The sequence below is a fragment of the Dreissena polymorpha genome, chromosome 3 (assembly GCF_020536995.1).
Source record: "Dreissena polymorpha isolate Duluth1 chromosome 3, UMN_Dpol_1.0, whole genome shotgun sequence".
Classification (NCBI taxonomy): Eukaryota; Metazoa; Mollusca; class Bivalvia; order Myida; family Dreissenidae; genus Dreissena; species Dreissena polymorpha.
In genome coordinates, this window is record NC_068357.1 from 97,073,042 (window position 1) to 97,217,220 (window position 144,179).

The 144,179-nt window shown below is 37.4% G+C and overlaps 2 protein-coding genes across 2 annotated transcripts; both read right to left on the minus strand.

Annotated features, from left to right (window-relative positions):
• Nucleotides 1–15,194: 15,194 nt before the first annotated feature.
• LOC127872428 (spectrin beta chain-like) lies at nt 15,195–26,677 on the minus strand. The gene is made up of 6 exons (XM_052415759.1): nt 26,672–26,677; nt 25,897–26,063; nt 25,251–25,341; nt 24,670–24,816; nt 22,913–23,176; nt 15,195–16,149 (listed from the first exon to the last, which is right to left on the minus strand). The coding sequence occupies exons 1-6, from the start codon at nt 26,675–26,677 to the stop codon at nt 15,862–15,864; spliced, it is 963 nt and encodes a 320-aa protein (XP_052271719.1). The 3' UTR covers nt 15,195–15,861.
• Nucleotides 26,678–42,120: 15,443 nt separating this feature from the next.
• On the minus strand, nt 42,121–89,728 carry LOC127872429 (uncharacterized). Its single transcript, XM_052415760.1, has 15 exons — nt 89,717–89,728; nt 88,757–88,902; nt 88,479–88,563; nt 85,573–85,588; nt 84,932–85,021; nt 83,935–83,976; nt 70,337–70,441; nt 68,740–68,770; nt 67,788–67,837; nt 57,223–57,292; nt 53,733–53,800; nt 50,246–50,366; nt 47,772–47,853; nt 43,676–43,864; nt 42,121–42,308 (listed from the first exon to the last, which is right to left on the minus strand). The coding sequence occupies exons 1-15, from the start codon at nt 89,726–89,728 to the stop codon at nt 42,189–42,191; spliced, it is 1,227 nt and encodes a 408-aa protein (XP_052271720.1). The 3' UTR covers nt 42,121–42,188.
• Nucleotides 89,729–144,179: the final 54,451 nt, after the last annotated feature.

Below are 144,179 nucleotides of genomic sequence, written 5' to 3' on the forward strand. Positions count from 1 at the left end.
TGATACGAACATTTGGGTACGATAAAAAATTTGGGTACGAAAATTTTGGGTACGAAAAAAAAATTGGTACGAAAAAAATTTGCGTACGGAACATTTTTGGTACGAAAAAAAGTTGGGGTTCGGGGAAGTAGTACCCGTGGGTAACTTGACCCATTGAGCGAAACTGGGAGGCGGGTCACATTCTTGTTCATCAAGTATGGCAATACCTTCATGATGATTCTCGAAAGTAGGTATGAGCACATAGCCGGACCATGTGAGCTCAATCGTATGAGCACTTGACTATCCGAGTTCGCCCACGAACATATGGATAAGTTAACTAATAGCGAAATGACCTTATACATGTATATGCTGAAATCTAACGATCGAACGAAATATCAAACATGGTATGTACTCTTAGGTGGTTGTGTAATTTCTGTTAGAATATCGTATTCAATATGTAAATTTTAAATGATTGTGCCCGCACTTGAGTTTGTTGCCTTGTTTGAGTCTATACGCGCCTAGGCTGCACCCAGTGTGTGTATTTGTGTTTTTCCAAGGTAATGAGTTATCTCCGCGCTGAGGCTGCATAATGTTGGGACCCGGAGTGTGTCCAGCAGTCCTACCTAATAAGATTAGATTGACGACAGTTGGGACGAATTTTGAATGATAGTTGCAATTTCCAGCTATTTGTTTTGTACTGAAATACTTTTTAATTTTTTATATGGTCAAATGCTGCGGGGGGATGAGATTATCCGGAAAAAAACAACTGTCCGGAATGGTGACCACAAAACAGACAAATATAACATTGCGCCGGGAGCGGGAATCGAACCGGTGTCGTAAAAGTGAAAAAGCGAACGGCCTTACCACTGCGCTAGCGGGACGGACAATTACGCAAAGAAATGTTGTTTTATCTATATATATCATAGCAGTGCAGCGTTTACAATTTGCAGGTTCGAAATTGTTCGCATTCTTTAGTTTTGTGATCACGTAAAAAGTTAATTTTACATGTTTTTATTCGCAATTTATTTACTAAATCGAGAACAAATATCAAACAAAATAGAGAAAATATATAGTTGTTTCATTGGTCCATAAAAATAACATGGATGTCAAATTACTAATTTGAAATTAACGTTCTGATAAACTTATTGAATCTGTTTCCCCAGGATATGCTGTTCTATAGACCGTTCCATAATTTAGTCATTACATAATTATCTCCCCTGAATTCTCTCCGCGTCCGCCATTACACTGCTGCTTAACAATCGGTAACATATATAAGAGAGTACCGATTATTCAACGGATGAATTTCTTTCTAAATTCTAAGGCCGTCATTACATGGTCTTGGTTGTCTTGGAAAACTAACATATTGACACATTAAAAAAAGCATTTAATTTAATTAAATGCAATATTTTTCATTTGATTATTTGCACCAATCTTTAAATCGTTTATGCCTTTGCATTCCAGTGTTTAATTGCCCCTTTGTTCTGCATAATCCGATTATCTCGTTTTGATCAGAACAGAACAGAATTTTTATTTTGACTTAAGCATAACAAGCTTATCGTCATATACAAATACATGATAATGTTACAGACATGCGTGATGAATATAAATAATAACATTGTATAAATTACATTCATCAATTCGTAAATCACTCATCACTGGAGAGTGAGAGTGCTCTAATTGCAAGTTATAATGTGACATGGAATACATATAAAAACATAACCACATTTGATACATCCATGGTTAACAAACAACATGTACCTAGCAAAGTACACTCAATTGTTAGTATAAGCTATAGTTCTTCTTAACAATCATGTGATAATAAACAAAGTGTTATCTCTTTTTTTGAAACATGATATACAATAGATGGCTAACTTTCTAAGTGTCGTTTTCTTACTACTATTAAGGAGTTTAATAAATTTGAACATACTAGGTCGCTTGTAATAGAATTCTGGGATATATTTGATTCTTTCTTCTAGGTATAACGGACATATTAGTATGAAATGGTACTCATCTTCGATATCGTTACAGCTACACAAGGGGCATATTCTTTCGTTCCTGTCAATATTATGATGTCTGCCTGTTTCAATTAACAATTTATGAGATGAGAGACGCATTTTGGCAATAATCCTTCTATGTTTTTTGTTTTCAATTAAATCTAAATACGATGACCTTTCGAATGTAGGTTTCAATTCTTTATACATATATAACGATGTTGACGAATCAATGTTAGTCCTCCATTCAGCTACATATTGATCTCGCAATCTTATTTTTAATAAAGGGATGCATTTGTCGATATTAATAGATTCTGGGAATAACCATACATCTCCAAATCCTGAATGGTTAAGTATATCGCGAACTTTTGATGACCAATTCACTGTATTATTTCTTTGAACAATTTCCGATCTTATCGATCCGATCAGATATTGTCCAGACTTAACTAACCACATGGTGTCATAAACCACACTAGGTGGCAGATGACAGTCTGGTCATTAAACACAATTGATGATGCCACCATGTCTCATCTTCCTGGTAGTATTAAGCAGTCATTTGGTAAGATAATTTACCTCCGACATACTTAACAGTTGCGTAAATTAGATATGTTACATATTTTACAAATTAAAAGTTATGTCCAATATAGAATATCAGAAAATGTACACCGTAAAGATACTAGCCCGTTTAATTTATGAAAAAATAAAGTATTTAAAAAAAAAATAATTTTTTTTAACGTATTTAGCGGGTATCGGTTAATTAAAACTACGTCATTCCGTATGAAGATTTGATGTTACAGCAATGCACGAACGATATCATAAAACAATAAATTACATTTGACACCAAACAGAAGTAAAAAATATTTAAAAAATATATATAAGTATATAAATATATGTGTGTTAAAATGTTAGATATGTGTCACTCATACTCACTAGTAACGAGTTTTCAATATACATGAGTACACAGTTCAATTTGCATCATATGAAGTTGTGTTTTTTCAGTTGTATGTTAATATTCCTCAATAGCGTCATTCTTTGTACAAAACCCATCAAATTAAAATTACATGTAAATACTGTCATGTCCTTTGCTTTTAATATGGCTTTGTAGTATTTTCAAAGCACTCCTTACACTTTCTAACACTCATTTATTTATCACACTAGCGTCCTCATGCCATTGATAATTATATTTTTATAATTAGATGTATTACTATTGTAATTTATTGAAGCTTTTCTGCAAAAAAAAATATTACGGCTTATGCATAGAGCTCTTTATTGTGTCAAATTGTCGGCCTTTCAGTCTTCAGATAATCTTTAATTTGATGCTTATGCCGCGTTTTTAAAGTTGCAAATAAATGTATTAATAAATTCGTTTGGCGCTTAATTATATATTTTTGAAATATTATTTAGGTGTTTTTTATCGGAGTTTTTTGTGTGGATTAATTGACTAAACATTTGGTGTCGTTATCCATATGTTTTGCGTTACTTCAAAGACCTATAAAATACAATTTTTAGTATTTTTAGCTTTATAGCTGTTAAATGATTCAAAGATGAAAATATAGATCGCATTCTCTTCATCTTCCGAATAATCACATAAAAGGTCGTCAAGATCAATATCACTCTCTCATGATAAAAAGCTCGTTTTTTAACGTGACAAAATTCCATCTAAAAAAATAAATATAAATCCAAACCACAATTTTTTATCTCTGATATCAGTTAGAACAAGAAAAATAATGGAAGGCGTATCAAAAATATCATACTTAATATAATATGTAATGATTTTGGAATGTAGATTTTTACCAAATGAGATCAATTACAAACAATTACTACGTTAGCGTTACCGATCGCCGAAATCGCCATTGGCGATTACAATTCCTAACTGGCGATTAAAAATAAGATTTTCATGAAATTGGCGATTGAGAAAAAATAGACCCTATGCTTTACAAATGCACACTCTAAATGCCTGTTTTCAGGCCGTATCAATCGCCAGAAACATCGCTAAGATTACACAGATAACATCCTTACCGGAAAGGCCCCAGGGGATAATGACGACCGCCTAGGTCGATAATCCACATGGCTAATGTCTTAATTGGTCAAGCTTTACACTGCGACCAGACTTTTTTAACATTTGGGTTACTTGGCTATTTACGCGATGACTGAATCATTGAAGCGTGCCGTGTATGACCTATGCTATAGATGTTATGAATTTATGATTCAACGTTATCGAATCGACCAGTACGGAATTGTCGTTTAATCAGATGGGCGGAGTTATGGCATTGACATAGCCACTATAAACTAATTTCCCAAGACACAACGATTTTGATTGGCTAAAAAAGTAGATAAGAGTTACTTCCCTTTACGGTCGCTATGCGACTTGAAAGACCGATTTAGAAAGTGAGTTGCAGATTCTGGGAAAAATCAAAGATCTATTAATATATTAATAGATCTTTGGAAAAATGGATGCTGCGAGCGAAAATGGAAAGTCGAAGCAACATAAAATTAACACAATTCTTTAGAAAAGAAAGCGGACAGAATAATGTAAACTCAGGAAATGACCAAATGTTAGGTTCGCGATCGGAGGACGTCTAAAATAGTGCAGACGTGAATGCAGAATCAGAAACGTCTATACCTGTCAAGGTTCACGGTTTCGTCGTGAGTCTCACGGTTTTTGACGTGCAATGGCGGTCTCATGCTGACTTAGTAATTTCTAACGCATTTCTTCAAAAACAAAAAAAAAATGTTTGGATTTTATAAAATGTCGTATAATTACTTCCGAGACGGGCGGGCTGCTTTAGTGGTTTAAAACCTAAATACCACATGTACCGAAAACTGTTTAACGGTGTTAGTGTATCATTATCACTACGCCACTGGTGTCTATGTAAACAAATAAATTGGCTGCAAAATGTCAGCAAGTGGCTCACCAGCAAAGAAAACTTTTCAAGCAAAAAGAGCTAATTTCAGAAACAAATAGTCTTAATTTTGCTCAGAAAATAGCCCCAAAACGCACCACAGACAATCTAGGATCAAAAAAAAATCCGGGGGGGGGGGGGGCATGCCGCCGGACCCCCCTAGATTTGGCGACTAAGTTTTTTTCCTTAGCGCCAACCTAGAATTTGCGGTCATTAATTGCGCGAGAATCTTTTATAAGTATTAATTAAAATAAGTATTAATTAAAATATAATCTGCTTGGTGTTGCGGCTATTAAAATCAACACAACAATAAATGCGTGAATTGTTTGTGAAAAGTTAAAAGTAACAAGTCTAATCAAAGACATAGTATGAGCGACTGAACCGGCAAATTTTCGCCGATGATTACCACTTGATTACAGATAAAAAAACAAATACACGAAAGCATTTTAAACATTTTATTTTTAACAATCAATCTCAACTTCAAACAATCATTTAAACAACAAAAATGTGATAATCGCCTCACATTAATTCATTAAGTAATTTATTTATCCGACAACGGTGAAGCGGGTATTCTCGACGTCTTTGGCTTTTGGAATCGCAGACTCGCACAAGTTAGCAGCAGTGTAATGGCGGACAGTCACGTGACTGATAATATGGCGGCGGTCAATTTATCGATTATGGAACGGTCTATTAATATTTACCTTTATCAACACGAACGACAACTCTGCTAGGAGAATGTTATCAATGAAAATCAACGAGCAATCTCCTACGCAGTGGCGAATGCCAAGGGAAGTAACTGAAAAATCGAGTTATCTCAATCGGACTGGCTCGGTCTTTTACATAGGTCGCCATTGTAAAGATTTTTTTTACTGGTTACCAAACCTTAGACGCTGCTGTCCCAGCATCGTCAAAAATGAATTACAACCCATAGCATTAAGCCATAACAAACTGCCGATATTCTAAACAAAGACATACATTACTTCATGACATATATCATCAAGAAAGAATGTTATTTTTGCATGATATGTATTGAAGGTCAAAGTCACATTAATAAGAAGATAATATAGAGAATTCATTAAGGTAATATCTGGCACACATATACAGCAGTATTTTATTTACAACAATAGTGTTTTAAAAGCCCTTAAGCGCTCAGCTTACTTCACAGACATAAATTGTTGACAACTTGACCAGGTGATCTAGTTCTTAATCTTTACTTGAAAAAGATTTATCATGGCCTTCATACTGCCAAGATAAACACTCAGAACAAGTTTCATAAAGACTTAGTAAGGTGACCAATTTTTGTAAGCATGTAACCTAGATTCAAATTCCGTATACATGTTTTGAAGATAAACATCATGACCAAGTTCCTTAAGATTGGCATATTGAAGTGGCATCTAACGTGGTAACAAGGTTAATCGAAGCTTTGACTTGGTGACTTAGGAAGCATGTGACCCATGATAAAGGGCTTAGATATTGTCAGGGTAAACATCTGACCAAGTTTCATCGAAATTTAGTCCAAAAAAAAAATACAAATAAATTTGGCCTCTAGAAAGCCAACAAGTTTTATGTAAGACTTACTATGGTTACCTGAGGCTTCTCGAGGGGTTACATGTTTTTGCAATAAATTTGACTTTCTAACCTAGTTTTTTTTATAAAATCTAATCCAGATTCAAACTTGCCACAAATATTGTAATGATAAACACGCTGATTAAGATTGGTAAAAACAAGAGCTGTCAGAGGACAGTGCGCTCGACTATTCGAGTGCTTGACAGTATAACGTAAGCCATCATGGGGAAATTGTTCATATTCAATAATTTATTAGACGATCTTTCAAAAAAAAAAAAAAAAAAAAAAAAAAAATTGGGGGTAGGGGGGGGGGGGTAGGTTAGAGGGGGGTATAATGTGGGATGTGGTAATTTATTAGATGATGCTTAATTTTTTTTTTATTTTTTTTTTTTGGGGGGGGGGGGGGGTGAGGGGGGTGGGGGGGGGCTGAGGGGGGTGGGGGTGAGAGGGGGGTATAATGTGGGGTGTGGTAACTTATAAGATAATGTTGTTTAAAAAAAATTGGGGGGGAGGAAGGGGGTGGGAGTCGAGAGGGGGGGTTTAATGTGGGGTGTGGTAATTTATAAGACGATGTTTAAAAAAAAATATGTTTATTTGGGGGGGGGGGTAGGGGGTGAGAGGGGGGGGTATAATGTGGGGTGTGGTAATTTATTAGACGATGTTTAAAAAAAAAAATGGGGGGGGGGGGGGTGAGGTTGGGGGGGGGTGGGATACTGGTAGGGGCGTGGGGTATTAATTGGGTGGAATCCATTGTGGCATTCAGGTAAGTGTTGTTTTGTCGAAGTAATAATACAATGTGATCATAAATAAAGAAGTTATGGCAATTTAAGCAAAATGTTCAATTATCTAAGTGTTAAAGGGGCCATAATAATGTCAAAATGCTTGATACAGTGGTATGCTCTTGTTTATAGGTTGGGGTCATGTTGGTAAACAAGTATGCAACATATAAAAGCAATATGTCAAAGGATATAGGAAATATTTGTGGTGGTACGCAAACTTTAACATAGATTTATCAATCATATGCATATTCTAAGTATAAAAAAGGCAATAATTATGGCAAAATGCTTGATAGAGTTGTGTGCTCTTGTTTATAGGTAGGGGTGATGTTGGTAAACAAGTATGCAAAATATAAAAGCAATTTGTCGAGGGACAATGAAAATAAATGGGGTAGTACTAAAACTTTAACATTTGCTGCATATTCTAAGTGGAAAAGGGGCAATAATTATGACAAAATGCTTGATAGAGTTGTCTGCTCTTGTTTATAGGTTGGGGTCATGTTGGAAAACAAGTATGCAAAATATGAAAGCAATATGTCAAGGGACAAAGAAAATATTTGGGGTAGTACAAAAACTTTAACATTTGCAAGCAGACACAGACACAGACGAAGACGTGAGTAGGATAGCTCCACTATATATATATTTCATATATAATAGTCGAGCTAAAATGTGTCCTCTACAAAATGGAAGTTGATGACAGACTAAAGACACTGCATAACAACGGATGCATGAGAGAGCCTTTACAAAACCTCACCATAAGTTCTTATGCTCAGATGCGCTAAAAAATAATGTAAAACAAAAAAATGTGCTATTCTTGTAATGTTAAGTAAGATCTGGTATTTGGTTTGGCTTCACGGTAAAGCTATGTGAAAATGTAAAAATGTTGTTCAATTTTGGCTAACAAATGTATACATGAAAACATGTTCAACATAAAAAAGACAGATACCTCCAAAAAAATGTTTGGTTGCAAAATGATGATAATCATCCTTAGTATAACAATGATTTTAATGTAATATTATTCAACAGATTTCAAATAATTTACCAACTGATAGTCGCTTATAATTCATTTCAATAATGAATAACATTAAAAAAAACATGGGGCTAATTAATTTCTATAAATTTGTTCAAAATTAATTCTTCTACAAATGACTGGCATGACCCATATTATTCCGGAAATTTTTTGATAAAGATACAAATAAAATGTATTATTCTGTAACATACAAGATGTGAATAACAATAAACATTAGCTCATGAGCTATTTCCCGACAAAACAATTGTATATATATAACAAGTGTATATTAAGCTGAAAGAAAGAAAGATTAAGCATATTATATAAGCATTTATAGTACAAGGACATATTTAAAGCATGTAAAACACAAAAATGAGGTAAAAATGTTCATTAAAAGCATAATATTTTGTAAGTTACACACAAATACGACAAAGGGAAATATACCTAAAAACTATATTGGAGCTGTTTTTGCATCGTTCATAATTAAAACATATGTTATACACTTTTAAGTTGTACAAACAAAGCATTGCAGACCTACATTAAAATTTAAGATATTAAAACAAGTATAGCACACAATTCATGTTTAAAAGCATAAACAAGCACATGCACAATAACTACATAGTACAATATAACAAATGTAAAACATGTACAGAAATGTACTACAAAGAATTTGCATGTGTCATGTGTTATAAGACATGGCAAGGTACATCAGATCATAAAACATGTCAAGAGGTACTGGCTGAATATGATTATTGCTATAATAATATGATAAACTTTTCACAAATTGCACATTAGTGACATAGAACATGGCAAGCAATATCACATTATGACCCCGAAGACTTGAGTGGATTTTTATTGAACATCTGTTAATATAAATCTCATTCATCTACCACATCTTTCATAATCACATCTGTTACAACTTTTTTTTAAACACATTTATGCAGCACCCTTTTCATACATTATGTGCATTCAGAGGTGCTTCACATTTATTCCCAGATCTCTGAGTCATAAGTCGTCCGTTAACATCTTGTGCGCAGCCACAGCACATTGGCTTATTTCCCTCACAGGATATATTATACATTTATACACCTGGAAGGAGAGGAGCAAATGTGGGATAAATTTCTTGCTCAGGAAAATTCCAGTGGTCAATGCGGGATTTGAACCAGAGACCTCTTGATCTCTAAGCCAGCGTCCTAACATTAGACCACTGTTCCCACAAAAGTGGTTGGCAGCAAACTGCAATATGACATACATCATAATAATTATATCAACCTCAACAATTTATGAAACAGACTAAATGTGTTTTTGCACCATTTAGATTCTGATTTGTCTACATTAGCAATTTTAACACAATTTGTAATGGGACATTTAGAATCTTGATGACTAATAAAACCGTGTGCTTTGTCTTTCAACTAAAAAGAATTTTGAATAAAATGGCTACAAACAAGTCACTGCCGATCTCTAGCCATCATTACTGACGAAACATAGACTGCACAATACAACCTGAGCCTTTATTTTGACAACATGAACACAATTTGATTGCTTTGTAGTTTGATGTTCATGCTATACAATTGTGTTAAGCATTTTGCTATGTATAAGAGGCATAGAAAAAATTAGAAGGCCTTAAAGGCCCAAAGTTGCTCACCTGAGATAAAAAGGAACTGACCTGTTCTGTACAGCCCAAGATATCATAAGAATTAATGTTCTGAACGAGTTTGACGAAGAGTGATCTATAAATGTAACTATTAGAGTGCTAACAAGGTTTTACTATAATCATATAATGAAAAATTCCCCGCTCCTGGAGGCCATGTTGTTCAACAGATCGGAACTATTTTCAAACTCATCCAAGATATCAAGAAAACAAATTTTCTGACAAAGTCTCATTATAATTGGACAACAAATATGATTTAAAGTGTGTTAACAAGTTTTTACTACAGCCATTAAAGGAAAAATGCCCCACCCCCTGGTGGCCATGTTTTTTAACCAACCTGAACAATTTTCTAACGCCCCCTAAAATCTAAGATGTGTATTCTAAAACGACTATCTGAAACATAAACAGATCAAGTCTTTTGCAAATGATATGAAATATGCATATAGTTTGACTGAAGAAAATGAAAATCAGTTACAAGTAACCAAGCAACTACGCAATCAATATATAAATTGGTAAACAGTTATTGCAGTGCTTGACTTTGCTCTACATAGGGGACATGCAACATTTCCCAAATTTCCGAAATGCCGAGGAATCAATAACAATATTCGTTCTCAAATGATCGCGCACTCGAACAAATTCACCCCCCCCCCCCCAAAAAAAAACAACCTCATTGGATTTACACTGATCTTAAAATCGACCCTGGACGTCTCAAATCAGAATTGTCAGAATAATCTGGACAATTGACACCCCTGAAGATATTATCGGGTCAAATCTTTCGACCAAGTTTCATGAAGATCAGACAATAAGTGTGGACTCTATCGTTTTAACAAGGTTTTACTATGGCCATATAAGGAAAAATGACCCGCGCCTTGGCGGCCATGTTTTTCAAGCAACTGTAACCATTTTCTAACTCGTTCAAAATATCATTGGGACAAAAATTATAGGGTGTTACAAGTTATTACTAAAGCCATATCAGGAAAAATACCCCCTCCACCTGACAGCCATGTTTTTCAACAAACTGGAACGATTTTCGAACTCATCCAAGATATCATCAGAACAAATGTGCTGACCAAGTTTCATTACGATTCAACCATAAATGTGACTTTCAGAGTGTAAACAAAGTTTAACTATAGCCATATCAGGAAAATTCCCCCGCACCCTGGCTGCAATGTTTTTCGACCAACCAAAACCATTTTCGAACTCGTAGAAGATATCGTGTTAGCACAAATCTTTTGACCAAATTTCATGAAGATCGGACAATAAATGTGGCCTCAGATAGAAGGCACTGCTAGGTTTTGAGCAGCTTTATTGATGTTGTGTAATTAATGTTGCTTATTTCCTTGCATTAGCCACAATGATTTTTTACCTCAGCTAAGATGTCAATAGAACACAATTTAATGTTCTGATCAATTTTCAAGCTGATTGGGCAAAAAGCGTGAGTTTGCAAGGCTTCATTGAAAATATGTAAGGGAAATGCCGTTCCCCTTGGTGGCCATTTGTTTCAATGGACCAAAACTATTTTACAACTTGACCAAGATATCATTTAAACAAACAATCGGACTAAGTTTCATGAAGATTTTACACAAAATTGACAGCTGGTATTGACAAGATATTGCAGGCCTTTCCCCAGGATTTTTTTAAAGGTAAATGGGCAAAGACTCACAGCTGGCCATGGTTTCCATTTTTTTCATAATTGTATGCATCCTATGATTTACTTTCAATATAACTTCTAAGCTTTAACAAATGCACACAGATAATTGGAAATTTAGTTATAGGATTGCAACTGTGCTATAAGGCCATAGGGAAAAGCATGTTTGGCTATAGCCAGATTGCCATGCTCCCAAGCCCACTCCAGGCCCCCTGACAGCCATGTTTTTAAACAAACTTGCATACATATACCATACAAGCAAAAACTGGCTTGTCAAAATTCCATACATTGTATCTCTTGTAAATAGAGTAGAAAATAGTATCAAACAACCAAAACTGAAACCCCTTATAAACATATACAATCCCGCCGCATGCAAATACTGCTTCGGGTTGTTAAGGCTTACTTTCTAATCAAAATTTTCTTGAAAGCTTGCAGAGAATAGCCAAAATGCAGAGCCCTTATATGTGAATACCATACATGCAAATACTGGCCATTTGTTAAAAAACATAACTTATTTAATTTCCAATAATGTTGAAGTTAAAAAATCTCATGTTAAAGCCACACAACTTATTTGGCATAGTAAATTTAAGTATAAATAAGAAACATATTTTATCTATGCCAATTAGAATATATCTGGTGGTTAAAAGGTAGAAATCCGTCTTTTTTGTGCTTAAAAACTTAACAAGAGGGCCAAGATGGCCCCATTTCCACCCTTTGAGGAGTCAAACTTTACCTAGAGAATGTCCAGACAAACATCGCGGTCAAGTTTCATCATCATTGAACCAAAACACTGCAGGCGTATGGAGTGCTTTTGTTTTTTGTAAGATTTTACCTGGTTACCTATATTTTGAGTTGACCCCCCTTACCAAACATCAAAATTTGCTTACAAAAGTAAATATTATGACCCAAAATTCATAAAATCTGAAACAAACTTGTGACCTCTAGAGTGTTTACAAGATTTTTTTATGATATAATGAAAATTTGAACAATCTAAGGGCAATAATTATGGCATTAATTATGTGATTTTGCTCATTATCAAACTTGATGGAGATCTTTCAGCAACTTTGATAAAGAATGCTTGAGAAATGTGAATGCTAGAGTGTTTACGGACGGCGGACAAAGACCAATCCTAAAACCTCACCTGAGCAATCAGGTGAGCTAAAAAGTGTGTTTTACCGATCTTAGCCATTTTCAAACTTGTCCGAGAAATCTATAAAACCAATGTATTGACTAAGTTTCACGATGATTAGGCAAAAAATGTGACTTCTAAAGTGTTCGATCACAAGGTTTCTCTCTAGCAACATAAGGAAAACTGCCCCACCCCCCTGGCGGCCATGTTTTTTTACTGATCGAGACCATTTGCGAACTCATCTGAGATATAAATAAAAACAATCTTTTCACCAAGTTTCATGATGATTGGGCAAATAATGTGAGTTCTAGAATGTTCACAAGCTTTTTCTACTATATAAATATAAGAAAACTGCCCCCCCCCCCCAGGCAGCCATGTTATTCAACTGACGTAACCATTTTCGAACTCATTCAGGATATCATTGAAACCAATCTTCTGACCAAATTTCATGAAGATCTGGAAATAAATGTGGCCTCTAGAGTGTTAACAAGGTTTTACTATAGCCATATAAGGAAAAATGCCCCCCCCCTGGCGACCATGTTTTTCAACCAACCGGCATCATTTTCGAACTCGTCCAATATATTATTGGGATGAATCTTCTGACCAAGTTACATGAAGATCAGACAATAAATGTGGCCTCTAGAGTGTTAACAAGATTTTACTATAGCCATATAAGGAAAAATGCCCCTCCCCTTGACAGCCATGTTTTTTCAAGCAAATGTAACCATTTTCGAATTCATCCAAGATATCATTGAAACCAATCTTCTGACCAAATTTCATGAAGATTTGACAATAAATGTGGCCTCTAGAGAGTGAACAAGGCAAATGTTGACGTCACACAACGGACAACACACGATGGACAAAAGGCGATCACAAAAGCTCACGATGAGCACGTTGTGCTCAGGTGAGCTAAAAAGTATTGTTCAATTAAACATCAACAACATGCCTCTTTTAATAATAGAAAATGCACATTGACTGAACAATATTTTTGTATCTATTGCACTTAACTGTTAATGTCTCAAATATTATGTCATGATAATTACCGACCATTGTTGTAATTAAAGTCGGGTGCCTCAAATTAAGTAACCAATCAGGCACATGATTGCTTTCATAACAAAACATTTATCACATGAGAAATAATAAAAAAAGCTCCCATTCATACCACTGCAAACAAAATCACAAAAGTCAGACACTCTGATAAAAACCGTTTTACATAATAATTTGGATATGTATGAATAATGATTAACATTTCTGCAGAAGAAATCTTTACAACCCAACAATGACATCAAATAAGACAAATAAAATGAATGTACATGTACATATGATAATATATAGCAAACGAGGCACATAACCTTTTCATTCAATGCATTGTTCTCTTTACCCAGTTGTATGTATAATTATATACTTATATACTTTAAAAACAACTCTTCATGAAACTGGGCGTACAATTATGTTTTCAACATGAATATGCATGCACATGTTTTTCAAAATTACCAAACCTCAGTTTCTGCGACTGATTTACAAAGATACAAGTATATAGTATCACATTTATGTGCATCAAAATTTACGAAACTGTTCCAGAAATGTAAATTCCAAGATCACAGAATACTTTGTACTTATCATTATGGTAAAGTATCTCATGTACAACCCAAGTTATCATTTCATTTTAGCACAAATTCATACCGGAAATTATAAATGAAAACTGATTGAAAAAAAAACACAAACAAATATAACAAAATTATTTAAAAAAAAACATGCATTTATTAAAGCTACAGCAACATCTATAACATAAAAAAAGTGTTCATGGCACAAAATAGAGTACATGTATACATTATTAACTTATCTTCAAAGATATAAACAAAACTCATCTTAACAAATAAAGCATTTACAATTGTAAAAACATTAAACATGTTATTTGCATCATATATGTACACATTAAAAATACTAGTATGTTAAAAGCACATAAACCTGAATCTTTCCAAACAGTCAAAAGACAGAATAAGTTACTTATGAAAATGTTGATTGTTTCAACAAAAACATTGTACATCATTGTTTTCAAAATTCTAAATGAAATTTTGTTCAAGAAGAAAACATGTATAACAAAAACTCGACAGCAAGTATTGCTCAGAAGCAAAGTGAAAATGGCTATATGCAACCAGCATTAAACCAGAACAGCCTGCAAGTAACTCCCAGTCTGCTCATGTTTTATGCTGTTTGCTGCTCATCAGTATCTAAGGGTTGGAAATGAAGACCTAAACACTTGAATCTAGTAAGAAAGGTCTAAAATAAAATTTAACTTTCTAAGGGACTACAAATTCCTGAAAATACGTATCAAAGTGGTAAAGGGGAAAAGAAACTGAAAACAGCCATGTGAAGCTATAAATATTCTAACTTACAAACATAACATTGACTTGTGAGGACTCTTGACAAAAAGCCACATAGACTATGAAATTATTATCTGATGTATTGATGACTTTGACAAAGAATTCAATCAAATATGTCAAGTACATTTCTAAGGAACCATCTATATTGAGATCGCAAATTTGACAGAAAAATAATGCACAGAGAGCAAAGATAAAAAACAAGGTCCACTATCTCAACTAACAAAATTCTTATGACCTTGAAGCGGTGACTTTGAGTCAGCGTGATTATCTTATGACTTCTCAACATCTCCTTAACGACAATTAGTTGTCACGAAAAACAGGTCCAAACAATTAAGGTAAAATGCTAGACATTGTCATTGAGCAGGGTTACATGACTCCTGCCGTCTACACTTTGTTATCAAAACATTGAAATCCCTTTCAAAAGATAAAGGTAAATTCAGAGGACATGACAATTGAGTCTACAATTGTTTGACCTTGACGAATGATCTTGACCCGGCATGACTGACTCATACCTCCTGCACATGTCTAAATTTCCTCACTACTTATAGAAAGTTTTTATTTAAACTTTTCAAAGAGTATAGAAGATAGGATAAACACAAAAAGGGAGACTAAAACATTTACTTTGAAGTACAACCTTTGCTTGAGCCGGATTAACTGACTCATGCAAAACTCTCATAGCCCTAAACATTCGAAGACATTTTCATGAAAAGCCATCTGATTGCATAGAAGATACCAAGCAGAAAGAAAGTGTTACAGACAGAAGATAGACAAATTAATTCCTATAATCCCCCGCCCACTTTGCAAATACCCTTACCCAAACCATATCTATTCCACATCATAAGCCAGACACGGTCCCAGCCACTTCTCCACTGTCCTCACATCCATGGCCTTCCTTGAGGCATAGTCCTCCACCTGGTCCTTGCACACCTTACCCGTAGAGAAATACGAGCTGCGTGCGCTGGCAAAGTACAGTCCCAACACCAACGCTGCTGGCTGCATGGCGAGGGACTCTGTGAGGGTGATGCCCACCTTGTCTGCGCCCAGCAGGCGCCACATCGTCTCCTTTTCAGTGTGGTCAGGCTGGCTGGGGTAGCCTGGGGCTGGCCGTATACCCTGTAGTCGCAATGAAATGTATTATTACTAGCAATCGTGTAATGCAGTTAACCCTTAACCACTCAGATATGCGCCTCAACAAATATGTAGGCCCGTAGAAAATATTTTTAATTCATTTCCCAACCCAAGGTACTGATGAGCAGCAAACAGCATAAAACATGAAGAGACTGCAAATTTCCACTTAGCTTCTGAGCAGGTAAGGGTTAACACTAGCTTGATGATTAATTTGACAATGTATAGATTAAATATCTTGTATTTATTTAATTATAAATACCAGATATATTAAAACTGTACATTGTGGGATAATTACTTTAGTGCAAGTGGCAGTGAATGGTATCAGAATAACGGTGCTTTGGTGATAAGATCTAGATCTTATGATTGCTCTGGTTGTATATATTTGGGATCTGATGGGAGCAAGTCACTGATGCCACAACTTCCCCACCACAAATCACTTAATATCTATTAATTGTGTAATGCAATTTAAAATAGCTGGAACACCATGTCTCTCTACCCTTCTAATGAAACTTGTGCTTTTGGTTTTGGATGTCAAATGTCAACAAGGGCAGTTTGTAAAACATGCATGCCCCCCATATGGGCTCTCAGTTGTAGTGACAGCCATTGTGTGAATATGTTTTTTGTCACTGTGAACTTGACCTTTGACCTAGTGACCTCAAAATCGATAGGGGTCATCTGCCAGTCATGACCAATGTACCTATGAAGTTTCATGTAGAAGTGGGTTTAAGCGAGTTTAAGTTGGTCTTTTTATAAATAATTTGAAAGCCGCAACAAGGCTAAAAGACTCACTTTAACACACTTTTCAATAAGTTGGTCTTTTGTTTATTAACATAACTCAAGAGTAAAACAATAATTCTTCAACTAGGTCTTTGTTTCATGTTTATAGCCATATATTATCAAGGTGAATTGTAAAGGGGCTTTTTCTACAGCTTGTTTGCCATTGCACCTTTTGTACATTTGTGGGATCCCAATAATTTTAAGGAAATATGGGATAAAAATTGCTCTTTCAGAACATCACAGGTTCACAGATACTATAAAAATGTTAAAATGTTCAAACTTAGTTTTATACCTGAATATGAAATTGTTTGTCTTTTACTTTGAATCAATACATAAATATTAAATATATTATAAGAACAATCACACATCTATAAAAATGTGAATACTTCCATTTAATTCATGTTCTTTGGAGAATTCAATAGACTTACAGTGTGTTTTTTTATTCATTTTTTTGAAGGGGAGGGTGACACTGTTTCTATAATAAATAAAACTAGTTTCAGTGTGAAAGTGTTGATAAACATATGGAAACTTATGTGGGCTTGCCAGCATCAATTATATCTCCTCAACATAAAAACAATAACTATTTTAACTTTCTTATACTGATATTTAACCCCAATACAATTAATGTCTACCACATTGACCTTAAACATACAATTTAAAAGGCAATAAAAATAAATAATATTTATAATATTATTATTTGCTAACACCATTCAGCATGTTATATTGAAATATTCACAATTAAATATAATATGCTAAGGGTGCTGTGTATTATTCAATAAATACATATATGTTGGTGTTGAAATCAATAGATATTTCTCAGATTTAGTAATTGGCTGACACACATAAGAGATTAGCCCTCCCCTCCATTAAATCATAAACATTAATCCTTATCACAGTATCAATCTATAGGCCTAACAAAGGGGTGTTGATAGACTTTTGATTGGCTGAGCCACCATCTATTTGAAAACAAGCGACTTTGATTGGCTGGAGACAGGAAGTTATGTTTGAAAACAAAGGGGGTTTTCATCAACTGACTTTGAGCTCTAAGGTATAAATGAGTAACATTAAGACTTATAATTCTAGTTTAAAATGTCTTGAATAACTTTCAGCATGAAGTATTGTGTGGTGAAAACAATGTGTATTTACTACAATGTGTAAATCAACAATAAGTCAACTGCCTGTTATCTTGGAATACTGAAGAACAGTTGTTTTAGGTTTGTATTTTCATTTTTACATCACTTTTTTATTTAGTTTTATATTGAATTAATTATGATCATTATCATATTTATGTATTGTCACTGGGAAATGTAAATGGATAAGTATAAATGTAATGCAATTATACGGATAAACAACACCATTTGAATAATTATGGCTGTATTTTATGATTATTGTCATCTTAAATGTTATTTATACCTATTTCTGGTCATTAATGAACAGATTTCTTTCCCACATATTCAATGAAAACTTTTATATTTTAAATTTGAAGGTTAAACTCCCAAGGTGAAATTTACATTGACTGGAAGTTTTGGATAGAATATTCCTGCCAAAAGACAGCATAAGGGGGACTAACTGATGTATGGATTTTGACACCAGATTTTACCCTGCACGAGCAGGCCAACTTGAGGAGATCAGGAGTGGGAAAACCGAGCCCTGTGCTTGACCAAGAAAAGTTGGATTTGTTAAAGGTAAAACTATACAGGTTTTAGCATTTGAAAGGCGTCACACTTCCGACCAGTCCACACAGCCAAATGAGACCACATATCTTGGTACATTTTCAAACAGTATTTTCTACCACATGTAATTTCTTTTAATTATTTATGACAAGCGTTAAGTCACATGTGATCACAGGATTTAAATTGCAAAAATAAACAAACAAAAACAACAAGCAAACAAACTTGTTTTGATTTAAATTAATAATATTTATAGTAACAAGATATACCATAACAGCAATATTTATCACTTACATTATAAAATATCTTTCAGGACCTGATCTCAAATGAGATCATGCACAAGACGCACCTCGCAAAGGCCATGACAGTATAGTTTTCAGACCTGATCAGCTGGTGACTGCTCTATGAAGTGTTGTTCAACCTCCCCTAAGGGGGAGATTCGAGAGGGTCTCCTGATTGCTGAACACTACGCCATGGTTGGTATGATTCTTTTTTTTTAGGGAAAAGGGGGATTTAAATATATAGGTGTTCTACTGCCTCCATATTCATTTTGAAACAAACCTAATGCAATTAATTCAAATTTGACAACAGCACATAATCTGTCTTGCGTTAATTTAATACTACTGCTAAAATTTAAGAGTTACTAAAAATTGTGTTTGTGTATAAAAAAGTTTTGAGAATTTAACACATAGGCAGACAAAAATAACCTCAGTATAAAGTTAACGATCAAGCTCTCATTTTGAACGATATAAAAAATTCAAGCAACAGTAATTTGCCTCCTTGTTTCAAAAACCTCTTTTGAAATCTTTCTAATGTAGATGATGTTAAAATGGGATATCTGAATTGATGATATTGATGTAAAAGTTTATTCCACTAAAATCAAGTCATTCAGATCAGACTTGATTTGGGTGGAATAAACTTCTACATGTTTTTTTAATACTGTAATGTACAGTAAAATCCTGCATTGATTGTTCATATACATTTCAGATGTCATCTCCAAAAAGTTTGCCCTGCCCATATCAACAGTGGAAGAGAACATGAGATGGGCCTTGAGGAGGCTTCGTGTCATGTACTGCGGGGAGAATATATAAACTGTGTAGTGCTGAGCAATAAGTTCCTTTGTTCATAGGTGTAAATATGTGTAAAGGGCTATTCAAGGAAAAGATAGGATGAAGGATTCCTTAATGTTGTCATTTTATAAATCCGGTACCACCAATACAGTTAAAAACAATTATTATTAATTTTATCCTCTGTATCACCCCTCACTAACTGAAACTGTATATATCATGGTTCATACCCTTCCTCCCATTTTTACCTGTGGTAGCCCTAAGAGGAGAATGTTATTTATTTTAATTTATTATGTTCAGGGTTCGCACAGGGCTTGAAAAGTGCTTGAAAACGAGTCCTAGGCTTGAAAAGCCCTTGAACTAAGGATGGCCTTGAAAAAGTGCTTGAAAAGTGCTTATTTCATGTAAAAAAGCCTTGAAAATGTTTATTTCTGTTCAAAATTACTTTTATCATTGCCATGAATTTTAATCGTTCTTAAGAAAAATATTACGAAAATTTATCATAAATTCCTTTGCGCAAAAAGTTGAGTACGAAATATAAGTTTCGTACACTATTGGGTACGAAACGTTAAGTGTACACGTCACAGATTATGTGTACTAGGTCAGAGGTTCTCCGTTGTGATTTATTTTCGCGAGTAAAAATGCAGCGATGGGGTAGTGTCGTTTCAAAGCAGAGTGGTTAACTGAATATTCCTGGCGCTACTTTCTGGTCATAAACACTGATGAAATGCAGAAAAATGCTTAAATAATTACCACTTATACAAAACGTCAACATTCTTTAAATATGAATATTCATGGCGCTATTTTCTGGTCATAAACAAGTTGTCAAAATGACGTTAATCGTTATGTTTTGCGCGAAACTTATGAATATTCCTGGGTACAGAAAACAAATGACATTCGAAAAGCACAATGTTTGGTCTATATGAAGACCATTGGTGTCGGGGGAATTGGGGAAAGCGCTTTGAAAAGCCACTATAAAGAGGAAACCCACAAAGAAAACATGAAATTGAGAAGCAAACAGGGTTCCTGCAATGTGTTTTTTGGTGAAACAGGAAGGTACTATTGTTAAAACTGTTGAATCTAAAACAGTCATAAACAACAACAGCCCTGTGAAATACAAAATGTTATAGTAACTGACTTTTTTTTAAATAAAATGAACTAGTCTGTTTGATGTGAGCATAGAAAGAGACAATGTGTTTGTTTATAATAACTTTAAAAAGTAAATACATATGTGAGACTCATTGAGTTAAGGATGGATAACGTGTATTTGTATGTAATGACTATAAATAACATGTATGAGTTATTGTGAAATAAGTTTAATGTGTTCAAGCAAATAAATTATATATACTGTGTTAATCGGCCTTGAAAATGAAAATTTGGTCTTAAAAAGTCCTTGAAAAGTGCTTGAATTTAGGTTTGAGATTTCTGTTTGAACCATGGTGTTAAATGTGCTCGCATATTGTGATAATGTATCTTGGGTAGATGTTTTCCTGGTTTTGTTAAAAATGCACTGTAAAAATGTTCACATTATTTGTTTTTTTAATAAAAACATATTTTTTTGCAAATTGTGTGTGTCTTTTCTTTTTAATCACATGGGGCTTGTAATGATCTGTTGTGATTTTATCTCAAATATCCTTTTTACCATAAAGGTGTTAATATATTTTTTTACAAAGGTAACAGGTCAGACAAGCAAAATTTTATGATCCCTTAAGCGAACAAAAGACTCACAAAAACCAACTTAAACGCACTTTTGTAGACAGAAGTGTGTTTAAGTTGGTTTTTTGTGAGTTTTGGTATGTTGTTTTTTTGTGAGTTTTGGTATGTTGGTTTTTTATGAGTTTTGGTATGTTGGTTTTTTGTGGGTTTTGGTATGTTGGTTTTTTGTGAGTTTTGGTATGTTGGTTTTTGTGAGTCTTTGTGAGTTTTTTCTGTGTTTAACTCAGTTTTAACCAAGTTGGTAAAAATACCCACTTTAAACACAGAAAAAAACAACTTACCAAAACTCACAAAAAACCAACATACCGAAACTCACAAAAAACCAACATACCAAAACTCACAAAAATACAACTTACCAAAACCCACATATGTGTAACAATTGAGTTTTTTCTGTGTTTAACTCAGTTTTAACCAAGTTGGTAAAAATACCCACTTTCATGTAGAAAAAGCCCCTTTACAATTCACCTTGATAATATATGGCTATAAACATGAAACAAAGACCTAGTTGAAGAATTATTGTTTTACTCTTGAGTTATGTTAATAAACAAAAGACCAACTTATTGAAAAGTGTGTTAAAGTGAGTCTTTTAGCCTTGTTGCGGCTTTCAAATTATTTATAAAAAGACCAACTTAAACTCGCTTAAACCCACTTCTGTTTATAAAAAGACCCACTTCTGTTGTAAAAGACTCGCTTATGAAACAAAAAGACACACTTAAACACACATAAACCAACTCATAAATAAAAAGACTCACTTTTGACACATAAAAAACCAACTTCTGACAGCAAAAAAACTCGCTTTAACACACATTTACTTTAAAAACCAACTTTAAACTCAGTTAAGCACAGTTAAGCTCACATAAAACTCGCTTTTATTAGCAAAAACCAACTTCCGCTCAGAAAAACTTAGAAAAAACACAGTTTTATGTTGGTTTAAGTGTGTTTTGGTATAAAAGTGGGTTAACTTTTTGCAGCTGCCAGTCATGATCTATCTACCTATCAAGTTTCATCATCCTAGGCCTAAGCGTTCTTGAGTTATCATCCGGAAACCATTTTAATATTTCGGGTCACTGTGACCTTGACCTTTGACCTAGTGACCTGAAAATCAATAGGTGTCATCTGACAGTCATGATCAATGTACCTATGAAGTTTCATGATCCTAGGACTAAGCCTTCTTGAGTTATCATCCGGAAACCATCTGGTGGACGGACCGACCGACGGACCGACAGACCGACATGTGCAAAACAATAAACCCCCTCTTCTTTGAAGGGCGGGCATAAATCGAACCTCAATGAAAATGTTTATAGGCGATTAGAAACAAAAAAGGCTTATCAAAAGGGTAAAGTAATTTGATACGATAGGTGTACATTTATTAAGCTGAAAACTAATTTTGCAAATTACTTAAGCTAAAGACCAATGTGGCTTATCACCTGTTTAGTATAACGTTATGAACCACATATATAACGTGTCTCATTGACACTTTCCTCATTTATGGAATTTTTCATTAAAAGCTCGACGTACGTTCTGATTCTGCATGAGCAGGTTGACAGTGGTCAGGTCCTTCGCTGACTCTGCCTGTATAATCTGGGACTCCTGCTGGGTGACCCAGCAATCAATATCGTCACAGCTCTGTTCATACAGCACGGCCCGCTTGTTCTCAAACAGTTTGTCTGCCTTCTCTGTGGTGGTGGTCTCGAGCTGGTCACACTGGGTGGACAGGTTGGCCAGGATGGGCTCCAGCTGCTCTCGAGTCTCGGGCTTCTCCGCCATCATCTCTTTACCAGCCTGTTGTGGTAATCAGCATATGAGTCGTGTTCTTAGAAAACTGGGCATAATGCATGTGCGTAAAGTGTCATCCCAGATGAGCCTGTGCAGTCCACACAGGCTAATCACGGAAAACACTTTCCGCTTTAACTGGATTTTTGAGTAGAAGAGACTTCATTTAAACGAAAAATGTCATAAAAGCAGAGTGTCATCCGTAATTAGCCAGTGCAAATTGCACAGGCTAATCTTGGACGACACTTTACACACAAGCCCAGTTTTCTCAGAACGTGGCTCATATAATCATCACATAAGACTCATTCTTGGAAAACTGGGCTTACTGCTTGTGCGTGATAAGAGTGTTGTCCCAGATTAGCCTGTGCAGTTCTCACAAGCTCATCTGGGACAAAACTTTTGGCTTCTATTGAAATTTTCTTTTAATGGAAGTCTCTTTCAAAGTTAACCCTAGTTTAGGCAGAAAGTGTTGTCCCTAATAAGCTTTTGTGGACTACAAATCTTGGCTGACATGTTAAGCACATTAATTAACTCCAGTTTCCCCATGTTAAGCACATTAATTAACTCCAGTTTCCCCATGTTAAGCACAATAATTAACTCCAGTTTCCCCATGTTAAGCACATTAATTAACTCCAGTTTCCCCAAGTTAAGCACATTAATTAACTCCAGTTTCCCAATGTTATGCACATTAATTAACTCCAGTTTCCCCATGTTAAGCACATTAATTAACTCCAGTTTCCCCATGTTAAGCACATTATTTAACTCCAGTTTCCCCATGTTAAGCACATTAATTAACTCCAGTTTCCCCATGTTAAGCACATTAATTAACTCCAGTTTTCCCATGTTAAGCACATTAATTAACTCCAGTTTCCCCATGTTAAGCACATTAATTAACTCCAGTTTCCCCATGTTAAGCACATTAATTAACTCCAGTTTCCCCATGTTAAGCACATTAATTAACTCCAGTTTCCCCATGTTAAGCACATTAATTAACTCCAGTTTCCCCATGTTAAGCACATTAATAAACTCCAGTTTCCCCATGTTAAGCACATTAATTAACTCCAGTTTCCCCATGTTAAGCACATTAATTAACTCCAATTTCCCTATGCTAAGCACATCAATTAACTCCAGTTTCCCCATGTTAAGCACATTAATTAACTCCAGTTTCCCCATGTTAAGCACATTAATTAGCTCCAGTTTCCCCAGAACCAGGCTTATATGACATGTTAAGCACATTAATTAACTTCAGTTTCCCTAGAACCAGGCTTATATGACATGTTAAGCACATTAATTAACTCCAGTTTCCCCAGAACCAGGCTTATTATCTCATGATAATTTCTGGGTAACAAGATTATTGCGTTTTAACCTAAAGAATATTTTTATTAAATAAAAAATCTTAAACAAATAAAGAGAATTTTTACTTTTTACATTCTTTAGACAATGAACTTTAAAACTGTTTTACAAGCCCACTTCTGATTTCCATTATTACAGGGGACACACACCTTCTGTAGCCTCATCATCCTGTCCTTGTTGGCTGCAATCTCACGCTCAAAGGCCTGATGACACAGGTACTTGCTGTGCAGATTCTTAGCATCTCGGTACGTCTCATCCTCTGCGTCCGCCATCTTGTCATGCAGCCAGTCTCGCAACTATCAACAGAAAATGTAACAAATATTTTAAATATTCGCACAATTTTATTACAAGGATCACAACTCACAACATGCCTTCACATGATCTTTTTTCTTTTAAAATCTAATTTTTGCAGAGAGTGGTTACACAAAGAGTGGCAAAGGCAATCCAAATTCAAGGTTGTCTCAGAAGAAATTCCTTTTACTCTCCAAATTAATGGTTATTAAAAGAAGGTACCACTTCTGTGCCTCAAAGTCAAGGTTGTCTCAATTTAGTCCGTCTTAGAATACCTAAATTCAAAATTTGTCTATAAATGGTTTCCCCTAATACCCCAAAATTTAAGGTTTGTCTCAGGAGTACTTTCCTCAACGACTCATCAATTCAACATTTATCTCTGGAGTGGTCCTATTTGACCCCCAAGTTCAAGGTTTTCCCCAAGAGTGTTCTCCCCTACCTCATCACACTCCTGTAGGAACTGCTGCAGTAACAGTTGGTCCCTCAGTCGATCCAGCTGCTTGTCTGCACGCTGACGGTTCATGTTGCGTCTGAAATTCAGAAGACACACAGATATCACCTGCAGACTTGGATGTGTTGGACAGCAGCTCCAAACAACATGACTTCAAATAGCAACTTTAACTTAATATTTAACCTTTTAACATGAGATTTGAGCACACGAGCAAACAGAAGTTGACAATCAAAATTTTGGAATAGACCCCAATTATGAAGAGTTTAAATTATTAAAAAGTATGTTTATAATAACCAGGTTGACTGGTAAGAAAACTAAAACATTAAAAGTTGCCATTCACTTGTTCACATAAAAGGGTACATGCTTCAAGTTTCTTTAAAGTTAAAACACCACCATAAAATAACAGACTCAATCTAGTATGTATAACAGAAGCAGAAAGCTTTTTGTAAAAGTGAGGTCGAGCAAAAACATACCTTGTTTCAATTCAAACTTGTCACAAAACATTTCATAAAGCTGGCCCTATTGCAAAGCATTTATTCTTTTGCTAAACTTGCAAATTTAATAAATAAGATTGCGTTGCTTGGCCAAAGAAATAATTAAAAACTTAAAATATGACAGTAACTACAATGGGTACCTCTCATTGATGTTTTCAGCCTTCTTGTGTATCTTGTCTGCAGCGTAGTGTCCGTCCTCCATGAGTCGGTTGGCGAAGGTGAGCATTACGTTGATCTTCTCATCGTCCATGGTCGTAATGAACGCCTCGTGTCGCTTGATCAGGTCTTCTGCGGCCTCCAGTGTGTTCTGTGGAGAAACAGGGCAAAATAAATGAGGCAGGTGTGAAAGTATAGAGTTATTTTCGCATAAAATAATTTGATACTTGACATTTATTTTTTTTATTTATTTGTACACATAAATTGCCAGCGTGTTCTATGATGAAAATGATACATATGTGAAAATGAGCTTCCTGTTCTGGGAAAACTGGGCTAAATGTGCGTATAGTGTTGTCCCAGATTAGCCTGGGCAGACTGAACAGGCTAATCAGGGATGGCACTTTCCATCTTAACTGGACTTTTGCTATGAAGATACTTCCTTAAAAGCAAAAGTACCATAAAAGTGGAAAGTGTTATCCCTGATTACTCTGCGCGAACTGCACAGACTAATCTGTGGCAACACTTAACGCACATGCATAAAGCCCTGTTGTCTCAAAATGAGGCTCAAATATGGAACTGTATCCTCCTTAAATAAAAAAAATCATTTGACCATTGACATTTACTTGGATTTCGATAGTCTTGTTTGTATACATAAATTGCCAGCATGTTCTGCTGATGAACAGTGGAAAACAAAGGTGAACTAGAGAATAACAAGATTATAACAGAACATGTAATATAAGAAATACACCAGCTGGTTACTTTCATTTGTATAAACGCAATTATTTTACTTAGTAATAAGCGTAAGACACGCCTCACTGAGAGGAATCAGTACTTGAAGTCTTCAAGATACTGTTGAGTACCAGGATCTGATTATCAAAGCATGGACCTTCTCATTACAAGATGGCCACCATACTTAATACATCACTATGGCAATCAGCCTATTTTCTGATATTTTAGCTGGTCTTATGGAAAACTGGGCTTAATGCATGTGCATTGAGTATTGAGCATGATTAGCCTGAGCAGTCTTGATTGTTGTTAAGGTTTCCTTTACAACGAACATTTCCATAAAAGCAGAGTGTGGCCAAGCCTGCATGGACTGTGAAGGCTTATCTGGGACAATACTTCAGGAAGTGCATTAAGCCTGGTTTTCCCTCGGCGCCACTCAATTCTATTTGGATGCATAAACACTCAGCCAGTACTACTGGCTGAACTGAACTGAAGTATGTTGAAATCAAAATACAGGTACAAAAATAATCAACAAAACTGCTAGTTTTGATGCACAAAACAGCTAAGTTCAGCTCATTAACTTTGAAAATTAGGGAAAATAGGAAGCATACTATGCTATATATTATCCCCAGACCAAACAAGATAAAATAATAAAGCTTAATAATTAATGAAAATAACTTATTGCAAGTTAACTATTTTAGTAGGTCATATTTATTTCAATATTGAGGTTCAATTAGACCAAGTATACAGAACAACTTGGTATTTTGTTGAATTAATCAACACCCTGATAATGAAATGCAGATAAACTAGAAATGCTCCCCTCCCCCCCCCCCCTCGATGTGTGATTGGACAAAAACACAAATATTTTCTACAATACATAACATTTTCTACAGAATATAGGCACATGGCCAAAACGCAGCCAAAACTGGTCGCAGTCCAAATGCCTTTCTCCTTGATCATCTACACATTAAGGCCATTCCGCAGGTAAGTTTCCAGTAAATTCATCCAACCAGTCAGAGTTTAAAATGCATTTTTAAACCATATATTCCACAGTTGAAAAACAGACGAAGTCCATAATTCTGACAAAACTTCTTGCAGTATATTTTACTCTTTATGATCCTCTACACATGGATATTCAACTGTGAAAATTCGAGCAAGATCCCCCTGTCATAAAAGATAAGTTAACAAGAAATGTGTTTGTCAGAAACACAATGCCCCCTATTGCGCCACTTTGAAGCCATATTTTTGACCTTTGAACTTGAAGGATGACCTTGACCTTTCACCACTCAAAATGTGCAGCTTCATGAGATACACATGAAAACCAAATATCAAGTTGCTATCTTCAATAATGCAAAAGTTATTGCAAAACTTTAACCAAGGTTAAAGTTTTGGGACACACACAATGAATGAATGAATGACAGACAGACAGGCTAAAAACAATATGCCCCCGATCTTTCCATCTGGGGGCTTAAAAACTCAAGGTTGGGAACGTACCAAATGACAAGTGCAATGCTTAATGCCAACTAATCAATACAGGAATAATGACTACATTATATATAAAAATATAAACAAGCAACATCAAAATCACCCAGTAGAAAATAAAATAATTTAGTTTAAAAAAAAGGATTTTTGTCTAAATAAACACATTTTTAGTATTTTTGTAAAATCAAAATACTTCAACAGTGTCATAAGCAATTGGTCAAAATTTATCTAAACATGTGCCTAAAAATATGTCTGGGATATCTTTCTGTTAAATTAAATATTTAAAAATCAAGACAAACAAGAGGGCCAAGATGGCCCTAGTTCGCTCACCTGAGAGGAGTCGGTTCATTCAATCTTTACCAAACGTCAAACTTGACCTAGATATTGTCCAGACAAACATCCTGGTCAAGTTTCATCATTATTGAACCAAAACTCTGGCATATGGAGTGTTTTTGTTTTTGTAAGATTTGACCTGGTGACCTATATTTTGACCAAGATTCATAAAATCTGAAACAAAGTTGTGACCTCTAGAGTGTTTACAAGGATTTTGTATAATATAATGAAAATTTGGACAATCTAAGGGCAATAATTATGGCATTAATTATGTGATATATATAAAACCAATCTTTGTACCAAGTTTCATGATGATTGGACAAAAATTGTGACTTCTAAAGTGTTCACAAGCTTTTTTAACTATATAAATATAAGAAAACTGCCCCTCCCCCCGGCTGCCATGTTATTCAACTGACTGGAACCATTTTTGAACTAAACTCTCATATCAAGGAAACAAATGTTCTGACCAAATTTCATGAAAATTGGGCCAAAAATGTGACTTCTAGAGTGTTCAAATCTTTTCACTATATACATATAGAGAAAAATGCCCCGCCCACTGGTGACCATGTTTTTTCACCGATCTGGACCATTTTCGAACTCGTCCGAGATATCAAAAAAACCAATGTTTTGACCAACTTTCATGATGATTGGGCAAAAATTGTGACTTCTAGAATGTTAACAAGGTTTCCATACAGCCAAATATGGAAAACTGCCCCCCCCCCCCCCCCCAGCAGCCATGTTATTCAACTGACCGGAACCATTTTCGAACTCAACTCTCATATCAAGGAAACAAATGTTCCGACCAAATTTCATGAAAACTGGGCAAAAAATGTGACTTCTAGAGTGTTCACATGTTTTCACTATATATATATAGAGAAAAATGCCCAGCCCACTGGCGGCCATGTTTTTTCACCGATCTGGACCATTTTCCAACTCGTCCGAGATATCAATAAAACCAATGTTTTGACCAACTTCTATGATGATTGGGCAAAAATTGTGACTTCTAGAGTGTTTACAAGGTTTCTCTATAGCCAAATAAGGAAAACTGCCACCCCCCTGGCAGCCATGTTATTCAACTGACCAGAACCATTTTCAAACTCAACTCTCATACCAAAGAAACAAATGTTCTGACCAAATTTCATGAAAATTGGGCCAAAAATGTGGCTTAAAGTGTTCACATGTTTTCACTATATACATATAGAGAAAAATGCCCCGCCGACTGGCGGCCATGTTTTTTCACCGATCTGGACCATTTTCGAACTCGTCCGAGATATCAATAAAACCAATGTTTTGACCAACTTTCATGATGACTGGGCAAAAATTGTGACTTCTAGAGTGTTTAGAAGGTTTCTCTAAAGCCAAATAAGGAAAACTGCCCCACCCCCCTGGCAGCCATGTTATTCAAATGAGCGGAACCATTTTCGAACTCAACTCTCATATCAAGGAAACAAATCTTCTGACCAAGTTTCATGAAGATCGGACATGAAATGTGGCCTCTAGAGTTTTTACAAACCAAATGTGAACGACGGACGGACAGAAGACGGACAAAGACCGGTCACAGAAGCTCACCTGAGCAATCAGGTGAGCTAAAAATTTGGACAATCTAAGAGCAATAATTATGGCATTAATAATGTGATATATACAATTTTTTTTAAATAAAATTCAATTTAATTATTAAATACTTACCTGCTATCTCATGCTTCTCCTTTCCAAGGTGAATTAACTCATTGGAATTTTAACTGGGAATCGCTACCTCAATACCGTAATACAGGCCAGGTTAAATATAGTGCAATGCGACCTAGCCAAAAATTGGTAACCAACCCTCAATATTCTTTCAATATATATACAAAAATATTAATCGACTAGCGGGGTGGGAGGTGGGACTTACAGATAGCAGGTAAGTATTTAATAATTACAAGAGCACCGCCTTGCGGGTGCAGATCGCTCATCTATTTTCTTTTTAAAGGTGAAGGGACTCTCATTTTCAATCACAAAGGAGGGAGGGGTGGAGTGAAGAGGGGTGGGGTGGAGGGGAAGGGCGATGGGGGGGGGGGGATTTTTTGGGTGCGATGGTTGGACGGTATTTCAAACATAACCGTTCAAAAAAAAAAATAAATTGGGGGGGGGGGGGGGGGGTATAGTGTGAGGGTGTGGTGAGGGTGTGGTGGTAATTTGTGAGATAATCTTAAAAAAAAAAAAAAAAAAATAAAAAAAAATTGGGGGGTGGGGTGGGTGGGGGTATAGTGTGAGGGTGTGGTGGTCATTTGTGAGATGATCTTAAAAAAAAAAAAAAAAATAGGGGGGGGGGGAGGGGGGAGGTGGGGGGGAGGGGGGGAGGGGGGGGAGGGCACGGGGGACTGTTTGGGTGGAGTCTATTGTGGTATGTCAGGTAAGAGTAGTTTCGTCAATGTATCAATCAAATCTATTCATAAATAAAGAAGTTATGGCAAATTTAGCAAAATTTAATAATTTGACCTTGAGAGTCAAGGTCATTCAAAGGTCAAGGTAAAATTCAACTTGCCAGGTACAGTAACCTCATGATAGCATGAAAGTATTTGAAGTTTGAAAGCAATAGCCTTGATACTTAAGAAGTAAAGTGGATTGAAACACAAAATTTAACCATATATTAAAAGTTACTAAGTCAAAAAAGGGCCATAATTCCGTAACAATGACAACCAGAGTTATGCAACTTGTCCTTTTACTGTACCCTTATGATAGTTTTTGAGTGTTCCAAGTATGAAAGCAATATCTATGATACTTTAGGGGTAAAGTGGACCAAAACATAAATCTTAACCAAATTTTCAATTTTCTAAGTATAAAGGGCCCATAATTCTGTCCAAATGCCAGTCAGAGTTACATAAATTTGCCTGCACGGTCCCCTTATGATAGTTAATAAGTGTTGCAAGTATGAAAGCAATAGCTTTGATACTGTAGGAATAAAGTGGACCTAAACACAAAACTTAATCAAATTTTCAATTTTCTAAGTATAAAAAGGGCACATAATTCTGTCAAAATGCCAGTCAGAGTTACATTACTTTGCCTGCACAGTCCCCTTATGAAAGTTAGTAAGTGTTGCAAGTATGAAAGCAATAGCTTTGATGCTTAAGGAATAAAATGGACCTAAACACAAAACTTAACCAAAATTTTCAATTTTCTAAGTATAAAAAGGGCACATAATTCTGTCAAAATGCATGCCAGAGTTATCTAACTTTGCCTGCCCAGTCCCCTCATGATAGTAAGTAAGTGTAACAAGTTTGCATGCAATAGCATTGATACTCACTGAGAAAAGTGGACCTAAACGCAAAACTTAACCAAAATTTTCAATTTTCTAAGTATAACAAGGGACAAAATTGTCACAAAACCAGGTTTTCATTGTGAAAAAAAAATCTGATAAAGGGAGAAAACTCAAACTGAACTTTTGAAATGAACAAACAAAATAAACCCCCTTTGTAAGTTTGTTTTTAAAAAAAATCTATTTTTAGTCGTGGCGACCTTGACATTGGAGATATTGACGTGATTCTTTCGTGCGACACACCGTCCCATGATGGTGAACAAATGTGCCAAATGATTTTAAAATCTCACAATGAATGACATAGTTATGGCCAGGACAAGCTCATTTATGGCCATTTTTGACCTTTGAACTCAAAGTGTGACCTTGACCTTGGAGATATCGACGTAATTATTTCGCGCGACACACCTTCCAATGATGGTGAACAAATGTGCCAAATGATTTTAAAATCTGACAATGAACGACATAGTTATGGCCCGGACAAGCGCCCGCCCGCCAGCCAGCCCGCCAGCCAGCCAGCCCGCCCGCATTCGCCAATCTAATAATCAGTTTTTTCCTTCGGAAAACCTGGTTAAAAAGGGCACATAATTCTGTCAAAATGCACGCCAGAGTTATCTAACTTTGCCTGCCCAGTCCCCTCATGATAGTAAGTAAGTGTACCAAGTTTGAATGCAATAGCATTGATACTTTCTGAGAAAAGTGGACCTAAACGCAAAACTTAACCGGACGCCAACGCCGACGCCAAGGTGATGACAATAGCTCATAATTTTTTTTCAAAAAATAGATGAGCTAAAAATGAATTTTATTAAAAAAAAATTTTTTTTAATGTCATAAATACTGACCTGCTATCTCATGCTGATTTTGCAGCTGCGGTGGGAAGGTTCGTATATATTTTCCCAACACAGTAGAACCCATTAACAGGGTTATCAGCTAATGATAGCAAAACCCTAAACAAGGGTTATCAAGTAATCTTCGTTAAAACGGTATTCATTATGACTTCTTGGACAAAGTAATATGTCTATGTCGTAAAGAAGACACTACCGTTGGTGAAAACACAACAAGCCCAAACATATACAAATTGTATTGTTGGCACTTCAGAAAACGAAGATAAAAAAAGAAGACAAAGGTGGTCAGATTCCTCCAGAAAACAGCTTAGAGCACGTCAAAAAGTGGGGTGTGATTAATATATGCCCACAAAACAGACAGAGCTCTTAATTCATGCGGTCAGATCCTAAAAAGGAATGAATCCTTAGATAGAGATAAGAGTAAATTTCCTTAGTCGAGGTCTAACCCCCAGTAATAGAAGCCGCAGACACATCTCCCCCTTTTTTAGGGAAATGAAGAGTGTCTTTTGAGAACCTTGAATGGACTTCCGACTAACACTGCTGAGATAGAACTTCAAAGCCCCGATTGCCCATATAAGTTTATCCTCATCTTCATGACAACCAGTTTAAGAAAAACTTGGAAACTTGAAGTTTTTTTTTAAGCCATATAGAGGACTTGATATTAAGTAAGGAATCCTGGCTGACACAACAAAGTGAAGACAACTTTAGATCCAACTGGAATTGGTCGTATTCAACAGAAAAAACTTGAATTTCACTTCTCCCTATGGTAAAAGCCATAATAAGAAGGAAAACCGTCTTAAAATTATATTTGAACTGATGAAAAAGGTTCATAAAAGCTCATTAAGCATCCCAATACATGTAACACAAGCCAAAACCGCTTAAAAAGGTAAAGGAACGAAAAACATAGTGTTGACGTTCCATAGCTTGAATCAGTTCCAAAATAGGTAAGACAGCACAGAGTTGTGATGACTTACACTAAACAAGGCACAATCATTTATTTGAACCCAACAGAAAAATAATTCGACACAAAGAATTATTTTTTTATATTTTTTGCAAGACAAAACGTCCAACAGGGCGTTGAGACGACCTGGTATAAGACGATAGAGAAAATTTGTTGTTCTTGCAAAGAACGAATAAGTTTCTAATTTCCAGATACAAGGAGTGATAATATGATCATCTCAGTGTCTGTAAGCAAACCACGACCGATGTGTGATAGTTGAAACCATCACAAAGGAATCGTGAAAATGTGTTGTAAATGAAAAACAGCTAAAAGGAATTTTCGCTTTTAAGATGTAGATGTGCAGGTGATATTCATTATAATACCACATAATTGAGAAAATCAAGATAAGTTGTTCTATGTGATAGTCGCTAACCTTTTCTGCTCACATCTGTATAAGATGTAAGGAAGGTTGTGGTAGAATAAACTATATTCTTGCCAAGATAATCTAAACACCACTGAATAGTGGTATATAATGACAAAAAGATGGAAATCTGTGTCATTGAATTATCCCGAGATTAATACAATTAACTTAAAAATAAAGCTGAAACGGACGTAAGAAAAGATGTCTCAGCAGAAAGACCGTTGACCAGATCAGTAAATACCGACCGGTGGCCGGAACCATTAGTCAAGGATGGGTGGGGAAAGAAATCACGGCAAGCCGAACTTTCCCACTCCCAACACACTTAAAAATTGGTAGAATAGGAAAGTGTTTAACACTTATAAGTTTATGACCTATCTACAGTATATAGCCTCTTGTTGAACCAATAAAAGGCGCCTTTAAAATCCTGGTGAATACAGGTAGTGAAGTCATTGATTTGCAAAGTAGGAAATATGAGTGACAGTGGTACCTTCGAAATCAGAGGGGTGATGGCAGAAAAAGGTAAAAACCCTAGGAGTAACCTTAAGGGGGTCCACCCTTGCCAATATAATGTTTGGAAGTCTTCAATTCTGACTTGAATAATCCATTTACTTCAAGACTCCTAACCGGGACCTATTCCGAAAGGAATACGACCAGTTATAGGAAGACGGCCTGTTATGGCCAGAAGTGTAATAGAAGAAGAACTTTAAGATGAGGTCCCTCCAGATCCTAGCATCTAAGATCTGAGTTCAATAGCTCCCAAGCCATCTACAAGACTGTAGCCGCCATGCGGTCAATCTGATAGGCAATCCTATGTATCAGAACTCTTGTTGATTCCAGTAGCTTTAAAATATGCACTGTCGTAGGAGCAATAGAAAAGCAGAAGTCGATACGAAATGTCATCTTGCTAATCCTGCTAGCATCACTTATGTGTCCCAATTGTTCCATGACACTGACTGCAAAGTCTGTAGCCGACAGGTAAAGGCGGTTAAAACAATTCATCCTTTGGGTCTCGAACATAAATTAATAGAGGTCAAATAGTAATGTTCGACCTCAATGCTAGACTCCGAGCCCGCTTCAGCCGATCTATCTGCAAGACCAGTAGTCTGCATGTAGCCGGTTGAGATAGAAGTAGAAATAACAGATATAGGTATTTCATAATCTTCTAGTATAAGTAGGTCATAACCAGCACCAGAATGGATAGCTGGTCAGGAAAATCAACCATAGACCAAGTCAGCGGAGATGTTTTGGTAATCAATGGTCGCCAGTAGAACATCAGCATTGAAAAACACAAAATGTCATGTACATTGTTGAATCCATAAAATATAGTATTCAATACAATCATAGCCAGGGGTATACAACTAGGTAATGTAGACGATACCCGTGATACTATAAAATTGACCGATGAAAACACAGTGGAATACCGGTGATTGGTAACTGGTGACCGAACCGGACCAGTCATTATATGACCGGTGACGTTACCAGTTTAAGACCGAAAAATGGTGGAATCCATTATATGGTCTGATATCAATGTCAAGCACTGCTTGAAAAAGAGGATCGTGCCGAAAATCCAATCTGATGGCGATGAGACATCGCTAAAGCAGACGACGAAGATTCATTCGATGACGAAGAAGAGGAGGAAGAATAGTCTTCTGATGATGAACGACTACTTATTCTGACCGGTGACCCGTGATCGGTGATATGACCGATGAATGGTGACCGATGTCCGGTGATAGGACCGGACCGGTATAATATAACTGCGTCAGAATGCAAATATCTGGTGCAGAAGAATGACCACCCACGAAGTCATCTGATAATGTTAACCGGAAAACAACGGTAGATTATCAGTATTAATAGGCATAAAGTGTCCTTGTAGTTGTAGTGGAGAAATGAACACCTTATCCTGAAGCCTGAAAGTTAAATAAACTAGTGTTCGTATAGAAATACGGCTCGGTGACTGCAACATGTGTGGAATCCATAGGAAAAACCATCAAACGTGGAATGGAGACATGATATTCCTAAAGGAATAAAATGGAGAACGTCGATATGACCAGTAGGTTCATTAACGCCTACGTAAGAAGTGGCAACATCCCATATAACTGCGATGCCGAAATATTGTTCGGCTACGCTGGAAATATTGTCTCCTACAATATTGTCTCTGTGAGCGTTGACGTGATTGCTTACGAGCGTATCAACGCCGACAACTGCTCAATGAAGGAGAGGTATGTTCGATAACTAGCCTGTTGTGCTCAATAAAGTCCGATGATGTCTACCTAATGGTGACGACGTCCTCGTTTCCTGCGATGTCGAGATCTGGATCGGCTGTGCTGTCGAGATGTGGATCTGCTGCGATGAGACCGAGATCTTCTAGAATACCGTCTCCGTGAGCGACGACGTGATCGCTTACGAGAGCCGCAATGATGAGAACTGCTCGACGAAGAAGAGCGTGTTAGATGTCAACTCCTTGATGAAGTCCATGCATTCCACGACGAATAAGAGGAAGAAGAATAATCCAATGATAAAGACCGAGTTCTTCTTCTTGACCAGTGACTGGTGTTATTGGTGACAGGCCTAACTGATGACTGTTGACCGGACCGGTCATTGACCGGACTGGACTGGTGACATGACTGGTGATCAATGACCGGACCGGTGACATGACCGGACCGGTGACCGGACTGGCTGTTGACTGATGACCGGACCGGTCATCAATGACCGGACCGGACACATGAACGGTGATCAATGACCGGACCTGACCAGTGACCGGACCGGTGACATGATCGGACCAGTGACATGACCGGCCGGTCATATCATGACCGGACCGGTCATATCATGACCAGACCGGACACCGGACCGGCCGGTCAGATGTCGATCAATGCAGAGCCAAAGGTCCGTGATCAACGTCCCCAGTGACATACCGGTCATATCATGACCAGTGTTGTCACCGGATAATGACCGTATGGCGGATGCCAAATGGTCCGGCATTGGTCGATGTCCTTGACCAATGCCATCGGGTAAAGACCGGCTGATGGATATCGCCATATGGTCTGATGTTGACCGACTGTCTAAGAGACTTAGCATAGTACGGTCGCCATCGTGCCTGATACCTGGTGACTGATGCTGCAACTTGTCATCCATGGTCTGCGAAGTCACCGGGTATTTATCCACTCTTGTTTCTGCGACATTCATGTAGTCGAATATATGAAAAACAAGAGCAAAACATATTCAACCATAAATTGGTCACAGACCAGATTATCATACGGCACATAAATCATTATTTGACCATAATGAAAATTATAATAATACTGCCGTAGATCATAAATTAAACAAAATGTTAATTAAAAACAGATGAAAAATAAAATGACGCTCAATTAGATTGTCATACGGAACTTTAAAATCATTATTGCACACAATGGCGAATGATAAACAATCTGTCAATAGAAGAACACGCTTTGCACGATCTCGTAACACATTAGAAGAACATGCTTTGCACGCTCTAGCAATGTATTAGAAGAGCACTTTTTGCACGTGGTCATTCGCGCCTGAAAACACCCAGCATGGTAGAAATAAACCATTGCTCAATAAAAACAAGCATGGCTTGCCTTTTACAAATGAAACAAAATCCATTAAATCCACACAAATTAATCCGAATGAGAAATAAAAAGATAAATAACACAATTTATCTATTCAAAACCCCAATCAACCAAGTGAAATAAATCAAAAACAATTTTCAATTCAGAGCCGTAAAAGACACGTATACACCTGGTCGATCCGGAAAGAATATTGAGGGTTGGTTACCGATTTTTGGTTAGGTTGCATTGCACTATGTTTAACCTGGCCTGTATTACGGTATTGAGGTGGCGGATTCACAGTTAAAATTCCGGATGAGTTAATTCCCCTTGGAAAGGAGACGCATGAGATAGCAGGTCAGTATTTATGACATTAAAATAAAACCAATCTGTTCACCAAGTTTCATGATAATTGGGCAAAAAATGTGACTTCTAGTGTTCACAAGCTTTTTTTACTATATAAATATAAGAAACTGCCCCCCCCCCCCCCCGCCATGTTATTCAACTGACTGGAACCATTTTCGAACTCAACTCTCATATCAAGGAAACAAATGTTTTGACCAACTTTCATGATGATTGGGCCAAAAATGTGACTACTACTAGAGTGTTTACAAGGTTTCTCTTATGATAGCCAAATAAGAAAAACTGCCCCCCCCCCCCGGCAGCCATGTTATTCAAGAAAACAAATGTTCTGACCAAATTTCATGAAAATTGGGCCAAAAATGTGACTTCTAGAGTGTTCACATGTTTTCACTATATAGATATAGAGAAAAATGCCCCGCCCAATGGCGGCCATGTTTTTTTCACCAATCTGGCCCATTTTCGAACTCATCAGAGATATCAATAAAACCAATGTTTTGACCAAATTTCATGATGATTGGGCAAAAATTGTGACGTCTAGAGTGTTTACAAGGTTTCTCTATAGCCAAATAAGGAAAACAGCCCCCCCCCCCCCCTGGCAGCCATGTTTTTCAACTGACCGGAACCATTTTCGAACTAAACTCTCATATCAAGGAAACAAATGTTCTGACCAAATTTCATGAAAATTGGGGCAAAAATGTGACTTCTAGAGTGTTCACATGTTTTCACTATATACATATAGAGAAAAATGCCCAGCCCACTGGCGGCCATGTTTTTTCACCTATCTGGGCCATTTTCCAACATGTCGGAGATATCAATAAAACCAATGTTTTGACCAACTTTCATGATGATTGAGCAAAAATTGTGGCTTCTAGAGTGTATACAAGGTTTCTCTATAGCCAAATAAGAAAAACTGCCCCGCCCACTGGCGGCCATGTTTTTCAACGGACCGGAACCACTTTTGAACTCAATCAACTTATCATTAAGGCAAACATTTTGACACAGTTACATGAATATTGGGCATGAAATGTGACTTCTACAGTGTTTACATGGTTTTTCTTTTTTTTGACCTAGTGACCTAGTTTTTGACCCAGCATGACCCAGTTTCGAACTAGACCGAGATATCAGTGGGACAAATCTTCTGACCAAGTTTAATGAAGATCGGATAATAAACGTGGCCTCTAGAGTGTTTACGAACAAATGTGGACGGACGGACGGACGACGGACAAAGACCGGTCACAAAAGCTCAACTGAGCAATCAGGTCAGCTAAAAAGGACAAAGTGGCTTAAAACATATACCACAAATTTGGTTTACAAGAACCATAAGCAGGGTTGTCATAATTAACCGATTGCTGATCGAATTCATCGGTTAAAATCGCCAGAAAATCGGTTGTTTTTCCCGAATTTTAAAAATTGCGATCGGAAGTTTTGATCACGCAAACCCACAATAATTGACAAGGAATAACCGTAGTATAGTAGAGCGACACCCACTCATTCAGTCAGTCTGTTAACTCCGCCTAAGAGCTACTGTTTTCAATGATTTTCTCAGCGAGTCGCCAATATTGATTTTTCTAGCTGTCCATCAAATTCTTCTTGGTAAGCACGTCAACCAATCAGCGCACAGGCAGCCAAATACATGCCGACCCCGCGTGAAACTGTATCAAATAGCTGTACATTTCACAGATTATTACTGACCGTATCTCAACGAATCTAGCACTGTAGAGCGTATTTACTAGTTTTTTTAGCAAGAGAAAAGGTTTCCACATATTATAAAATGCTCTTCGATTTTCTACCAAAATAAAATATATTAGCGACCTCTGCGCTACGAAGTTGTTATTCAGCATCTAAATATTGAAGTCCACGCTTTCCCCGAGGAAGAATTACGTGATTTTATACATGAAGTCTAATTTTGGCATGATTATATTTGTACATGAAAAACACGAAATATATGTGTCTCTGTTGCTAGAATTTTCTCTTTTTTTTTCCATGAATAATGCAATCTGAAAATGATTTCGGATAACACATTTAATTATATGCATTTGAAAATACTTCAATTAAATAATGCATTTTGTTATACAAATGGTCATAACACATAATGTAAGAAGTACAAATGTAGGTAAATAACGTGTTTTGAGATTTCCAAACTATGCATACATATAGGTCTACATGCATGAATGACCTGACAAGTTATATCGCGATCCGGTATAAAAAGTACTCCGTAAAATTTAAAGAAAGACACGTTTTTATTCTCAGATATTCACTTTTACTTTCGCAAACTTTTCTGAAAGGAGGTACATGTAACAGTTTCGATTGAGTCCTTGATTTGTCGTAATTACTAAATATAAACGGTTCTCAATGCTCTCAAATCGCGTCAAGTGATTTACGCATGTCCAATGGGAATTCCACAATCCCACAATTCAATTTGTATATGCACTTGCTTTAAATGGCGGACGACATTCATCATCAATATTTGCCGTAATTTGGTTTTGAAAAAAAATCGTAATAATACTGGATTATCGGGTAATGGATAGAATTGGAAAATGCAAAGATCTATCAATAAAACATGTTTTTACATTGTACAGTATACTAAAAATGTGAAAATCTTAAAATGTTCTATTCTTTTTAGACCTCATTTGATCTTTTTATGCTATGAGAATTGCAGTATCTTGTCCCTAAAATGTCTAGAATTCGTTTTCGGTCGGGGGCTTGCCCCTCTGACCCCCCTACCAGGGCCTTGCCCTGGACCTACAACGGGGCCTAGGCGGCCCCCTTGTCCCCCAGCCGAATCGGTTACTATTCCAAAATAATCCTTTGTTGACAATCATAATGACAACCCTGCATAAGATGTCACAGACAATCACATGAGCCTTGTTATGGAACAACTTTGCTTATTAATGCCTGTGCATCCCTGATTAGCCTGTGCATCCCAGATTAGCCTGTGCATCCCAGATTAGCCTGTGCAGTCTGTACAGGCTAATCAGGGACAACACTTTCCGCAGAAACTGGATTTTTGTTTTGAAGAGACTTCTTTTAAACAAAAATTTCTATAAAAGCGGAAAGTGTTGTCCCTTATCTGGGACGACACTTTATGCACAAGCATTAAGCCCAGTTTTCCTAGAAAAAGGCTCAAACATGCAACACTGGGGTGGAAAAACAACTGGGTTACCTTGGTATCTATCAATCCAAGTGAAGTCTAAATAAAGCAGAAGAAAACACACACTAATCACCACTGAACATTATTACACAGTGGAGAAACATGACATAGACACAAGTATACGTAAAATACAGACATTTCACAAACATTTTATGATTTGTTTTCTAAAGTATGTGAAAGAAATGTGCAGTTTCTTCTTTATAAATGTTGTAAAGAAAATGATGGCTGGCAAAGACAGTTTATGCTAGTGTTTCTCAAATAAGAAAGATTTTTACATCTTTTTTAAACAATATATTAATGTTTTCCATGAAATACAAAACACGGACACTCAACCATCTTTGGTGGCCTATTCCAATATCATTAAATTTTGTGAACAGTAATGACATTGTCCAGCTGAGTTAGAAATAGGCAGACAAAAACTACTTCACAGGTATAGAAATTGGTGGACTGTAAATTGAAAATATATAAGAAGTAAAAGAATGTTCACAAGTATCTAGATATATCTACTAAGAAAAAATGGATGACCACAATTTCGCAAAACATGTACATATAATGTAAAACGCTACAGTGTGGGAAGTCATGATGAAAGATACATGTAATACATGGCAGAACTTTAAGTAACAATGGACTTGACAGAAAATTATTGAAAACATGACATCGCCTTAACAACATTTTGCGCATTAAGTTTTCTTTGAATCAGTCACAACTTTAGCGACAAAGGGACAGTTACCAACATGTGACCAAAAGGGGAGTTGACACGACACAGTGCAAAATGGGGTCTCAACCAGGAATAACCACAGAGGTCAAGCCTACGTGGATACAGACAGTGGAGTCTCGTTCTGTGAAAACTGGGCTTAATGCATGTGCGTAAAGTGTCGTCCCAGGTTAGCCTGTGCATTCCACACAGGCTTATCAGGGACGACACTTTCTGCCCAAATTTGATTTTCGGTAAGGAGGGACTTCCTTGAAATTAAATATACCATAAAAGCGGAAAGTGTTGTCCCTGATTAGCCTGTGCAGACTGCACAGGTTAATCTGGGATGACACTTTACGCACATGCATTTTGCCCAATAATCACAGAACAAGACACCACTACATTGCAAAATGGGTTCTCAACCAGGAATGAACACAGAGGTAAAGCCTACGTGGCTACAGACACTGTTTCATAGGCTGGAGACCTCACACAGGCATGGGTGATTACTCACCGGTACGTCTTCCTTGGACAAGAAGTTCTCCTGTTGGTTCAACAGGACCTCGGCCTGCTTGGCATCACGCAGGAACATCTGGGAGAGAAGTGTTAATCATGTCACAGTGTCTTGTGAACATTACTCTTGAAATCAACATTTATTAACCCTTTCCCACTTACGATATGTATTTTCATGCATTTGTAGTCCCTTAGAAAGTTATATTTAATTTACGAACTTTCTTACTAGATCCAAATCTTAGATACTGATAAGCAGCAAACAGCATAAAACCTGAACAGACTGCAAGTTACTCGCAGGCTGTTCTAGTTAAATGCTGTTTGCACATAGCCATTTTCGCTTTGCTCTAGAGTGGGAAAGTGTTAACTTGAGGAAATTGGGAAAAATGTTTCCATAAGTATTTACAAACATTTCTGTACATGAACTTTGTATTAAATCTATAGGATATAATTAAAATGAATGTATGATGCTTCTATTAATAAACTATTAATCAAACCATTAAACTATCCCTCTAAAAGAGACCTCACTTAATGATTACTTTTCAAACAATCCAAGGAGTCTTTGAATTCATTTGCTAATCTTGCAATGTTTACATCGTCTCATGACACACCTCCTAATACCTGACCTATACCCTTTACCACTTAGATAGGTATTTTGACACATTTGTAGTCCCTTAGAAAGTAACAATTAATTAAAGACCTTCCTTACTACATTCAAGTTTGATAGGGTTTAATTCCAACCCTTAGCAACTGATGAGCAGCAAACAGCATAAAACCTGAACAGACTGCGAGTTGCGATGTCGGGTCCAAACTTAGCAACAAAGTCTTTGATGTAATGCAATTATTATTCTTAAAGTGCTTTAATTTTTAATGGTGAGTGTCAGTCTAACTTGAAATTTAACTTATCCAATCCAATTGTAACCTGTTTTTGAGGGCAACCATATGCAATAGTATATTTTAAGTACATGATATTAATTGAATGACATTAAGTATTGCAGGAAGTTGGTGATGTAACGTATAACAAAAATCCATTTTTCTTCTTCATTACGTGCAATAATTATGTTACGGCCATCAGTAGGGTGTATATATGAAATGCCTTTAGTATCTTTTGTAGGCTCTACTTTAGATCTCTTCTTACTCTTAGTTATGTCTACGCATGAAGAGGTTATGAATACAGCCACAGCTATAAAACCATCTGACCAAGTAAAGTCTTTCTTTTTTTCACCATTTTGAAAATGGGAAAAAAAGCACATTGTTTTGAATTATATTGGAAAATTTGTGAATTGTTTTTTTTTTACAAACAGATACGTTTTAATTGGGAATAAAATCTTTTCAATATTATAAGAACTATGGTTCAACTTATAGAGATGGATAGGGAAAAGAACTAAATTTGGAAGTAAGTAAATAAAATATCTATATATACTTTTTGAGATTGGGACTGGGGCTTACCTGCAGGTTGAGATTCTGTGACAGCCCCTGCTGCCTGCTGTCCCACATCTGGAGCGGCTCCTTCCATCCATCATCCAAGGCACTCAACCACTGGGCCAGGAACATGTACTGGGGGTCGGTCTGACCCTTGGTCACATTGTCTCCAAACTCCTTCATCTTGGCGTATTTCATGTACGCGTCAATCTCATCCTGGAGTAAGGAGGACAGACAATTTGTAAAATTTCAATCAAGTATTGATTGGTTTTATATCATTAGAAAGGTCTTTTGAAAATAAATAATGGGGTTTATTTCATTTTGATAGCATGTGGCTTCAAAGAGTTATAGCTCTTTGAAATAGTTTTTTTTGGTAATTATTCTGGTTAACAGTGCTTTGCATGTTTACTCATAACTTATAAACTTAAATTGCTTAAATTTGCAAAACTCTTTGGAAAACCATTGAACATTCATTAAAATTGATATGAATATATCAATAAATTGCATATATTTTAATCATCCATTAAAATTGATATATATAATACAATACATTCCATATGTTAACAAGATGTGTTTGTGAAACACAATGTCCCCCTATATGATGTTTGACCTTATAGGATGACCTTGACCTTGTGAAGGATGACCTTGACCTTTCACCACTCAAAATGAGCAGCTCCATGAGATACACATGCATGCCAAATATCAAGTTGCTATCTTTAATATTGCAAAAGTATTCATAAAATAAGCGATTTGGGCCACATATATTTGACCTTTGACCTTGAAGGATGACCTTGACCTTTCACCACTCAAAATGTGCAGCCCCATGAGATGCACATGCATGCCAAATATCAAGTTGATATCTTCAATATTGCAAAAGTATTTATAAAATAAGCGATTTGGGCCACATTATTTGACCTCTGACCTTGAAGAATGACCTTGACCTTTCACCACTCAAAATGTGCAGCTCCATGAGATACACATGCATGCCAAATATCAAGTTGCTATTTTCAATATTGCAAAAGTATTCATAAAATGAGCGATTTTGGCCACATATATTTGACCTTTGACCTTGAAGGATGACCTTGACCTTTCACCACTCAAAATGTGCAGCTTCATGAGATACACATGCATGCCAAATATGAAGTTGCTATCTTCAATATAGCAAAAGTTATTGCAAAATGTTAAAGTTGGCGCAAACAGACAGACCAACAGACAGACCAACAGACAGGGCAAAAACAATATGTCCCCCACTACTATAGTGGGGGACATAAAAATATGGGCTGTCGGTTGTAGTGGCAGCCATTTTGTGAATAAGTTTTTTGTCACTGTGACCTTGACCTTTGACCTAGTGACCTGAAAATCAATAGGGGTCATCTGCGAGTCATGATCAATGTACCTATGAAGTTTCATGATCCTAGGCGTAAGCGTTTTTGAGTTATCATCCGGAAACCATTTTACTGGTTCGAGTCACCATGACCATGACCTTGACCTTTGACCAAGTGACCTGAAAATCAATCGGGGTCATCTGCTAGTCATGATCAATGTACATATGAAGTTTCATGATCCTAGGCGTAAGCATTCTTGAGCTATCATCCGGAAACCATTTTTCTGTCTCGAGTCACCGTGACCTTGACCTTTGACCTAGTGACCTGAAAATCAATAGGGGTCATCTGCCAGTCATGATCAATGTACCTATGAAGTTTCATGATCCTAGGCGTAAGCACATTTGAGTTATCATCCGGAAACCACTACTACTTCTACTACTACTACTTCTAGTCACTGTGACCTTGACCTTTGACCTTGTGACCTTACAAGAGCTGTTAGAGGACGGCCCGCTCAACTATTCGAGTGCTTGACAGTATAACGTAAGCCATCATGGGGATATTGTTCATATTCAATAATTTATTAGACGATCTTTCAAAAATTAACAAAGGAGGGTAGGGGGGGGGGGGGGGGGGGGGTAGGGGGGGGGGGTGAGAGGGGGGAATAATGTGGGGTGTGGTAATTTATAAGATGTTTAAAAAAAAAATTGGGGGGGTTGGGGGTAGGGGGGAGTGTGAGGGGGGTATAATGTGGGGTGTGGTAATTTATTAGATGTTTAAAAAAAAATTTGGGGGGGAAGGGGGGTGGGAGGGGGGTATAATGTGGGGTGTGGTAATTTATTAGATGTTTAAAAAATACTTTTTTTTGGGGGGGTAGGGGGGAATGAGAGGGGGGTATAATGGGGGGGGGGTGGTAATTTATTAGATGCTTAAAAAAAAATAATTGGGGGGGGGGGGGGGGTGGGGTGAGAGGGGGTAAAATGTGGGGTGTGGTAATTTATTAGATGTTTAAAAAAAAATTGGGGGGGGGGTAGGGGGGAGTGAGAGGGGGGTATAATGTGGGGTGTGGTAATTTATTAGATGTTTAAAAAAAATAAAAAAAAAATAAAAAATTGGGGGGTGGGGTAGGGGGGAGTGAGAGGGGGGTATAATGTGGAGTGTGGTAATTTATTAGATGTATAAAAAAAAACCTATTTTTTTTTTGGGGGGGGGGGTGGGGGTGAGAGGGGGGTCTAATGTGGGGTGGGGCAATTTATTAGATGATGTTTTAAAAAAAAAAATTGGGGGGGGGGGTGAGGGGAAGAGATTCTGGTAGGGGCGTGGGGTATTGTTTGAGTGAAATCCATTGTGGTATTCAGGTAAGTGTTGTTTTGTCAAAGTAATAATAAAATGTGATCATAAATAAAGAAGTTATGGCAATTTAAGCAAAATGTTCAATTATCTAAGTGTAAAAGGGGCCATAATTATTTCAAAATGCTTGATACAGTGGTCTGCTCTTGTTTGGGTCATGTTGGTAAACAAGTATGCAACATATAAAAGCAATGTGTCAAAGGATATAGGAAATATTTGGGGTAGTACGCAAACTTTAACTAGATTTATCAAATATATGCATATTCTAAGTATAAAAGGGGCAATAATTATGACAAAATGCTTGATAGAGTTGTCTGCTCTTGTTTATAGGTTGGGGTGATGTTGGTAAACATGTATGCAAAATATAAAAGCAATATGTCAAGGGACAATGAAAAATATAACAAATGATCTCACACTGACATGAACAAATATCCTCTATTTATTAAACAAGAAATTTAAACTTATTGCATTTGTTTCCCCTGTATATAAGAAAGATATAATAGTGTATTATCTTCCCTTTCCTGCTTATATTTATATTAATCAACAAAATTAAACATTAACACAATATTTAATATACAAAATATACAAAAAAATCTCATTTTCTGATAATATTTTTACTGATCCACTTTATTTTACTCAGATGATGATGTTTCATTGGACTGATAATTATAGATTTAGGATTACAGACCAGTTGCTTCAGTTATATTGTTCAGAGTTCACCCTGTTGGCCGCGTATGCGTTCTTGAGTTATCATCCAAAAACCATTTTACCATTTCGAGTCACTGTGACCTTGACCTTTGACCTAGTGACCTCAAAATCAATAGGGGTCATCTGTGAATCATGATCAATGTTCCTATTAAGTTTCATGATCCTAGGCCCAAGCGTTCTTGAGTTATCATCCAGAAACCACCTTGCGGACGGACCGACAGACCGACGGACCAACTGACCGACAAGTGCAAAGCAATATACCCCCTCTTTTTCGAAGGGGGGCATAAAAATCCTGTCTAGACAAAAAGTCTCGTCCCTAATTAGCCTCTAAGGACTGCACAGACTAATCTGGCTTTATCAGCTCACCCGAAAAAACTCATGTTGAGAATGTAAGTCGTAATTGTGTGTTGTATGTTAATCCCCTTTGTCTCTTTAAACGGTGTGGTAGTGTCGACAGGAACAGATTATATGAAGAACCGTAACCTCGATAATACGTAATACATTTTAAAACATACAAAGTGCCAACAGAAAACAAATCTTGAATTATTTGCTCTACCTTACGTTTTCTTCTAGTTTAGAAAGCTCCATATATGACAAAGTTATAAGGATTATTCTCAAGCGGTTGTAGCAAATAGTCAACTTAAACCATAGCTTTAAGCTATCTGGGGTGACGCTCTTCTCACATGAATTTAGCTCTGTTCTAAGAGTGCTGCTCAATGATAACAGCATTGACAGCCACATACCACAACGACACTCTTTGAGGCGTCCAGTACATGAATCACAGGGTTCTCGAAGCGCGGGAAAATCTTCACAGCAGTAAGGGTCCTGAAACACACCAGGGATTTGAAGAATGTAACTCAACATCACATTTCATCTTTAACTTCATTAATGCTCCCATCATTACACTAATTTGCCATTAATTTTTAAACAGCTCTTTCTACTTGCACTTACTTAAGAGAAAAACAGGAAAAATCGTACAATACACAACTCACAGCACATTTGGATTCTGTTAGAAAAACTACCGGGGTAAAAACCATGGATCTCTGGGTAAAAAGATCTTGTCAACTATAAATCTATCGAATGGTCTCTTCAAAAAACAAAATAATGGCAAAAATTGCAATTCACTCAAACAATAAATGCTTGTGAATGTATTTTATTCCCTGTGCCTAATAAACCTACATATATAATTGTTTTAAAAATCATTTTAAATGATAATTTGACCAAATTCAGAGATAAAGGTCAAAACAGTGATACATTTTTAACTTAGATAGATTTTCTTACAAATGAAATAAGTATTTGAGTGGCAAGGTTGACCCAAACAATGTTTGTTTCCTTCCCAGCCCTACCTGGATGTGGTGGCTCCCCTAATCAGCAGCGGGACCTTCATGTCAGCCTTACCTGGATGTGGTGGCTCCCCCAATCAGCAGCGGGACCTTCATGTCAGCCTTACCTGGATGTGGTGGCTCCCCCAATCAGCAGCAGGACCTTCATGTCAGCCTTACATGGATGTGGTGGCTTCCCCAATTAGCAGTGGGACCTTCATGCCAGCCTTACCTGGATGTGGTGGCTCCCCCAATCAGCAGCAGGACCTTCATGTCAGCCTTACCTGGATGTGGTGGCTCCCCCAATCAGCAGCAGGACCTTCATGTCAGCCTTACCTGGATGTGGTGGCTCCCCCAATCAGCAGTGGGACCTTCATGTCAGCCTTACCTGGATGTGGTGGCTCCCCAAATCAGCAGTGGGACCTTCATGCCAGCCTTACCTGGATGTGGTGGCTCCCCCAATCAGCAGCGGGACCTTCATGCCAGCCTTACCTGGATGTGGTGGCTCCCCAAATCAGCAGTGGGACCTTCATGCCAGCCTTACCTGGATGTGGTGGCTCCCCCATTCAGCAGCAGGACCTTCATGCCAGCCTTACCTGGATGTGGTGGCTCCCCCAATCAGCAGCAGGACCTTCATGTCAGCCTTACCTGGATGTGGTGGCTCCCCCAATCAGAAGCAGGACCTTCATGTCAGCTTTACCTGGATGTGGTGGCTCCCCCAATCAGCAGTGGGACCTTCATGTCAGCCTTACCTGGATGTGGTGGCTCCCCCAATCAGCAGCGGGACCTTCATGCCAGCCTTACCTGGATGTGGTAGCTCCCCCAATCAGCAGCAGGACCTTCATGCCAGCCTTACCTGGAAGTGGTGTCTCCCCCAATCAGCAGTGGGACCTTCATGTCAGCCTTATCTGGATGTGTTGGCTCCCCCAATCAGCAGTGGGACCTTCATGCCAGCCTTACCTGGATGTGTTCGCTCCCCCAAGCAGCAGTGGGACCTTCATGCCAGCCTTACCTGGATGTGGTGGCTCCCCAATCAGCAGTGGGACCTTCATGCCAGCCATACCTGGATGTGGTGGTTTCCCCAATCAGCAGCAGGACCTTCATGCCAGCCTTACCTGGATGTGGTGGCTCCCAATATCAGCAGCGGGACCTTCATGCCAGCCTTACCTGGATGTGGTGGCTCCCCCAATCAGCAGTGGGACCTTCATGCCAGCCTTACCTGGGTGTGGTGGCTCCCCAAATCAGCAGTGGGACCTTCATGTCAGCCTTACCTGAATGTGGTGACTCCCCCAATCAGCAGCAGCACCTTCATGTCAGCCTTACCTGGATGTGGTGGCTCCCCCAATCAGCAGCAGGACCTTCATGCCAGCCGTACCTGGATGTGGTGGCTCCCCCAATCAGCAGCAGGACCTTCATGCCAGCCTAACCTGGATGTGTTGGCTCCCCCAATCAGCAGTGGGACCTTCATGCCAGCCTTACCTGGATGTGGTGGCTCCCCCAATCAGCAGCGGGACCTTCATGCCAGCCTTACCTGGATGTGGTGGCTCCCCCAATCAGCAGTGGGACCTTCATGTCAGCCTTACCTGGATGTGGTGGCTGCCCCAATCATCAGCAGGACCTTCATTCCAGCCTTACCTGGATGTGGTGGCTCCCCCAATCAGCAGCAGGACCTTCATGCCAGCCTTACCTGGATGTGGTGCCTCCCCAAATCAGCAGCGGGACCTTCATGTCAGCCTTACCTGGATGTGGTGGCTCCCCCAATCAGCAGTGGGACCTTCATGTCAGCCTTACCTGGATGTGGTGGCTCCCCCAATGAGCAGCGGGACCTTCATGTCAGCCTTACTTGGATGTGGTGGCTCCCCCAATCAGCAGCGGGACCTTCATGTCAGCCTTACCTGGATGTGGTGGCTCCCCCAATCAGCAGTGGGACCTTCATGCCGATCCTCTGCATCTCCCTGGCCACGCGAATCATCTTGTCCAGCCAGGGCGTGATCAGACCGGACAGGCCCACTATGTCTGTAACATGAGGGCAGTGAACACTTAAACTTAACATAAGCAGAAAGGTGTTATCATGGTGTCATTGTAATTTCAAGCTGAACTAGACATGTGTCATTGACCATGAAACCCCCCGACAGGCCTAGCATGTGTGCAACATGAGGGCAGTGAACACTGGAGCTTGTCACAGTAAAGACAAATACCCCCCCCCCCCCCCCCACATAAACACACACAAACCCCCCATGATGACACATGTAGCAAGGTGTTCAAATATTTCAAAGACACTGATTCCCCCACAACACAGAAAATTCCAAAACATATTCTTAAGTACACGAAAAGAAAAAAGGCTACACTGGTGGTAGTCACTATTCCTTTCCTAACAATTCTTTACACATTAAGGTCATTCAATTGTGAAGTTAAAGCGCAAGTCAACCAACAGTAGAGGAGTTAAAAACACCACTTTCTGGACTTTATTCTATAGTGGAACAAGAGATGTATTCTTCAGAAACACAATGCCCCCTATTGCGCTGCTTTGATTTTTTTGATTTTTTTTACCTTTGACCTTGAAGGATTACCTTGAACTTCCACCACTCAAAATGTGCAGCTTCATGAGAATGCCGCTTTGAAAATTTTATTTTTTTTATTTTTTTTTACCTTGAAGGATGACCTTGACCTTGAACTTCCACCATTCAAAATGTGCAGCTTCATGAGATACACATGCATGCCAAATATCAAGTTGCTATCTTCAATATTGAAAAAGTTATGGCCAATGTTTAAGTTTTCGGACGGACAGACGCCATATATTTGACATTTGACCTTGAAGGATGACCTTGACCTTCACCTTTCACCACTCAAAATGTTCAGCTTCATGAGATACACATGCATGCCTAATATCAAGTTGCTATCTTCAATAGTGAAAAAGTTATGGCCAATGTTAAAGTTTTTGGACGGATGGACAGACGCCATATATTAGACATTTGACCTTGAAGGAGGACCTTGATCTTCACCTTTCACCACTCAAAATGTGCTGCTCCGTGAGATGCACATGCATGCCAAATACTAGTATCAAGTTGCTATCTTCAATATTGAAAAAGTTATGGTTAATGTTAAAGTTATCGGACGGACAGACACCATATATTTGACATTTGACCTTAAAGGATGACCTTGACCTTCACCTTTCACCACTCAAAATGTTCAGCTCCATGAGATACACATGCATGCCAAATATCAAGTGGCTATCTTCAATAGTGAAAAAGTTATGGCCAATGTTAAAGTTTTTTTAGGACGGACCGACAGACTGACTGACATACTGACTGACGGAAAGTTCAACTGCTATACGCCACCCTACCGGGGGCATAAAAACAGTAAAAGACCATAATTCTGCCAAATCTTGCCTGGGCTAAAATTCCTTTTTTTCAAAATCATCTAAACACTAAGGTCCTTTAACTGTGAAAGTTTTTGCGAGATCCTCCCAGGATTTCAAGAGAAATTCAAAACACAAAATTTTGTAACTGTAGATTCTAACGTTGAGAAACAGACTAAGTGTTATTATTCTTCCAAATATCATTGCTTAAAAAATTCCTTTTTAAACCTTCATCAACACATAACAGTTAAATACACAAGCTTCAGTCGACAATATTACATAGTGCAGAAACACATAAAGGGCCATAATTCTGCCAAAAATTGTTGAAGCCCAAACTCCTTTCTTAACCATCATCTGCACATTAAGATCATCAAACTGTAAAAGTTAAAATGCGGTCAGCCCAGTAAATAAAAAAGATTTAACACACAATGTTCGGGAGGTATTTACAAAAGTAAGAAGAAGACGGACAAGTGCAATGGGAAATGCCACCCTCCCCACTCTTGGAGAGAATGTTTAATATAGTAGTATTATACAATTACACATCTTCGTATCGTAAGGAACATAGCAAGAAAAATGGAGGAGTACTTTATCAGACAAGTTTTTGCGTAGACATACTGATTTTTTTTGCAAATTCTGTTTACCCGCTCATTGCTTGGCTAGGGGGAGACAAACAGTATCAAACTGATGTGTTTGTAGGAGAGCCAACTTTGACAGCTAGAGATCAAGCTTTTGTAAATGGAGTTACCTGAGAGTAAACAAGAATATCAGTGAAACTGATGGATGCTCCCCGATGATGCGCTTTGTCAATGTATGTGTTAATAAACACCTAAAAATCTATTATTAGCCTCAGAGACCTTGACCCAGTGACCTAAAACCTCATCAAAAGGTAGAGGTCCATGCAAGGTACCAACATGCCAAATATGAAAGAGATCAGTTAAGTATTGAAGGTGCTATGAGAAACTGTAACAAAAGAGTGATGGAAAAATCTATTATTAGCCTCAGTGACCTTGACCCCAGTGACCTCAAACCTCATCAAAAGGTAAAGGTCCATGCAAGGTACCTACATGCCAAATATGAAAGAGATCGGTTAAGTATTGAAGGTGCTATGAGAAACTGCAACAAAAGAGTGACAGAAAAATCTATTATTAGCCTCAGTGACCTTGACCCCAGTGACCTCAAACCTCATCAAAAGGTAGAGGTCCATGCAAGGTACCTACATGCCAAATATGAAAGAGATCGGTTAAGTAATGAAGGTGCTATGAGAAACTAACAAAAGTGTGACAGAAGAATCTATTATTTGCCTCAATGACCTTGACCCCAGTGACCTCAAACCTCATCAAAAGGTAGAGGTCCATGCAAGGTACCTACATGCCAAAAATGTAAGAGATCGGTTAAGTATTGAAGGTGCTATGAGAAACTGTAACAAAAGAGTGACGGAAAAATCTATTATTAGCCTCAATGACCTTGACCCCAGTGACCTTAAACCTCATCAAAAGGTAGAGGTCCATGCAAGGTACCTACATGCCAAATATGAAAGAGATTGGTTAAGTAATGAAGGTGCTATGAGAAACTGTAACAAAAGTGTGACATAAGAATCTATTATTAGCCTCAGTGACCTTGACCTTGACCTCAGTGACCTCAAACCTAATCAAAAGGTAGAGGTCCATGCAAGGTACCTACATGCCAAATATGAAAAAGATCAGTTGAGTATTGAAGGTGCTATGAGAAACTGTAACAAAAGTGTGACGGAAGTAAGGAAGTTAGGAAGGAAGGAAGGATATATGCTCCGCCGAAATTTTATTTTTGGGAGCATAAAAAACGGTTGTCTACCATATAAAATATGACTTGGATATTGACTTAATTTCCATACATTTCATAAAGTATCTATTTAGATTTCCATGCTGACATTTTGACATTAGAAAAACAGACCTTTCAAATTACAAGTATAGCATTTTAAAGAACTGCATAAAATATATTAAATATCATTTGATTTATGAGCAAAAACTTTTAAGTAATAAACCTACCAGCTTTTTGTTCAATTTCAGTCTGAAGGATTTTCTCACATGGCGTCATAACACCAAGGTCAATAACTCTGCATAAATCACAAATGATTACATAAAAAACATAAAATATATCTCACAACATCAAGATAAATACATCAGCAAAACAAATAATCTTGTAAGAGATATTTTGATGATATTTTAATAATTTAAACCTTTTCCCCATAAGAAGAAAAGTGAAAATGTCTTTTGCAACCAGCATAAAACCAAAACAGTAACTTGCAGTCTGTTCAGGTTTTATGCTGTTTGCTGCTCATCAGTTTCTAAGGGTTGGAAATGAAGCCTTTAAAACTTGAATTTAGTACAAACAAGAGCTGTCAGAAGACAGCACGCTCGACTTTTCGAGTGCTTGACAGTATAACGCAAGCTATCATGGGGAAATTGTTCATATTCAATAAAGTCATGGTAATATAGTCATATTCTTACTGGAAGAGGACCATAATTGAAACATATTGATCGCTTATGTTTCAAAGAAGTAGTACATTATAGTCAATTCTGAGTTCAGGTATATTTTCCACAATCTATTGAACATTTGGTAAGACATAAAACAAACAAATAAGGTTATATTTCAAGTTTGATAGCAATAGCTTGGGTGTGATGGTTGGACAGTCTTTCAAAAATATCATAATAAAAATAAATTATTTTTTTTACCATGTTTAAAAAAAATCTTTTTGTGTGGAGGGCTAGTGGAGAGAGGGAATAATGTGGGGGTGTGGTCATTTATTAGATGATATTTAAAACAAGAGGGCCAAGATGGCCCTAGTTCGCTCACCTGAGAGGAGTCGGTTCATTCAATCTTTACCAAACGTCAAACTTGACCTAGATATTGTCAAGACAAACATCCTGGGTAAGTTTCATCATTATTGAACCAAAACTCTGGCATATGACGTGTATTTGTTTTTGTAAGATTTGACCTGGTGACCTATATTTTGAGTTGACCCCCCCTTACCAAACATCAAACTTTGCCTACAAAAATAAATATTAAGACCAAGATTCATAAAATCTGAAACAAAATTGTGACCTCTAGTGATTTTGTATAATATAATGTAAATTTGGACAATCTAAGGGCAATAATTATGGCATTTATTATGTGATATATATAAAACCAATCTTTGTACCAAGTTTCATGATGATTGGGCAAAAAATGTGATTTCTAGAGTGTTCACAAGCTTTTTTTAACTATATAAATATAAGAAAACTGCCCACCCCCCGGCAGCCATGTTATTCAACTGACCGGAACCATTTTCAAACTCAACTCTCATATCAAGGAAACAAATGTTCTGACCAAATTTTCCAAAATTTCATGAAAATTGGGCCAAAAATGTGACTTCTAGTGTTCACATGTTTTCACTATATACATATTGAGAAAAATACCCCGCCCACTGGCGGCCATGTTTTTTCACCAATCTGGCCCATTTTCGAACTCGTCAGAGATATCAATAAAACCAATGTTTACACCAAATTTCATGATGATTGGGCAAAAATTGTGACTTCTAGAGTGATTACAAGGTTTCTCTAAAGCCAAATAAGGAAAACTGCCCCCCCCCCCCGGCAGCCATGTTTTTTTAACTGACCAGAACCATTTTCGAACTCAACTCTCATATCAAGGAAACAAATGTTCTGACCAAATTTCATGAAAATTGGGCCAAAAATGTGACTTCTAGAGTGTTCACATGTTTTCACTATATACAAATAGAGAAAAATGCCCTGCCCACTTGCGGCCATGTTTTTTCACCGATCTGGACCATTTTCGAACTCGTCCGAGATATCAATAAAACCAATGTTTTGACCAACTTTCATGATGATTGGGCAAAAATTGTGACTTCTAGAGTGTTTACAAGGTTTCTCCATGGCCAAATAAGGAAAACTGCCCCGCCTACTGGCGGCCATGTTTTTCATCGGACCGAAACCACTTTTGAACTCAATCAACATATCATTAAGGCAAACATTTTGACACAGTTACATGAAGATTGGGCATGAAATGTGACTTCTACAGTGTTTAAAAGGGTTTTCTTTTTTTTTTTTACTTTGTTACTCAGTTTTTGACCCAGCATGAGCCAGTTTCGTACTTGATCGAGATATCATTGGGACAAATCTTCTGAACAAGTTTCATTAAGATCGGACAATAAATGTGGCCTCTAGAGTGTTTACGAACAAATGTGGACGGATGGACGACTGACGGAAGGACGACGGACAAAGACCTGTCACAAAAGCTCACCACAGCAATCAGGTGAGCTAAAAATAATCTAGTTTGTCGAAATGGACGTATACATATAGAAATCCTACTTTCAGTTTTAAAATAAAATAAAAAAAAATTAATTACTTCAAAACTAGGCTATAGATTTCATGACAATTTTGCACGCTTTCAAATTCCATCTATATGTTTTGATTAACATGTATTTCATTTCAAGGTGTGTGGCTTTAAAACCAGTCCATATGTTATTCTGATGTGTGTTATTGGTCTAAGTTTTTTGACACTTTAAATTTGTGTACCCCTTTTTTGATCCAAAATAATTATTTATGTGAATCTTATTTTTTTAGACACCAAGATTTTCGAAAAATTTAAATAACTAAAAATGTGTTTTGTAAGTATTAATCTTATTGATATTTGTGTTAATCAGGTGACATGTTCACACGTGTATTTTTACAACCGTATGACGGAAGTAAAACCTTGTTGATGTATACATGAAGTCAGAGAACCATTTAGTTTGCTCTTTTTGGGAAATGTACTCGATACAGGTAAGAAGTAATGCAGTTGAAATGATCTTGGTAAGGTAAACAATAATGTCTGCCTAATGTATTCACAGTTTTTGTTTTCTATCATTTCGAGAAAAAAATAGTAACTCTTTGCGTTCATTTTGTGCCAATCCCGATAATCTGAATACTTTTGAACATTAGAATTGTGTTGGTTAATGCCTATTAAGTAATTTCAATTAAGTTATATAAGGAAACATAACATGCTCCCACTCAAAATCTAAAGTGACAATTAGGCTCCAATTGTATTGTATTACATATGAAGGTGTTAAAGACAATGGTGAAAAAACAATTCACAAAATAATAGTAAGCTTACAAACAGTATATAGAAGTATAATTTCAATAAATAAAGGTTTATACTACAGTATATTAATACTAATCTATTTGGTCAAAGGTAAAAAATAAAGTATTTCTCTGTTAAACTACATAATCATACATATTTACGTAAATGAAATAAGAATATTTTCGTTGAGTCTACACATTTCCTAAATGTGGCCTCTACACTGTTAACAAGGTAAATGTGGACGATACATTACCAACAACTGAAAATGCAATCATAAAAACCTCTCCAAGATCATGTTGTGCAAATATAAAAATGTCTTTTAAGAGGTGGACAATCACATTAAGAAAGTGGTCTAGTTCTTTAACAAGGCACACCAAGATTTCTTTATAACATATATATTTTTTAAATAAGCATTACCTGTCAGAAGCTTCTTCACCTCCTCCAACCTCTCCGTCTCTGTTTGCCTCAATACCCATAAGTGGTGTATCTTTAAAAGAAATTCTTTTAACTAAACATGTCATAGCCAAGGGACAAAATTGTCACAAAACCAGGTTTTCATTGTGAAAAAAAATCTGATAAAGGGAGACAACTCAAACTGAACTTTTGAAATGAACAAACAAAATTAACCCCCTTTGTAAGTTTGTTTTAAAATAAATCTATTTTTAGTCATGGCGACCTTGACATTGGAGATATTGACGTGATTCTTTCGTGCGACACACCGTCCCATGATGGTGAACAAATGTGCCAAATGATTTTAAAATCTCATAATGAATGACATAGTTATAGCCCAGACAAGCTCATTTATGGCTATTTTTTACCTTTGAACTCAAAGTGTGACCTTGACCTTGGAGATATTGACGTAATTTTTTCGCGCGAAACACCGTCTAATGATGGTTAACAAATGTGCCAAATGATTTTAAAATCTCACAATGAACGACAAAGTTATGGCCCGGACAAGCTTGTTCCGCCCGCCCGCCAGCCAGCCAGCCAGCCAGCCCGCCCGCATTCGCCAATCTAATAACCAGTTTTTTCCTTCGGAAAACCTGGTTAAAAATTATGCCACCCACAACAAATCTACCAGCCAGGTTAAGAAGATTTGCATCCACACACAAATCTATCTTTATAGAACCTTAATATATGGCACAAAAACTAAATAATAATTATTGTTATAGCTGCTTCCTTTATGATTATCTTAAGATTGTTGTTAGGCCGCAACAGTTTTTGGGTTAAAAGTGAACGAAGTTCCAAATGTTAATTGTACTCAAAAATGTATTGTTTTCAATAAAAAAAGTTAAAATGCTGGTTAATGTAAAATTATTTCATCAATAACATTGCAATACTTTAAAGAGATATGTGCCTCAAATAAATCAGTCAGAAGGACGGACAAGGGTAAATATACATATATTTATATATATATATATATATATATGCTCCTCCCCCCTCCTTGAAATTGGTGGCCTTCGATACTGTTGACCATATTATACTTTATGATAAACTGAAAATGATAGGGTTTTCCTCTGATTTTATTAGATGATTCGAATCATACTTATCTAGTCGTAAAAAATGTACTGATGTTTCTGGTAAACAATAATCATTGGAAAATGTCACTTGTGGTGTGCCCCAAGGCTCAATACTTGGGCCTCTGCTTTTTTTTACATATGTGAATGACATGGCAGGAGTTGTAAACAATAAGCTTTTATTATATGCCGATGATTCTGCTATACTGGAGTCTTGCAAGTCTAAACATGATATTGAGTGTTTATTAGCACAGGATCTGGAAAGAGTTAGAAACTGGTTAGTTGACAATAAATTGTCTGTACACATGGGTAAAACAGAATCAATTTTATTTGGCTCGAAACCTAAGTTAAAGAAGGAATCTAACCTTAATATTTCATGCAATGGTTCAGTCATACAGCACACTGACTCAGTCAAATATTTGGGAGCTACTTTGGATCAATGTTTAAGTTTTGAAAGTATGGTTACATCGGTCATTAAGAAGGCAAATGCAAGACTTTAGTTCCTATACAGAAAGCAAACGTTGTTATCATTTGATACTAAACAAGCAAATTCGTTGAATTGATATCCCCCACCAATATGCTTCTGGACACAATAGTGTTATATTTGACAATCAAAAAAGCATTTTTTTAAGGACAACGCCAAAACAATATCCCTCCGCCTATGGCGGGGGATAAAAAATGTTAATTATGTCCTTGATTCAATGTCATTTTGATTATGTCTGTTCTAAATGGTATTATGGCATTTCTCAGAATCTGAAGAACAGACTCCAGGTTACACAGAACAAGAGCATGAGGTTTATTTTCAGACTAGATCAAAGAAGTCACATCAATAAAGAATACTGTCTTCAGTTGGGCAGGTTACCTGTTGAAAAAAGAGTAGAACAAATTATTCTTAACCATGTTTTTAAAATACACTCAGGTTTTGCCCCTACATACTTAAATGCGAATTTTATGCTAGCCAGTACTGTTCATAACCATAATACCAGATTTAGCAAAGGGTCATGTTTCAGTATCCCTTAAGTATAAGGGTTTGGCAAAAAGTCCTCATATAAGGGATGTTCTTTATGGAACAGCTTACCAATTGACATAAAAGATTCACCCAATTTACAGACATTTAAGGTTGCAGTAAAAAAGCATATTTTAAATTGCTTATAGTTTTTATGATAAAGCCTGTAATCTCCCTGTGATGTTTTCGGAGGGATATAGTAATAGTCTCCGTCAGTCTGTGCGTCAGTCTTTGCGTCCGTCCGAAACTTTGTCCAGAGCATAACTCGAAATCTATTCAATGGATTTACTTTAAACTTAGAATATAAGCGGATGGCAACTAGGAGAAGTGCAGTGACCAAGAAACCATAACTCTACCTACATTAGTTTCTGAATTATCTCCCCTTTTATATAATTTCAAAGTAAATTTTTGTCCGGAGCATAACTCTAAATCTACTGAAGGGATTTACTTGAAACTAGAAATACAAACAGATGGCAACTAGAGCTTTGTCACAGACGTGAGGTATACCCCCACATGCCGCACTGACACAGACTATTTTGCATGCTGTCTTCACAAAATAAGAGAATCTAATTTATGGCAATTTTTAAGAATTATTATGACATTATCATTTACAGCCATTTTGACCTGTGAACTCTTGAATTCTTCCACATGACACCCCGTCCAATGACTGAGAACAAAATTAATGTACAGAGTCATTTTAAAATCTCACAAAGAATTACATAGTTATGGTTCAGACAAGATCATTTATTGCCATTTTTGACCTTTGAATTAAAAGTGTGACCTTGACCTTGGAGATATCGACGTAATTCTTTCACGCGACACACCGTCCAATGGTGGTGAACAAATTTTCCAAATGATTTTAAAATCTCACTATAAATGACATAGGTATGGCCCGGACAAGCATTTGACCTTAAAACTCCAAGTGTGACCTTGACATTGGAGATATCAACGTTCTTTTTTCACACGACACACTGTCCCATGATGGTGAACAAATGTACCAAGTCATTTTAAAATCTAACGATAAATGACAGTTATGGTCCGGGCAAACTTTCGGTTTAAAACACACTAAGTGACCCCGTGACCTAGTTTTTGACCTGGCATGACCCCTATTCAAACTTGTTCTAGACATTATCTAGATACAACTTGTGACCAAGTTTGATGAAGATCGGATGAAATTTCTGGACAGACCGACAGACCAAAAAATTGACTCCTATATAGCCCACATTACCAATAATGGGGGTATAACTAGGAGAAGTGCAGTGACCAAGAACCATAACTCTATTTACCTTAGTTTTTGAATTATCTCCCCTTTAAATAATTTCAAAGTAAATGTTTGTCCGGAGCATAACTCTAAATCTACTGAAGGAATTTACTTGAAACTTAAAATATTATCAGATTGCAAGTAAGAGAAAAGCAGTGACTAAGAACCATAACTCTATCTACCTTAGTTTTTTAATTATCTCCCCTTTTATATAATTTCAAAGTTCATTTGTGTCCGGAGCATAACTCTACATCTACTGAAGGGATTTACTAGAAACTTAAAATACAAGAGGGCCATGATGGCCCTGAATCACTCACCTGAATCATTAAGATCAGATGAAAACTATGACCTCTATTGTCTACACAATGTTTTTCTATGATTTGACCTAGTGACCTAGTTCCTGACTCTAGATGACCCAAATACAATCCCAATCCAGATTTCATCAAGATAAACATTCTGACCACAGTTCATAAATATTGGATGAAAACTGTGACCTCTATTGTCAACACAAGGTTTTTCTATTTATTTGACCTAGATTTTTACCCCAGATGACCCAAATACAATCCCACCCAGATTTCATCAAGAATTCTGACCAAATTTCATAAAGGTTGGATGAAAACTGTGATCTCTAATGTCTACACAAGGTTTTTCTATTATTTGACCTAGTGACCTAGTTTTTGACCCCAGATGACCCAAATAAAATCCCAACCCAGATTTCATCAAGATAAACATTCTGACCAAATTTCATAAAGATTAGATGAAAACTGTGACCTCTATTGTCTACAGAAGGTTGTTCTATTATTTGACCTAGTGACCTTGTTTTTGACCCCAGATGACCCAAATACAATCCCAAACCGGATTTCATCAAGATAAACATTTTGACCAAATTTCATCAAGATTGGATGCAAACTGTGACCTCTACTGTCTACACAAACAAATTGTTGACGGACGGACGCACGGACAAACGCAGGCACGCACAACGCACGCCGGACATCACACGATCACATAAGCTCACCGTGTCACTTCATGACAGGTGACCTAAAAATATGTGTCGAAGATAAACATGAACAGTTGTGGTTAAAATCCCATAGAAACAAGGGCTGTTTGTAAAACATGCATGCCCCCCTATATGGGCTATAAGTTGTAGTAGCAGCCATTGTGTGAATACGTTTTTTTGTCACTGTGAATGGTGGTGGTGGTGGGTGGTGGTGTAGTAGGTAGTAATTAGTAGTAGTGAGTAGGTAGTAGTGTGTAAGTAGTAGTAGTAGTTAGTAGTAGTAGTAATAGTAGTTGTAGTAGAGTAGTAGTATATAGTAGAAGTAGGTAGTAGTAGTGAAGTAGTAGTAGTGTAGTATAAGAAGATCGTCTTCGTCTTGCGTCGTCCGTCGTCGTACGTCGTGGTCGTCGATCGTCAGTCGTCGTCGTCGTGGTCCCCGTCGTCGTCGTCGTGGCCGTCGTCATTCGCCGTCGTCTTCGTCGCCCTGGTGGTGGTGGTGGTGGTCGTCGCCGTCCCTCGTCCGTACGTCGTCCCTCGTCAGTCGTGTCTCCCGTCGTCTTCGCGTAGTCGGTCGTCGTCGTAGTAGTAGTAGTAGTAGTAGTAGTAGTAGTAGTAGTAGTAGTAGTAGTAGTAGTAGTAGAAGTAGTAGTAGTAGTAGTAGAAGTAGTAGTAGTAGTAGTAGTAGTAGAAGTAGTAGTAGTAGTAGTAGTAGTAGTAGTAGTAGTAGTAGTAGTAGTAGCAGTAGCAGTAGCAGAAGCAGTAGCAGCATTACAAGACCAATACTTAAGAATGATCAAATGGGAAAAGGTAACCTAGCACTGGCAGTAAATATGGGGCTCATTTACAGGTCAGATTTGGAATCTCTGCTGTAAAATGAGATTTTGAATGAATTAAAGGGAGGCAAATCTGTAATAAAAAGAACATGCATAAACCGTAGTTGTTTCCCTTGTTTGAACCATGCTAAATCCTTACAAGTTTGGAAAGAATTGGATGAAAAATTTGGACTTCATTGCATAAACACCATTTTCTCAATTCAAGAGGAGGTAATTCTGTACTTCATGGACCAATAATGCTCATTTTTTGTAGGGTTCATGTCCTCATTGATATAAAGACACTGTGCAAATTTGGAAAGGATCGGACAAAAAATGTGGAAGATTTTTGAAAGTTTTCACAAAATAGGCAAAAACGAATAAACATGCAAAGTTCAACGAGCTCCTGCGGCCATGTTTTTGACGAATCAAATTTCTTTGAACAACTTTTTCAGGGGAGCCTTCAAAGGTCATCCCTGTGAAATTTTTGAAAATCTGATGAGCGGTTTCTGACAAGAAGATTTTTTAAGGTTTTTACCATATATGGTCATGGGGGTCATGGCGGTCATCTTGGTTATGTGATCAAATTTTTTTTAACAATTCTTTTGTCCCATGACCTAGGGATGCTCCACATGAAATTTAGTTGAAATTGGCTCAATGGTTTCGTAGAAGAAGATGTTTACAAATTGTTTACAGACAGACAGACGGACGGACGGACGCCGGACGCTGAGTGATCACAATAGCTCACCTCGAGCTATCGCTCAGGTGAGCTAATAAACAGATGGTTAATAGGAGAAGTGCAGTGACTAAGAACCATAACTCTTTCGGCCGTAGTTTTTTAATTATCTCCCTTTCTTTATTTTTTAAATATTTTATTTATTTATAATTTTTAATGATCTTTAATTCAATTTCATAGTAAATATTTTAGCTTTTCAATTTTAATATCTCCCTTTATCTTATTTTACAATATTTTAATTTGAACACTGAAGTATTCAGTGTAAAATAAATAGATGAGTTAAAGGAAAAATACAGTGATCAAGAACAGTAAATGTTTATAATCTTCTTTTTTAATTACCTCCCTTTCTTTAATTTCCATATATTTAATTCTCTACAGCATAACTCCAACACTATATAATTAATTGATCCTTGAAATATAAATAGATGACACAGGTGCCATGTTTTACAAATATTATTCTACTCTCTATAACAATTGTTGTCATTAAAGCAAACACATTTCGGCGGGGATTTGGCACTACTGTGACAAGCTCTTGTTATTATTAAAATGATGTGTATTATTATTCAAATGTTAATTTGCTTAGTTTACCATCTTTAAGAACAAAGTTGTTGTGCCTTGCTAGGACACGTCATCATTCACCAGAACCACAATGGAAATAAGGGAATTCCCATTCCCTGTCTGTGCTTTCCTGGGTATGTGAGTACATGCCCTGGTACACTATGATTGTAATTAATATTTAATTCATCAATTATACATTTTTAACAAATAATATTTAAAAAAAGCAATAATTATATATTTTTTACCAAATGATTGCTATCAAATTGCGTTTAAGCTCTAGTCTTTTAGCTGATCTGTGATATCTGCATTTGGATTTCATGATTTGTACCATGTGTACCATGCCATATGTATTTTATATACTGAAATAAAATCTCAGTTTGCGGTTAAGGAGGAAATTTTTAAATCCTTTTGGATTAGTGATTAGAATGAAATGCTGTTTCAAGCAAATTCTTCTGGACACATGACACCAGACGCCAGAGGGCCACCTACAACAATAGTTCACATTTGACCACTTTGTTTTCAATTGAGCTATAAAAAATTGTCATCTGCTTAATAACATGACTCATAGTTTGACACAAAGATTTAAATACAGTCAAACCTGAATTCAGCGGTCAGTCAAGGGATATGGCAAAAGTGACCGTTGTCCACAGATGACCATTGAATTCGGATCACAATTTTAAGATGGTTTGTCAGTTGGTAGTAGTGCTACCTCGTTACCCCACCCAGTCGTTTGCATACAGTGTTAAACAGATGCTCATTGCCGTTAACTAAGCATGATAACAGAATTTACTTACATTGAATAATACATAATTACATCTTATAGATTGATTTAATTTCATATTGTTATTAAACTAAAGCAATGAATTTATCAACGCTTGTATAATTGTTTACTCATGCATCTCGATCATTCAGTAAATAAAACTTGTGACGTGCTGTTGACGTCCGTACAAGTCTAAAAAGCGGATTCGCTTTCATAAACCGATAGTACGGTGATATTGTACCGTTCTAATTCAAAGAAAAAGACGCAAAAAGTTTGTTAAAATTTATTCGTACGCAAATACCACACAAAAAGCATTTTAATTCAACAACCTCATACAAAATACAACGCTTCAAACTCACATTTGCATTTGATTCAAACTTCTCCATAATTTCTCGCTTACGCCAGGGTTTTCCCTTCCTTTTATTTGAACAGGCCAAATAAAAATTTGAACCGGCCAAGCAAGGCACTCCTGCTAGGGGTGTCCGGGGGCATGCCCCCCCGAACAATTTTGAAAATCTAGACGCAAAATGGTGCATTTTGGGGGGGTTTGGACAGAAATTTTAGAGATGAAAATTACTTGTTTTTTTGTGTATCACTTATGGAATTTTTCTAATTTTTTAAAAAATTTGTGAGGGGAGTGCCAAATAATTATACTGTGCATAGTGTGCGATGAATTTTGAAACAAGTCAATAACACGTGTATTTGGCTAACACAGCATTGCAAACTTTATTCAACTAAAAGTATTGTTTGAATAATTTCTTTCATGCATTTTCATCGAGATTTTCATCAATACAAACCTTTCTGACGTTTTGAAGGCGCTGTCACACTGAAAAAATCTCTCAGGGTTCGTTTCATTTTGAGAAAACCATGTGGTTACGATTTTTGTAGTTATTTGCGTACTCAAAATAATCAGCCAATGAGAAGCGCCGTTTTGTAGTTATTTGCGTACTCAAAATAATCAGCCAATGAGAAGCGCCGTTATAAATTATACTTGTTCGGTAAAACGTACACACGGAAGTATAAAGAACATAAACAAAACGATGTTAAATCGATGTTTTCGCTTGTTTAATTTCGTCTTTTCTTAACTTTAACAATTACATCGATCAAAGTTGCAAAACCTCTCATTATTTTTTTTTGTTACCAGCATTTGAACCGGCCAGAAAATCGATTGAACCGGTCAATTTGGCCGGCGGCCGGTTCTTAGGGAAAACTCTGACGCTTAAGCACACTCTATACTTGCGTACGTCTAACACAGAGCTCACTTGCTATTACACGCGAACTTTTTCCAGATGCAAATAGTTTCAAACACTTGACTCGCTCCTCTAATTTGAGGAACTTAAGTTTACAACTTATTGTTATTCCGTGATTTATTATTCCGATTGCTTTTAAAGTGTTAATGTGGGGTTTGGTAATTTATAAGATGTTTAAAAAAAAAATGGGGGGGACGTGTGGGGATGGGGGGGGGGGTGAAAGGGGGTATAATGTGGGGTGTGGTAATTTATTAGATGTTTAAAAAAATAAAAAAAATTGGGGGGTGGGGTGGGGGGGGGGGGGGGTGAGAGAGGGGGTATAATGTGGGGTTGGGTAATTTATAAGATGTTTAAAAAAAAAAGTGTGGGGGGGGGGGTTGGGGGGTAGGGGGGTGGGGGTGAGAGGGGGGTATACTTAGGGGTGTGGTAATTTGTTTTAAAAAAAAATTGGGGGGTGGGGGGTAGGGGGTGAGAGGGGGGTATAATGTGGGGTGTGGTAATTAATTAGATGTTTAAAAAAAAAAATTGGGGGGGGGGGGGGGGGGGGTTGGGGGGTAGGGGGGTGGGGGGTGAGAGGGGGGTATTATTCGGGGTGTGGTTATTTATAAGATGAAAAATTGGGGGGATTGTAGGGGGGTGAGAGGGGTATATAATGTGGGGTGTGTAATAATTTATTACGTTTTAAAAAAAAAAAATTGGGGGGGGGTGGGGGGGGTAGGGGTGAGAGGGGTGTATAATGTGGGGTATAGTAATTCATAACATGTTTAAAAAAAATGGGGGGGGGGGGAAGGGGGGTAGGGGGGGGGGGTGGGGGGGTGAGAGGGGGGTATAATGTGGGGTGTGGTAATTTAAAGATGTTTACAAAAAAAAAAATTGGGGGGGATTGGGGGGTGAGGGGTAGGGGGGGTGGGGGTGAGGGGTAGGGGGGTGGGGGTGAGGGGTAGGGGGGGGTGGGGGGGGGTCTAATGTTGGGTGTGGTAATTTATTAGATGTTTAAAAAAAATCATTTTTTTTGGAGGGGGGTTGGGGGGTGGGGGTGAGAGGGGGGTATAATGTGGGGTGTGGTAATTTATAAGATGTTTAAAAAAAATTGGGGGGGGTGGGGGGGTAGGGGGGTGGGAGGGGGGTATAATGTGGGATGTGGTAATTTAAAGGTTGTTAAAAAAATAATTTGGGGGGGGGGTGGAGGTAGGGGGGGGTGGGGGGGTAGGGGGAGTGAGAGGGGGGTATAATGTGGGGTGTGGTAATTTATTAGATGTTTAAAAAAAAATTGGGGGGGGTGGGGGGATAGGGGGGAGTATCATGTGGGATGTTTAAAAAAAAATTGGGGGGGGGGGGGGGTGAGGTTGGGGGGGAGGTGGGGGGGGGGGAAGGATTCTGGTAGGGGCGTGGGGTATTGTTTTGGTGGAATCCATTGTGGTATTCAGGTAAGTGTTGTTTTGTCAAAGTAATAATAAATGTGATCATAAAAAATAACAAATGATCTCACACTGACATGAACAAATTTCCTCTATTTATAAAACATGAAATTTAAACTTATTGCATGTGTTTCCCCTGTATATAAGAAAGATATAATAGTGTATTACCTCCCCTGTCCTGCTTATATTTATATAAATCAACAAAATTAAACATTAACACAATATTTAATATACAAAATATACAAAAAATCTCATATTCTGATAATATTTTTACTGATCCACTTTATTTTGCTCAAAGGATGATGTTTCATTGGACTGATAATTATAGATTTAGGATAACAGACCAGTTGCTTCAGTAATATTGTTCAGAGTTTGCCCTGTTGGCCGCGTATGCATTCTTGAGTTATCGTTCAAAAACCATTTTACTATTTCGAGTCACCGTGACCTTGACCTTTGACCTAGTGACCTCAAAATCAATAGGGGTCATCTGCGAGTCATGATCAATGTACCTATGAAGTTTCATGATCCTAGGCCCAAGCGTTCTTGAGTTATCATCTGACAACCACCTGGTGGACGGACCGACAGACCGACATGAGCAAAGCAATATACCCCCTCTTCTTCGAAGGGGGGCATAAATATGGATGAGACTGCTTTTATGTTGTTTTTATACCTGCATCACAGCTCTCCCTTGGCCCGGGGCCATGCCCATTTACTCCATTACTGAAAATGATATAAAAAGTACATCATCATTAAATAGACATAACTGAGTTAGTGTACGAAAAAACTATACATTTCATCTTTTTTAAGTGCTTTTTGTTTGTACATTTTTTGGCAATCAATTTTTTGGCAAACAGCTATTCAGTAGATATATTCAAATATTGTTTACTTTCTTGCCCAGGATATACATTTTTTTACTTGTTAGCCTATATTGAAGCTGATATAACAGTACAACAAGGGACAAAATTGTCACAAAACCAGGTTTTCATTGTGAAAAAAAAATATGATAAAGGGAGAAAACTCAAACTGAACTTTTGAAATGAACAAAAAAAATTAACCCCCTTTGTAAGTTTGTTTAAAAAAAAAATCTATTTTTAGTCGTGGCGACCTTGACATTGGAGATATTGACGTGATTCTTTCGTGCGACACACCGTCCCATGATGGTGAACAAATGTGCCAAATGATTTTAAAATCTCACAATGAATGACATAGTTATGGCCAGGACAAGCTCATTTATGGCCATTTTTGACCTTTGAACTCAAAGTGTGACCTTGACCTTGGAGATATCGACGTAATTATTTCGCGCGACACACCGTCCAATGATGGTGAACAAATGTGCCAAATGATTTTAAAATCTGACAATGAACGACATAGTTATGGCCCGGACAAGCTTGTTCCGCCCGCCAGCCAGCCAGCCAGCCCGCCAGCCCGCCCGCATTCGCCAATCTAATAACCAGTTTTTTCCTTCGGAAAACCTGGTTAAAAATCGGCATGCAAGGTCTGTTTTACATATACATACAACAAATATACATTATTAGATCAACTGTCTTTTCTATTAGTAACATAATGAGTCAACATTGGTTGGCAAATAAATCATGAGATTCAAAATAAAGAATTATAAATACCTTTCTGGTCCATTCATGCTTCCTTCACAACCTACAAAAGCAAAGCCCAATAAATATTTAAACAAGAGCTGTCACCATAGGATGACATATGCACCCTATAAACGCTTTGATAGAAGTGCACTAAGTGACCCAGTGACCTAGTTTTTGACCCAGCATGACCCATATTTGAACTTGACCTAGATATTGTCTAGATACAACTTCTGACCAAGTTTGGTAAAGATCGGATGAAAACTATTTGAAATAGAGAGCGGACACGAAAAGTGTGACAGACTGATGGACAGTGCGAAAACTATTTACCCCCTTTTCTTCGAAAGGGGGCATAAAACAAACTGATGACATGTTTAGTTTAGTTCATTTAATTTATTAATCTATTTGCTTGATAAATTTGAAGAACATACTTGTGCTATCATATATCACAAAACTGCAGCTTTCTGTCATGCCTCCTTCAAATGCATTATCTGCTTTGAAGTGCACATTTTGCAAAATCAGTAAATAAAATAAGTAACATTTAAATGTTCTTTTTTTATATTAAATCCAAATAATGTCTATAAATTCAAGAGTTGAGGTTTACAAATATTAATTAAAACATGTCTGTAGATGACATATAGGTTCTTTTTGTTTGTATTTCCTGCACTTTTCAGCAGTATATCAGTCATATAAAATGTGTCACTCAACATGCACTTTTCTTGGGTAGGTTGGTTTACCAGTACTCAAAGTGCTATAGGTAGCATGAACTGATAACCACAAAACTTGAATCAGAGACAGGAAGAGATTAATAAGATTTTGCATGTCCCAGTGTAATTTATGAAATAGATGAATTCATGATGCATGATTGCCATCCAAACATATATTATTGGCCCTTGCTGAGAATCCCACTCTTGATGTGTTGCCAATTCAATACCAATTCAATACCAACTCAACCTACTGGACCCACTACAAGTAAAAATCTTTGGCCTAAAGCATACATGGCTTTAAAATGAGCATATAAAAGATTTTTGATGATTTTAATGTAAGATCACATTATCATATAAATATATTTTTACCCACAGTGCCACCAGTGAAAAAAATTGTTTCAAATGTCCATAAACATGACCATATGACCTTAGGCTGAAATTAACAATTTCTTTAAATGTCACTGAATTATTTTTATGCAAGCACTTACTTTGCTTTCAACACTAAAATTACAGCTTGTCATTATATTCTGAACAGACACAAACAATAATTCACTCACAATTCATCTACAAATCATACATATTTGTTTTTATAACTTTAATACTTGAATTAATTTATGCTTGGAATATTAACAACAATAATAAAGGGCAATAACTTTGTAAATTATACTGAAAACACTTATGGTCCATGTACTTTTCTCAACCATCCATTATTATGTGAAGAACAATTCTATACAAACCATCCTTGGAGGGTTATGTTCCACAACACTGAACAGAAATTAACCATTCATAAACAATGCAAAGGGCAAAGTAATGGTGGTGTTTCTTGACATTTACCCTCAAATCTATACATCATCATAATGACTCCCTTCAAAGGCTTTACAAGTAATGCATGCTTTAACAGCTAATTTATCAAATCAACTTACCTTGAGTGACCATTGAGATCAGCCAAATTATTAACCGAACAAACAGCACCACATAATGAAATGATGGCAGGACCTTTACCGCCTTCTCTGCGTGTAGGTCATCTCCTTGAAATAAAAATTAGAGCTATTGAAATGTAGTGTACACTTTTTATTTTATATTACATGAATGAAAGTTACTAAAATCATTTTAAACAAGAGATTGCCAAGCAATATGGTCCCCTACTGGTGAAATTTTTTATATACATTTGTTGCCATAGAATTCTTCATGTAGGAACAAATGAAATGACGTGCATAATCTCCATATTGCCATCTATCCATGTTTCAAGTTTCATGAAAAAATATTTAGAACTTTTAAAGTTATCGCAGGATCCAGAAAAGTGTGACTGACTGACTGAGACTGACTGAGACTGACTGACTGACAGACAGACAGACAGACAGACAGACAGACAGACAGACAGACAGACAGACAGACAGACAGAGCGCAAACCATAAGTTCCCTCCAGTTTCACTGGTAGGGGACAAAAAGAATCTCATTAGACCAACATACAGACTCCATATTGGAGCTGGATAACAAATTTCACAAGTGAACAATCAACCAATGATCGCCTTCTTTGATAACTGACATTTGGACGTCTAGAATTACACACTTTGATTTTGGAGTCTTAACGACTCAGTACCTCTTATTCACGCAAGAAGTGAATCATATCGATGCTCATTTGTCCCAACAGCTATATGTGAGTGGAATGCCCTTACGCCTGACTTGCAACAATCTCCCACGTTAGCCTCTTTTAAAGCTTCTCTTAGCAGGAACCAAACAAAGTCGTCTGAATTATTCAACAATGGTTCAAGAGTTGGTCAAATCCTACACGCCTTGAATGCAGTTCCCTAAATAATGACCTATTCCAAAGATCACTAGTAGACAGTCCTCTTTGCTTATGTGGAGAAATTGAAAATGCAAACCATTTCCTTCTACATTGTCATCACCACCAACATCTCCGAAACAATCTGTTTGGAGATATCCCATGCCCTCTTACAACAAACAACCTACTCTTGGGATGCGAATACCTCAACCCTGAGCAAAACAAAACAATAATTCTCAGGGTTCAACGATATTTAGTGTTGTCGATTTTGGGGTCTTATTGGTGAAACATTTAGCTGTTTTGGACAACCTTAGTGGCTTTTCATCAAATAAACGGTGTTTAATTATAGATGGGCGCTTCTTGCTGGCAACCACAACTACACATTGGTTGAACTTTCATGCTGTTATTCAATACACCTGTTAATCACCGTTGGATACCTTATCTTTTATTAAATATATTTAGGACCAAACAAAAACATTTTCAAGCACCTGTGACCAATTTCTTAAACAAGATCAATGTCAAAGTAAAAGTTGGATGATATTGTTGGAGTAGCATTTGTCATAAGCACCAACAGTGTAAGTATTAATGAGTGAAGGTGATATTGTTTAAAGAAAAGTGAAAAATCAACTTAAAATGTCAAATAAAGATGGCCTTTTTTATTCCAAGTGTAAATTTGGTCAAGCTTTGAGGTGAAGAGATGTGTAATGATACTGTGTGGTGGAATGTGTTAATATCCAAGTCTTAGAATTGCTTCAATTGGCTTCAATTGGTTTCCAATAGAAAAGTATGAAAAATAGCCCTTTTCGAACCACACTATTAAAGTGCATTATTTTATGAGATGACATTCTGAAAAAAGGCCAGACAGGCAAATAACTAGACTAAAACTCTTTGGAGTGGGTGAGCTAGACACAGAAATTTGCTACCAGAAATGTTACTTGTGTTTAAAGGTCACTATTTCTGTGTTTCAGTTTCAGTGACCTTGATTAGTCAGTATCGATTTTTTTGGACACAAGGCTTTATTGTGGAAATCCAGAAAAAGGATGGGATCGACTACCCTGCAAATATGCTTCCAGAAATTGTTGCTGGTTTGCAGTGTCACTTAAGAAGCATCTGCAATAGTTAAATCTGAAACTGCAAGTAGGAAATCTAATGTCTTTGATCATGAGAATTAGCAAATAGAATACATATCAAACTTTGGCAATGAATAACAAGAAGGCCAAGATGGCCCTAGTTCGCTCACCTGAGAGTAGTCGGTTCATTTAATCTTTACCAAACGTCAAACTTGACCTAGATTTTGTCCAGACAAACATCATGGTCAAGTTTCATCATTATTGAACCAAAACTCTGGCGTATGGAGTGTTTTTGTTTTTGTAAGATTTTACCTGGTGACCTATATTTTGAGTTGACCCCCTTACCAAACATCATACTTTGCTTACAAAAATAAATATCTTGACCAAGATTCATAAAATCTGAAACAAAATTGTGACCTCTAGAGTGTTTACAAGGATTTTGTATAATATAATGAAAATTTGGACAATCTAAGGGCAATAATTATGGCATTAATTATGTGATTTTGCTCATTATCAAACTTGACTGAGATCTTTCAGTAACTTTCATAAAGAATGCTGGAGAAGTGTGATTGCTAGAGTGTTTACAAACCAAATGTGGACGAACAGACGGCGGACAAAGACCAATTCAAAAACCTCACCTGAGCAATCAGGTGAGCTAAAAAGTGTGTTTCACAGATCTGAGCCATTTTCCAACTTGTCCAAGAAATCAATAAAACCAATGTATTGACAAAATTTCACGATGATTAGGCAAAAAAATGAGACTTCTATAGTGTTCGATCACAAGGCTGCTCTCTAGTCACATAAGGAAAACTGCCCCCCCCCTGGCGGCCATGTTTTTTTGACCAATCGGGACCATTTGCGAACTCATCTGAGATATATGTAAAACCAATCATTTCACCAAGTTTCATGATGATTGGACAAAAAGTTCGACTTCTAGAGTGTTCACAAGCTTTTTTTTACTATATAAATATAAAAAAACTGCCCCCTACCCCCCGGCAGTCATGTTATTCAACTAACCGGAACCATTTTTTAACTCATCTATCGTATCAAGGAAACAAATGTTCTGACAAAATTTCATGAAAATTGGGCCAAAAATGTGACTTCTAGTGTTCCCATGTTTTCACTATATACATATAAAGAAAAATGCCCCGCCCACTGGTGGCCGTTTTTCGACAATCTAGACCATTTTCGAACTCGTCCGAGATATAAAAAACCCCAATGTTTTGTCCAACTTTCATGATGATTGGGCAAAAATTGTTGTGACTTCTAGTGTGTTTACAAGGTTTCTCTATAGCCAAATAAGGAAAACTGCCCCGCCCACTGGCGGCCATGATTTTCAACGGAACAGAACCACTTTTGAACTCAACCAACATATCATTAAGACAAACATTTTGACAAAGTAACATGAAGACTGGGCATGAAATGTGACTTCTACAGTGCTTACAAGGTTTTTCTTTTTTTTTGACCTGGTGACCTAGTTTTTGACCCAGCATGGCCCAGTTTCCAACTCCATCGAGATATCATTGGGACAAATCCTCTGACCAAGTTTCATGAAGATCGGACAAAAAATGTGGCCTCTAGAGTGTTTACAAGGTATCTCTATAGACAAATAAGGAAAACTGCTCCGCCCACTGGCGGCCATGTTTTTCAACAGACCAGAACCACTTTTGAACTCAACCAAAATATCATTAAGACAAACATTTTGACAAAGTTACATGAAGATTGGGCATGAAATGTGTTTACAAGGTTTTTCTTTTTTTGACCTAGTTTTTGATCCGGCATGACCCAGTTTCGAACTCAACCGAGATATCATTGGGACAAAGCTTCTGACCAAGTTTCATGAAGATCGGAAAAGAAATGTGCCCTCTAGAAAACACACTGTATTACTATGAAAAGATTAATAGTCAAAGGGGAGTAACTACTGTAAACTTAAATGCAATATTTAGAAGAGTTGTCTCGCATGTTACAGGACCTTAATTCATTATTGTTTACAAGCCTTTTTATTATATAAATATAAGGAAAACTGCCCGTCCCCCTGGCAACCATGTTTTTCAACGAACCAGAACCTTTTTCGAACTCAACTCTCATATCAAGGAAACAATGTTCTGACCAAATTTCATGAAAATTGGGCTAAAAATGTGACTTCTAGTGTTCACATGTTTTCACTAGTATCTAAATATAGAGAAAAATGCCCCGCCCACTGGCGGCCATGTTTTTTCACCGATCTGGACCATTTTCAAACTCGTCCGAGAAATCAATAAAACCAATGTTTTGACCAATTTTCATGATGATTGGGCAAAAATTGTGACTTCTAGAGTGTTTACAAGGTTTCTCTATAGCCAAATAAGGAAAACTGCCCCGCCCACTGGCGGCCATGTTTTTCAACAGACCAGAACAGCTTTTGAACTCAACCAACATATCATTAAGACAAACATTTTGACAAAGTTACATGAAGATTGGGCATGAAATGTGACTTCTACAGTGTTTTTTCCTTTTTTTGCTTCTGACCAAGTTTCATGAAGATAGGACAATAAATGTGGCTTTTAGAGTGTTTACGAACAAATGTGGACGGACGGATTGACGGACAGACGACGGACAAAGACCGGTCACAAAAGCTCACCTGAGCAATCATGTGAGCTAAAAAATCTACCAAACCAAGAGGGCCATGATGACCCTTAAATGCTTACCTGGGAACCAAGTTTTGAAGCCTTGTGATAAAATTAACCTGATTAAAACATGGACTTTATATTGTCAAGATAAACATTCTTATCATGTTTTATTAAGGTTGAGTCATAAATGTGGCTTCCAGAGTGGAAACAATTTTTTTTTTAAAGATTTGACCTGGTAACCTTATTCAAAATAACAGTTTCAAAATTGTGGCCTTAGAATAATGCATCTGGACATTCAAAGCCTAAAACCAAAGCTTGATTATATAGAAATTGAAGCTCAAGCATACAATGTTCTTGTATTTACAGAGACATGGCTCAACGCTTCAATCTTAAATCACGACTTAAACATACGAAACTTTTCACCACCAGTCCGTTGCGACAGAGAAAATCGATTAGGGGGCGTGGTTGTAATTTACGTCAAAGATGGTATTCAATACCATGAACGATATGACCTGAAAATAAAATATCTAGAGGCAGTATGGCTAGAACTATCTATAAACAAACGTAAACTTTTGATAGGTGGAATATACAGCCCTCCAAATTCCAATAACAGTCACTGGGATCTTCTCGAACAAAATATTGATCAAGCTTTTACTGCATCATATGATAACGTGCTAGTAACTGGTGACTTCAACATCAATATAAAAGGCAATGAATCTAATAAAATGAGTTGACTTATCCAATCATATAACGCAAAACAGCTAATCTCATCCGATACTGACTACACTGAAAATTCCAGCTCACTTATCGATCTGATATTTGTGAAAAATACATCGCACATAATCGCCAGCTTTGTAGCAGACCCAATTATTCCTGGACTTATACGGTTCCATTGTCCTGATGTTGCTATCCTTAAATTTGATAAACCATATCCTACCTTGTTCAAACGTCGCATTTGGATTTACGATAAGGGTAACTACACTGCATTTAGAGAACAAGAAACTGTCGGAGACGGGTGATGCTCCCCAAAGGTTTTTTATTTGTCACAATGTTGCACTATATATTCAGATAAAAGGAAACGTCTTGAGGGGCATAACTTAATACAAAATAATACGATGGATGATTTAGCAACTTAAAAATTTCAAAGGGCCATAACTCTCTAAATAAATCATAACCAGAACCCACTAATAACATGCGCATCTCCTCAAGGTAGTTAAGCTTCTCATAAAGCTTAATTGTATTCCAGTCAGTAGTTGGGGAGAAATAGCCCGGACAAGAATTGAACTATATGTACAGTTAATAGAAAATTTCAAAGGGCCATAACTCTGTGAAAAATCATCCGACCATAACTGGCTGATAATATGCACATCTCCTGTTGGTAGTGAAGCTTCCCATAAAGTTTCATTGAATTCCCGCTATAAGTTGCTGAGAAATAGCTCGGACAAGAATTGCACTGTATGTACAATGGAAAATTTCCATGGGCCATAACTCTGTGAAAAATCATCCGACGAGAACCGGCTGATAATATGCACATCTCCTCTTGGTAATGAAGCTTCCCATAAAGTTTCATTGAATTCCCGTAATAAATTGCTGAGATATAGCTCGGACAAGAATTGCACTATATGTACAATGGCAAATTCCAAAGGGCCATAACTCCTTGAAAAATCATCCGACGAGAATCGGCTGTTAATATGCACATCTCCTCTTGGTAGTGAAGCTTCCCAAAAAGTTTCATTGAATTCCGGTCATTAGTTGCTGAGAAATAGCCCGGACATGAATTGCACTATATGTACACTTAATAAAAAAAATTAAAAGGGCCATAACTCTGTGAAAAATCATCTGACCAGAACCCCCTGATAATATGCACATCTCCTCTTGGTAGTGAAGCTTCCCATAAAGTTTCATTGAATTCCGGTCATTAGTTGCTGAGAAATAGCCCCGACAAGAATTGCACTTAATGTACAGTTAATGGAAAATTTCAAAGTGCCATAACTCTGTGAAAAATCATCCGACCAGAACCCGCTGATAATATGCACATCTCCTCTTGATAGTGAAGCTTCCCATAAAGTTTCATTGAATTCTGGTCATTAGTTGCTGAGAAACGGACAAAAATTGTGCACAGACGGACGGACACACTAACGGAGGGACGAACGGACAGACGAAGCGGCGACTATATGCTCCCCCCAAAATTTTTTGGGGAGCATAAAAATTAAAGCTAGTAGATTGGCCAGATGTAATCGCTAGTAATAACTGTAAGAATGTTGCTGACATAATATCTGAAACTATTATTAAAGCTGCCGCTGAAACAATACCAAACAAAATTGCAACTATCCGACTAACAGAAATACCATGGCTTAATAATAATATCTGTAAACTCATTAGAAAACGAAACAGACTCCATAATAAAGCCAAGACATTAAACACGGCCACAGCTTGGGCTATCTTCAGACAATTCAGAAATCAGGTAACAAAGGCAATACAAAAGTCTAAATTTGATCACACACAAAAACTGATAACACAAATAAAAACAAACAACTTAACTTCAAAATCATGGTTCAAATTAGCGAAACAATTAATACAGCAAAATAACAAATCAACAAGGGCTGTTTGTAAAACATGCATGCCCCCAATATGGGCTGTCAGTTGTAGTGGCAGCCATTGTGTGAATACGTTTTTTGTCACTGTGACCTTGACCTTTGACATAATGTAAGTTATCATCCGGAAACCATTGTACTATTTCGAATCACTGTGACCTTGACCTTTGACCTAGTGACCTGAAAATCAATAGGAGTCATGTGCAAGTCATGATCAATGTACCTATGAAGTTTCATGATCCTAGGCGTAAGCATTCTTGAGTTATCATCCGGAAACCATTTTACTATTTCGAGTCACTGTGACCTTGACCTTGTGACCTAACAAGAGCTGTCAGAGGACAGCGCGCTCGACTATTCGAGTGCTTGACAGTATAACGAAAGCCATCATGGGGAAATTGTTCATATTCAATAATTAATTAAACGATCTTTCAAAAATAAAAAAAGGAAAAAATAAAAATAAAAAAAATAAACTGGGGGGGGGGGGGGGGTGGGGGGATAGGGGGGAGTGAGAGGGGGTATAATGTGGGGTGTGGTAATTTATTAGATGTTTAAAAAATAAAAAATAAAAATTTGGGGGGTGGGGGGGTAGGGGGGAGTGAGAGGGGGGTATAATGTATAATGTGGGGTGTGGTAATTTATTAGATGTTTTAAAAAAAAAAATTGGGGGGGGGGGTGGGGTGTGGGGTGCGAGGGGGGTGGGGGGTGGTATAATGTGGGGTGTGGTAATTTATTAGATGATGTTTAAAAAAAAAATTGGGGGGGGGGATGAGGTTGGGGGGGGGGAAGGGGCAAAATATAAAAGCAATATGTCAAGGGACAATGAAAAAAATAACAAATGATCTCACACTGACATGAACAAATATCCTCTATTTATTAAACATGAAATTTAAACTTATTGCATTTGTTTCCCCTGTATATAAGAAACATATAATAGTGTATTACCTCCCCTGTCCTGCTTATATTTATATTAATCAACAAAATTAAACATTAACACAATATTTAATATACAAAATATACAAAAAAATCTCATATTCTGATAATATTTTTACTGATCCACTTTGTTTTACTCAAATAATGATGTTTCATTGGACTGATAATTATATATTTAGGATTACAGACCAGTTGCTTCAGTTATATTGTTCAGAGTTCGCCACGTATGCGTTCTTGAGTTATCATCCAAAAACCATTTTACCATTTCGAGTCACCGTGACCTTGACCTTTGACCTAGTGACCTCAAAATTAATAGGGGTCATCTGCGAATCATGATCAATGTTCCTATTAAGTTTCATGATCCTAGGCCCAAGCGTTCTTGAGTTATCATCCGGAAACAACCTGGTGGATGTGCAAAGCAATATACCCCCTCTTCTTCCAATGGGGGCATAAATATAATACCTACACTCATTCATAATAATATTGAAGCCTCTTCTGACGTAGCTAAGTGTGAACTTCTAAATGATTTCTTCTACTTATCATCATTTGCTGATGACACAAATCATCCCCTACCATCTACACAAAATAGCTAACCATAGCCTTTCAAATATTTTTATATTGCCTCAGGACATCATTGATGCAATTCATCCCATGGATCCATCCAAAGCTAGTGGACCTGATCTACTAAGCCCAAGACTCCTACGATAAGGCTGTAACGAACTTGCCCAACCGCTTTCAAACTATTTCAATAATCTTTTAAACGCATCCATATTTCCACAAACTATCGACCAATATCTCTTCTCAGCTGCGTTGGCAAACTTATGGAACGTTGTGTACACAAACATTTTAACAATTTCTTACCTCCAATAAACTTCCGACTTCTTATCAATCCGGTTTTATCAAAGGTGACTTCACTACAAACCAACTTACTTATATCTACAATGACATCTGCAAAGCTATGGACACTGGCAAGGAAGTATGAGCAGTCTTTTGCGACATTTCCAAAGCATATTACAGAGTTTGGCACCGTGGACTACTTTTAAAGCTTTCATCGTTGGGCATCAAACACGAACTTCTAAACTGGTTCAAATCCTATCTCTTACACCGCAAACAACGCGTCCTCTATGCGAACTCTGCTTCCTCATGGTCAAACATTTCAGCTGGTGTTCCCCAAGGTTCGATTCTCGGGCCCCTGCTTTTTCTTGTGTATATGAATGATATTATTGATGATATTAACTCAGAAATACGGTTATTTGCTGATGATACAAGTCTGTAAATAATTGTCGAGCGCCCACATTAGCCGCACAAAATCTTAACAATGATCTAGAGTCCATTCATGCTTGGTCCATGTCCTGGCTTGTCTCATTTAATCCCGCTTAAACCGAATCAATTATATTTTCCAGAAAACGAAACAAACCCACACATCCAACACTCTATTTTGACAATGTACCAATAACGACAGTTGAACAACATAAACACCTTGGCTTTTCTTTGTCAAACGACGCCCGATGGGCAGCACATATATCTGCAGCTATAAACAAAGCCTGGCAACGTATCGGCATTATGAGGTCTCTGACATAAATACTGTCCAGGTCCATCCTCGAAACAAGAGCACGGGCTTGCGGGTGCAGACTCCTCATCTATTTTCTTTTTAAAGGTGAAGGGACTCTCATTTTCAATCACAAAGGAGGGAGGGGTGGAGTGAAGAGGGGTGTATAGTGTGGGGGCATGGACATTTATTTAAAAATGCAAAAAAAAATAAAATCGGGGGGGGGGGGGGGGGGGGTGGGGGGGGTGGGGAGGGGATTCTTGGGTGCGATGGTTTGAACGGTATTTCAAACATATTTTATTTATTTAAAAAAAAAAAAAAATTTGGGGGGGGTGGGGGGGGGGGGGGGTGGGGTGGGGGGGGGGCTATAGTGTGAGGGTGATCTTAAAAAAAAAAAATTAGGGGGGAAGAATCTTGGGGGGGGGGGGGGGGATTGGGGGGTATTCTTGGGTGCGATGGTTGGACGGTATTTCAAACATAAAATAATAAAAATAAATATTTGTGTTTTTTAACCGTTTAAAAAAAAAATGGGGGTGGGGGGGGGGGGGGGGGGGGTGGGCATAGTATAGTGTGAGGGTGTGGTGGTCATTTGTGAGATGATCTAAAAAAAAAAAAAAAAAAAAATAGGGGGGGGGGGGGGGGGGAAATTCGGGGGAGGGGGGTAGGTGGGGGTCGGGGCGGATTCTTGGGTGCGATGGTTGGACGGTATTTCAAACATAAAATAATAAAAATAAATATTTGTGTTTTTTAACCGTTTCAAAAAAATAAAATTGGGGGGGTGGGTGGGGGGGTATAGTATAGTGTGAGGGTGTGGTGGTCATTTGTTAGATGATCTTACAAAAAAAAAAAAAAAGAAAAAAAAAAATTAGGGGGGGGGGGGGGGGGGGAATTCGGGGGGGGGGGGGGGGGGTAAAGTATAGTGTGAGGGTGTGGTGGTCATTTGTGAGATGATCTTAAAAAAAAAATATTTAGGGGGGGGATTCGGGGGTGGGGGGGGTGGGTGGGTGGGGTGGGGGGGGGGGGGTATAGTATAGTGTGAGGGTGTGGTGGTCATTTGTGAGATGATCTTAAAAAAAAAATTGGGGGGGGGGGGGGAATATGGGAGTGGGGGGGAGGGGGGGTATTCTTGGGTGCAAGGGTTGGACGGTATTTCAAACATAAAATAATAAAATAAATATTTGTGTTTTTTAACCGTTTAAAAAAAAAACAATTTGGGGGGGGTGGGGTGGGGATATAGTATAGTGTGAGGGTGTGGTGGTCATTTGTGCGATGATCTTTAAAAAAAAAAAAAATTAGGGGGGGGGGGATTTGGGTGTAGGGGGGGGGGGGGGGTGATTCAAGGGGGGGAGGTGGGAGGGCACGGGGGATGGTTTGGGTGGAGTCTATTGTGGTATGTCAGGTAAGAGTAGTTTTGTCAAAGTATCAATCAAATCTAATCTTAAATAAAGAAGTTATGGCATTTTTAGCAAAATTTAATAATTTGACCTTGATAGTCAAGGTCATTCAAAGGTCAAGGTAAAATTCAACTTGCCAGGTTAAGTAACCTCATGATAGCGATAGCATGAAAGTATTTGAAGTTTGAAAGCAATAGCCTTGATACTTTAGAAGTAAAGTGGATCGAAACACAAAATTTAACCATATATTCAAAGTTACTAAGTCAAAAAAGGGCCATAATTCCATAAAAATGACAACCAGAGTTATGCAACTTGTCCTTTTACTGTACCCTTATGATAGTTTGCGAGTGTTCCAAGTATGAAAGCAATATCTATGATAGTTTAGGAGTAAAGTGGACCAAAACACAAAACTTAACAAAATTTTTAATTCTTAAAGTCTCTATAACGCTCAAAATCAACAAAAATTGCGTTAAGTATTTCGTAGAATAAAGTTAACACCTTAACAATCAGTGTTCCTTATAGCAATAGCCAAAAGTTCAACGCTAGATGTGGTATGATTACACAGATTTTTGTAGATACAAAATGCTCGTTTTTATTTATTTGCGGCCACAATTATTTCCCGCGAATATATCTATTCATACGACACACGAACACCATTTTAGTGTTCATGTGTCGTATGAATAGATATGCAAAACAATAATAAAAACGAGCATTTTGTATCTACAAACATCTATTGTACCAGACCACATCAGGCATTGACATTTCGGCAATTGCAATAAGGAACACTGATTTTTAATTGGTTAAGTTTATTTCACGAACAATTGTACGAAATTTTCGTTGATTTTGAGTAGCAATGTTACTTTAATTTAAATTAATTAATAATTCCGTCCAAATGCCAGTCAGAGTTACATAACTTTGCCTGCACAGTCACCTTATGATAGTTAATAACTGTTGCAAGTATGAAAGCAATAGCTTTGATACTGTAGGAATAAAGTGGACCTAAACACAAAACTTAACCAAATTTTCAATTTTCTAAGTATAAAAAGGGCACATAATTCTGTCAAAATGCCAGTCAGAGTTACATTACTTTGCCTGCACAGTCCCCTTATGATAGTTAGTAAGTGTTGCAAGTATGAAAGCAATAGCTTTGATACTTAAGGAATAAAATGGACCTAAACACAAAACTTAACCAAAATTTTCAATTTTCTAAGTATAAAAAGGGCACATAATTCTGTCAAAATGCACGCCAGAGTTATCTTACTTTGCCTGCCCAGTCCCCTCATGATAGTAAGTAAGTGTACCAAGTTTGAATGCAATAGCATTGATACTTTCTGAGAAAAGTGGACCTAAACGCAAAACTTAACCGCACGCCGACGCCAAGGTGATGACAATAGCTCATAATCTTAAAAAAAAAATAGATGAGCTAAAAATGTATGTTCATGTTATCATACCGCTGCTCGAAAATGGAGACGCAGTCTGGGGTAACTGTTCCAACGAATTAATTGCAGAATAAGAAGCTGTTCAAAATGAGGCAGCAAGAATATACACCGGCGCCACTAAATTTTGTAATATTAACTCCCTGTTAACCAATCTTAAATGGGAAACCCTTTCAAAAAGGAGGCAGAAACACAGACTCATTCTCTAATACAAAATGAAACACAGACTATGTCCAGAATACCTCTCAAATCTCATTCCACTCAACCCTCAAAACCGCCGTGACCTCAGAAATAACGACTCAGTACCTCTTATTCACGCAAGAAGTGAATCATATCGATGCTCATTTGTCCCAACAGCTATATGTGAGTGGAATGCCCTTACGCCTGACTTGCAACAATCTCCCACGTTAGCCTCTTTTAAAGCTTCTCTTAGCAGGAACCAAACAAAGTCGTCTGAATTATTCAACAATGGTTCAAGAGTTGGTCAAATCCTACACGCCTTGAATGCAGTTCCCTAAATAATGACCTATTCCAAAGATCACTAGTAGACAGTCCTCTTTGCTTATGTGGAGAAATTGAAAATGCAAACCATTTCCTTCTACATTGTCATCACCACCAACATGTCAGAAACAATCTGTTTAGAGATATCCCATGCCCTCTTACAACAAACATTCTACTCTTTGGATGCGAATACCTCAACCCTGAGCAAAACAAAACAATAATTCTCAGGGTTCAATGATATTTAGTGTTGTCCAAACGCTTTTCATAAAATAACTGGAAACAGCCCACCATATTTGATGTCGAGTGTCCTTCCTTATTGTTCCTCGTCCTCCCACTTTTTTAATTCTCTTCATGCTCTATCTTTCATACATTTAAAACACTTCACCTCGTTCACACTCAATGTTAAAACGTTTTATCAATTGCCTAAACTGGCTACATGTGCTAACATCTTAAGGACATCTATGGAAAAGAATTCGTATTAGTTTTCAGTAACTTGTTTTCTAATCCATTATTGTATGAATGTATTTCACATGTCATGCTCAAATTGTCATTATATTAATACATACTGTTTAAACCAAAATTGTCCTAGATATTGCCAAGATAAAGATTCTGACCAACTTTAATTATAAACTCGTCTAAACTTATAATAACTTACCACGTATCCATTTCCAAATTTCCTGCACATCATCCTTTGCATCTGCAAAATAGCATGTTTATACAAATTATTAAATTAAACCTAGGTTAATCCAAAGCTGACTACATCTTTATTTTTCATTTTTACTACATCACAAATGTTTTCCAGAATGACACATAAGAGTATTATTACCTGATGTCTTATATAAATATAAATGATAATTAATTATTTTTTGCTATTTCCTCGTAGAAAAAGAAATTTGCAATGTTTTAAACTGTTACCGGTGAATATCCAACTGTTGACAGGTCAACAGTTTGAACTGTTGCCCGCTGGAATAATGATGTCATTTCGTCGAAAAAATGACGTCATTTTACAGTTAAACAGTCAAAATTATTTTATCGATTACTGTTGTGTGTAAATAAAAATTTAGTTTGCTGTTATTTCTATGTTGGAAATTTGATCAGGTAATAAAACACTTATTTCATGGATGCTTGGTGAACAGTAAAAACTGTTTTCCCTCGGTATCAGGGCTGACATTTGGAACTGTTGCCCTTGGCCTATCAGCCTCGGGCAACAGTACCAAAGTCATCCCTGATACCTTGGGAAACAGTTTTGACTGTTCACCGCGCATCCATGAAATAAGTGTATACTCATAGCATGAACTTCTGCTGAAATCCCCTTTGACAGACATATGCAGTCTAATGTGACAATTTAATGTTTGTTTTCTGTTTGCTAAATTGCAAATTAGTCTTATCAATTTGGCATCTGTTAGGAAACCTTGTTTGTTTTTTTTAAAGAAACCTTGTATGAAAGTTGAGAATATTTGACATGAAGAGAGATGGAATTTTGCTTCACTTCACAACACTTTCTGATTATCTGTTGTCTACTATAATTTCATGAATTTGCAAAAAACCACGGAAAGAGATTGACTGAGCAGAGGAGCTCACCTTAACCCATGTTTAAATGATCTATTTATCAAAACACGTCTGCTTCCATTATGACATAAACCTTTGTTTACCTTTGCGACACAGCATGCAGCAGAGCAATGTGATGAAATTCACTGGAAGGTAGTTCAGAACTAGGAGAAACTTCAACACTCCATTCTTCACTGAAAAAATAAATATTTCTGCAATATTTTTTCTAACCATATGATCCAATATACTTTTTCTGAAAGATGGGAGCATTTATAAATCTGATCCTTACCGTTTTCATAAGGAAAGCTCTCTTTAAGTTATTTTATAACAATTAATTTTTTTGAAAGACAAATAGCTTTTAAGTTATGTGTAAGAAATAAATAAACAATCAATTGAAATATTCTTTTTTGTTTCCTCGGTTATGCAGATTCTGTATTTAACAGGGACTAGTATTCATAGAACATGTATTTAAGAAACTGGTTTCACTCACAAACTAAATTACAAAGTGTGAATATAACTTGTGTTAAGTTTCTTACCAGCAATTGTCTTTTTAGATAAAAAGTGTATTATCGCCCCACCTGTGATGTCCTTCACAATTAAGACACCTGAGATAAAAACAAGAATATCTTTGAAACTGATGCTCCTTGATAATGTGTTTTGTCAATGAACAGGTTTATTAAAGGCAAAGGAGTAAGAAAGTGAGCACTTGCCAGGTGCGTTAAATTATTTTTTTAAAGCCACTCACTTTGCAGGGCTACTTGCTGAAAAAAATGGCTTGCCTTTGCTTACTTTGTTGTTGCCTCTAACAACTCTTTGGTTTTTCAAAAGTGAAGAGTGACTATAAATCTGTTTTGACATTTAGTGGGAACATGAACACTGTCATAAATAATGTTAATATTAACCAGGTATGAACAAACAAATTCATGATATTGTTTTGAATAGTATGACTGCAAAATCCTGGTTTCTTAAAACAACGGCTAGGATGTACATACATAAATTAGAAGATTTCTGATTTTTGCCAAAAAATAATGAGATTTGCATTTGTTAGTCGCTAATTGCTTACAAGATGTGTCTGTAATATATCGAGTAGAGACTAGAGTAGAATGTGGGCCTTGTTTGTCACATGCAAATTACACTGTAACTCCAATATAAAGCGCTCCGTTATAGCGCTGAATCCAATAAGGCGGAGGGTGCTTGGATCCCATTTTTTCTCCAACCTTCCATTTTATTTCTGATTCAAATCCGTATAATGCAACTTCATGTATTTTCAGACAATTCAAAGATGGCGGCAATCACAGTTATGTTGATTGCTTTATTCAACCGTCCGTTAAACCGATTATAATCGCCTCGAGGTTAAATAACACCGACAGCTAATTGTTGTTAATCTGTTGTGTAATGTCAATAAAGGTGTGAAAAACTCGCGTGTCAGTGTTTATTACATGTATTCCACATTAGAGCGGTTCAGTGCGATAATTTCCATAAGTTAAGTGCAAGCGGGAAAGTTTTACAATTAAAGTAATTCAAAACGATTGAAACATTCTTACTTTGATATGGTTGCAGTTTGACTATATTAAATGAGCGGCTGTGAAATATACTGCCCACTGTATAAAACAACTTTTTCTGTCATTTCATTATCATTCTAGTATCATGTCATTTAATCTTTCAGTTCGTGTATAAGAAATTAAATAATGCAGACGATTTATTTACATGCGAACGCAGTGTACCGTTAATTGTTAACAGGGTTTCACTTTCATTTTCGCGCGGTTTCAGAAAGTCCCCGGGAAACACGTTTTTTGCATGCGTATGACGCAAAAAAACAATTTTTTGTACATGAATCGTATTGCATTCAATCTAAATTTAAAGTCGCTCGTCCAATGAAAGCTCTGCCCCATAATGCACTGTACTTTTAACACTTCTGAAAACGGCATATATGCGTACGGTTGTGTTTACGAATTTCTTAAACATATATCGTCATTTATGTTCAAGATTATTATTTTTTAAGTGATGTTGCAATTTTATTGGATTATCGGATAAATGTGCATATAAGAAAAGCGGTATGTATACTGTTATCGATACGATTCGGCTTATATGCATGTATTTGCGTCAACACAGCATGGCAATAAACATGACCTATATTATAGGCTATTCTATACCTGTTTTTTTATAGCGCCCTGCAGTAAATGAGCTCAAAACTTATAACGCGGATCCGTTATAACGCTGTTTCGCAGCTTGGACCCCATTGACCGCGCTATATTGGAGTTACAGTGTACCAGTCTTTTTTTATGACTTAAGGTAGCGCACTTCTAATGGGCACATATCCAAATATAATCTAATTAATTATTTTCTTAATCAGCATCATTTCACTGAACTACATGCAAATTTGTAGGTAGGCTTTCCATGCTTTTTTAAAAAATATACCGATTTTTTCAAAACCACCCCCACGCTCGGCTTTTGTCCAGTTTATTTTCACCCCTGGGGTATATAAAAGTTCCATAATTCATTCAAATTTCCAAATATTGGCATGCATTTGGTGTGTACAGATGCTGTAAAGGTGTTTAAAGTTTAAACAAGATGAAAAAAGTATTCTTTTACAGATATTTATTTTTTACAAATTTTTATCTATGGAAGATCGCCATGAAATGTAAGTGATTTCAGCCAAGTAAAAATTGGGTCGGTTAAAAACAAAGTGTCATAAAATTCAAAATAGTATCATTTAAGTCATATTTTAAACTTAGTTTTTATAGAAACACTATATACAGCAAAAAAACCAAGAAATAGACAGATTTACCGTTTACTTTTTGAAATAAAAATAAAAATGCAACATGCATGGTTCGTATTTTCAACAGTAAATCCCCCAATTTCGCCATAACGTTGTTTTAATTTTAATAATTGAAGAATGTGCATAAAAATTGCAACATATTTAACAATACATATAGCTTATATGCCATATTAAATCAAATTACGTTAGAAAATAAATAAAACGCGTCGCAAAAAAGTATACGTCGTCGGCAGGATTCGAACCTGCACAGGAATATCCCAAAAGATTTCTAGTCTATCGCCTTAACCACTTGGCTACGGCACCTAATAGTAGGCTCTCCAACCTTCGAAGAAATCGCGGGAAATCATTAGAGGTGCGCTACCTTAACATCCTTATATGAATTATGTGTTATTTTGTATAATTCTCTTAAAAACTCTCTAAATCAGGTGTTAATCACATGTTGTAATTTATTGTCTTTGATTCGTATCAAGTTGGCAGATAAAAATAAAATACATAGTGAGCATGAATAGGGGTTAACAATTAACACTTATGCTTCCTAATATTTGTAAATGAAGTTTAAGCAACAATACAGCTTTATTGCATTAACTTTCTACAAAAAATGTCATTTTTAGCTCAATTATTGTAATGCAATCTCAGTAGTGATTTGATTGTAAAACAGAGTTTGTTTATAACTAATGATGATAATATCAATATGGTAACCATTGTTTCGCCTGTTTCCGGCTCCAATTTTGTAAGCATTAGGACCAGGACCACGTTCATAGGCCGTCACAAGGATCAACACCCAAACTTCCAAAAGAGTTGGACAATAGCTCCACAGCATCCAGCAGCTGCTCAACCACCTGGGTTTATTTGTAGACAGTCGTGCCACTGACCACATCTGGAGTGGGTGCCTTAAACCCACCTCGATTCTTCTTGCTCATCCTCTTGGGGATCCATTGGAGCCGCTGCGCAAGTGGACTGAACATGGCTATATATTTTCATCCTATGGTGCATTGCATCCACCATCGATGTGGGTAACTGCAGGCTTACATGCTTGTCGACATCCTTGTCAAGCAAACCCTAAAAAAACTTCGCCGTTGCCTGCTCAGCGGCATATGTGTAGGGCATATCACGAAACGCAGTGGTTGACAGCGTTAGCGACCGATCTGACCGATCGTCTAGGGACTCGCCTACTTCCTGATGGGCAACATGGAACCCCTCCACAGTGACGGGTAGCTCCCTGGCGCCAAAGTGCTCCTGCAGCCGCTGAATAAGCTCATCGTAAGGTACCGTCCCTATCCATTCAGTGAGCAATGCCTAAAAGTCAACCGCCTTTGCAACCTGTAAGGCACCAGCCCAGACAGTCAGCCTATCACTTCAAACCAGCCATTAATCTTGGCGTACCGCTCAAGTTTTGCTTTAAATTAGGGATGGCAAAACTATTTGAATAATCGAATAGAATATTCGATTGAATCGTCAGTATTCCAATGGCAGAGTTGGCATTCGAGTATTGGCAAGTTTCCTATTTCAATCGATTTTATGCTTTTTAATTAATTACCCACAAGTTGCTTACTAATTACAACAACAATTACAACTAATTGCCAACCGAAATTCAAAGGGATAAACATGTTTGATAAGACGCTTGTCGTGTCAAACTGATAAGGTGCTCTTATTAGCATCAATTGTGCAGTCGCAATATACACACCCAAAGAAAGGGCGTCAACTTGTTTGTCAATTTGCTGCCAATTAGGGCCTTAAAATGACTTGCAAACAATAGTAAAAATGATGTGATCACAGTTTGAACAGTCATTAAATGTTTTAAGTAGTCCAAGTTGACAAATGATATAAATGTGGGTTTGAACAAAAAATATGCAGTCGTCACTAAAATTATTTGCAATGAATTTTGCATTACCCTTTGAAATGATACTTTTTATACACACAGACATGTTATCACTATTATTAAATTTATGGAAAATTCAAATGTAAATGATAACTATTCTATGACTTGTTTTTATCCTTTTATTTGTGTCCCATTTGAGTGTCGGTCATATATTCAGTTCACAACGATAAGATTACTCTATAGCAAAGATAACAAAAGCAACAACCTTCTAAGTAATCGGCAAATGGTTACCCGGGTGTACATTGTCCAGGGTAATCATGGAACTTAGGTTGGAAATCCATGGTATAACATGGAATTCCATGGAAATCCCTGGAATTTGAAACAGTTTCCAGGGTTTTCCAGGGTTTTGTTCTAGAAATGTCCATGAAACGTGGACTTTTTTTCCAAGCATTTTCCAGCCTTGGATGGAAAAGCATGGAAAAGGAATGGAAAACGCTGGATTTAGGCTGGATAACCATGGAAAATATTTCCAGATAGCATGGAAAGTGGAACATAGAATTTTTTAAGCATGGAAAAGACTCTAACATTTTCAGCTGACCCTGGAAAAAACTTAGACTTTATAAGAGGAGAAAATAACTTATAAAAATGCAACACATTTTATTCAAATTAAATCAGAGTTCAACAATTTACACAACATATGAATAAAACATAAAACAATGTGCATAGTTTGGGCAGAAATAGTAGTAGTTATAGTAGAAGTAGTAGTAGTAGAAGTAGTAATGCTGGTGCTGGCAGTAGAATATGTTGTAGGAGTAGAAGTAAAAGTGGTTGTTGTATAAGTTGTACAAGCAGTTAAACTACTGATAATTATACTATTGGTGCAAATTTAAGTGACAGTAGCAGTAGTAGCAGTTATTATTGTGTTGTTGTTTTAGCATTTACAGGAATAGTAGCAATAATGGTAGCAATAGTAGTATAAATAATAATAACAATACTAGTAGCAGCAGTAGTAGTAGTAGTTAAGGAAGTAGCATTAGCAGCAGCAGCAGTAGTAGAAGTAGTAGTAAAAGTAGTAGTAGTAGAAGTAGCAGCAGCAGCAGTAGTAGCAGTAGCAGCATCAGCAGCATCAGTAGCAGTAGTAGTAGCAGTAGTAGTAGCAGTAGTAGTTGAAGTACTAGTAGTAGTAGTAGTAGTAGTAGTAGTAGTAGTAGTAGTAGTGGTAGAAGTAGTAGTAGTTACAGCAGCAGCAGCAGTAGTAGTAGTAGTCGCTGCAGCAGGAGTTGTAGTAGTAGCAGCAGCAGCAGTAGCAGTAGTAGCAGCAGCAGAAGCAGCAGGAGTAGTAGCAGCAGCAGCAGTAGCAGCAGCAGTAGCAGTAGTAGTAGTAGTAGTAGTTGAAGCAGTAGTAGTAGTTGAAGCAGTAGTAGTAGTAGTAGTAGCAGTAGTAGCAGCAGTAGTAGTAGTAGTAGTAGTAGTAGTAGTAGTAGTAGTAGTAGTAGTAGAAGTAGTAGTAGTAGTAGTAGTAGTAGTAGAAGTAGCAGAAGTAGTAGTAGTAGTAGTAGTAGTTGTAGTAGTAGTTGTTGTTGTTGTTGTTGTGGCTGTTGTAATAGTAGTAGTAGTTTTGCAGAAGTAGTAGTAGTAGTAGTAGTACTAGTAGTAGAAGTAATAGTAGTAACTTTCAAAGCAATGTCTACAAGTTTAAATTCCTTAACCCTGTTCAAGGTGTATACACACTCAATATTTAACTACAGTCCAGGTTTGCAATTAACAAACTATCTGACAAGCCTGTGTGTGAGTCAGATATGTCTGCGGCTAATCTATTGGTTATAAAATATCACAGCCTTTTCTGATTGGCTGAGTTCAAATACAGAAAGTTTACATGTTAGATTGAAATTCTGGAGTAGGCGTATTGTAGAAAATATGCAGGTTAAACTTGTTGTTAAAATGAAGTTAATGTAATTTCACAAACAGTAGAGTTAATGAGTTTTTCCATTAACAAGAATTTCTTAAAATAATAATGTATGGATATCATTTTGAAAGTGACATGAAATGTTGTTAAAAAGTGATGCATACAAGTGTTTCAGAAGTCTGTCTAGGAATAGAACAACAACTGAAGGTTTGTGCTTTTCATTATTTCTAAATATTCCTTTAAATTTATTCTTCTTATGTCATCATTGTAGACCTTTTTTATGTGACATTTTAGGTAAAAGTATGGCAAATATAGAAGTTTAAAAGCAGCTGTCACACACATTTTCACTAAGTGCAGTTTGCAGCTTGATAAAAGAAGTCCTATATTAGTAGATATAGGAGATATTAATAAGCTTGAATGTAGTATCGGAAGTTTATACTGCATGGCTAGGGAACTGAGGCTAAGGGAGTTATGTGCTGTGCATGATGAGAACTCAATGCTCATTAATGCTGTTAATGTTTATAAATAAATTAATTAAACCAATAGCATTGTTTTTTAGGTTTCACTGTGCATTTTCATACCAATAGAATTACACATCATTCTAATTATAGCAACAAGGGCCACATTGGCCCTGAATCGCTCACCTGAACAAATTGAATAGCCTTAGGCCCAATGGTAATTGACAAGAAACAAATTTTCTTGAACAAATTTTTAGGGGAGCCTTTAAGGATCATCCTTGTAAAAAAAAATGAAAATCCGACGAGCCCTTTCTGACAAGAAGATTTTTTAAGGTATTGACCATATATGGGCATGGCGGCCAGCTTGGTTATGTGACCAAATTTTTTTTTAACAATATTTTTTTTTCGTGACGTAGGAATGCTCCACATGAAATTTGGTTGAAATTGGCTCAATGGTTTAGGAGAATATGATCTGCTCAGGTACGCTAAAAACTTAAACATTGAGATAAAAGGAATTTTTGCTTGTTTTGAAGAGATTCCTCCTTTTTCTCAAAATTGACAAGATATCATCGACTAAACAGGCAACCCATGTTTGCATAAGGATAAATCCTTTTTACCAATCAACATATTTTGGACTGAACAATTTCTCAATTTCCCACGATGATTCAACCCTACCAGAGCAATTTCCTAAGCAATAATCACCTCCCATTTTATGGTTTGATTCCAAAGATTTTGTTTCTAAACATCAATTGGGATTTAAATCTTCAAGTTTGGGGGAAAATATACTTTTTGCAATCAATCATAGCAATTCTTTTTCACCCAATTTTAATTTTAGAATTTCTAATTGATGTTTTCAAACAATTATTCGATGTACAAACAGGTTTTCTTGCTTATTATCAGCTCTAGATTAAGAGTACACTATAATTATTTCTAAATCTGCCATCTCAAGGAGATAATTCTGGACTTAATGGTCCGATGTTGCTCATTTTCGACAGGGCTCGAGTTTTGATTGATATGAAGACACTGTGCAAGTTTGGAAAGAATTGGATGAAAAATTTGGACTTTATTGCATAAACACCATTTTCTCAATTCAAGGGGAGGTAATTCTGTACTTCATGGACCAATAATGCTCATTTTTTGTAGGGTTCGTGTCCTCATTGATATAAAGACACTGTGCAAATTTGGAAAGGATCGGAAAAAAAATGTGGAAGATTTTTGAAAGTTTTCACAAAATAGGCAAAAACGAATAAACATGCAAAGTTCAACGAGCTCCTGCGGCCATGTTTTTTGACGAATCAAATTTCTTTGAACAACTTTTTCAGGGGAGCCTTCAAAGGTCATCCCTGTGAAATTTTTTGAAAATCTGATGAGCGGTTTCTGACAAGAAGATTTTTTAAGGTTTTTACCATATATGGTCATGGCGGCCATCTTGGTTTTGTGATCAAATTTTTTTTAACAATTCTTTTGTCCCATGACCTAGGGATGCTCCACATGAAATTAAGTTGAAATTGGCTCAATGGTTTAGTAGAAGAAGATGTTTACAAATTGTTTACAGACAGACAGACAGACAGACGGACGGCCGGACGCCGGACGGTGAGTGATCAAAATAGCTCACCCCGAGCTATCGCTCAGGTGAGCTAATAATAAATTTGTACTAATCATACCAACAAATTTTGTTATGCTATGCTTTGTGATGTATTAACTTCATTGTAAGTTATTATTTAAAGACCATTTTACTAAATATATAAAACAATACTTGAATTATTTTCTATATACATTTTCATTATGTGCTTTAACTGTAGCTGACCAGTTGATGGAAGATACTGCAGAGTTTGGCAGGGAAATAACCCAAGACAGCAAAGCGGCTCTTTTGGCACATTTACCAAGAGGACTAACATGGCCACAAATTCATGGTAAATATTGTTATGCCCCGGGCTCATATAAGTAATTTAGTGTTAACCACCTGAAAGTATTTTGTCTTTTTGGTATCCAATATTTTGGTCTAGTTTCAATTACAGATTATTTTTATATGAATTAGCAAATTAGCATAACTTTCATATAGCAATATCTGAATATAAAATTCCTATATATGTTTGAGTTTCCAGATACATGCTAGTGTACCCCGTTTTGGGGCATTTAAGAAAACAACAATATAAATTTCAAAATAAAAGAGAGTCATATAAAAATATAAGTTAAATCACCAATTTATTCACTTGAAAGTCTCAGTTTTCCTGTGTGGTTGCCTGTTTGCAAGTAGATTAAAGCCCGCTTGCAAACTTTAAGAGAATAAATTTCAGTAAATGGAAAAGAAATAATCGCTAACTACTTAGGATCGTAAATGTTCGCTCAAATACAAAAAAGCCAGATGTACCGAATTGAGCAGTGATATGAAATATCTAAAATAGATTAAAATATGAATGAGCATTGAAGTATAGATATTCAATCATATGATTGCTGCACATTTACTTTTACAGATGAATGTAAAAAACTTATGACTTTCTTGTAATATTGTTTGCTTTGTTTTTCTTTCAGAGATCATGCAGGAGCCGTACAGTATAACAGCAGTACAAATTCTATAAAAGATCCACGACCTACTGAAGCCCAGCTAATTAACAAAAAAGTTTTTAAAAACTGTAATTTTATCCCACCTGGGTACTTATAATTTACTAAGCTGCCTACACAAGTTTTAGACTTGCAATTATATTTTAAATTGTCACTTGGAAAGTAATACATGTACATGCATTATGTTCTGAATTTCTTTGAACAATAAAATTATATAAAAGTATTTTAATGAAATCAAGCACCTAAATTGCATTAAAGTGAAAGTAGCTGAGAAAAAGATGTGTTTGTAAAACACAATGTCCCCCTATATGACGTTTAACCTTGAAGGATGACCTTGACCTTGACCCTTCACCACTCAAAATGTGCAGCTCCATGAGATACACATGCATGTCAAATATAAAATTGCCAGCTTCAATATTGCAGAAGTTACATTACATGAGCAATTTTGACCCATATATTTGACCTAGAAGGATGACCTTGACCTTTCACCACTCAAAATGTGCAGCTCCATAAGTTACACATGCATTCCAAATATCAAGTTGCTATCTTCAATATTGCAAAAGTTTTCATAAAATAAGCGATTTGGGCCACATATATTTGACCTCTGACCTTAAAGGATGACCTTGACCGTGACCTTTCACCACTCAAAATGTGCAGCTCCATAAGTTACACATGCATGCCAAATATCAAGTTGCTATCTTCAATATTGCAAAAGTATTCATAAAATAAGCGATTTGGGCCACATATATTTGACCTCTGACCTTGAAGGATGACCTTGACCTTGACCTTTCACCACTCAAAATGTGCAGCTACATGAGATACACATGCATGCCAAATATCAAGTTGCTATCTTCAATATTGCAAAAGTATTCATAAAATGAGCGATTTTGGCCACATATATTTGACATCTGACCTTGAAGGATGACCTTGACCTTGACCTTTCATCACTCAAAATGTGCAGCTCCATGAGATACACATGCATGCCAAATATCAAATTGCTATATTCAATATAGCAAAAGTTATTGCAAAATGTTAAAGTTGGCGCAAACCAACCAACCAACAAACAGACAGGGCAAAAACAATATGTCCCCCACTACTATAGTGGGGGACATAAAAATAGTATCCTTGTGCTCATGGGCAGCTACATATATTGTGACATATATGAAGCAGCTAAAATAACTTAAATTTTTCATTTTGTTTCTTGTATATCGTTTGTACAGGGTTCGTGAATTGTTACTGTATATTACTTGACTTGCTTGTATTTTGTTACTTTGAATACATGTTGTGAAGGTTGCATTATACTTTTTAACTTTTAAAGTAGCGCCTGTTCTGTTATGTAAGGGCCTGATTTATGATAATGGACCTAGAGGCTTTGTAAGCATGTATTAAACAACACTTGTTTGATCTGAATAATTTGTTAAATAAATGTAACACAATTTGTAATCTGATGTTATATTTTGATGAATTGTGAACAAAATAATACATCGAAGAAACTAAGGCATTATGTTGATTTTTTGTTTAGTTTTAATCTAACCTTAAATTATGATTTACTTAAGCTGTGAATATTGTATTCATTTAATACATGAATATTGTTTTTAGACCAGAAATTTCTTTTTCTATTCAGTGACCATGGTAAACGCTGGACAATTTTCCATGTTATACCAGGCATCCATGGAATATTAAACATGGTAAAACCCTGGAACATTTTCCAGGGTTTTCCAGCCAGCATGGAAAAAATACCGTCCGAATACTCCATGTAATCTGGAAAACCCTGGAAATAAATCCATGGTTTTCCAGATTACATGGAGTATTCGGACGGTATTTATTCCATGCTGGCTGGAAAACCCTGGAAATTGTTCCATGGTAATTATTCCAGGGAGCCTGGAAAACCATGGAAACTATTCCAGGCTATTTCCACATACCATGGACAATTTTCCACCCTTTTTTTTAAATATTGACGCTGGAAAAGGCTGGAAACTTAGTCCGAATACTCCAGCCTCATATTTTCCATGGATTTCCATGGAAAACCCTGGACAAAGTACACCCGGGTACAACCAGGGACTAATACAAACAATTTTAATACATCCCTGTTATACATTGCAGAAAATAGAAGGTAATACATTCCAACTGTTTAATGCGAATTTTCGAATATTCTATTGAATGGATGTGCGAGTATTCGAATACCGATATAGGTATTCGATGCCATCGCTACTTTAAATACAAACCAATTGCTCCTCACATCATATAACCCACTATTTGGCAGCCTTGTCAGGACATCCCGATCCTACTGGGTCGGGGTTTTACTCAGGACAGGAAGATTGTTAAGGACAGGGTGGGGGTGCGTCGCCTCTATGGGAGTTTCACTGGATATCGCCTGCACTTTGTGACCGTCAACGGCGCTCTGGTGCGTACCTGACAAATTGGCCGTGGAAGGGGCCTCTAATGAAACAGAAACAGGACTACATGGACTAGATGGTAGCTCTCTACCGGGCCTTTCCAAGGGCAAACCTAGCGAATTGAGCGGGACGCGGACGCTTGATGCCACATCAGCAACATCAAACAGTATCGGCATGCCTGTTACCACCACATGGTCCGGCTGCAACAACAGACGCTTGGGGAACAAAGGCTTTACAAACTGCTATCATTGCTGGTCAACTCCTGCTGGCTGTTACCAGTGGGATTCCTATAACAAGACACCTCACAGCTGTTTACTGCGGTGCTATCAAAGCTGGACAACTCCTGCTGGCTGTTACCAGTGGGATTCCGATAACTAGACACCTCACGGCTGTTTACTGTGGTGCTATCAAAGCTGGACAACTCCTGCTGGCTGTAACTAGTGGGATTCTGATAAATAGACATCTCACGGTTAGTTACCGCGGTGCTATCATATCTGGACAACTCATGATGGCTGTTACCAGTGGGATTCCGATAAATAGACACCTCACGGTTGGTTACCATGGTGCTACCATAGCTGGACAACTCCTGTGGCTGTTACCAGGGGGATTTTAATAACTAGATACCTCACGGTTGGTTACCGCAGTGCTACCATAGCTGGACAACTCCTGCTGGATGTTACCAGTGGGATTCTGCTATCTAGACACCTCTATGTTGGTTACCGCGGTGCTTCCATAGCTGGACAAATACTGCTGGCTGTTACCAGAGGATTCAGATAACCAGACACCTCTCGGTTGGTTGCTGTGGTGCTTCCATAGCTGGACAACTCCTGCTGGCTGTTGCCAGGGGGATTCCAATAACTAGACACCTCATGGTTGGTTACTGCGGTGCTATCATAGCTTGACAACTCATACTGGCTGTTACCAGTGGAATTCCGATAAATAGACACCTCACTGTTGTTTACTGCGGTGCTATCAACCGGAACCACGTGGCCGATGGTCGGGATGACCTCACCACTCGTGTCCATTTTGCTGACTTCCTGATCAGCGGCCATCATGGGGCCTACTGCAGCCGCCTCCTGGTTGGCCTTATGGTTGTCTAAAGGTGTATTTGATAATTATCTATTGTTACCCCACCAGTAACTCAAATCTGTCATATTTTAGCATGGCAATATTATACAGAATGATACTGACGTTAATGACTTTGTATGAATAATACTAAAACACAATTAAGGTGCTCCCTGATTTAAAAATGGGATCTCCCTGATTTGAAAATTGGATCTCCTTGATTTGAAAATGGGATATTTTGGGCAAGTGCATCAGATATCATCTCAATTCAGCAAGTCAAGCAAGCACGAAGAGTTAAACACCTTTGAATTGATGTATGAAAACAAGAGTGCCAAACAGACCCAAGATACGCCCGTTTGAAGGTTTTGGACAACATGATAACTTTACCATGACCAATATTTGAACTTAACCTACATATCATCTAGACAAAACTTCTGACCTAATTTGGTGTAGATCGGATGAAAACTACTTCAATTAGAGAGCAGACACCATGCTAAATCCTTGAAATGCACAATGTTACCCCGTGACCTAGTTTTTGGCCCAGCATGATCCATATTTGAACTTGACCTAGTTATTATTGAGACACAACTTCTGACCAAATGAGTTGAAGATTGGATGAAAAGTACTTCAATTAGACAGCAGACACAATGATAAATCCTTGAAATGCGCTAAGTGACCTTGTTACCTAGTTTTTGACCCTGCATGACCCATATTCGAACTTCACCTAGATGTTGTCTAAATACAACTTCTGACCAAGTTTGGTGAAGATCTGATAAAAAATACTTCAATAAGAGAGCGGACTCAACTTATGGGATTGTTTACCCTCAGGACTTTGGTTAATAAACCATTGCCCGAGCACACTGCTTAACATTAAAACTCTGCATTTAAAAGGTCGAAAACGGCCATAAAATGGACAGCCCGATTTTTCTGGGCAGTACCATTGATACAAATATAAAATTTTAAAGTGTTGGTGCGATGCTTTAATAAAAATCTAGTAGTTTAAAAATTAGCTTTACACTGGCTGAGCCTAACACTGTTAAAAAGCGGCGTTTTTATTCGTTAATAGACTACTAAAACGATGGCGCTGATTGGCCGAAATTTCTTATTAAGAATTACAAGTAGGTCAATCCGTTTAAAAATAGAAATTTTCCCACGGCGGACGACCTTGATATTGCACTTTACAAAAAGTAAACAGTAATATTTTCTATGTAGGAAATATAAAAATGAAAGAAAAAGGATGAATACATCCAAAAGAACTTTGACTTGTTTTATAGTTATAAATTACTATGTTTATGTTATGTTACTGTACTTCTTATTAATTATTATTATTAATATGATTTTGTTATTGTATGTTATTGTTTGGGTTTTTTAAGAAGGAGAGAGAGAAAGAATAGCCCAATTTTTATAAGTAAAGATGGTGAAAACACACATACTGTTGTATGTGGCATCATCATTACTAGACCCACTGTTCAGTATATACTGCAATGGGTTTGTTGGAGTCTTTAGACTTTGTGATCTGTGGTTTTATTGTTAAAATTAACATAATAATACTTTTAATTTAATGTTTCTAGGGATAGGAAAGATTACACGAAAGTGTGATATGTATAATATATGTAAAAATTATTAATATTTTAGGTTTTTTCAGATCACAAAGTGGTTCAACATTGCCACTATATATCTACATAAATAATAAACCTATAGATAAGTGTAACTTGGTTTTTGTGTTAAATGTATAATGCTAGGAGCTCTAAGCGATGGTAAGATATAGAGATTTGTAAACCTTCATTAATAGGGGAAGGTAGAGCCTGTTTAAATAGCTCTCATAAGAAAAAAAAAGAAAAAAAAGGGGGATTTGCATGCAAACATGCAATTAAGTAGTTTCTAACAAACAATTGAGATTGGTAATGCATTATAGTTGTAAATTATATTTTTAGTATTACGATTAGCATGTATTTGTAAGTGTGCCACAATGTTGAACGCTTGCAGACAGGGAATATAGCCGTGATGCTCCAACCTAAGACCCTGTCTGTATGGAACTTATAGAGGATTGGGCTATGAAAGAAGGACGTCCCCCCAGAGTGGCGTTTAGACAATATTTAAAAGAAATTTAATGATAATATTTATATATTTACAGGTAATAGCTTACGTGTCGCCAAACGGTTACCTCTTTAGGGCCACATAAAAAACAATGGTAAAACAATGTACTTTACAGTTAAAAATTAGTCAAAGCAAACCAAGTTTATACAAGAAGGCAGATTATGTACAGAATGTACAATATTATATGCACTTATTGATAGGTAAAAAAACAAGTTGCCACCCTGGGGGGTTAAAAGAAGGAGTTTGGAAGTGTAGGTAGGTCACAGTGGTTGGGTAGGGGGTTTCCAGCAGGGGCAAATCAACTTGGGTTTATGTAGGGGAGGTAATTTTGTATGGAAAAGTATTGATGGTTTTGTCCCCTAGACCAGAGGGAGTGCACGGTAAATGGAACTAGGAGGATTACACATGGTAATTAGTAGATAGAAAGAAAGAAATAATACACTCTAATGTTTAATATACTGAAATATTATATAAATATGTGGGATTGGTAAACTAATTCATACAACAATGCAGGAAATAACCCACAAAAAGCTATCATCCATACTATAGAAATTAATATATAGGGGATGATGCAAGTTAAAAGAAAAGGTACAAGAACACCTTATTTACTTACTATACAAAATTAGTAAGTTTCTCAAGATTAAGATAAAAATTGTACAACAGTACTTTATTTGTTATGATTGTTGATATACCGCTTATAGGGAGAGTTACAATAATCCCATAAATTGAAAATACCCTTAAAGGATAATATGGTATTGCAAGATGTACGTGACCCTGCACCGTGCACTCCTGTCTGACATGGCTCTTCGAGTTTGAAGGAGAAGGGGGGTGTCAGAGGGAAAGGGAGGGGTGCAATGCAGCCAACATACCCAGGTTACTGGTCAGCCTCGTCCTTTCTTTTACATAAAAACTGCCATAAAATATGTATATATTAAGAAACTGAATAATGTAAATGGTGGACTCACGTCATATTCTCATAAAAAATGTATTAAAACAAGGGCTGTTTGTAAAACTAGCATGCCCCCCTATATGGGCTATAAGTTGTAGTAGCAGCCATTGTGTGAATATGTTTTTTGTCACTGTGAACAACGGTGGTGGTGGTGGTGGTGGTGGTGGTGGTGGTGGTGGTGGTGGTGGTGGTGGTTTGAACCATGCTAAATCCTTAAAATGCCTATTTCCAGTAACTGTGACCTTCACCTGTGACCCTGACCTTTGACCTAGTGACCTCAAAATCAATAGGGGTCATCTGCGAGTCATGATCAATGTACCTATGAAGTTTCATGATCCTAGGCCCAAGCGTTCTTGAGTTATCGTCTGACAACCACCTGGTGGACGGACCGACAGACAGACAGACAGACAGACAGACCGACATGAGCAAAGCAAGATACCCCCTCTTCTTTGAAGGGGGGCATAATAAAGAAGACCAGGTCAATACCATTGGCCTGATTTAGAGAGCGGACACCATGCTAAATCCTTGAAATGCACTAAGTGACCTCGTGACCTAGTTTTTGACCAGGCATGACCCATATTCAAACTTGACCTAGATATTGTCCAGATAAAATTTCTGACCAAGTTTGGTGAAGATTGGATGAAAACTACTTCAATTAGAGAGCGGACACCATGCTTAATCCTTGAAATGCACTAAGTGACCCTGTGACCTAGTTTTTGACCCAGCATGACCCATATTCAAACTTGACCTAGATATTGTCTAGATACAACTTCTGACCAAGTTTGGTGAAGATCTGATGAAAACTATTTGAACTAGAAATGGTGCGGCAGAGGCGGACAAGTATTCCCACGCCGCAGGTTTGACCCAGGAGCGCCCCAGGGTTGGTAATGGGGCAATGCATAGTTGAGATTGACCGTATTGTCATAAGAGAAGTTCAGTATCAATTAGAAGTGAATCGGTGTAGAAATGAAGAAGTTAAATAAAAGGCAATTTTGGATGGGTGTGGCCTATGTGGGCGGGGCGCCCCAGGGTTGGTATGCATAGTTGAGATTGACTGTATTGTCATAAGAATAGTTCAGTATCAATTAGAAGTGAATCGGTGTAGAAATGAAGAAATTATAGTAAAAGGCAATATTGGGTGGATGTGGCCTATTTGGGCGGACCGCCCCAGGGTTGGTAATGGGGCCATGCATAGTTGAGATTGACCTTATTGTCATAAGAGAAGTTCAGTATCAATTAGAAGTGAATCGCTGTAGAAACAAGGGCCGTTTGTAAAACATGCATGCCCCCCATATGGGCTCTCCGTTGTAGTGAGAGCCATTGTGTGAATATGTTTTTTTTGTCACTGTGACCTTGACCTTTGACCTAGTGACCTGAAAATCAATAGGGGTCATCTGCCAGTCATGATCAATGTACCTATGAAGTTTCATGATCCTGGCCATAAGCATTCTTGAGTTATCATCCGGACACCATTTTACTATTTCGTGTCACGGTGACCTTGACCTTTGACCTAGTGACCTGAAAATCAATAGGGGTCATCTGCGAGTCATGATCATTCTACCTATAAAGTTTCATGATCCTAGGAATAAGCGTTCTTCAGTTATCATGCGGAAACCATTTTACTGTTTCGGGTCATCGTGACCTTGCCCTTTGACCTAGTGACCTGAAAATCAATAGGGGTCATCTGCGAGTCATGATCAATCTACCTATCAAGTTTCATGATCCTAGGCCTAAGCGTTCTTGAGTTATCATCCGGAAACCATTTTACTATTTCGGGTCACTGTGACCTTGACCTTTGACCTAGTGACCTGAAAATCAATAGGGGTCATCTGCGAGTCATGATCAATCTACCTATCAAGTTTCATGATCCTAGGCCTAAGCGTTCTTGAGTTATCATCCGGAAACCATTTTACTATTTCGGGTCACCGTGACCTTGACCTTTGACCTAGTGACCTCAAAATCAATAGGGGTCATCTGCGAGTCATGATCAATGTACCTATGAAGTTTCATGATCCTAGGCCCAAGCGTTCTTGAGTTATCTTCTGACAACCACCTGGTGGACGGAACGACCGACCGACGGACCGACATGAGCAAAGCAATATACCCCCTCTTCTTCAAAGGGGGGCATAATGAAGAAGTTATAGTAAAAGGCAATTTTCGGTGGGTGTGGCCTATGTAGGCCGGGCGCCTAGGGTTGGTAATGGGGCCATGCATAGTTGAAATTTACTGTATTGTCATGCATAGTTGAGATCAACTGTATTGTCATAAGAGAATTTCAGTATCAATTTGAAGTGAATCGGTGTCAGGCCTTTTTCTGCCTATCCCACGGGTCTGATAGTCGGACCCATTCCCAAGGACAAATATGGATGTTTTTTCCCAATTAAAAAAAAAAAAAAATTCCCAATTTCCGACAGAAATAATCGAAGCCGAAAAATGTGTTTCCTGGTAGGTACCGTGTTTTAAATAATCGGGTGCCGTGTTTAGGCGTGCCAATGGGAATTCCACATAGAACACCCTCTAGAAAGGCTTTTTTAAGATTAAGCCTGGTAACCTGGTTTTTTATGCATCTGATTCAGATCAAGATACAGCCTAGGATTTGCCAACATTCTGACCTCTCATCAAGATTTGATTGAAAAAAATGACCTCTAGAGTGGTAACAAGCTTTTTCTAAGATTTGACAAGTTGACCTAGTTTTTTAACGCATCAGACTCAGATCCAAACTTGGCCTAGAAAATGGCCTAGAAATTGTTAAGATAACATTCCAACCAAGTTGCATCCCAGTTCCATTAAGATCAAGTTACAAAGGTTTTTAGGAGTGATAACAAGGTTTACTAGAAATGGCGCGGCAGAGGCAGAGGCGTATCCCCACGCCGCATGTATGACCCAGGGGCGCCCCATGGTTGGTAATGGGGCCATGCATAGTTGAGATTAACGGTATTGTCATAAGAGAGGTTCAGTATCAATTTGAAGTGAATCGGTGTAGAAATGAAAAAGTTATAGTAAAAGGCAATTTTGGGTGGGTGTGGCCTTTGTGGACGGGGCGCCCCAGGGTTGGTAATCGGGCCATGCATAGTTGAGATTGACCATGTTGTCATAAGAGAAGTTCAGTATCAATTTGAAGTGAATTGGTGTAGAAATAAAGAAATAGTAAAAGGCAATTTTGGGTGGGTGTGGTCTATGTGGGCGGGGTGCCCCAGGGTTGGTTATGGGGCCATGCATAATTGAGATTGACCGTATTGTCATTAAAGAGGTTCAGTATCAATTTGAAGTAAATCTGTGTAGAAATGAAGAAATTATAGTAAAAGGCAATTTTCGGTGGGTGTGGTCTATGTAGGCCGGGCGCCCAGGGTTGGTTATGGGGCCATGCATAGTTGAGATTGTCTGTATTGTCATAAGAGAGGTTCAGTATCAATTTGAAGTGAATAGGTGTAGAAATGAAGAAATTATAGTAAAAGGCAATTTTTGGGTGGGTGTGGTCTATGTGGGCGGGGTACCCCAGGGTTGGTAATGGGGCCATGCATAGTTGAGATATACCCTATTGTCATAATACTGAATAAGAGAGGTTCAGTATAAATTTGAAGTAAATCTGTGTAGAAATGAAGAAGTTAATGTAAAATAACCTAAAACAAGAGCACCGCCTTGCGGGTGCAGACCGCTCATCTATTTTCTTTTTAAAGGTGAAGGGACTCTCATTTTCAATCACAAAGGAGGGAGGAGTGGAGTGAAGAGGGGTGTATAGTGTGGGGTTGTGGACATTTATTACATTATCTTCCAAAAAAGCGAAAAAAAAAAAAAAAAAAAAAAAAAAAAAATCGGGGGGGGGGGGTTTGGGTGCGATGGTTGGACGGTATTTCAAACATAACCGTTTTAAAAAAAAAAATGGGGGGGGGGTATAGTGTGAGGGTGTGGTGATAATTTGTGAGATGATCTTAAAAAAAAAAAAAAAAAAAAAAAAATCAAAAAAAAAATTGGGGGGGGGTGGGGTGGGGGGGGGTGGGGTGGGGGTATAGTGTGAGGGTGTGGTGGTCATTTGTGAGATGATCTTAAAAAAAAAAAAAAAAAAAAAAAAAATAGGGGGGGGGGGAGGGGGGGAGGGGGGGGGAGAGGGCACGGGGGATGGTTTGGGTGAAGTCTATTGTGGTATGTCAGGTAAGAGTAGTTTCATCAAAGTATCAATCAAATCTAATCATAAATAAAGAAGTTATGGCAATTTTAGCAAAATTTAATAATTTGACCTTGAGAGTCAAGGTCATTCAAAGGTCAAAGTAAAATTCAAGTTGCCAGGTACAGTAACCTCATGATAGCATGAAAGTATTTGAAGTTTGAAAGCAATAGCCTTGATACTTCGAGTGGATCGAAACAAAAAATTTAACCATATATTAAAAGTTACTAAGTCAAAAAAGGGCCATAATTCCGTAACAATGACAACCAGAGTTATGCAACTTGTCCTTTTACTGTACCCTTATGATAGTTTGTGAGTGTTCCAAGTATGAAAGCAATATCTATGATACTTTAGGGGTAAAGTGGACCAAAACATAAATCTTAACCAAATTTTCAATTTTCTAAGTATAAAGGGCCCATAATTCCGTCCAAATGCCAGTCAGAGTTACATAACTTTGCCTGCACCGTCCCCTTATGATAGTTCATAAATCTTGCAAGTATGAAAGCAATAGCTTTGATACTGTAGGAATAAAGTGGACCTAAACACAAAACTTAATCAAATTTTCAATTTTCTAAGTATAAAAAGGGCACATAATTCTGTCAAAATGCCAGTCAGAGTTACATTACTTTGCCTGCACAGTCCCCTTATGATAGTTAGTAAGTGTTGCAAGTATGAAAGCAATAGCTTTGATGCTTAAGGAATAAAATGGACCTAAACACAAAACTTAACCAAAATTGTCAATTTTCTAAGTATAAAAAGGGCACATAATTCTGTCAAAATGCATGCCAGAGTTATCTAACTTTGCCTGCCCAGTCCCCTCATGATAGTAAGTAAGTGTACCAAGTTTGAATGCAATAGCATTGATACTTACTGAGAAAAGTGGAACTAAACGCAAAACTTAACCAAAATTTTCAATTTTTTAAGTATAAAAAGGGCACATAATTCTGTCAAAATGCACGCCAGAGTTATCTAACTTTGCCTGCCCAGTCCCCTCATGATAGTAAGTAAGTGTACCAAGTTTGAATGCAATAGCATTGATACTTTCTGAGAAAAGTGGACCTAAACGCAAAACTTAACCGGACGCCGACGCCAACGCCAACGCCGACGCCGACGCCGACGCCAAGGTGATGACAATAGCTCATAATTTTTTTTCAAAAAATAGATGAGCTAAAAATGAGTGAAAATCTCTGACCCGGCCCCACCCAAACCCCCATAACTTTTGACCCAGGGGTCAGATCAAAATTTCAAATAGTGCAGGGTTGCACATATGCTCATAGCTACCATGTGTGTAAGTTTCAAGGTTCTAGTGCTAGACAGACAGACAGACAGACGGACAGACAGACGGACGGCAGAGTTAACCACAATATCCCCACGCTTTTTAAAAAGCATGGGGATAATAAAGATTTCAAAGATATATATTGTTGGCAAGACAGACAATGGGCAATACAAAAGCAACAAATTAAAACTGATACTTTGCGGTTTTGTAAGCATATATATTCTAACATGTAGCTCAGCTCAAGCTTCCAATTTGTGAAACAGAGCAAGCCATTTAAATGGATTTGGAAAATTAGGACTAATAACAACTATCTCTATACATTTCTGAGCAAAAAGATTTGCATTAAGCAAAATGTATAAACCTTAGCATAAACAAGGCTTTTACAGCATTAACAAGTAAATACATGGTTGTCGTGGTTTAGTGGATACGGTGTCTGCCTAGCAACCAGGAGGTCACTGATCCTATCCCCACTTTAGGAGCGTACTTTCAATCTTCCCCAAAGACACTACGTACTAGTTCTTAGTCCCAGGAAACGGACTCGAGAGCGTTTCAATAAGCCTGAGGATTTTAATTCAATTGAGATCAAACAAATTTTCCCAAAACAAAATTCATTTTAATTATTAAATACTTACCTGCTATCCTTAGCTACATTTTCCAAGGTGGGTTTATTAATCAGGAAAAATTCTGGATCGGGAGCTGGCCACCCTGTCCCAAAAACCAAATCTAGATCAGGCAAGAACATAGTGCAATGCAACCTTAGTCTAAACCGGAACCAGAAACGGTGTTTACCATAAAATCAATTATCTTTAATACATCTTCACATATTAGTCAAAGAGCGGGACGGGAGGTGGGACTTACCAATAGCGGTAAGTATTTAATAATTGAAATGAATTTTAAGAAAATTTGTTTTAATAGCATAAATACGTTACCTGCTATCCTTAGCTAAATTTGCAGCTGCGGCGGGAAGGTTCGCGTATATCCCCCCATCACAGCACCACCCGTGTGCAGGGTTTAACCCATCACAGCACAACCCGTGTGCAGGGTTATCGGCCAAAGAACGCAGTATCATGTCCTCATATGAGAAAGTAAACTATGCCATAGAAGACACCACAACAGGCCCCAACAAATTTAAATTGTCTTGTTGGCACTCCAGAGAACAAAGATAAAAAGAGGAAAAGGTGGTCGGATTTCTCCAGAAAGCAGCTTGGAGCACATCAGAGAGTGGGGTGTGATTAATATACGCCCACGAAGCCGATAGAGCTCGTAATTCATGCGGTCTGATCTTAAACAGGGATGAATCCCCAGATGAAAGAGAAGAGTAAGCCTTTTTTATAGTTGAGGCTACCCTACAAGAAAAAGAAGCTGCAGACACATCGCCCCCCCCCTTTTAAAGAGTCTCTTGCGAGATTCTCGAATGAACTTAACTCTGTTTAGGGAGAACTTCAAAGCCCTGTCTGGGCATAGGACTCTATCTTCATCTTCATGTCCACAATTTTTAGAAAGACTTGGGACCTTAAATGGTTTAGAAGCCATTGAGGGGAGTTAATTTTAAGCAAGAAAACCTGGCTGACACAACAAAGTGACGGAGCCATCGGAGGAATCAAAACGAAGATGGCCATCTTCGATAGAAAGAGCATAAATTTTACTTCTCCCTTTGGCTGAGAAGTAAGAAGGAAAACGGTCTTCCATGTAAGAAACTGTAAAGAAGCTTTCTCAAGAGGTTTATAAGGAGCCTTATTAAGCGAACAAAGAACGCAAGCCAAATCCCATTTAGGGGTAAGGGAACAAGAAACAGGACTTTTGAGTTCCATGTCTCGGATCAGTTCCGAAATGGCTGGGTCATGACAGACTTGTGATGACTTACGAAAAGCCAATGTATGCGAAATCATAGATCTGTATCCTTTGATGGAGTTAAGAGAAAGTTTCTTATCATCAAAAAGATTATGAAAAATCCGCAATGCGTCTAGCAGAGGGATTGAGGGGATCAATTTTCCCTCGAATACACCAGTCTGAGAAGAGCTTCCAGCGAGCATCGTAGATTGTTGGTGGATTTTCTCCTTGCAGAGACAACAAGTGTGGAAGCCCTGACAGAAAAACATTTCTTCTGCAGGGATTGCCTGATAACGACCAGACGTGTAAGTGGAACATGTTTGGATCCGCATAAAGTCTGCTTCTCTGAGATAGATCTGACCTGTGAGGAAGTTTCCTGGGATAGTCGCACAGGAGACTGAGAAGGTCGTTGAACCAGGATCTCCTGGGCCACCAAGGGGCCACCAGGAGGATCCGGCAAGAGCTCAGCTTGATCTTCGCCAAGATTTGGGGAATGAGAATGAGTGGGGGATAGACGTAAGCGTCCAGTTGGTCCCATGGGAACGAAAGCGCGTCTACCATCCACACTGCTGGATCGTAGACTGGACTCATGTACAGGGGAAGTCTGTGGTAGTCTCTGGTCGCAAATAGATCGATGATCGATCGACCATGGGATAACCGAACGTGAGAAAAATCTGGTTGGTCACATCCTTATGAAGTGTCCACTCTGATGGAAGTAACTGATGTTTGCGAGACAAACTTCCTGCCAGGGCATTGAGATGACCTGGTATGTGTTCGGCCAGAAGGTAGATGTTGAGGCTCTTGCAAAGAATGAGTAAGTTCTTGGTTTCCAGATACAGGGAGTGCGTGTGTGTTCCCCCCTGTGCCTGGATGTAAGCCACGACTAATGTGTTGTCTAATGACACCATCACACAGGAGCAGTTATTAGATTTACCGAAAGCGCGCACTTTCAGTTTCGGTACCGAAAGCGCATTGTCAGTACCGAAAGCGCACTGTAAAATGTAAATTATGGAAATAATCAGTTGACCAAATAAATTTTCAATTAAAGAATAACGGAAAACATGTTTATATATGCATTTTTCATGGAATATTTCGTAGAAATTCGATCTTAAGCGCGTTACATTTTGTCAATTAACGCTGTATCTGTACTGAAAGCGCAATGTCAGTACCGAACCCGCATTGTATAATGTAAATTACAAAAAAAATCAATTAAATAACCAAAAACTTGTTTATTAATGCAGTTTTCATGGACTTGATCGTATAAATTCGATCTTAAGCGCTACATTGTGTCAATTAACGCTGTCGCCCACTAAAACAGCATGCCGCAATGATGGCGAAAATCAATTGCGTGACAATAAACACATAAATAAAGCAACAAACGAGTCTTTTTCTGATTATTTGATGTTTTGTTAACCAACCTACAACTGAATGCTCGAGTAAGCAAGTGCATAGAAATATAAATTGTATCAAGATTATCACTTTTGTTGAAATTATGATCAGTCTACGTCGTATTTGCTCAATCATAATTTAATATTATAAGTCGTATAGTCTGTGTAATTAACGTCATCAACAATGCCATCACAACCGTTTAAGCGATTCTAATTGAGAGCGAATTATGAAAAAAATTTGATTACAAACCAACACTCGTTAAGTCATTTAAATCGTTACTTGTAGTATTTATTAAATTATTTTACAATTGCGCACTACGGTATGTTTAAAAAAAGTAATAAGAAGCGTTTGAGATCGCAATACTTGTTAGCATCCGTAAAGGATTAAGATGATGATACATTATTTGTATTTCATTTCATTTTTTTCTCAAAAATTAAGTATACGGTCCAAACATAGCGCCGTTCACGATTTAACTGAATACAACAATGAAGTGATTTTCTGGAAAAAATACATCTTAAACAAAGTGATTATTGATTTTCAACCATTTCCTTCACAGTTTATGTATGGAACGCATGAAGGCGCTATTATTATTGCGGACAGATGACAAATTCAGTTATCAACGGCATAAGACACACATTTGTAACGAAGTACCTGATATTATACAAAAAGCAATATACCGGTTGTGATTTATTTGCAATCGCATTTACAACTTCATTTTGCTTTCTTAAAGATATATGTTTAGGACTCATACTCGAAACGACGAAAATATGCGTAAACAGTATCTTTTTACTTTCGTGTTCGGTTCAAGCAACTAAACATAAATCAAATTTATATTTTGTTACAAATATTGATATCGATTAAAACAAACAAAATTTCTATTTGCTTATACAAAATGTTACGCAAATGTATAACAGCGTCAGTAACGTAAGAACAAACAAGGGCTGTTTGTAAAACATGCATGCCCCCCTATATGGGCTATAAGTTGTAGTAGCAGCCATTGTGTGGGTGGCGGTGGTGGTAATGGTGGTGGTAATGGTGGTTATTGATACAATGCATTACAAAAATGCAGTTAGCCTTACATTTGGTAAAATTTAAATACTAGTATATTACAAGAGAGGCAAATGCTGTAACACAAGAACATGCATAAACAGTAGTTGTTTCCCTTGTTTGAACCATGCTAAATCCTTAAAATGCCTATTTCCAGTAACTGTGACCTTCACCTGTGACCTTTGACCTAGTGACCTCAAAATCATTAGAGGTCATCTGCAAGTCATGATCAATGTACCTATGAAGTTTCATGATCCTAGGCCCAAGCGTTCTTGAGTTATCGTCTGACAACCACCTGGTGGACAGACCGACCGACAGACAGACCATTTCCAGTACTTAACTGTGACCTTCACCTGTGACCTTGTGACCTCAAAATCAATAGGGGTCATCTGCGAGTCATGATCAATGTACCTATGAAGTTTCATGATCCTAGGCCCAAGCGTTCTTGAGTTATCGTCTGACAACCATCTGGTGGACAGACCGACCGACAGACAGACCGACATGAGCAAAGCAATATACCCCCTCTTCTTCGAAGGGGGGCATAATAAGATAGTAAATAACACTGTGGTAGAACATGTTTTTACATTTTTAACATTATTAAAGCGGTTTTTAATTGTCATTACTGCGTTTTAGAAGTTTCAACGTTGAAATGTGACGTTTCAGAAAGCGAATCTAGCTTACATATTATGAAATGACGTTTTTTATGTTGCCGGTGTGTTTTAACAAATATAATTTTACTATCATTGCTTGATAGCATTGTTATTATTTTAGTGCAGTCAGACGTAATAGCCGCCGAAATGTACACCTACTACGTTTGTTAAGTGAAATGTCTGTGCGCTGTTATTTTGCTAGATTTCATATAACGTCTTCCTTATGAACTGCATAATGCTACAACTTTGATACAAATCTTTCACACTCAATTCACCATTATTGTTGAGTTAATCATAACGCTAAAACGGACTAACTAATGTACATGGAGAAAGTAAATAAAAAACATTTTCTGGAGCAAGACGTTGAAAAACAAAACATTACATATCAATTTTGACTTTCATTGCAACCAAATTAAGGTTCAATGATGACAGCCAGATATTGCTCTCTATTAATTGAATGTTTGAAAAATTCGTTAGATTTTGATCTCGAGGAGTTGTAAATAACTGAGGAAAAACTGGTATGACTGGTGCGGTATAAATCGCAACGTTTAGCTTTAATTAATGTATTTTTATTTTATATATTATTTGATTGAAGGTATTTTGCCTTAAAATCGATTATTATTTTTAAGGTAATTAATCTTGTTCAATCCGAACGCTTCGGACAGTGAATTGTCCGAGGATTCCCGATTGTAATCTTGTTATTGAATCCTATGCAAATACTAATTTTAATAATTTTATAGATTTTTATAAGTAGGCTTGTTTTGTTATGTAGTCACGGTGATGGTCGAAACAAATCTATTGCTATTCCTGATTAAACATAATTCTGTTTAAGGTTGCTAATTATAAATGGACACAACAATATAGCAATAAAGCAGCCATTTGGGCAGTAATCCTATTTTTCCAATACAATGTTAGTTGTCGATGTATTGAGCTGATAGGATAGTGATCATCACAGCAGGTTGCTAATACACAACGTAGACTTCCACTGTTTTATTCGGTAGGTGAACAATATGAACTGATAAATGTCGGGCGATTGATTCATGTAAAATAAATTGTGCGGTGTATATTTTCCTTTTTTGAACATCGTTACTTAAAACGACTTATTGCTAGAGATTGGCATTATTTTCTTTTATTATGGGAATGTAGCGTATTCGTGTGATTAAAACGCCTCGAAATCGGACTTTGTACAATGATCAATCTGTTTCTCAATCAGCAGATGACGAAACTGATTTTTACATTCGTCAGGCATCTAATGATAATCAAACTAACGCTTTTGGCGACAGTTTTCTGAAGTTATGCATATCTCGTGATTTACGAATATGTAACGGTCGAATAGGGAGCGATGCGAGTGTTGGTAAATTCACATATTTGACGAAATATGTTAGGGGGAAAGCGTGGTTAATTATTTTTAAGGCAGATTTTTGTCAAGGTTTTACCGAATTTTCAAATCACGCACCACTAACATTTGATTTAAAAATGAATGCAAATAAATATATTCATGTAATAAACGCTGAAAGCTATAACGTTAAATGAGATAATAATTATAGCGTTTAAACGGATACAAGAGTTAATCGCTTATGCCATGACCTATGCCAATGCAAAGATTAATTTAGTTAGTTATAGTAGACATGCGATGCTTATAGCAAAAAAAGATTATTCGTAGATCTATCAGTGCAGACAATCTAAGCGTAATTTTAACAAAAATCAATTTCTTAAAATGAAAAAAATGCGATTTAAAAACCAAGAGAATATAAGAAACTTTTTTAAAAAGAAGTCATTAAATACCACGGGTGATAGATAATATTGATATAGATGCCTCTTTGAACTTTATCTTCTTCAAGTATAAGTGACGAAGAAGAAGACATGTACATGTATCATTTTCTTAATTAATTTAATACTATTTTGCACACGCACTGGCATATGACGTAGATTGTACTGGCATACTGATGAACTGACTGTAGAATGATAAGTTCTTTTTATTATTTCAATATCGTTGCCTTTAATTAATCCTTAACATATAGGCAGCGGAATTCTTTGTCACTGACTCGCTGCAGAGTATCGATCTAGTGAAAAATACGGCATCACCGTTTATTGGTGAACTTAGCCTTCTGTTAGTTACCTTCACATGTATCCTTTACCTTCGTGAATACAAAAATATTTGGTGCTAAACAGTGTCAAAGATCATCCTCCGTGCACAGTAATTTTGTTATATTACACTCCCGATCCTTTTGGAATTTGAAATCGTACTTGTCACGGGATTAAACCCTCTGGTAGAATTGCCATTCTTTCGCTTTGATCTTTATGTTTCATCTTGACCTTAGGAGCTTAATTTAAGGCACGGGTGTTTTGTGCGACACATGTCTCTACATGGTAATCATTTGTGTCAAATTATTTTAAAATCACAAAAACATCATGAACGAAACAAATATCGAGTGATAAGGACATGCGTTTATATGCATATACATACAGGAGCAGTGATAAATACTGTTAAATGTTCTACTAACTTAGTAGAATTTTATGAATATTCACATTTGCTTAATACAAAAAAGTGTTTTCTTTCCCACAGTAATTTTACCTAAAGAACATATTAAAAATGCAAGAAAATACATACCTTACATTTTGATGACCTGAAGTATGGCTGACTTAAAAAACTGATTAATTCAGACACGCATGAATTATTCCTATAAGGTTCCAATAAACTTGGTAAATTTGTGGTTACTATTGAGTTAATGACGACACAATTTAAGCTGACAGAATAGTATCAGTTTTTAATTGTGTGTAATTTAATTCCCACCTCTCGCTTAACTCAACGTTTAATGGCACGCGCACTTAACAAAATAATCGCAACTAATGCGAGCTAGAATTAATATGTGACTACTTGCTATACAACCAGTATCATGCGAAAATGGATCTTATTTAATTGTGGTTCCCTCTTTGGACTTGTGTTGTCTGTCGACTTTTAGAATAATGTGTCAGTATTAAATGTATTGCTTCAGATTCACAAGCTTTTTTCTAAGAAATGAAATATGCAAATGTATCTTATTTATATTTTTTCTGTTTCTTTAATGTATCTTATTTATTTGTGACTATGTGCTTATTTTTTTTTTAAGAAATGAGAGATTCAAATGTGTATTATTTATATAAGACTACATCCTATACTGCCAGTGTCATGGGAAAATGGATCTTATTTCTTAATATCCACCTTCACACTTTATTCTTTATTAGCGCCGTCTTTAATTAGGTTATCACTATTTAAAGAACAGATTACTGTGAAATTAATAAAAATGTGCAACGGTGATATTGATCCATTCTCGTTGTAAATTTTAAATGTACACAACAATTGACATGACGCCTTATCTATGATCGCTCCGCCCACTAGAATTGATCCACCAATCAGCAATCGATTAATCGGGCGCACTCGTTAGCAACGACCTGTCCGCCATTTTCTAGACAAGCTACATGTTTAGGTTCACTTTTATTTCAACTAGTTTCTTTTGTTTTCCTCTTCAAAAAACGATTAACAATGGTTAAACGGTGTCAATGGGGATTATGTAACTCGGGCAATCGATATCCTGACAGATTAGTTGGTGACATTGAATTTATTTCGCTTCCAAAGCCAAAAAAAGATCTTGAGAGATCTTTGGAAATCGAGAAATTCACGGTGTGGGGATCCTCTCCCTTTCGTTGACTTCTGAAAATACGGAATTTGACGTTGATTTCATCGTTATTTCCCCTAACAATAACTAAGCATTATTAAGTATGTATTATGTCACGTGTGCATGTAAAATAATTGAGAATTTTGGTACCCAATTTGTGTAACTTTACGAAATGCCCGTTAAAAATTGCGTTTCTGTGTGTGTCAGAAACAAGTGAAAACCATTTTGTTATTATTTTAATAAAGACGTATCAATAAATGCTATTGTAAAAGAGTTATTATTACTGATATTAGTTAACCAATAAATGCGGTAACTTGGGGAAGTCGGTACCTGCGCAAGCGTCTGATATTGGTAGCCTTATTAATTTATAATAGCCTGACCGTATTCCATTTCGTACAACGCTAATTTTATATCAGACAATGTCCAAACTTACTGTGTTGTTTTTGCGCTTTAAATTATAGATGATTAATATCACTTTTATACCCAATAACATGTGGGATTGAGGAACCCACTCGGCGTCAGAAAGCGCGTAAAACTTCACCGAATTCCCAGTTATAAAGCGCTATTTCGTGTCAAATAAACGGGTAGGGGGGAATGTTTCGGTAATAATTTTGTAAATAACACGGGTAAATACCGGTGAAGTGTTAATATATTGCAAATACCACCATTACACGTAATAACGGGTTTGATTTTGTTAAGCGCGCAAGCGTTTGCGAGCGTGTTTAATGTACCGATTTACCTGTTATAAATAGCTGATGTTCTCTTAAATCGTATATTTTTTGCATTTGCAGAATAACTAAATGGCATCAACCCCTTTACAAGTGTAATATGGTGTTAAACAAGTCCATAAAATCATCCGGAATATCGCGTAAATCTATATGCAGTCTATAGGCAAAGAAGCCATTTTGGTGTTAGCTTGTCTAGGTTTTCTTCCCGCTGAGCCACGTGATTAAGTGGGCAGAGCGATCACTGATAAGGTGTAATGTCAATTTAGCAATAAATGAAATCAGTTATTTTGGCAGTACACTGTAACTCCAATATAGCGCGGTCAATGGGGTCCAAGCCACGAAACAGCGTTATAACGGATCCGCGTTATAGGTTTTGAGCTCATTTACTGCAGGGCGCTATAAAAAAACCAGGTATAGAATAGCCTATAATATAGGTCATGTATATTGCCATGCTGTGTTGACGCAAACACATGCATATAAACCGAAATGATCGATAACAGTATACGTACCGCTTTTCTTATGTGCACATTTATCCTATAATCCAATAAAATTGCAACATCACTTAAAAAATAATAATCTTGAACATTAATGATGATATATGTTTAAGAAATTCGTAAACACAACCGTACGCATATATGCCATTTTCAGAAGTGTTAAGAGTACAGTGCATTATGGGGCAGAGCTTTCATTGGACAAGCGACTTTAAATTTAGATTGAATGCAATACTACTCATGTACAAAAAATTGTTTTATTGCGTCATACGCATGCAAAAAACGTGTTTCCCGGGGACTTTCTGATACCGCGCGAAAATGAAAGTGAAACTCTGTTAACAATTACCGGTACACTGCGTTCGCATGTCAATAAATTGTCTGCATTATTTAATTTCTTATACACGAACTGAAAGATTAAATGACATAATACTAGAATGATAATGAAATGACAGAAATAGTTGTTTTATACAGTAGGCAGTATATTTCACAGCCGCTCATTTAATATAGTCAAACTGCAACCATATCAAAGTAAGAATGTTTCAATCGTTTTGAATTACTTTAATTGTATAACTATCCCGCTTGAACTTAACTTATGAAAATTATCGCATTGAACCGCTCTGATGAGGAATACATGTAATAAACACTGACACGCGAGTTTTTCACACCTTTATTGACATTACACAACAGATTAACACCAATTAGCTGTCCGTGTTGTTTAACCTTGAGGCGATTATAAGCGGTTCAACGGACGGTTGAATAAAGCAATCAACATGTGATTGCCGCCATCTATGAATTGTCTGAAAATACATGAAGTTACATAATACGGATTTGAATCAGAAATCAAATGGAAGGTTGGAGGAAAAATGGGATCCAAGCACCCTCCGCGTTATATTGGATTCAGCGTTATAACGGAGCGCGTTATATTGGAGTTACAGTGTAAATCCTTTTTTCCAGTACAGTAGCCAGGTGCCTGTGTATTGAGCTGACAAGATAGGGATCATCACAGCAGGTTGCTAATACACAGTGTAGACTTCCCCTGTTTTATTATTGTATTTGTTATTTACCTGATTGGAATAATTGAAGTGTATTCAATCGGGTCTGCTGGCGTTATGTTTTAGGTCATTTTATGTGAAAAGCTGGGTTTCGGACATAATTTCAATCGTTTTGCTTTTATACACAATGTTTGAAACAATGAATATATTGGTGCAATAAAACATGATTTATAAATCAAGCTGACAGAAGAGTTTCAGTTCTTAATTAAGTGTATGGTAATTTAATTCCCATCTCTCGCTTAACTTAATGTTCAATGGCACGCGCACTTAACAAAATTATATAACATCACGTGTTACATTTATATTTCTTTTTATAAATAATGCACAAATATTATATGTTATACTTTGTTTTTTTTTTGTTTTTTTACTCAACCAGAAAGAAATAATAAAACATTGTTATAAATAAAGCGCTTTACTTTTGCAAAATGCTACATTAAATAAGGAAATATCGTATTGTTTTTGTTACATGCTTCACATATTTATAAAAAAGCAGTTTTTTGTAATACAATCGGAATTTGACCTTAAATTTGATGCAATCCACAAAAAAAAAATTAGCGGCCAAGCGCTCGGCCGCTGATGGTGTATTGCAATATATATACAATTATGATAAGAAACAGTAGCAGACAACAGGCATCTGGTTGATAAGAAGAACTGATATAATTATTGGACGTGAATAACATCACCAACTAAAAATGTTTTGAAATAATAAATTTGCCCAGAATAATTGTATAACATTATTCATCTAGCGGCGAAGTGCATTTATCTGTTGTACTGTTTAGTAATACCATCATTTTTAAACTGATAAAGGAAATGAAGAAATATCGTGTTTTTTTTTGTTAAGTGTACGTGCTTGAATTAATTATTGTATCACATGTGCCGCATTTAAAGATACTACATCCGCACATCAGACCAAGATAGATATATTTGACATAAGACCTCACCACAGTGAGGCGTTATGAGAGACAGTAATGATAAGGGTGAAAGGTGACATTGACGCACAGACTGAACAAAGTTCATGTTATGTTATGTACGAACGAAAGGCCACACGAACGTACGGACCGACGGACGTAGGAACAAAAGGACGGACGTACAAAGGAACGAACGAACGGACGGATTAGCGAATTGACAAATGAACAGACGGAGGGATGAACGAAGAAGGGACGGACGGACGAAGGAACAGGCGGACGAAGGAACATGAACGGACGGACCAACGCACGGACGGACGAACAAAAGACGGGTGAACAAACGGACGCACTAAGGAACGAAGGAACGGACGGACGCACGAACAAACGGACGGACAGATGAGTTCCCCATACAGATCAGCACTAAAGACGGACGCACGAACAAACGGACGGACAGATGAGTTCCCCATACAGATCAGCACTAAAGGCGACCGCGACCGCAGAAGTGCCTGTGCCCATTACACTAGCACCATTGGTGTGATTTGTGAATGTTTCCTTTTCCCCCCCTCAGTTTCTATTTCTTTTCCCCTGTAACATTGCTTATGTTTCTTTCCATCAATGTTAGTGGACTTGTATATACGTTGCATTCTGTATAATGTTTTTCGGACTTGTAAGTTGCATTTTTGCATCTTGTTTTGTCAATTTACTACGACGTCATGACATAATGTCATGCGTAAATATATTATTTATCGGGATAGGGCTTCAATAAGGTTTGCCTTTCAGCCCAATTCCATGTCAGGTCATGAAACTTGTGCATATGTTACTATGTCGTAATAAATAAGTTTAAACCAAATAACGTCACGTAATATTCACAACAGGTACCATAGTGGCCAGAACAGAAATCAATTAGTAAGTAGTGTGTAATCTATATTTATATTGGATAATTACATATATGTATTGTCACGAGTAAAGATGAATTATAAACAAAACAATAGTGCCCATCACACAAACATGATTATTATTAACAAGATTTGGGTAGATTTGGGTATCCTTATTATTATTATTATTATTATTAGCATCTGTGCTCTGGCGTTATAATTTGTTAACATCTTCATGGATTGTTCATGGAGTTTTTAACACTCCAATAATTGATTTTTGTGTTCTTATCATTGGTTCTGTATTGTTAAATGTTACATGTTGCAATGTTGACATCGAAATGATATTAAAGACAACTAAAGCTATTTTTAGCGTTTTCCTGTAATACATATTTCAACTGAAGTAAATCATGAATACCATGGCATGATGGCAACATTTATAAATCAAATAATGAGTTTGCAATTCAATAAATTTCAACAATATAGCAAATGTATCTCAAAATATCAACAATTCACATTTTAATATGTGGCTTAAAACATTTGTATTAACAGTATGTATCTAATTCTCCTTATATTGTATACATAACGCATATATTCAATGCGCTTTCGGTACCGATACAAAAAGCGCGCGCTTTCGGTAAATCTAGTAACCCCACAGGAGTCCAGACGATGTGATTGGAAATGAGATGAGGCTGAGTGGTTCCAGGTGAGCGCCCCAACCTTCCCTGCTCGCATCCATTATGAGATGTAATATAGGTTGTGGGCGAAGAAGCAGTACTCCTGCCATGAGAGTCTCCTTGTCTAGCCACCACTATAAGATGGGGGACTAAGGTCGGGAGGATTGGAATCTGTGTTAGCAGATTGTCTGGAGACCATTTCCAACAAGCTGAGAGGTAGAACTAAAGAGGACATAGGAAGAGACGTCCCAACTGCACAAAGTCTGCTACTGAGCTCAGGATACCATTGAGAGAGAAGAATTCTTGAGCTGTGATATGAGATTGAGAGAGAACCCATTTTATCTTCACAAGGAGGTCTGAGATACGTTGACGTGAGACCCTGACCCGATTGATGTGGGTAAAAAAAATCCTTCCCACGAAATCCTGGGATGGAATGAGGTCTGATTTGTCTGCATTGAGTCCTAACGGGAGGAGTACTTTCCAAGAAAAATCTAGGTTCCGCAGAAGCAGTTTACGATCGAGTTGGTGTAAGAGCCAGTCGTCAAAATACTGAAGAAGAAGAGGTATGCACCGACTGCAGCCATGAGTTTAGTAAAAACTCGTGAGGTGGTCGCCAATCCAAAGGGCATAGCCTGAAACTGGTAGACCTGGCCTCGAAAGGCAAGGTGCAGGTAATTCCGATAGTTGGGATGGATCTGAAAATGGAGGTATGCATCTTCCAGGTCCAAGGACACCGCCAAATGCAGGGGTTTGATGGAGTTACGTATGAAAGCAGGAGTCTCCATCTTGAAAGTCGGTTTGACTACCGTAGGTTTCCACGTATAGCGTGCTCCCGTGTATAGCGCGCAGGCTGTTTTTTAAATGCAAAAATGGAGAAAAAAATATTTCATTATATTCAAGACAAAAAAACCACCAAATCGGACCGTAAATGGCCGCCATTTGACTATTGCACAATCCAATAATCCGGGTCATTGGAAAGCTTATTTAAGCATTCAAAATAGGAAGCGTCATTATGATTAGGAGCATGGGTTGCATAGCACTATACTTTTCTGACAATTTTGTAATTTTCCAGCAAAAGATTAACAGTCCACGTGCATTTCGTGAAAAACGTGAGAAAATAAGAATTAGTGTACATCGTGTGATTTTTCCTCGGGGAAAGCATGGGCATTATCGGTAAATTTGAATGTCGCATGGGAGACGGGGATACAGTTGTTGAGGTACAACACTGTTGAACGTTCAATATTTATACACACAAAATGCAATTGCATATCTTCACGTTCTCAAGTGTCAATTAGTGTCTCAAATGTCAATTAGCGTGTTAACAAGTCGTGGCACATATTACTCAATAACATCTGCCAATTACGAAGTGCAAAATGACCCCCTTTCACACCTACCGTTACCTGCAAAAAAGACCTCGTTCCACCTACCCTTGCCTGCTCTCCGGAATGTCGACAACAATCCCCATCGGAATTCATCAATAAAGAAGTGTAAAAACACAAACAAAGAAATGTCCGCAAGTTTATTCAAACAAATTTATTTTTGACCAAAACTTCTTCTACCGCATTCATATCTACCAGTAGCTACTTCTTGTTGTTTCGACAATGGCCCCTAAGTCTGTACGATTATAGGGTGGTAGTTTTCTGGAATAAACACATGGCGGCCATTTTGATTATTTACGATTTTTTTATATTTTTTACCAATGTAGCAGCCAGGATAGCGTTGTATCAATGTGTAGCGCGCACCAGCTTTTTAATTTGAATTTTGGAGGTAAAACACTGCGTGCTATACGTGGAAACCTACGGTAGATACGTGTTGAACACTTTTAAGTCTATGACCGGTCTACAGGAGCCGTTTTTCTTTAGAACCAGAAAAAGACTGTAAAAACCTGGAGAATAAGGATTGAGAACCCTTTCTACCATCTGATTTTCCAAGAGTCTGAGAATAAAGTCTTGAATTTGAGGATGCGGAGATACAAGATCTATGGGGACGCGAGAAAGTGGAGGCCTCTTTTCGAATTGAAAAGTGAGGCCTTTTGTAACAAGGGAATGAACCCATGCGTCTTATGTTATTTGGAGCCATCGATTTGCGAAGAGAAATAGTCTGGCCCCTACTCGTACCTCGGGCATTGGAGGTGGTGCGGTAGAAAGGGGAATACCCTAGCGCTGACTTAGGGGAGGTCTGCCCTTGCCGGTCAAAGGTTTGAAAGTCTTTTGATTTGGATTGTTTTTCCCTTATTCCAAGACTCTTTACCAGACTAATTCCGAAAGGAAGAAGGTCTGTTATAGGAATGTTGGGGGCCGGACGTGGAGTAGAAGGGAGCCTTTTAGAGAAAAGGTTGTTCTTCTTAGCATTCTAAGCTGCCGGGGGTTTAGATGCTTAAAAGCCCCTTGGCGCTGGCCAGAGTTGCTATGCGCTCAAGAAGCATGGATCTGGTCTTCACGGTCAGCCATGATAGCCGCTTGTATCCTTCCTCAAAAAAGGGAATCTGCTGAGAGGAGCCGTTCTAAGCGAATTCACGCCTGGTTCAAACAGAAATTGTTTCGGACATTGAAGACGCAGCATTATGTGATAACAAGACTATCAGTGAAACTGATGGATGCTCCCCAATGATGCCCTTTGTCAATCCATGTGATAATAACCACCTAAAAAAATCTATTATTAGCCTCTGTGACCTTGACCTTGACTCCAGTGACCTCATCAAAAGGTAGAGGTCCATGCAAGGTACCTACATGCCAAATATGAAAGAGATCGGTAAAGTATTGAAGGTGCTATGAGAAACTGAAACAAAAGTGTGATGGAAAAATTTATTATTAGCCTCGGTGACCTTGACCTCAGTGACCTCAAACTTCATCAAAAGGTAGAGGTCAATGCAAGGTACCTACATCTTGATCTACCTAGATCTGTAAAGTATTGAAGGTGCTATGAGAAACTGTAACAAAAGTGTGACGGAAAATGTATATTATTATTAGCCTCGGTGACCTTGACCTTGACCCAGTGACCTCAAACCTCATCAAAAGGTAGAGGTCAATGCAAGGTACCTACATGCCAAATATGAAAGAGATCGGTAAAGTATTGAAGGTGCTATGAGAAGTCCATGCAAGGTACCTACATGCCAAATATGAAAGAGATCGGTAAAGTATTGAAGGTACTATGAAAAACTGTTAAAAAAGTGTGACGGAAAAATCTATTATTAGCCTCAGTGACCTTGACCCCAGTTACCTCAACCCTCATCAAAAGGTAGAAGTGAAACTGATGGATGCTCCCCAATGATGCGCTTTGTCAATCCATGTGATAATAACCACCTAAAAAAATCTATTATTAGCCTCTGTGACCTTGACCTTGACTCCAGTGACCTCATCAAAAGGTAGAGGTCCATGCAAGGTACCTACATGCCAAATATGAAAGAGATCGGTAAAGTATTGAAGGTGATATGAGAAACGGAAACATAAGTGTGACGGAAAAAGTATAGTATTGTTAGCCTCGGTGACCTTGACCTTGACCAAGTGACATCAAACCTCATCAAAAGGTAGAGTTCCATGCAAGGTACCTACATGCCAAATATGAAAGATATCGGTAAAGTATTGAAGGTGATATGAGAAACTGTAAACAAAGTGTGATGGAAAAAGTATATTATAAGCCTCGGTGACCTTGACCTTGACCCCAGTGACCTCAAACCTCATCAAAAGGTAGAGGTCCATGCAAGGTACCTACATGCCAAATATGAAAGAGATCAGTAAAGTATTGAAGGTGCTATGAGAAACGGTAACAAAAGTGTGACGGAAAAAGTATATTATTATTAGCCTCGCTGACCTTGACCCAGTGACCTCAAACCTCATCAAAAGGTAGAGGTCAATGCAAGGTACCTACATGCCAAATATGAAAAAGATCTGTAAAGTATTGAAGGTGCTATGAGAAACTGTAACAAAAGTGTGACGGAAAATGTATATTATTATTAGCCTCGGTGACCTTGACCTTGACCCAGTGACCTCAAACCTCATCAAAAGGTAGAGGTCAATGCAGAGTACCTACATGCCAAATATGAAAGAGATCGGTAAAGTATTGAAGGTGCTATGAGAAACGGTAACAAAAGTGTGACGGAAAATGTATATTATTATTAGCCGCGGTGACCTTGACCTTGACCCAGTGACCTCAAACCTCATCAAAAGGTAGAAGTCAATGCAAGGTACCTACATGCCAAATATGAAAGAGATCGGTAAAGTATTGAAGGTGCTATGAGAAACGGTAACAAAAGTGTGACGGAAGGAAGAAAGTACGGAAGTAAGGAAGGAACTTCAAACTGGCAACTATATGCTCCCCGAAAATTTTAGGGGAGCATAAAAACTGTGTCATCCGTGAAAGATGAATTAATAAGTCACATAGTTCCTCTGGAACAGAGTCCAACAGTTCACAAGCCATCTCTAAGATTGTGGCCGCCATGAGGTCTATCTGGTTAGCAAGACCTATGCAACGGTGTTCTCTCAGTTCCCAATTCTTCAACATGGAGTAAGGAACTGAAATAGGCCTAGAAGCAACTGGCATATTAAGCAAAAGCTTGCTAATGTCCGGATCTGGACCCGGTAGTTTGGAAAGTCCAAACCGGTAGTAGGATCAGGTACTGGGGGCTTGTAGCTTTAACTGCCTTCAAGTTAACGCTCAGTCAGGTCCTTAGGGACTTTCCATGGCGATGGAGAAGGCTTATTAGAGGGTTCCAGGGACTGGAAAACCGACATTGTAGTCGAGCCAATAGGAAGGTGGAGGTCGACGTGAGACGTCGCCTTGCTAATCCTGTTGGGATCATGTTTACGGGCCAACTGTTCTCTGATGGAGATCGCAGAACTTGTAGCCGACATCGAAGGGCGAGGGCAATAGTCTTCACCTAGGGTATGTAACCTAATTTCATAGACCTGAATAATAGAGGCCAAATAGGATTTGGCCTCAACGTTGGACTCTGAGCTCGTTTCAGTCGAACCAACTGCAAGATCAGTGGTCTGTATGTAGTCGGTGGAGGAAGAAGTAGGAATACTAGAGGAATGTATTCCATTAGCTTCTAGTGTCATTGGATCATTATCCTGCACTAGAATGGAAATATCTGGGGAGGATGGCTGACCAGCAACAAAATCAGCAAACTGATTTATGTAAACCTGCAGAAACCAGTAGAAAATCAGAAATGATAGGCAAAAAGTGTCCTGGAGATTGCTGAATCCATAATGTATTATTATCGAAAGCGGTAGCAGAAGGGGGTATACGACTAGTAAATGTAGAAGATACCCGTGGAGCTGAAAATGTAGTCGTAGTATCAAGGTGAACCCTTGATCCTGGAGCCTGAGAGAAAAACGTGTGTGGAGGTCAATATGGGAACCGACACACGTGTACAAGAGACACGAGATTCCATTAAGGAATGAGAGGAGGTACGCTGAGGGGACCGGTGGTTCCGAGAGCTCCTACGCGAGTAGTAGCTATTTCTCTTACCTCTGCGATGCCGAGACACTGTTTGGCGATGCTGGGAACGAGGTCTCCTGGAGTAACGCCTCCCTGATCATTGGCGTGATCATTTACGAGAAGATCGACACAGAGAACTGCTCAAATAAGAAGAGCGTTATCTATGTCTACTCCGGTAGTGGTTAGGGCTCTTAAACGAATAAGAAGAATTCTGGGATGAATAGTAAGAGGAGGATGAATGGTCGGAGACATCCGATGATGAACATCTACGACTGTGGTGAGAACGTTGTGTCAACATCCGATGACACTTGTGCAGTAACTCCCTCACTAACAGAAGGTAGCCAGACAAACTAGAAGGAACTGTGACCAGAACGGTCCTTAGTTCACTGTTGACTGGAAAGGTAAAAAAATGACTGGTGACCGGTGATTGGTGCTTAATGACCGATGCACGATAACCTGTGCTAGGTGACCGGTACCCGGGTGACCAGTGTCAGGTGTCTTACCTTGACTGGTGCCCTACCTTGACTGGTGACCGGTAACCAGTGCCCGGACCGGTCACGTCACAGGGCAAAGACCAATGTATGGCGGTTGCCATATGGTCTGACGTCAACCGACAAAGGGCTAAAGCCTAGTGGTCGACGTCTTGCCCGGTACCGGGCAAAGTCTGAAGTATGGCGGGAGCCATATGGTCTGACGTCGCCCGATGCATGGCCAAAGTCATGTGATTGACGTCTCGCCCGGTAAGTTCCACTGGAACAGGTCCTTCTGCACGCTTGCGGCTCTGGAATGTTTCTCTACGTTGTTCAGCCATTATGTGCTAGAAGAATAATATCTAAAACAAACAAAACAAAAATCCAGAAATAATACGGAGAATAAATTGAAAGTCAAGTAATTAAACTTATTCCATCAATATACCCACGAAGATACAATAAACAGAACGAAATGTTATCGATTTAAAATTCTACAATATGGAGGCCTGTTTACTATACAATCTGGAAAAGATGATTTATTTTATGGTGGACACCGTTTCCGGTTTAAACTAAGGTTGCATTGCACTATCTTCTTGCCTGATCTAGATTTGGTGCATGGGACAGGGTGGCCGGCTCCTGATCCAGAATTTTTCAAGATTAATAAACCCACCTTGGAAAAGGTAGCTTAGGATAGCAAGTTACGTATTTATGCTATTAAAATAAATAGGTTTAAATTAAGTAAATAGTACCCCTACCAATGAAAATACCTATCAATTAAAAAGTGTGCATTATAACCTTTATTATAGCTTTCTTCTGTGTTTATGTATTGTTTCATGATAACACCCCCCCCCCCTATGCGATTGAACAAATTTCCTCTAAAGTAAATCTAATGAGAGTGTTTTGACCATCAGGTTTCAGTATACTGTACATTAAATTGATGATTGACGAAACATATGTGTGAGATTTTTAAATGACATCTGTGTGCTGTTTGCACCACTTACCTTGAGTAATACCAACTGCAGTGTTACCAACTCCCTTAGTCTCAGAGAAGGCTGAAATCAACAAGAAGAACATGATTGTTCTAAAGCAGCAGTGTATGAACTAAGCATTTACAATTATATTTACAATTATATTTACTTTATGTAAAATAAAGTATGTAGATTACACTGTGTGTACAAATACTGTTCGTCAGAAACACAATGCCCCCTACTGCGCCGCTCTGAAATAAAATTTCTATTTATCATTTGGCAAGTATAGATATCATCTCCCTTTAAAGCTTATTACTTCCCTTGGATTTTGTCCAATCCAACCGGGGGGTCTGTAGACAGTAAAAAATTACCAAGTCAGACATCACTGACAACCACGGCCTGTGGTTTATCAAAGAGATCATAGCCAGAGTTCATCATGTATCTATGGACATAAGTCCACAGGTATGTGATGAACATCAAAGAAATTATGATTAGATCATTTAAAAAAATAATTAAAAGCCACTACCGTGACTGTAGATTCACCACTCAAAATGTGCAGCTCCATGAGATACACATGCATGCCAAATATATAAAGTGGCTATGTTCAATATTGAATAATTTTCTCCCTTTTTAAAGCTTATTACTTCCCTTAAATCTGTATTTTTTATCGTAGCCCGTAAAGGATGACCTTGACCTTTTACCACAATGTGTTTGTCAGAAACACAATGTCGTCTACTGCGCCGCTTTGATTTATTTAACAAAAATATATACGTGGGCAGGTCAGATAAGTATGTCCATTTAAAGCTTACTACTTCCCTTGACTTTGATTTTTCAACCCTAGACCTTGAAGGATGATGTAAACCTTGAAATTTTATCACTCAAAATGTGCAGCTCCATGAGATACACATGCATGCAAAATATCAAGGTGCTTTCTTCAATATTTAAAAAGTTATGGCCAATGTTAAAGTTTTTTCGGACGGACGGACAGACTGACATACTGACTGACGGACAGTTCAACTGCTATATGCCACCCTACCAGGGGCATAATAAAACTGTACTAAATATTGAAACAACAACACAAATTTCAAAAACAAGCCTTTTGCTTATATTGATTTGCAAGATCCAAGTCTTCAAATCCTATAGCGTAATAGATAATTTTTTGCCCATGGGTGTAAATACCCCCACTTTTCAAAGCATGGGGTAAATGGTCAAATTTTGCCTTGCTTGAAGGGTAATTTGCTTAAAGTAAAACAAGAATATAGCCGGGGTACAGACACACTACTTAAATCATGTTAAACACAATAAACCATTAACTATGTGTATTCCTTCATAGTAGTAGGTCTTTTTTATCAGCCTTGTATTGTTGGCAGATTTTACATTTAAGACGAGCTTCTTCCTAATCCTCCACCACCGTGAGCCACAGAAAACCTTTTTCCAACTTTCAACAGTTGTTTTATAAGCGTTTAAGTGTGTCCTTTTTGATTTGAAAACAGAAGAAATTAAATCATTCAGTATAGGCAGTACAATGTTTTTACTCGCTACAACTTTTGCCATATAAAAAGAATCAATCTTACTTTGAGAAGTAATTTGTTTTGGCTTGAAGAAGCCATGCTTACCTCTGCATGTAAATAAACACATGAGCGCTTGACTGTCTGATAAACAAATCAATAGTAAATTTACCATGCGTCTAGATGATACAGAGTATACATACCGACTGGCCAACTATTTCTACAATCCAGCGCACAAATTAGCTCTAATTTTTACGATAACCAGTCTCATATTTTGGCGAAAGACAATCAGCTGTTTATATTTTTGTTTACATTGTATGCAGAGAATTTACATCATTTGCGTAAGTCCAGATTGGCTTGCTTAAATGTATGCACAGATATGATAAATTTAGCGCACCTTGATATTTTTTATGCGTATATTACGCTGATAGGCAGCTTATCTAAAACGCTGATCCTAGCTTTGGAATATTAGTTTTAGTTTAAACCTTACTATTGTAAAGCACCATTACTTATTGTCAAGTGTTACTACTGTTGACATTTGTACTACAGACATGTGATTGTAAAGCATCAGAACAGCTGCCATTGTCAGTACATAAGTTTGAATAGTAATGCTGAGAGATAGCTGAGAGAACAAAATAAGACATGTGATTGTTACAACTGACTTCCCCACTACAGACACTTTTATCTATCAAGTTCTACCAGTGATTGTACAACTGACGTACACTACACAGACATAAGACCATAAAGCAAATTGTACATTAAAGACCACTTGTGACTTTCCCACTACATACATATGAATACCATTTTAACATAAGTAAACAATTAACTTCCTATGCAGACAAGTTGTCGTAAAGCATATTTTTCCTGGTGTATGTAAAACAGATTTTCCCACACCAGAAAAATACCATATATCATGTTTGACCGGCGAGTATACTGCTAGCTTGCCAGCTACAGACGTGATATCATATAGCAAGCCTCACCTATGGGAGTACAATTAGGTTAGTCAGAGTTCCATATAACAAGCCTTACCTATGTGAGTACAGTTAGGGTAGTCAGAGCTGCATATAGCAAGCCTTACCTATGTGAGTACAGTTAGGGTAGTCAGAGCTGCATATAGCAAGCCTTACCTTTGTGAGTACAATTAGGGTAGTCAGAGCTGCATATAGCAAGCCTTACCTATGTGAGTACAGTTAGGGTAGTCAGAGCTGCATATAGCAAGCCTTACCTATGTGAGTACAATTAGGTTAGTCAGAGTTCCATATAGCATGCCTTACCTATGTGAGTACAATTAGGGTAGTCAGAGCTGCATATAGCAAGCCTTACCTTTGTGAGTACAATTAGGGTAGTCAAAACTGCATAAAGCAAGCCTTACCTATGTGAGTACAATTAGGTGAGTCAGAGTTCCATACAGCAAGCCTTACCTATGTGAGTACAGTTAGGGTAGTCAGACCTCCATATAGCATGCCTTACCTATGTGAGTACAATTAGGGTAGTCAGAGCTGCATATAGCAAGCCTTACCTATGTGACTACAGTTAGGGTAGTCAGAGCTGCATATAGCAAGCCTTACCTATGTGAGTACAATTAGGGTAGTCAGAGCTGCATATAGCAAGCCTTACCTATGTGAGTACAGTTAGGGTAGTCAGAGATCCATAGAGCAAGCCTTACCTTTGAGAGTACAGTTAGGGTAGTCAGAGATCCATATAGCAAGCCTTACGTTTGAGAGTACAGTTAGGGTAGTCAGACCTCCATATAGCAAGCCTTACCTTTGAGAGTTCAGTTAGGGTAGTCAGAGCTGCATATAGCAAGCCTTACGTTTGAGAGTACAGTTAGGGTAGTCAGACCTCCATATAGCAAGCCTTATCTTTGAGAGTACAGTTAGGGTAGTCAGAACTGCATATAGCAAGCCTTATCTTTGAGAGTACAGTTAGGGTAGTCAGAGCTGCATATAGCAAGCCTTACCTTTGAGAGTACAGTTAGGGGATAAAGAGCTCCATATTGGAAGCCTTACCTGTGATAATACTGTAATGGTAGTCAGAACTCAATACAGCAAGCCTTACCTTTGAGAGTACAGTTAGGGGATGTAAAGCACCATATAGCAAGCCTTAACTTCAGAGTACAGGTACGGTAGTGAGAGCTCCATATAGCAAGCCTTACGTTTGAGAGTTCAGTTAGGGTCGTCATGGCTCCATATTGCAAGCCTTTCCTGTGAGAGTACAGTTAGGGTAGTCAGAGATCCATATATCAAGCCTTACCTTTGAGAGAACAGTTAGGGTAGTCAAGAGATCCATATAGCAAGCCTTACGTTTGAAAGTACAGTTAGGGTAGTCAGAACTGCATATAGCAAGCCTTACCTTTGAGTGTACAGTTAGGGTAGTTAGAGCTAAATATGTATTGTTTGTATTTATTTTGACCTTGCGGTCAAGGATAACCCATGAAAGTGCAAGCACTTATTTCCAATGGGGTCCTTTGGTTTTGCTGAAGAGACAGCAAGCAGAAGAGACAGTATTGGGATACAAGGAATCCGGGTGCGATACCCTAGCTCTTTGCGAATAGATAACTTGGTTCTTTTATGTACTCAGTGTATAGCACTGATACACGCGAGAATTACCTGGGTTTCATACCAGTACATCTCTAGTTGGGTGGGAAACACTTGAAGCATTTCTGAAATTTCCAGTGCCCTGGCCGGGATTTAAACCAAGGACCTCTGGAATGGTAGACCAGAGTGTTACCACTTGACCACTGCACCACCCTATATAGCAACCCTTACCTATGTGAGTACAGTTAGGGTAGTCAGACCTCCATATAGCAAGCCTTACCTTTGAGTGTACAGTTAGGGTAGTCAGAGCTACATATAGCAAGCCTTACCTATGTGAGTACAGTTAGGGTAGTCAGACCTCCATATAGCAAGCCTTACCTTTGAGAGAACAGTTAGGTTAGTTAGAGCTGCATATAGCAAGCCTTACCTGTGAGAGTACAGTTAGGGTAGTCAGAACTGCATATAGCAAGCATTACTTTTGAGAGTACAGTTAGCGTAGTCAGACCTCCATATAGCAAGCCTTATCTTTGAGTGTACAGTTAGGGTAGTCAGAGCTACATATAGCAAGCCTTACCTATGTGAGTACAGTTAGGGTAGTCAGAGCTGCATATAGCAAGCATTACCTTTGAGAGTACAGTTAGGGTAGTCAGACCTCCATATAGCAAGCCTTATCTTTGAGTGTATATTTTAAATAATATATATATTAAATAAAATAGCTTACTGTGTATGACACATGTCGTTGCAGACATGCTCCAACTGCCAGATGCCTCACATGTACGTACAGCTTTTCCACTCAGAAGGTAACCAGTGTCACAACTGTAGGTGGCTGTCTCATTCATTGTTGTAGCTCGATTGGAGTGGGTAACAACGCCATTGTTTATTGTAAGAGGGCCACAGTCTAGAAATGAACAAGCAAATTTGTTGAATTGATATCCCCCGCCAAAGAATTTTTGTTTATGGATGGGTGTAAAACTAAAAGAAAAGGTGTAAGTGAAGGGTTGTGCCTGATTATTGAGAACAATTACATCAGGACATTTTGAGAATCCATTTTAGTATGGTAGAATCCTTACCAAATAAGGCATATTTAATCAAAATGTGCGATTTTGACTTTTGTGTTTTACTTTGACCATGACCCTAGCAACCTGGATTTTATATTTGGCACTCTGCTCATGTAGATAATGGAGAACAATTGTGGACAGTTATTACAGAATCCCTTGATGCATAGTAAAGGAATGACTAAATAATGAATAATTCATCAAATTTGTGACCTTTGACCTCAATGTGTGACCTTCACCATAGCCCCTAGGATTATGGGTGTTGAATGTCGAGCACCCCCAGATGATTGAGGACAACTATGGCAAGTTTCAAGGCTCTGGCTAATGTATTAATGGAGATAATGCTCTAAGCTTAAATTAAAAAGCATTTTTTCAAGATACAAAGGGCCATAACTTCGTTATAAACAGATGGTGTACAATGCCATTTGGCGTGCATCATCCTCTCATCCATATATATACTCTTACCTAGTTTCAATGAAATCTGCCAAAGCACTTCCAAGATATGGCTCTGGACGGACGGAAAGACGGACGGACAACGCCAAAACAATATCCCTCCGCCTAAGGCGGGGGATAACAAGAGATGTGTTTGTCAGAAATTTTCGTTTTTTGACCTTTGACCTTGAAGGACGACCTTGACCTTTCATCACTTAAAATGTGCAGCTCCATGAGATACACATACATGCCAAATATCAAGTTGCTATCTTTAATATTGCAAAAGTAAGTGCCAATCTTAAAGTTTTTGGAAGGAATCACAGACCAACTGCTATATGCCACCCTACGGGGCCTTAAAATTCTCTTCTTTCCAATCATTCACATATTAAGATCATTCAACTGTGAAAGTTTGAGCGAGATTCACCAATTAATTAAGGAAGACTACAAGCTTTGAGGGCTTATGTATGCACATTCAGATGGAGAGACAAGTGCAATACTTATTGCCTCCCACTCTCTAGCTTTTTTTCTGAATGTTGCCTTTTACAAAGAATTATTTCTTAAAGCCAAAACACCCCAAACAATTCCAACTGACAGACATACTTTACAGCATGACAGACCTGATGGATGGGGTTTTACATTCCCCTCCAGTGAGACCGATATGGGACTTACAAGGCAGGTACAAGGTGTGACACATGCCCTCAAAACATATGTTAGTCATGTGGGTAATGCATAATAATTGAAAAAAAATATCACTTTAGCCTATTAACAAGGCCAGTATGAATTCAACTCAACAATGACATCAGAGCAATCGAAGAACATACCTGCAACAACAAATATGTTAAATATCTGTCGCCCTACGTGACTGGTGGTACATTGGTAGACTGATGTTTCGTTTTCCGTAATGTTAAAAGTGATCGTCCCATTTTTTCTATTGAGAACATGAGCGAAAGCAGGATCGCATAAATCCGTTGGACAATGGGTGAGGACTTTGTTATTCCGGTTCAAACGCACACTCACAAAAACCTTACAATTCAGGTAAACGATTTCACCTGGCCTAATTGTAAGGTTGGTAACTGAAATAGAATAAGCAATGCTTTACTTAAATTGCACACAATACATTAGTCAGCTCTAAAAGAAGGGTGAAAACGCCGATCAATTAAACAAAACGTTTATTCTCTTTAAAATTCCCTTCATCTGGCCACTTGTAATATTGCATAATTAATGTGTAATGTTTCATAATAATATCCTTTTAGAACAGCTTTATAAAGGTTTGTTGTTCCTAATATTAACAAGAACAGTCGGAGACAGGTGATGCTCCCCAAAGGTTTTTTTGTCACAATGTTGCACTATATATTCAGATAAAAGGAAACGTCTTGTGGGGCATAACTTTGGGCAAAATAATACGATGGATGGTTTAGCAACTTAAAAATTTCAAAGGGCCATAACTCTCTAAATAAATCATCTAACCAGAACCCACAAAAACATGCCCATCTCCTCAAGGTAGTTAAGCTTTATAGCTTCCCATAAAGCTTCATTGAATTCCAGTCAGTAGTTGGGGAGAAATAGCCCGGACAAGAATTGCACTATATGTACAGTTTATAGACAATTTCAAAGGGCCATAACTCTGTGAAAAATCATCCGACCATAACCGGCTGATAATATACACATCTCCTGTTGGTAGTGAAGCTTCCCATAAAGTTTCATTGAATTTCCGTAATAAGTTGCTGAGAAATAGCTCGGACAAGAATTGCACTATATGTACAATTGAAAATTTCAAAGGGTCATAACTCTTTGAAAAATCATCCGACGAGAACCTGCTGATAATATGCACATCTCATCTTGGTAGTGAAGCTTCCCATAAAGTTTAATTGAATTCCGGCCATTTGTTGCTGAGAAATAGCCCGGACAAGCATTGCACTATGTTTACAATGGACAATTTCAAAGGGCCATAACTCTGTGAAAAATCATCCGATCAGAACCCGCTGATAATATGCACATCTCCTCTTGGTAGTGAAGCTTCCCATAAAGTTTCATTGAATTCCGGTCATTAGTTGCAGAGACATAGCCTGGACAAGAATTGCACTATATGTACAGTTAATGGAAAATTTCAAAGGGCCATAACTCTGTGAAAAATCATCCTACCAGAACCCGCTGATAATATGCACATCTCCTCTTGGTAGTGAAGCTTCCCATAAAGTTTCATTTAATTCCGGTCATTAGTTGCTGAGAAATAGCCCGGACAAAAATTGTGCACGGACGGACGGAAACACGAAGCGGCGACTATATGCTCCCCTCCCCAAATTTTTTTGGGGGAGCATAACAAGACAATTGGCCACAGTAATAAAACAGATGTGTGCATACCATAATTACTCTAAGTTTTCGGTATGGAAAATATTAAACAAGAGGGCCTGAAAGGCTAAAAGTCGCTCACCTGAAATACAAAGGAACTGACCTTCTCAGTGCAGCCCCAAGATATTATTAAAACAAATGTTCTAACCAAGTTTCATGAAGAGTGAACTATAAATGTAACTTTTAGAATGCTAATAAGGTCTTTCTATAGCCATATTAGGATAAATTCTCCGACCCCACACGGTAATATTTTTCAACTGACCAGAACTATTTTCTAAGGGATCCAAGATATCATTAAAACAAATGATCTGACCAAGTGTTATGAAGATTGGACAATAAATGTGACTTTAAGAGTGTTAACAAGTTTTTACTATAGCTATATAAGGAAAAATGATCCGCCCCCTGGAGGCCATGTTTTTCAACCAACTGGAACCATTTTCGAACTCGTCCAAGATATCATAATTGGGACAAATCTTCTGACCAAGTTTCATTAAGATCAGACAATAAATGTGACTAAGTTTAATTAAGATCAGACAATAAATGTGGCCTCTAGAGTGTTAACAAGGTTTTACAAAAGTAATATATAGCCATATAAGGAAAATTGCCCCGACCCATTGCGGCCCTGTTTTTCAAGCAACTGGAACCCGGATTGTCAAACTCATTCAAGGTATAAGAACAAATGTTCTGATCAAGTTTCATGAAGATTGGACAATAAATGTGCCTTTTAGAAATGTTTCACAAATTTTTACTTAAGCCTTATAAGGAAAAATGACCCGCCCCCTGGGGGCCATGTTTTTCAACCAGCTAAAATCATTTTCGATCTTGTCCAAAATATATCTGAAACAAATCTTCTGACCATTAAGATGGGACAATAAATGTGGTCTCTCGATTGTTAACAAGGTTTAACTATAGCCATATAAGGAAATATTCCCCGCCCCCTGGAGGCCATGTTTTTCAACAGACCAGAATCATTTTCGAACTCAATCAAGATGTCATTGGGACGTATGTTTCATGAAGATCGGACCATAAATTTGGCCTCTAGGGTGTTAATATGGTTTTACTATAGCCATATCAGGTTAAAATACAACCTGCCCCGTCCCGAATGACGGACATGTTTTCGACCAACCGGAACCATTTTTTTTAACTCGTCCAAGACAAATCTTCTGACTAAGTTTCATGAAGTTTGGGCAATATATGTGTCCTCTAGGGCATTAACATGGTTTTACTATAGCCATAAAGGGAAAAATGCCCCACTCCCTGGTGGCCATATTTTTCAACCAACTGAAACCATTTTCGAACTCGTTTAAAATATCATTGGGAAAATTTTTCGGACCAAGTTTCATGATGATCCGACAATAAATGTGTCCTCTAGAGTGTTAACTAGCCTTTACTATAGCCATATAAGAAAATACGCCAATCCCTGGGTTCCATGTTTTTCAACTAACTGAATCATATTCAAACTTGTCCAAGATATCATTGGGACAAATCTTCTGACTAAGTTTCACGAAGATCAGACAATAAATGATACCTGTATGGGAAATTCGAAAGTACATAATTGTATGTATGTGTGTAATATGTAGACTTACTGTAGGTAACTGGTTTGTGCTGAACAACGTAGATCACTCACCCGTGTCCTGTGTGACCAGTCCCAAACTCTGGGGTTCAATCTGCATAGCGGTCCCACCTTCAATGTTAAGCATGAAATATTTAATCAATGACCTTTGCAGTTTCTAAGAAGATTGTTGTACTTATTTTCTATATAGAGTCTTCATATCAGGTGACAACATGGGCGTTGTCAGTTTTGACCCAAGGCGCATGATTAAAACAATCTTTGCACAGGACATAAATCTGCTGTTTCATAGTAAATGTCAAATATCTGGGTCTTATGTTTTCAGTGAAGATTTTTAAAGTCGCTACCTTAAACTTGCTTAGCTTGAATTTAAAGTTGGCTCGTAGTCTCCTAAAAGGATCAATTGTTTATTGCTATATACACATATGTTTGTTTATTGTTTGGATCTTATTCATGACATTCAATTTTCTGATGGCATGAAGTGTTCCTCAATCCCGGTAACAATTTTCTCACCTCCTTCAAACTCATTTCAAGTTGCAAAAAGTTGTTAGTTGATTAGGTGAACTTGATATGTGTCACACACAAATTCCTTTTAAAGTTGTTGCTTAGTTGATAGTGACTAAATTGTCAATTGGTTTGAGTGCCATTTACACTTTGTATACAAGCTTGGGGTTTTGTAGAAAAAGCATCATGTACCGGTTATTAAAACTAATTCATCAATACCACACAAATATACATCATACCATTCTTGAACAAAATAAACTAAATAGAATGTGTTGAGAAATCTGTCTTTCTGTGTTGTGAACATGTTTGTTGAATTGTATATTCATTATGTGAAATTATGTTTTGTAAATAAATTGAAAGTGACTATGCATGTCATGGTTTAAATACATTTAGTAGATGACTTCTAGATTATATTTCACAACAAATATTACACCTCTGGACCTTGCAGTTGCCAAGAAGATCTTTATAGTTATTAACTACTTAAGTGTAAATAAATATTTTGACCCCTAGGGGATGGTCAGTATTGACCATATATAAAATTTAACCCCTGAGCCTTGCCATTAATCAGAGAGAATTTTCAGAGTCTTTTAGGGTAACTCACCCTCGAGTCGCTTAGTGGTACGATTCTATATTAACAAGCTCTTCGATAAAAGCCGGGACTCAGCTGGTGCTGCTATTTAGTACCATATCTTTTTTTAAAATAAATATTTGGTTCCCAGCTAATTTTGATTAAATAATGGTTGAAAATCAATACTCGTTGAATTCGCCCATGAGTTGAACACCTTTGCCCTAAACACAGGCACATGTTTGTCTTAAGCAGTGATTGGGTTATCCTTTCCCAAGATGTATTACAATTCCAATATGCACAGTTACAGTGCTGTATTGAATTTATAAATTTCTTAATTTGTCCACGTGCTGATGAATATGAGCTTTTAAAAGGAAAACAAATAGCATGGTCAATTTAGATCTCTATTCGAACATAACAACAATGGGACCATTTGCCAGAATAATTCATTTAAATAGTAAAACAATAATTTGTACTTACTGCAATACCCTGGAATTATTGCGCAGATCAGCATAAAGGACCACAGGATCATAATTGTTTTCTGCATTGTTACACTGCAAAACAAAAAACTTATGGCCATGATTTACCTGAATCGCTTACCTTACTCCACATATGACAGTTGAGGAAGAAGACTTCTACAGTTTCCACTACATACATATCGGAAAACATGTAACCATCAGGGCTAGGCCAATTTTGAACCCATTAGAATTATTTGCTCAAACTTTGTAGAGGACCATCATACCGAGTTACACAACAAATATTAAACCTCTGACCCTTGCGGTTTAATATAAGAAAGTTTCTGAACTTATTTACTACATAAGTCTACATAAATCATGTGACCCCTGGGGAATGGACTTCCGGGGCGTTATTTGAACAAATTTAGAAGAGGATCACTAGATGATTTTATGCACCAAATATTTAAATCTTGTTGGTTGCAAAATATTTTTCAAATCTATATTTACATGTAGCTTATTTGTGCAATGGATCTGAACTGTTAACAAAAACGTTTGAAAGAAAATCATCCAAATATCATTCCTGTGAAGTTTTGTAAAATTATCCACAGCAGTTAATGAACAGATGAGTCTGGAAGAAAAAGTAACAATGTTACAGAATCACTCATTGAATGATTGATGACTGACATTACGGACCTTGTAACCCTAGAGGCATGAAAACAAATACTAGCATACATTCTCAAGGCCAAACTTTTGGGACTTCCAGTTTTTAGGAGATTTTAAAAATACAATAGATTATATTAAAGTGAATAGCCGGCCGATTTCTTATATTATTGGGAGTATTCATTTATACAGTGATATTCTCATCTATTTCATTGTAATAATGATATATATTTTTATCTTTTGTAAAATTGTATAATATGTTACCAAACTGTTACATTTGATTGATCAAAAAAGACTAAGAAGTTGATTACGTCGACTATTTTCTAGATAATGTACATGTCATGATGCACTTATTATTTTTTTATTTGTGTCGTCAGGCACCAGTCTATGCTTCAACAGTGTGCGCAAATGCCAGTCTGAGTCGAAACCAGTTCTGACAGTCTTGCATTTTCGGATTTTGGTCCTGTGCAAGCAGGTTTTTTTTTTAGAACAAGAGGGCCATGATAGCCCTGAATCGCTCACCTGACTCATTAAGATCAGATGAAAACTATGACCTCTATTGTCTACACAATGCTTTTCTATGATTTGACCTAGTGACCTAGTTCCTGACTCTAGATGACCCAAATACAATCCCAATCCAGATTTCATCAAGATAAACATTCTGACCACAGTTCATAAATATTGGATGAAAACTGTGACCTCTATTGTCAACACAAGGTTTTTCTATTTATTTGACCTAGATTTTTACCCCAGATGACCCAAATACAATCCCACCCAGATTTCATCAAGAATTCTGACCAAATTTCATAAAGGTTGGATGAAAACTGTGATCTCTAATGTCTACACAAGGTTTTTCTATTATTTGACCTAGTTTTTGACCCCAGATGACCCAAATAAAATCCCAACCCAGATTTCATCAAGATAAACATTCTGACCAAATTTCATAAAGATTGGATGAAAACTGTGACCTCTATTGTCTACAGAAGGTTGTTCTATTATTTGACCTAGTGACCTTGTTTTTGACCCCAGATGACCCAAATACAATCCCAAACCGGATTTCATCAAGATAAACATTTTGACCAAATTTCATCAAGATTGGATGCAAACTGTGACCTCTACTGTCTACACAAACAAATTGTTGACGGACGGACACACGGACACACGCAGGCACGCACAACGGATGCCGGACATCACACGATCACATAAGCTCACTGTGTCACTTCATGACAGGTGACCTAAAAATATGTGTCGGAGATAAACATGAACAGTTGTGGTAAAAATCCCATAGAAACAAGGGCTGTTTGTAAAACATGCATGCCCCCCTATATGGGCTATAAGTTGTAGTAGCAGCCATTGTGTGAATACGTTTTTTGTCACTGTGAATGGTTGTGGTGGTGGTGGTGGTGGTGGTGGTGGTGTAGTAGTAGTAGTAGTAGTAGTAGTAGTAGTAGTAGTAGTAGTAGTAGTAGTAGTAATAGTAGTAGTAGTAGTAGTAGTAGAAGTAGTAGTAGTAGTAGTAGTAGAAGTAGTAGTAGAAGTAGTAGTAGTAGTAGTAGTAGTAGTAGTAGTAGTAGTGGTAGTAGTAGTAGTGGTAAAAGTAGTAGTAGTAGTGGCAGTAGTAGTAGAAGTAGTAATAGTAGACGTGGTGGTGGTGGTGGTGGTGGTGGTAGTAGTACTAGTAGTAGTAGTACTAGTAGTAGTAGTAGTAGAAGTAGTAGTAGTAGTAGTAGTAGTGGTAGTAGTAGTAGAAGTAGTAGTAGCAGTAGTAGTAGAAGTAGTAGTAGTAGTAGTAGTAGTAGTAGTAGTAGTAGTAGTAGTAGTAGCAGTAGCAGTAGCAGTAGCAGCATTACAAGACCAATACTTAAGAATGATCAAATGGGAAAAGGTAACATAGCACCGGCAGTAAATATGGGGCTCATTTACAGGTCAGATTTGGAATCTCTGCTGTAAAATGAGATTTTGAATGAATTAAAGGGAGGCAAATCTGTAATAAAAAGAACATGCATAAACCGTAGTTGTTTCCCTTGTTTGAACCATGCTAAATCCTTACAAGTTTGGAAAGAATTGGATGAAAAATTTGGACTTTATTGCATAAACACCATTTTCTCAATTCAAGGGGAGGTAATTCTGTACTTCATGGACCAATAATGCTCATTTTTTTTAGGGTTTGTGTCCTCATTGATATAAAGACACTGTGCAAATTTGGAAAGGATCGGACAAAAAATGTGGAAGATTTTTCAAAGTTTTCACAAAATAGGCAAAAACGAATAAACATGCAAAGTTCAACGAGCTCCTGTGGCCATGTTTTTTGACGAATCAAATTTCTTTGAACAACTTTTTCAGGGAAGCCCTCAAAGGTCATCCCTGTGAAATTTTTTGAAAATCTGATGAGCGGTTTCTGACAAGAAGATTTTTTAAGGTTTTTACCATATATGGTCATAGCGGCCATCTTGGTTATGTGATCAAATTTTGTTTAACAATTCTTTTGTCCTATGACCTAGGGATGCTCCACATGAAATTTAGTTGAAATTGGCTCAATGGTTTAGTAGAAGAAGATGTTTACAAATTGTTTACAGACGGACGGACGGACGCCGGACGCTGAGTGATCACAATAGCTCACCTCGAGCTATCGCTCAGGTGAGCTAAAAAGGGGAAGACGCTGGACGCTGGGTGAAAGGGGAAAATTAGAGTGCGAAAGAGAAATATGTGGGGAAAAAATAAAAACTGTTTTAATCAATGTCTATAACTCATCTACTCTGATTTCAGGTTTTTTTTCACCACTGTGTGTGCCTCCGGTAAATGGAGGCATTCCAAAAGCAAAAAAAAAAGGTCCCCATTCCCAATCAAATCTAGATGACATTTTTCCCAATTACAAAAAGAAATTTTCTGTCAAAATCATAAAAAAAACATTAACAAACAATAATGACATTTAGAGTGACTTCCCTTTATCCATTACGTTATATAGCATGCGCTTAACAACTAAGATGTAAGCACGTTTACTTTGAGGATTCTTCTACCAACATTTACAGCAAAAATGTGCAAAATGTTCCGCATGACTTTGCAAAAATTAACAGGAACCGCAAACTACACATTCTTATCCAACTCCGTAGACACTTATTTCAATTTTAAAGTGTTTTCGCGACCACCGCAAATGAGCTAGTATTGTGATGGATATTTAAGCAATCAAAATTAACAATATTTTCGATTTAATGCTTATATAAATGCTAAAAAAGATGTTTTGGTGAAAAATGATATTCTTGGAGGGGAAATTTAATCTTGAAAGGAAAAAATTCTGGTAGAGGAAGACGCTGACTATTGGCGTCACTTTCTTAGTAAAAAAACAAAACCTGGCAAGGAAGATGTTCTGAGCTTGTGTTCCATAGATTTTAGAGCAAAACTTGGATTAACGAAAAGTGTGTGTAATTCAACGATGGAGAATACTTTTAAGATACAATTAACACTTTTTCATTATAAATTTATGTATTGAATGTCACAGATTGAGTGTTTGTAATTAGGAAACCTGGGTAAAACAGCTAGGCCTTAAAAGCGCACGAGTGTAGTTAAGAGACTGGTTGGCACCGTGTGACGTGTGAACTGCTTGGGTAACAAGTAATTCATCAACAACAAAGTAAGGGTTAACAGCGCTGTCTTTATGACTTACTTATTCGTGAGTAAAAACTTCGGCTTGCAGATTTATTTTTTATTTATATTCATTGATAATCTTATTACAGTCTTCACGATAGTTCATTTTATCCACTAGCCATTCGGGCTACTGGAATGGTGAAGACAAGTAGCCCAGCAGCAAAATTACTAGCCCAAAGTAAATTTGTTAAAATATACACCTTGCTAAAGGGTTTCATCTTTCAATAGCAGATAATCTATTAAAAAGTAAAATTGTATCCAGGGTATGTTAACTGTAAAGTCTATTGCAAAAACAATTGCAACACAATAAAACAAGTCAAGGTAATTATATCCTTTATTAATAATAAGTATTTAACATGTGATAAACAACGTCTTCGTTCATATCATCATCACTGCCATCCTGGAGATCCTCTTCGTCAGAAGCCATATCCTGTAAAACAAGCAACCTGATAGTTATTTTCCAAAAGTTTATTTGACAAGTGAAGGCATACATGGCATACTTTTATCATACATGTTGACTTTTTTCTTATGCTGTGTTTTTAAGCATAGCTTATTAAACTATGTCTTACAGAAGTAGCTTCTCCTTCAAAACTGATTTTTAACCACTTTTCTTGAAATTCACGTTACCATGATTTTTCATAGTCATTTGTTGACTTATGATCAGTAGTGGGCAGTTTCTGGCCAGGCTTCGCTCCAGCTACGTATTTAAGCAGGTTTTTTACCTTATATAACAGATGCCGAATATCGGCGTCTTCCCCCACCAAACAAGGCTGTTTTTTTCCCTTTCCAGTCCAAAAATTCCCCCTAAAAAAAAACATTTTTTTTTAATAGAAAGATATGTCTCATTATTATAATATCTCAATTCTATTTTAATTTAATCTTGTCAAACGTGCTTAATTATGAAAAAAAGCAATGAATATAGTGCAAACATGTACAAATGTTATAATGAGAGAGTAAGTATTTTTCCCCCAAAATAGAAAATCGTGCGTATATTTCCCCCACATAAGGGCTAAAGGCCCCATTCCCCACAACCCCAAAAAACCCTGTTATGCATTATGCAGCCAAATGCGCGTAGGGACTGTAGCGGATCCGTGGTCTAGTGGTAACACACTGGCTTCACAATCCAGAGATCGCTGGTTCGATCCCCCGCTGCACCTGACCTACTAACTCGTCTTTCGCAGGAGACGTTAAACCGAGGTTCAGTGTACTAGGTGCTATACACCGGGCACTAAAAGACCCAGGGTCACCTCTGGAACGGGGTGTCTCCTGTATCTTGCACTATCCCCCGTAACCAACTAACACGTCTTTCTGGGGGCGATGGCCATATGGGAGACAATCCCGGTGCACTCGATAAAAAACAAAAACAAACACAAAAACAGCGTGTAGGGACTTACAGCTTTGGAAATAAACACACACACACGGTTACAAAGTAGTCCAAATTTTTGACGCTCTTAAATATTAAGCTACTTTTTAAAGAATTTAGCCCATATAAAAAGTCTCTCTAAATTCTTTGCGCGTCTTACAAATAAGACTAGGTTAGATCTACAAAGTATAACGATCGTGGAGAGACGGGCGGCACGAATTACCCAAATCTACCAAAATCTACCGAAATCTTCCAAAATCTACCTAAATCTACCCCAAATCTACCGAAATCTACATAAAAATAATAATTTTACATCATGTTTGTTTGATGGGCACTATTGTTTTGTTTAATGCTTCATTCTTCTCGTGACAATATGTAATTTTCCAATAAAAATACTTAAAATCAAATATAGGTTACACACCACTTACAAATTGATTTCTGTTCTGGCCACTAGGACCCAATATCCGATACCCAATATATTTTGGTCATAAATGTTGTCGTTGTAGTATATGTTACCGTCCTGAATATTTGTTTCACATTCACGTTCACTTGTTTGTTGCCATACTTAACATTTGCCACAATAAACTCGAACTGTCTGCCTACATGTATTCAACTACCCAGATCTACCAAAATCTTACAATATCTTCCCGTCATTGACCCAAATCTAAACAAAATTTATACAAATATTTTTTTTACATCACATTTGTGAGATGGGCACTATTGTTTTTTTAATTCTGCATCTTTACTCAGCTCGATATGTAATTTCCACATGCAGGTGATTAGCGTGTTTCTATGATACCTTGTTACATATATATTTAATTTTATTTTTTTATGAAAAGTTAATTGTTCGTTATAATTTGATTATTTAGCATCCAAAATGATGTTTTCACTCATTAATATCATAGCCACACGCTATCCACCAGTGTTATTCCCAATAAACATCTAATATAGGTTACGTACCACTTCGCTAATTGATTTCTGTTCTGGCTACCCAATAAATTGTGGTTATACATGTAATCGCTGTAGTATAAGTTATTGTCCTTTAGATCAAACGTGTTTTACATTTTTT

Coding starts and splice junctions, on each gene's coding strand:
- LOC127872428 (XM_052415759.1), bottom strand. Junction 25,342..25,896: donor GCTGAAAACATCAATGAGAG/GTACCCATTGTA, acceptor TCTGAATTTCAG/ACGCAACATGAACCGTCAGC. Junction 16,150..22,912: donor TGCTCATGCAGAATCAGAAC/GTACGTCGAGCT, acceptor TTGCGACTACAG/GGTATACGGCCAGCCCCAGG.
- LOC127872429 (XM_052415760.1), bottom strand. Junction 53,801..57,222: donor GGTGAAGAAGCTTCTGACAG/GTAATGCTTATT, acceptor TGATTTATGCAG/AGTTATTGACCTTGGTGTTA. Junction 50,367..53,732: donor TGAAATTGAACAAAAAGCTG/GTAGGTTTATTA, acceptor CTCATGTTACAG/ACATAGTGGGCCTGTCCGGT.